The 144179-nt window shown below is 42.6% G+C and overlaps 3 long non-coding RNA genes across 3 annotated transcripts; all 3 read right to left on the bottom strand.

The window, feature by feature from the left end:
- Window positions 1–37415: 37415 nt before the first annotated feature.
- On the bottom strand, window positions 37416–40385 carry LOC138513109 (uncharacterized). The gene is made up of 3 exons (XR_011281709.1): window positions 40059–40385; window positions 39866–39958; window positions 37416–37961 (listed from the first exon to the last, which is right to left on the bottom strand). It is a non-coding gene; the product is annotated as an uncharacterized lncRNA (long non-coding RNA).
- Window positions 40386–54549: 14164 nt separating this feature from the next.
- LOC138513108 (uncharacterized) lies at window positions 54550–63558 on the bottom strand. The gene is made up of 3 exons (XR_011281708.1): window positions 63482–63558; window positions 62492–62575; window positions 54550–54618 (listed from the first exon to the last, which is right to left on the bottom strand). It is a non-coding gene; the product is annotated as an uncharacterized lncRNA (long non-coding RNA).
- Window positions 63559–85448: 21890 nt separating this feature from the next.
- Window positions 85449–89397, bottom strand: LOC138513107 (uncharacterized). The gene is made up of 3 exons (XR_011281707.1): window positions 89347–89397; window positions 88800–88916; window positions 85449–85614 (listed from the first exon to the last, which is right to left on the bottom strand). It is a non-coding gene; the product is annotated as an uncharacterized lncRNA (long non-coding RNA).
- Between the last annotated feature and the right edge of the window lie 54782 nt (window positions 89398–144179).

Genomic DNA, 144179 nt, shown 5'->3' with positions numbered 1-144179 from the left:
TCCCTCGACCAGGTGATCGTGCAACAGCAGCAACTGGCCACGCTCCTCAAGGACCATGCTGATGAATGTGGGGGTACCAAGGCAGCCATAGAAACATGTACAGAGGCACTAAGGGCAGAAATGGAGAGAAGCACCGAGAGCCTGAGAGAACAAATGGAGAGAAGCACCGAGAGCCTGAGAGTACAAATGGAGAGAAGCACCGAGAGCCTGAGGGGGGAACTGCATGCGACGTCCAAAGACGTATGTGCTGAACTTGCCGCTGTGCGCCGTGTGCTCACTGAGCTCTCACAAACCCTTAGGGACATGCAGGGACGTGAGCAGGCAGAGACATCATCCGTTGCAAGTTCCGTCCAGGGCAGCCCCCAACGTAGATCTGGGAGGAACCTGCGCTCCACAGGCAGGGGTGCCCCTGATACCCGGAGAGGGGGCTTGCAATAGCGTCTGCCCACTGACTATGAGCATCTTTGGACACTGGTGTTCGGGGGGGAGGTAGGAGGGTGGAGGGGGTGTGTTGGGCTTACTTGGGTGGCGGGTCGATGGGGTGTGTAACACAATTTCACATTTGCTATAAACATTTCACAATCATCCAATGAGATGTGTGGACATTGATCTTTGTGTACGAGGCCATCATAGGCGTACAGTTCATATTGTGCATGTTCCAGACACACACAGTGCCACAACTCCCGTGTCCATGTATCAACCACCAGGCGTGAGTGCTAGAAGCATGAATCTATGATAATCTGACGAATTTCACGGCCCTCCTGTGCCTCGCGGACTCCTTGAGGTTCTGCCACATCCCCACCCACATCATGACCATATTCTGGTGCTTGCAGTTCTGCGTCAGGGGGCATGGGCACATTTCTACGTATGCACATGTTGTGTAGCATGACACATGCCATGACCATCTTAGCAACCTTCTCATGGCGGTACAGGAGTGCCCCGCCAGACCTGCTGAGGCAGCGGAAACGACCCTTCAGTAGGCCGAATGCCTGTTCTATGACTACACGGGTACGTGAGTGGGCATGGTTGTAGTCCTCCTCATGCTGGTCCTGTGGGTTCCGGAGTGGTGTAAGGAGCCATCTCTTCAGTGGATACCCGGCATCACCTGTATGTGGACAATAAAGGATGTTTGAGGAATGACATAGCTACGTAAGCAGCCCCCCCCCCCCCTTCCTGGCAGGTCATTCCCGATCACATACCCCACATTATCATGCATGAAATGAGACTCACCGAGTAGCCAGGATCTGTTCCCTGCATGTCGCTCCATGTAGCGTGGTATTGTAGAGTTCCGTAAGACCATGGAATCATGGGTTGATCCAGGAAATCGGGCACAACAATGTGTAATGTTCCTGTTTGAGTCACACACCATTTGTACATTAAGAGAATGATATTGTTTTCGGTTGCGGTACTGGGCCTCCATGGCATGTGGGACAACCAATTCCACATGGGTGCAGTCGATGGCACCAATGCAACCCGGTATGCCGGCAAGTGCATGGAATCCCACTTTTGTGTTCGTAATTTCCCGCTCCGAGCGTGGTAGAGAGATGTAGTCGTCTGCGTGCTTCAGGAGGGCATCGAGCACTTGCAATAGTGTCCGTGACAACAGTGGCTGTGAAATGCCATGCAACTGAAATGCCATGCCGAGAATGCAATGATTGATATGAATAGTATGGGATGCGCAATAGCGTAGTGGAGGATAAGGCAGGACGTTCCCAAATACATGTTACTTCACAACACTAGAATTACGGCCTGGAGCAAAGTGGATTTTGCAGACTGCATTTAGCACAGAATCAATGGAAATTTCTAATGTTATGTGAGTAAATAATCAGGCGTTTTTATACCGGGATGAGGGAATGATGTATGGATGCATGGACAGATGATTTTATAGAGAGTCTGCCATGTACATGGCTTTTTGGAATCTATCAACTTCCTCTGCGCTATGTGATGCAAGGCTGCCATAGTGGGACCATCGTCTATCTGTCCTTGTTGAACCCTCCCTGTCTCGATGCGCCTTCAAACACTTGTGTCTATGCACGTTACTAATCCCATCTAATGGATTCTGTTTTAACAGACGCATGCACACAAACACTCGTTTGTAATAGTGTTTTCACCTCGATTTATATGGTTATGATTCGCAAGTGATTATTGGGTGCGAATAATCCTTTTGAGTGGGCTAGCATGCATATGGCTGTGGATTTAGTGTGATCTTTGAAGTGAGTAATTCAAATGGAGTTCAGATGCCCATACTATTCTTTTTCGTTTCATTTGGGTGACAGGTATCTCCTCCCCTTTTCCCGCTGCCATCTGTATGCCACTCCTGCAGATGGCTTTTACTCCCGACACCTGCTGCTTCGTGTTAATCAGTGGAGCACCATTACGATCTTATGGGACGATCGCCAATGGCCCACATGCCCTTACGCAGTACTAGTGGCTAGGAGCAACATTTCGAGCTTTCAGCTGGACTAGTGGCTACCTAATGGGATGGCCCTGCGGTTCTAGGCGCTTCCATGTTGCCTTTTTGAACGTGGATGTAGCCCCTGTGTACCATGGAGGAACAGGGCGTCACACAAGAAGAAGCTGGTCATTTATTGCGGATGCAGCCCACAATTATGAGATATGATTTGGAGTTCATGACCTAATGGCTGTATGGCCCGGGTGATTTTGTTGTGCATTACATTTTGATTATGATATTGACCTTGTAGCGTTATTCTTTGCAAGTTATGTAGCATATTCCTATTTGTGGAGCGATGTATTGTGAGGAAATCTGCTTTGGGTTCGGCCTTCTGAGCATAGTTGCGTGGTACTGTACTGGGCGCGTTTGCCTACGAAGGCCAGTAAGGTCAGGGATAGGGGCTGCCATTATGACTGTTTTAATGATGTCATGCTCATGGGAGGGGGATTGGCTTTTGTGTAACAGATGCCGGTCAGCCAAGTGGATTGGTGGAATGATGTGATTTTCTGAATATGGCTGGTCACAGGTGCCTGTGTTTGCGTGCGTTTCTTTGAGGGAGACTGAGGTCATGTCCATTGGAATGGCTTCTGTATTCGTGCCATCTGTGCCCTGCTGCTCCCATTGGCCCCTCTTGAGAGGTGCCTGGCTGCTCAGTCACTCTGCCAACTTGTGTGGTACATGCTTATGCTGCTGGTTGGTTTGTTTACTGGCAGGAGTACAGGGCTGGTGCAGTCTCACTCAGGATACTGCTTTGTATGTTGCCTTGCACTGGTGTCAAGCGATGGGGGGCCTGTTTTTGTTTGTCTCAGTTTTCAGTTCATGTTGCTGTACTTGGAGCTTCACATGCCTGTGCTGCATCAGTACGGCAATGGTGCCATGGCTAATATGGATGGCCACTCACAAGGCACTTGGAGCCCCTACATTCATTTGTTCGTTGGCATGCATTGGTGACTTGTACATTTCACTGGTTGCATTGTTTTACTTCATTGCACCTACGTGGAGTTGTGCAATGTGGCCAGGGAGTGGTGTACAGGCACTCAGTAAGGCCTTTTACGGTTGGTTTGCGATGCCGTACTTCTCACCATGGCGGAATGGTACTTTCCGCCATGCTTGATGGCGTTAGGTACATGTCCGCTAGGGTCAGAATTCCCGTACCGTTGCGCCATGGTGGTAATTACGGTTTCGCAGTGCGCGAGTGCGCGTACTTGGTGCAGTTAGCGTTGGCGTTCACTACGGTGTCGCTAATGGCATCGTACTTTACGGTGACGGGTCATAATCGCAACGGGCGGTATTCGATGGCGTTATTGCATTTCCGCCATCGTTTTTCCATTTCCGCCAGGGTCGTAATGAGGGCCCATGTGTCAGTATGGAGATAAACAAGACTTAACTATACTACAATCAAAGCTAAATAATGAGCAATGTAGCATTTTTCAAGAAGTAACAAAAGAAATTGCACATGGTGTACAACATGAAAACAAAGAATGCACCTGCCAAAATTACAAACCTATACTATTGTATGTCAGTGGTGAAGCTGGTTCTGGCAAAACATTCCATCAGTAAGTTCCTTCAACAATTGACAAACAACAAACTGTCAGCTGTTGTCACTGCCCCCACAGGTTTAGCTGCCTACAACATAGGTGGTGTCACTTTACACTGATTACTACTCCTGCCAGTAGAACACCAAAACAAATTAGATTACAAACTTTCTGCAGAAGCTGCAATGGGACTACGAAGAGTATTGAAACAAATGAAAATGCTACTAATAGATGAAGTGAGCATGGTGTCCAACCTAATGTTGGCTTTGATTCACCTCAGATTACAAGAAGTACTCAAAACAAACTATGAAGAGCTCTTTGCAGGAAAACACATTATTGTTTTCGGAGATCTTCTTCAATTGACACCAGTAAAAGGTGAGCCTATTTTTAAAACATTAGGACACAAACTCTGCCGTAAAACTGTTGGCAGCATAGGAAATGTCAACCTTTGGCAACATTTCCAATACAGAGAATTAACAGAAAACATGCGCCAATCTGCAGATCTCACTTATGCCAACATCTTAAAAAGTATCAGAGTTGGTATACTTTCTAAAGAAGCAGAAGCAATATTGAAAACCCGGCACATTCATGCACTTTATGGTGATAATGCATGTGCTACGGATGTTATGGACAATTAGCCCACAAAAATGTCAATTGAATGGCCTTAATGCCAACTCTTGCAAGCTGTTTCAAATTCAATGAAATAATGTTAAGTAAAGAAATGCAACCAATAATGGAAATTAGCGCCAGAGACAAACTAGATGTACATGGAATGACACTACCTATGTGTGACCAAGCCACAACAAGACTAAATAGTTTAGAAAAATCAATCTCAAACACAGCAGGCTTGGAAAAGATATTAAAATTATCCTTAAATTGCAGAGTAATGCTGAAACGTAACCTTGACGTGGACCAAGGACTAGTTAATGGAGTACTGGGTACCGTTGTTGGCTTTCAAACATACCCACATGACAACAAAATTCAGTTTGTCAATATTCTCTATGACAAACTTTCAGAAGTAAAAAGAATAGGACGCTCAACAGCTCGATTCCTTCTCTTCAAAGACATGTATGTACGCAGAGAACAATTTTCTCTAACTCTTGCATACGCAGTCACCATTCATAAATCACAAGGTCTTACCCTAGACAAAGCAATGATAGACATTGGTAGCACAGTCGTTAAAGAAGGCATGAGCTACGTAGCATTATCACGCTTACGTACACTTGACGGTCTATTTCTAATCAACTTTGATGCAAGTAAAATAAACGCTGATATTCCTTGCATTTTAGATTACAATAGACTTTGTTCACTATACACTCCGCATCTAAACACATATTCTGTTCCACAAAAAGTAAAACATTATAAAAGAAAAATAAATCAAACAGAAAAGCAACAGGATGTCACTGCAAATCCTCCAAAGAGAGTAAAAGAAAGTAATACTTCATCAAGTGCCACAAGCAAAAAAGAATCAATTAGGGAAAGTAAACCAGGTACTTCTTCAAAGAAGGAAGACAAACTCCAAAAAAGCAGTCAGATACAGAACTACCTGGTCCATTTAAACTCTCAAATATAGTTGGTGTAAGTTGCCATGCAAATGTAGCAATGGATATTCTATTTCAATTACCACCAATTGTTGAGAACATTTACTTACACAGTACAGATCCATTGTGTTTGCAAATGTTAGTACTTCACAGAAACGCAGCAAACAATCCTGACAACACGTATTTATGTTTATGGAATAAGACAACAATTGGACTACTGTGCTGGAATGGTGAAATTCACTATAAACTCACAGAAAGATCCACAAGAATTTCTAATGTACTTACTATTAGTACTGGAAAACAAAAACATACCGATAAATGAAATCTTCCGGATTTCATACATGTGGAAACATACATGCACTCTCTGCAACAATGTGACACAAGAACAAATCCCCAATGAACGCTTTGTGTATATATCAACACCTAATTGTGAATCTGTTCCATTTCAGCAACTTGTACAAAATGCAAACCATGGTAGATTATGTTTGACCTGCAATTCAGACAATCACTCCACGTTAGTAATGCAAGAACATAGTAAATGCATAATACTAATGCTTCTACGTTACAATGCAGATGATACCAAAAACAACTGCAAGCTGACTGGATTCACACATGGTCAAATATCACTTGGTAGGAAAACCTTCACAACAATAGGTATAACCTACCACGCAGGAGCCACAACTAATACACTGCATATATAAAAAAGAAATGTGGATGGTTTGAATGTAATGATAGAACCATTACTCTAAAGCAGAGATTACCAGCAAATCTTACAAACGCTTATTTAAAACCAAAGTACACTTGTAGTAAAAAAATATAAACTGTCACAATATTCCAAAAGCTATCTAACTGCCCAAAGATGCTACAACAACTAATCAGATAAATTAATACCACTCAAATAGAGAAAAAAAGACAGTTAGAATACGCCAATTGGTATCTAACTGTCCCAAAATTTAGAAATATCCAAACAGATAAATCAATACCACGAAGTTATATAAAAAAATAAACAGTTAGAATATGCCTACTGGTATCTAACTGCTCCAAAATTTTACAATATCCAAACAAATACCTAATATCTTACTGCTCCCAAAAACTGGAAGAATCCAATGTATAAAGCATTAGCCAAATGGCCATGTACCCAACATTCTATACCCTGGCCACAACCACCGCAGCATATCACACACATAGATGCAAGCATTGCAACCATTTTAATGTCCGCGGACAGAAACAAGTTCCTAGAACACATTCAACTTGCCAGCGAACAATACGGACAACGTCCTCAGAACACCCCCATTTTCTTTATGTAGAACATTTCAGGACACCGCAAGTGTTCTTAGAACACTTTCGGCTTGACAACGAACAATACAGACAATGTCTTCAGGACACCCCCTGCGAACTTTCCAGGACCCCACGAGTCTTCTTAGAACACTTTCAACTTGACACCAAATCCATTCTGCTTATTTACGAACATTTCAGAACAGCTGTGTTGTCCGCAGACAAATCGAACACAACAAAAGCGTCTAGCACATAAAAAAAATACAACATTGCACCTATCTCATACTCCCCAACCCTCCCCAAACACTCTTACACACTAACACACTCCACTAAATACAATTTTTAAACCAAGTTTCACCTTGGCTGTCTGCGGTAGTCCGCCATTGCAAGATGTTGGGCGCCACCAAAAATCTGACGCGCTTCATGCCCCACGCCGTCCAATCAGGGCACTGTCCATGGAGCGAACCGGAAGTCCGTCCGCGAAGCGAACGGAGATATCACTAATTTTTTTGCCTTACATTTTGGTTATTTTAAAAAAAAACTATGGGACGGATTTACACCAAATTTGCAAAAGCACGCTTTCGGGACCAAGCCCCTGCTCCTGCCGCAAATCTGGTGTAAATCCGTCCAGCGGTTTGGGCTGTAGGCGTGCGCAAAGTTTTTTCCCATTATGTCTATGGGAAAAAACAAACGTTTTGGGACCCCCCCTATAACTTTGCCCCTCCAGCCCAAACCTCTCCAAACTGTGAAGAAAACTTCAGAGTGGGCCATATACTTTTTTTGCAAAGTTTGGTGAAGATTCGTCCAGAGGGAGCGAAGTTATAAGCCACCCAAAAAATGCTCTTCCTATGGAAACACCAACTTAACCATAACTACATGGACGCTACCGCGTCCATGTAATGTATATATATATATATACATATATATATATACATATATATGTTATACAATGTCCACAGAGATTGCTATGCATGCGTCTCAGCACACAGAGCATTCTGTACCATCCTGCACACTCAGATCTCACAACATAAAATCTGTGGACAAATGGACTCTCCTTTGAGAACCGCCTAAAACACATTTCCTAAACATTACTTCATTGGACCCTCAAACGTTAATCCAAGATTCATGGAAGCTTGAGGGGGGATTGAGGACCAATGTAACTGCCCTCACCTCAACACTCACCTCCACGTAAGCCTTCATTCGTCTTCAATTGGTGTATGAGGCAGAGGCAGATGGAGAGATTTAAAGTGATTCAAATTCCAAACCGAGAAGTACAGGGCACTCTGCAGGTCCCAGTACACAGAATGATAGCACAGTGTTAACAGCCCTGTCTACTTCCTTTTTCCCCGTCTAATAGCTCACACTAGCACCAGGGCATAGTTCCTGGTCAACAAGGTGTCAGGGAATATGGGCAGAATCTGCCACTAACAACCAGTGTTCTTTCACCTGCCTGTGCTTCTCCCCATCACTTATTTCGAAAGATCCACTCCCCTTTTCAGCCTCTCCCCACCAGGCTATCACACAGCCATTCCTCCCCTGCCTCTTCCTCAGTCCTGCACCCCATAAATGCCTAGTCCACAGCCGAGTCCTTCACTTTCCTGCTCTCTTCCATCTCTGCCCCACATTCCTTCCTCTTGTCTGCCACAGAAATAGTGCAGGGAATTACATCCGCTATTGTTTTCACTGGTGGCCATCTTTGTTTGTAACTTGTTTTAAATGAAATTGAGCATGGAAATTCATTTTGGCTGCAATATTCCTAAAGACAGTTTGATCACCTTGAGTGAAAGCTCTGGGTTGCTTAAAGCTATAGCCTCTGAGTTTTAGGATGTACATGGCCAGTAATTGCCCACCAGACCTTGCAGAGGCCTTCACTTCATGTGGGCCTATTTATGCTCCCCCATGCTGGTGAGCCATTACTAGCCTTGTCCACTTCCAAATGTGGGGTTATACCTATTTGATTGTATTTTTCCAGTGCTTATAACATAATAAAGAATTAATCTGGTTTGCTACAAATATATGTATGTGACCCATGGCGTTGCGTTTTATCCTCCTGAAGTTGCTAATATTAGTATCACGTTTATATGTAATGCTTCATGTTGGATTCCTCCCACATCTAAGGACTGCCTTATAAGGTGGTAAGATTGCCCAATTGAATTTTACTCAGATTATCGACTTCAGGAGGATGAAAGGCTGAGTTGGCCTGATCATTTTTCTAACCTGTGACATACTCCTTGTTTAGTGTAACTTTCATGCCCCACTGACGGGGCGGCCATGGTGTATAACCACCCACCAGCCCGAGGTTTGATGGGCCTGAGCAAAGCAAGTGATCATTTTCTTTTTTAATGTGATTCCGACGGAAGATGTTCTCAGCGCGAACACATCTCCCGTCGTGGTTGTGGCCATCTCCCTGGCCACAACCACCGCAGCATATCACACACATAGATGCAAGCATTGCAACCATTTTAATGTCCGCGGACAGAAACAAGTTCCTAGAACACATTCAACTTGCCAGCGAACAATATGGACAACGTCCTCAGAACACCCCCATTTTCTTTATGTAGAACATTTCAAGACACCGCAAGTGTTCTTAGAACACTTTCAGCTTGACAACGAACAATACAGACAATGTCTTCAGGACACCCCCTGCGAACTTTCCAGGACCCCACGAGTCTTCTTAGAACACTTTCAACTTGACACCAAATCCATTCTGCTTATTTACGAACATTTCAGAACAGCTGTGTTGTCCGCAGACAAATCGAACACAACAAAAGCGTCTAGCACATAAAAAAAATACAACATTGCACCTATCTCATACTCCCCAACCCTCCCCAAACACTCTTACACACTAACACACTCCACTAAATACAATTTTTAAACCAAGTTTCACCTTGGCTGTCTGCGGTAGTCCGCCATTGCAAGATGTTGGGCGCCACCAAAAATCTGACGCGCTTCATGCCCCACCCCGTCCAATCAGGGCACTGTCCACGGAGCGAACCGGAAGTCCGTCCGCGAAGCGAACGGAGATATCACAAATTTTTTTGCCTTACATTTTGGTCATTTTAAAAAAAACTACGGGACGGATTTACACCAAATTTGCAAAAGCACGCTTTCGGGACCAAGCCCCTGCTCCTGCCGCAAATCTGGTGTAAATCCGTCCAGCGGTTTGGGCTGTAGGAGTGCGCAAAGTTTTTTCCCATTATGTCTATGGGAAAAAACAAAAGTTTTGGGACCCCCCCTATAACTTTGCCCCTCCAGCCCAAACCTCTCCAAACTGTGAAGAAAACTTCAGAGTGGGCCATATACTTTTTTTGCAAAGTTTGGTGAAGATTCGTCCAGAGGGAGCGAAGTTATAAGCCACCCAAAAAATGCTCTTCCTATGGAAACACCAACTTAACCATAACTACATGGACGCTACCGCGTCCATGTAATGTATATATATATATATATACATATATATATATACATATATATGTTATACAATGTCCACAGAGATTGCTATGCATGCGTCTCAGCACACAGAGCATTCTGTACCATCCTGCACACTCAGATCTCACAACATAAAATCTGTGGACAAATGGACTCTCCTTTGAGAACCGCCTAAAACACATTTCCTAAACATTACTTCATTGGACCCTCAAACGTTAATCCAAGATTCATGGAAGCTTGAGGGGGGATTGAGGACCAATGTAACTGCCCTCACCTCAACACTCACCTCCACGTAAGCCTTCATTCGTCTTCAATTGGTGTATGAGGCAGAGGCAGATGGAGAGATTTAAAGTGATTCAAATTCCAAACCGAGAAGTACAGGGCACTCTGCAGGTCCCAGTACACAGAATGATAGCACAGTGTTAACAGCCCTGTCTACTTCCTTTTTCCCCGTCTAATAGCTCACACTAGCACCAGGGCATAGTTCCTGGTCAACAAGGTGTCAGGGAATATGGGCAGAATCTGCCACTAACAACCAGTGTTCTTTCACCTGCCTGTGCTTCTCCCCATCACTTATTTCGAAAGATCCACTCCCCTTTTCAGCCTCTCCCCACCAGGCTATCACACAGCCATTCCTCCCCTGCCTCTTCCTCAGTCCTGCACCCCATAAATGCCTAGTCCACAGCCGAGTCCTTCACTTACCTGCTCTCTTCCATCTCTGCCCCACATTCCTTCCTCTTGTCTGCCACAGAAATAGTGCAGGGAATTACATCCGCTATTGTTTTCACTGGTGGCCATCTTTGTTTGTAACTTGTTTTAAATGAAATTGAGCATGCAAATTCATTTTGGCTGCAATATTCCTAAAGACAGTTTGATCACCTTGAGTGAAAGCTCTGGGTTGCTTAAAGCTATAGCCTCTGAGTTTTAGGATGTACATGGCCAGTAATTGCCCACCAGACCTTGCAGAGGCCTTCACTTCATGTGGGCCTATTTATGCTCCCCCATGCTGGTGAGCCATTACTAGCCTTGTCCACTTCCAAATGTGGGGTTATACCTATTTGATTGTATTTTTCCAGTGCTTATAACATAATAAAGAATTAATCTGGTTTGCTACAAATATATGTATGTGACCCATGGCGTTGCGTTTTATCCTCCTGAAGTTGCTAATATTAGTATCACGTTTATATGTAATGCTTCATGTTGGATTCTTCCCACATCTAAGGACTGCCTTATAAGGTGGTAAGATTGCCCAATTGAATTTTACTCAGATTATCGACTTCAGGAGGATGAAAGGCTGAGTTGGCCTGATCATTTTTTTAACCTGTGACATACTCCTTGTTTAGTGTAACTTTCATGCCCCACTGACGGGGCGGCCATGGTGTATAACCACCCACCAGCCCGAGGTTTGATGGGCCTGAGCAAAGCAAGTGATAATTTTCTTTTTTAATGTGATTCCGACGGAAGATGTTCTCAGCGCGAACACATCTCCCGTCGTGGTTGTGGCCATCTCCCTGGCCACAACCACCGCAGCATATCACACACATAGATGCAAGCATTGCAACCATTTTAATGTCCGCGGACAGAAACAAGTTCCTAGAACACATTCAACTTGCCAGAGAACAATATGGACAACGTCCTCAGAACACCCCCATTTTCTTTATGTAGAACATTTCAGGACACCGCAAGTGTTCTTAGAACACTTTCAGCTTGACAACGAACAATACAGACAATGTCTTCAGGACACCCCCTGCGAACTTTCCAGGACCCCACGAGTCTTCTTAGAACACTTTCAACTTGACACCAAATCCATTCTGCTTATTTACGAACATTTCAGAACAGCTGTGTTGTCCGCAGACAAATCGAACACAACAAAAGCGTCTAGCACATAAAAAAAATACAACATTGCACCTATCTCATACTCCCCAACCCTCCCCAAACACTCTTACACACTAACACACTCCACTAAATACAATTTTTAAACCAAGTTTCACCTTGGCTGTCTGCGGTAGTCCGCCATTGCAAGATGTTGGGCGCCACCAAAAATCTGACGCGCTTCATGCCCCACCCCGTCCAATCAGGGCACTGTCCACGGAGCGAACCGGAAGTCCGTCCGCGAAGCGAACGGAGATATCACAAATTTTTTTGCCTTACATTTTGGTCATTTTAAAAAAAACTACGGGACGGATTTACACCAAATTTGCAAAAGCACGCTTTCGGGACCAAGCCCCTGCTCCTGCCGCAAATCTGGTGTAAATCCGTCCAGCGGTTTGGGCTGTAGGCGTGCGCAAAGTTTTTTCCCATTATGTCTATGGGAAAAAACAAAAGTTTTGGGACCCCCCCTATAACTTTGCCCCTCCAGCCCAAACCTCTCCAAACTGTGAAGAAAACTTCAGAGTGGGCCATATACTTTTTTTGCAAAGTTTGGTGAAGATTCGTCCAGAGGGAGCGAAGTTATAAGCCACCCAAAAAATGCTCTTCCTATGGAAACACCAACTTAACCATAACTACATGGACGCTACCGCGTCCATGTAATATATATATATATATATATATTTATATATATATATATATATATATATATATATATATATACATACATACATACATATATATGTTATACAATGTCCACAGAGATTGCTATGCATGCGTCTCAGCACACAGAGCATTCTGTACCATCCTGCACACTCAGATCTCACAACATAAAATCTGTGGACAAATGGACTCTCCTTTGAGAACCGCCTAAAACACATTTCCTAAACATTACTTCATTGGACCCGCAAACGTTAATCCAAGATTCATGGAAGCTTGAGGGGGGATTGAGGACCAATGTAACTGCCCTCACCTCAACACTCACCTCCACGTAAGCCTTCATTCGTCTTCAATTGGTGTATGAGGCAGAGGCAGATGGAGAGATTTAAAGTGATTCAAATTCCAAACCGAGAAGTACAGGGCACTCTGCAGGTCCCAGTACACAGAATGATAGCACAGTGTTAACAGCCCTGTCTACTTCCTTTTTCCCCGTCTAATAGCTCACACTAGCACCAGGGCATAGTTCCTGGTCAACAAGGTGTCAGGGAATATGGGCAGAATCTGCCACTAACAACCAGTGTTCTTTCACCTGCCTGTGCTTCTCCCCATCACTTATTTCGAAAGATCCACTCCCCTTTTCAGCCTCTCCCCACCAGGCTATCACACAGCCATTCCTCCCCTGCCTCTTCCTCAGTCCTGCACCCCATAAATGCCTAGTCCACAGCCGAGTCCTTCACTTTCCTGCTCTCTTCCATCTCTGCCCCACATTCCTTCCTCTTGTCTGCCACAGAAATAGTGCAGGGAATTACATCCGCTATTGTTTTCACTGGTGGCCATCTTTGTTTGTAACTTGTTTTAAATGAAATTGAGCATGGAAATTCATTTTGGCTGCAATATTCCTAAAGACAGTTTGATCACCTTGAGTGAAAGCTCTGGGTTGCTTAAAGCTATAGCCTCTGAGTTTTAGGATGTACATGGCCAGTAATTGCCCACCAGACCTTGCAGAGGCCTTCACTTCATGTGGGCCTATTTATGCTCCCCCATGCTGGTGAGCCATTACTAGCCTTGTCCACTTCCAAATGTGGGGTTATACCTATTTGATTGTATTTTTCCAGTGCTTATAACATAATAAAGAATTAATCTGGTTTGCTACAAATATATGTATGTGACCCATGGCGTTGCGTTTTATCCTCCTGAAGTTGCTAATATTAGTATCACGTTTATATGTAATGCTTCATGTTGGATTCCTCCCACATCTAAGGACTGCCTTATAAGGTGGTAAGATTGCCCAATTGAATTTTACTCAGATTATCGACTTCAGGAGGATGAAAGGCTGAGTTGGCCTGATCATTTTTCTAACCTGTGACATACTCCTTGTTTAGTGTAACTTTCATGCCCCACTGACGGGGCGGCCATGGTGTATAACCACCCACCAGCCCGAGGTTTGATGGGCCTGAGCAAAGCAAGTGATCATTTTCTTTTTTAATGTGATTCCGACGGAAGATGTTCTCAGCGCGAACACATCTCCCGTCGTGGTTGTGGCCATCTCCCTGGCCACAACCACCGCAGCATATCACACACATAGATGCAAGCATTGCAACCATTTTAATGTCCGCGGACAGAAACAAGTTCCTAGAACACATTCAACTTGCCAGCGAACAATATGGACAACGTCCTCAGAACACCCCCATTTTCTTTATGTAGAACATTTCAAGACACCGCAAGTGTTCTTAGAACACTTTCAGCTTGACAACGAACAATACAGACAATGTCTTCAGGACACCCCCTGCGAACTTTCCAGGACCCCACGAGTCTTCTTAGAACACTTTCAACTTGACACCAAATCCATTCTGCTTATTTACGAACATTTCAGAACAGCTGTGTTGTCCGCAGACAAATCGAACACAACAAAAGCGTCTAGCACATAAAAAAAATACAACATTGCACCTATCTCATACTCCCCAACCCTCCCCAAACACTCTTACACACTAACACACTCCACTAAATACAATTTTTAAACCAAGTTTCACCTTGGCTGTCTGCGGTAGTCCGCCATTGCAAGATGTTGGGCGCCACCAAAAATCTGACGCGCTTCATGCCCCACCCCGTCCAATCAGGGCACTGTCCACGGAGCGAACCGGAAGTCCGTCCGCGAAGCGAACGGAGATATCACAAATTTTTTTGCCTTACATTTTGGTCATTTTAAAAAAAACTACGGGACGGATTTACACCAAATTTGCAAAAGCACGCTTTCGGGACCAAGCCCCTGCTCCTGCCGCAAATCTGGTGTAAATCCGTCCAGCGGTTTGGGCTGTAGGCGTGCGCAAAGTTTTTTCCCATTATGTCTATGGGAAAAAACAAAAGTTTTGGGACCCCCCCTATAACTTTGCCCCTCCAGCCCAAACCTCTCCAAACTGTGAAGAAAACTTCAGAGTGGGCCATATACTTTTTTTGCAAAGTTTGGTGAAGATTCGTCCAGAGGGAGCGAAGTTATAAGCCACCCAAAAAATGCTCTTCCTATGGAAACACCAACTTAACCATAACTACATGGACGCTACCGCGTCCATGTAATATATATATATATATATATATATATATATATATATATATATATATATATATATATATATATATATATACATACATATATGTTATACAATGTCCACAGAGATTGCTATGCATGCGTCTCAGCACACAGAGCATTCTGTACCATCCTGCACACTCAGATCTCACAACATAAAATCTGTGGACAAATGGACTCTCCTTTGAGAACCGCCTAAAACACATTTCCTAAACATTACTTCATTGGACCCTCAAACGTTAATCCAAGATTCATGGAAGCTTGAGGGGGGATTGAGGACCAATGTAACTGCCCTCACCTCAACACTCACCTCCACGTAAGCCTTCATTCGTCTTCAATTGGTGTATGAGGCAGAGGCAGATGGAGAGATTTAAAGTGATTCAAATTCCAAACCGAGAAGTACAGGGCACTCTGCAGGTCCCAGTACACAGAATGATAGCACAGTATTAACAGCCCTGTCTACTTCCTTTTTCCCCGTCTAATAGCTCACACTAGCACCAGGGCATAGTTCCTGGTCAACAAGGTGTCAGGGAATATGGGCAGAATCTGCCACTAACAACCAGTGTTCTTTCACCTGCCTGTGCTTCTCCCCATCACTTATTTCGAAAGATCCACTCCCCTTTTCAGCCTCTCCCCACCAGGCTATCACACAGCCATTCCTCCCCTGCCTCTTTCTCAGTCCTGCACCCCATAAATGCCTAGTCCACAGCCGAGTCCTTCACTTTCCTGCTCTCTTCCATCTCTGCCCCACATTCCTTCCTCTTGTCTGCCACAGAAATAGTGCAGGGAATTACATCCGCTATTGTTTTCACTGGTGGCCATCTTTGTTTGTAACTTGTTTTAAATGAAATTGAGCATGGAAATTCATTTTGGCTGCAATATTCCTAAAGACAGTTTGATCACCTTGAGTGAAAGCTCTGGGTTGCTTAAAGCTATAGCCTCTGAGTTTTAGGATGTACATGGCCAGTAATTGCCCACCAGACCTTGCAGAGGCCTTCACTTCATGTGGGCCTATTTATGCTCCCCCATGCTGGTGAGCCATTACTTGCCTTGTCCACTTCCAAATGTGGGGTTATACCTATTTGATTGTATTTTTCCAGTGCTTATAACATAATAAAGAATTAATCTGGTTTGCTACAAATATATGTATGTGACCCATGGCGTTGCGTTTTATCCTCCTGAAGTTGCTAATATTAGTATCACGTTTATATGTAATGCTTCATGTTGGATTCCTCCCACATCTAAGGACTGCCTTATAAGGTGGTAAGATTGCCCAATTGAATTTTACTCAGATTATCGACTTCAGGAGGATGAAAGGCTGAGTTGGCCTGATCAGTTTTCTAACCTGTGACATACTCCTTGTTTAGTGTAATTTTCTTGCCCCACTGACGGGGCGGCCATGGTGTATAACCACCCACCAGCCCGAGGTTTGATGGGCCTGAGCAAAGCAAGTGATCATTTTCTTTTTTTAATGTGATTCCGACGGAAGATGTTCTCAGCGCGAACACATCTCCCGTCGGAATGTAAAAACAAGTTTTAAAAAATGGCTGCAATAAACATAGAAAATTAGAAAAGGGACTACATCCCTTTTCAGATGATGGAGGCCATTGAAACCGTTCAGAAATGGCCACTGTCATCCCTTTTCGATTTTTATGGCTGTGGCCATTTCTTTTTTTTTGCCACGGAATCGTGCCTGGAAAAGAAAGATTCTTATTGGCCAATCTGCCTTTACCGGGTGCGAATGAGCTATCTTACTGATTAAATATCTGCTCCTGACAGATGCTCCTGATGTTGGCTGCGGTTGTGTAGGAAACCTACGCAAAACACAGTTGTGCAGGTTTCCTCCACATCCACATATTTTTATCCCTCATGGAATTGGCAAAGCGTTGGTTGGTGGGTGGTTACAAAATCATTTGGGAAGCTTGTGCAGGCCTGGTCTTTGTTTCCAAGTAATATCCGGCCATTATAATGAACACGTTATATGGGATATAATTCATTTTATTGAGGCAATACATTATTCAATTTGTGGCTTGTGTGTTTTTCTACACTTTCATAAAGCAGCTCAGTGGATTAAGGGACTTGCTGCAACCCATAGGATACATATTTAATTCCAGCCTGGGAGGGCCCAACTTTTTACCCTTCGAAAGGAGATTAAATAGCCAACAGTGAGTTGTGAATTAACTCTGACTATTTTGCCAAGAAGCAATTTTTATTGTCGCATATCCTGCATCATTGTAGCCTAATTAATATTTGAACTTTAAAACACACATTCTGGTTAATCACAACTATTCCAAAAGCGCTTGCCTTGTAGCCAGGATGTCCTTTGCCTTGATGAAAAATACCATTCTGTATTATCTTCACAGCATACTCGTTACTAGCCCCTGGCTCATCCCTCCCTGACTGTGATCCTTCAGTTCCCATCGACCACAGAGTCAATACTAATTGATTTCAGAGTTCGATCATAAGCCCTTAATGTTTCTTGAACATTGTTTGCATTAAATAATACACACTACAGAAGACACTGTGTTGGAAAATGTCTAGTTCAAGTTAAGTTGTATTACATTGCAGAGTCAAAAGCTACTTTCCTGAAGTTTCTAATTTTATAATGTTACTTCTTCCTAAATATTTGATCTGCACAATACCTGATCTAAAGCAAACAATAAAGAATGGAGCCTTAAGGGGAATCATAACGTCGTATGTTATGTTCTCACCTATGTTTATTTTGCTGGAGTAACTTTCAAATTTATAAATGAATTTTGCTCACATACACCACCTGTTTAATCAACAATTTCATTGATCCAGGCAAAGTGGGAAAATGCAAGCAACACTCTGACATGTAGCACTCCCTGGGTTATGCTAAAGCATTTGGAGAATGCAAACAAAAGCAATGGTGGCTGTAAGGATCTGAATTAATCTAGTCTTCTGGCATTGCTCAGGGCAACCCTCCAGACCATCGTCCTGCCAAGACATGGCGCAAAGGGCAAAAGTAACTCAGGCTTAGTTCCATCCAAAAAGCAGCAATCCAGCCGAAACTGCTTGGCCACATCCCTTTGGCACGAGACCACAAGCAACACCAAACATGTTTCACCAGCCATGCCATTGAGTGGAAAGGGAATCGTACCAAAATGTCAGCCCGATTGTAGCGACATTACTAACTGTGCGCCTGAACGTGGTACTAATGTAACGACCCCTATTGCTGCGCCCAAGCAGAGCAGAGGTTGAAGGGGTGTCCACCGCTCTCCTTGGACACAGTAATGGGAGTGGGGTCTGATGGGGTGTCCCCCATTTACCATTACAGTAAGCGGCGAATAAGATAAAAAACAAAAACAAAAAAAGGACCCTGCTGCATCAGCACCGCCCCACCTAAGTTGGCAGAACTGACCCCACAGGGGCACAAGGCTGTTAGCGGCGCACACAGAAGTGCACTGCAGTAAAGCTAAGTGGGGGGGCGCAGGTTTGAGGATTGCAGGCCCGGCCAGGTGGGCAAAAGTGATCTATCTGATCACTGCGCTGTGCCATAATTTTAGTCGACATTTTCGTTGGGTGGCGCAGTGATCACATAGATTCAGTGGAAAGGGCACAGAGTATGGTGAAGGAGCCATCATGGGTAAATACAAATACTATTCAAAACCTTGTTAGGCAATTTTCAAAGGTAACACATTGTGATATGTTGCCTGTCCACACCACAACTAAGTTGATGACAAATGCAAAGTGTGCCAGAACAGACAAGGAGAATAAATGCAATGTACCCGGGCAGGAAGATATTTCTTTGGATTCTGGCAAAATAATGATGCAGCCTGGTTCGCACTGCGGTTACATATTCCAGGCATTCATCAAAACTTCATCATATTAAAGTGGCAGGATTATACCTGACCCAGAAGATCACCCACAAGAAGACCCATGCCGAGCAAACTATACATTTTGTGAGCATACAGAAAGAGTGTTTTGCAGCTCGTATCTAGGGGAGTTGTCATCATCCACCTACTTAAGGAGTTTCTGAACTATAGAATTAAAAGGACAAGTTGGGTATTAAATAGGGTGCTTCCTTTGTGAAGACATGTAGTTATTTTGTTGACAAAGTCTTCATCTCCATATGTTTAAGAAAAATGTATATTTTGTTAAAAAGTGATGTGGTATAATGGGTTGTGTAGGTCAGTATGGATGAATTGCAATGTCTGCCGTTTGCCCAGCCACTTGGTGATGACGGCTATCATGGGTTTGTAGCGTGGTGGCATCTGCTAGATGATGGTTCACATTAAAGACGAGCCCTGGATGTGGCTTGAGTTTTCTAACCTTCTTCACCATCTTTGTGAATGTTGACAGAGTCATTGTGTGTACATTGCTCTGTATATTTAAGCAGATTCCTTCCAGCTGGTACTCGTATTCCCACCACACGGATTGACTTGGTGATGCTCGTAACTTACAAGTTATGGGGTGATGCTCGTAACTTACAAGTTAGGAGGTGATGCTCACAACTTGTAAGTTATGAGGTGATGATGGTAATTTACAAGTTATGAGTTGATGCTCGTATTTTACAAGTTACAAGGTGATGCTCGTAATTTACAAGTTACGTGGTGATGCTCGTAACTTGGAAGTTACGAGTTGATGTTTGTAACTTGGAAGTTACAGGGTTATGCTCCCCATGATTATACATACCGTCACCCATAAGATCTGTGTTTTGCATGCTCATTGGTTCCTGTGGGCCTTTGGATTTTATGGCTGCTATCATGTGGCCTATGGTTCCTTGGAATTGCGTGTCCGTTTCTGCAGCCTGATGCTCCGAGTTCAAATCCAAAAATCTGGTTATATTTGCGCAGCTATGGGCATGCTATTGCTTGGCCGTGTAAAGTCCCTCAACATGCCCACATTTTCGCAGGTTCTTCCTGATTCTGCATGTACAGTCCCCTATTTTAGTCGATGCGTAGGCCCAGCCAACACTCTGCCTGGAGTCTCGCGCAACGCGCTCTTTGATTCGAAGAGATATGTGTGGCCTGCGTGAACTACACGCAAGTCCCAGGAAAGTACTGCACTGTGGTTCCATGAATCGACAAACAGGGATTTGCACGCACATTGGCACACAAATTCCTGATTTTCCAACCAAATATGAATTGGCCCTTGCATATCTTTAGGAACTTCACATGTAATTCAGATCCTTGCAAATTTCTTGGTTTGGCCTGGTGTAAAATAATTGACATTATTTCTCTGCAGGCTAATGCACCATGTTGTCATTTATCTTTGAGAGCAGAGAGGCAAGCTACACCTCCTGCCATCATACCGTGGTCTCTGTTCCAAGTCAGTTGTCACTAGCTCAGGGGCAGAGACCACAAATCAATTTCAACTATTTTCCAAAGTTCAATCCATTAAGGGCTGCCTCTCTGTTTACACAGTTGTTAGAACCTCACCCAGTGAATTCCTTCTCAGGCACTGCTGCAGTTTCAAAGAGATTTTTCAGATTAAGAGAATCAGCTTGGCCCTTGGATCTGATGGGGGAAGGTGAGCAGTTTTGAAGTTCATTACATGGGGCCTCATTACGACCCTGGCGGAAAGTTACCGCCAGGGCCGTGACTTTACCGCCATGGTGCTAACTACGTTAACACCATGGCGGTAAGGGGATTTACCGCCCCATTCCGACCTTGGCGGGGCGGTAAATCCCCAATCCCCATTTACCCTTCCCCATTCCCATTTTTGCCCCATAGGGCATAATGGGAGTGGGGAAGGCGTTAATTACGCCACCGTAAATTACGGTGGCGTAATTAACACCAAGTTCCCTTACCGCCATGGATTTTTACACCCGCTAGAAGCAGGTGTAAAATCCGCCATGGCGGAGAGGGAACTCGTGATTGGCGGTAAGGGGTCGGCGCAGCTAACGATGGCGCTAACCCCTTACCGCCAGGGTCGTAATGAGGCCTATGGTGCCTGCTTCCATGTATTGTATCCTATACATTTGTCTTTGATCTTCCTCCTTGGAGCTTATTTTAAATAGTGTGACTATATGCATCCATTTCCTTACTGTGTGCCTTTGAAGTCTCTTCTGCAGTGTAGTTTCATATTTGTAATGTTCCTTGTCCCAATCTGCAGAATGCAAACAGTCTCTCAATTTTAGTAAATGAACCACGTTTTCATGGTTTTGCAGTTGAATGAACTGATGGCCTTTTCTCTGCCAGTCCACAGTGTGCTTTCCAATTACCAGAAAGTATTTCTGCACTTTTAGGCCCGACGTGGCCAGGGGCAGTTCATTTGTGTCTTGGAACTGCCTTTAAACACCACATACCAGAGTTTGCTATGTGTGACCATAAATTAAGTCATGTCAGCTGAGTTTAGTGCATAATTGAAACTGTTGTTGACTTTTGCATCCTTAGAATCTTGAAAATGGTGTTAGTCACTCTAAGAGTTGTGATAGATTCCCATACTGGAGGCTTGTGGATGTGATTGGGATGACTCTAAGGCAGGGGTGCACAACTGATTTTGACAGAGGGCCGAAAGTACCTTACATGATGGCTATAGTGGGCCGAAAAGTAAATGTGGGCAGGCGGTAGCTGGGGCGTGGCAGGAGGCTTTTTCAACCCCCAATTTGTATTAAACACATGTAAAAAGAATATGTTTTTGAGGGGTAACGATTTTTATTTGTATTTCAAACTTACAATTTGTACTACACATTTTCCATTGTTATAATTTATTTCTATTTAGTTATTGTGCATCGTCTGTTTAATTAAATTATATATATTTTATTGACCCTTGATTCCGTTATTTTGGACTGCTATAGTTTGCTGTTTGGGTTGCCCAAGAGGAGTATGGCCTTCGTTGAGTCCGGTTTCCTCAAAAAGCAAAGGATGTACATCTCCTAACTGGGCCTGTTTTAACTTTATTATTGGGTTCACTCTTGGAGTGCAACACTATGCCACATATCCCTCACCCCCAACCAAACTCTATGCCCCAATGGCTCCCACCCCCAACCAAGCACTATGCCCCATGGCCCCCTCACCCTCAACCAAACACTATGCCCCATGGACCCCTAACCCCCAACCAAACACTATGCCCCATGGCCCCCACCCCCAACAAAACACTATGTCCCACGGCTCGCACCCACAACCAAACACTATGCCCCATGGCCCCCACCCCTCAAGCAAACACTATGCCCCATGTCCCTCACCCCAACCAAACAATATGCCCCATGCCCCTCTCACCCCCAACCAAACACTATGCCCCATGGCCCCCACCGACAACCACACACTATGTCCCATGGCTCCCACCCCAACCAAACACTATGCCCCATGGCCCCCACCCCCAACCAAAAACTATGCCCCATGGCCCCCTCACCCCCAACCAAACACTATGCCCCATGGCCCCCACCCCCAACCAAACACTATGCCCCATGTCCCTCACCCCCAACCAAACACTATGTCCCATGGCTCCCACCCCTCAAGCAAACACTATGCCCCATGTCCCTCACCCCCAACTAAACACTATGTCCCATGGCTCCCACCCCCACCCAAACACTATGCCCCATGGCCCATACCCCTCAAGCAAACACTATGCCCCATGTCCTTCACCCCAACTAAACACTATGTCCCATGGCTCCCACCCCCAACCAAACACTATTCCCCATGGCCCCCACCCCTCAAGCAAACACTATGCCCCATGTCCCTCACCCCCAACCAAACACTATGGCCCCATGGCTCCCACCCCCAACCAAACACTATGCCCCATGGCCCCCAACCAAACATGCACCCATACAGACCCAAACCCCCCACCTCAGCACACAAATACTCAAGCAACGCCCATACACACCTGAACCCCCCACCCCCAATTCAGCACACACATTCAAACATGCACCCATACAGACCCAAACTCCCCACCCCCACCTCAGCACACACACTCAAGCATGCACCCATGAAGACCCGAACCCCCCACGCCCCAACTCAGCACACAATCAAGCATGCACCCATAAAGACCCGAACCCCCCACCCCCCAACTCAGCACATAAACTCAAGCATGCACCCATAAAGACCCGAACCCCCCACCCCCCAACTCAGCACACAAACTCTCAAATATGCACCCATACAGACCCAAACCCCCCACCCCCCAACTCAGCACACAAACACTCAAGCATGCCCCCATACAGGCCTGAACCCCCACCCTGCAACTCAGCACACGCACTCTTAAACATGCACCCATACAGACCCAAACCCCCCACCCCCCAACACAGCATACAAACTCTCAAGCATGGATCCATACAGACCCTGCATCTCAATATACACCGCACTAACACTCCAAAACAAACATTCATGCACACCTGAACCTCCCCCCCACCCCCGCATCTCAACAAACACTGCACAGACATAAAAAAACAAAACATTCATGCACACCTGACACCCCCCATCTCGCATCTCAAACACTGCACAAACATACAAAAACAAACATTCATGCATACCCGACACCCCCCGACCCCCGCATCTCAACATACACAGCACAAACATACAAAAACAAACATTCATGCACACCCGACACCCCCCAACCCAGCATCTCAACAAACACTGCACAATTATACAAAAACAAACATTCATGCATACCCGACACCCCCCACCCCCGCATCTCAACATACATAACACAAACATACAAAAACAAACATTCATGCACACCCAAAACCCCCCCACCCCCACATCTCAACAAACACAGCACAAACATACAAAAAAAAACATTCATGCACACCCGACACCCCCCATCCCCGCATCTCAACATACACAACACAAACATACAAAAACAAACATTCATTCACACCTCGACACCCCCCCACCCCCACATCTCAACAAACACAGCACAAACATACAAAAACAAACATTCATGCACACCCGACACCCCCCACCCCCGCATATCAACATACACAACACAAACATACAAAATCAAACATTCATGCCCACCCGACACCCCTCCACCCCCGCATCTCAACATACACAACACAAACATACAAAAACAAACATTCATGCACACCCAAAACCCCCCCACTCCCACATCTCAACAAACACAGCACAAACATACAAAAACAAACATTCATGCACACCCGACACCCCCCATCCCTGCATCTCAACATACACAACACAAACATACAAAATCAAACATTCATGCCCACCTGCACCCCCCACCCCGCATCTCAACATACACAACACAAACATACAAAAACAAACATTCATGCATATCCGACAACCCCCACCCCCGCATCTCAACATACACAACATAAACATACAAAAACAAACATTCGTGCACACCCGACACCCACCCCTGCATCTCAACACAACACAAAGATACACCAGAACATACCCGGACACACAAACACAAACAGACCACTTACTGGACGTGCTGGAAGGCAGGCTAGCTGGAACACTGGCGAGGTCTCTGGCACTACGGCTGGCGTGGGCGTGGCAAGGCTGAAATGCCTTCCGGCATCAAGCCTTACTGGTCACGCCAGCCGTAGTGCTGGCCCTCCATTGGTGCAGCACACACGCACCACGTGGCTGGTAGGAGCCACGTAGTTCGTGTGCCCTGAGCCAATGAGGGCCAGTGTTTTGTTCGGCCCGGAAGAGAAGTGTTATAAAGACTTTCCTAATGGAGGGCGGCCGATGCTGCTTGCGGGCGGCATTCCATTAGGAAAGTCTTTGTGCCTCGCGGGCTGGACAAAATGCCATGGCGGGCCGCAACTGGCCCGCGGGCCGTATGTTGTGCACCCATGCTCTAAGGGCCGGGGCCCACTTTCAGCTTTGCTATTGAAACCCCCAAAGTCAGTATGCGGCGTACCACCCAACCCCTCCCCAGTCTATTCCTGACCTTGTGTGTATTTCCCACCCTCCAGTAATCAGCCATACCTGGCAGTGTCAATTTGAGCAATATGGTAAAAAGGCAGGCAAAGAGACTGTAACTGGGTCTGGATGTTCAACGATGGTGTCTGCCTCAGGAAAAGTCATCAGCTTGTGTGCATGGCTTCCCCAGCAGTCCAGGAACTCTGTGGGTACTTGTTAGCATTTTGATTTAGTTATCAGAATCTTGAAACATTATCTCATGATAGAACACAGGAGGACCCACTCCTTTTTTTACAACGTTGACGCGCCCCTCATAGATAGAGAAACAAACATTGTGTCCAGATGTTTTATTACCTCAGGTAGTGAAGCCATGCTGTGATTGCTATCTGAATATTTGCACCTGCCATTTCGTCAATTTCAGTAAGTATTTTGTACTTGAAGCATAATTTGAAGCAAAGTGGTTACAAAGGTTACACAATAACTTTCCACAGGAAAGGGTACATCTTAGAGAAAATAAATTGTATGAATACATTTACAGACAGGTATAGATATAACATGCTAGAGGAGAACGCAAGAAAAGGCAGGCATGTGGCAGGGTTACCAGATAAAGTCCCTAAACAGTGTTAACATACAACATGTGCCCATAGACAGTGAGTCAAGCATGTGCCAGCTTCTCATAGGAGTCCCACTAAGTTTAGGCAGGTAATAACGCAGCATCGAGATTGTGGAGCCAGAGATTGATTTTATGTTTGAAGGAGTGGAAGGACGGTTCTGTTCTGATGGTGTTAGGGAGCATATTCCACAGTTTAGCCGCTAGGACTGGGAAACCTGAGCCACTGGCTGTCTGTAGCTTGAAGCTAGGTATAGTCAGTGTGTGTACTTGGGCAGACCTTAGGGGTCTTGATGCGCTATGGCGCATGAATCGATTGGACAGGCAAGCAGGAGCATGGTTATTCTGGGCCTTGTGTGTTAGGGCAAGGGCATTAAGGGATATGCGACGTGACACAGGGAGCCAGTGTAGGTTGCGTCTTGTGTCGGATATGTGTGCTCTCCTCTGGACATTGAGGGCAGCCCTAATGGCGTTGTTCTGAGTTACCTGTAACTTATCCAGATTTCTTTGGCTTGTCTCTAGATACATGGCATTACAATAGTCGATTTTGGACATGATGAGATTTCTAGCGAAGATGATACAATTGTCAGTTGTCAGCAAGGGTCTGCAGGCTGTAATGAGTTTGCAGGTGTAGGCCGATGTCAACACAACTGCATTAGTTTGTCTATTAAGGGACAGAGTTGAGTCTAAATAGATGCCAAGTGTTTTTGAGACGTTAGACACATTGATAATGTTCCGATCAATAGTGAAGGTTTTGCATTCCAGGTCAAGTTTGGTGAGTTTTAAAGGGGAGCCTAAAATGAGAAGCTCTCTTTTTTCATCATTGAGGCAGAGCCCATGATGTGCCATCCAGGCTTGATGACTGAGTAGACTGCATTGAGTGCTTTGGCATTGGTGATATAGTGACCTGTGATAGGGATGAGTATCTGGATGTCTTCAGCGTAGTTGGTGTAGGATACACCCAGATAGTCAAGTATATTGAATAGAGGTTTAGTAAACACATTGTAGAGAGTGGGAGAGACACAGGTGCCTTGTGGGATGTGAGCTGGTTCGGCTGAGGCGAAGGGAGAGAAAACCCTCATGGTTCTATTAGATAGAAAGGATCCAATCCAGGATGTGGTATGTATCCACATACACACTGGTGCCTCAAACATACCTTCACACACCAATCCCTTTGAGGGGCACAGGTCAAACCCTTTTTAGGAACACAATTAGACTGAGCTGGTTAGTAGTGTGGGAATCAATAGTATAGATGATGAGACACGACGTGAATCTGTAGGAGGCATAATTAAGAGAGGAGGTGTGGAGGAGTGGAAGAGGAGAGTGGAGGAGAGAGAGAGAAGAGGAACCTTGGAAGAGGGGAGAAGGTGTGGTCTGAAAAAAGGAAAGTTGAGGAGAAGAGAATAGCAGAGGTGAAAGATAAATGCATAGAGAAGCAGAAGGGAGATAAGAGAGTGATGGGTGAAGGTGAAGGGAGGGAAGTAGAGCAGTGGTGGAAGAAAATAGAGTGAACATGGAAAGAAGAACAGAAAGGGAGACAAATAATTCAAAGTGAAAGCAAAGACAAGAGTGGGTTGTCCAACGGTGAGGTCTGGTTCAGGGAAATAACCCATAGTTTACAGGCTCACAGTGAAACAGGGAGCATTCAGCCATTTCATTTTATGAAGTTGATGAAACGAGTATCACTGTGTTGTAAATAATTACTGTTGTTAAATAACCAAGAAGCAAATTCACTTGTGGCTTGTGATGCATATAGATCCCTTTTATTTGAATGTGGCTGAAGGTACAGTGGGACAACAAAAGAGTGGGAATGCACTGGGCACGGATCACATTCCAAGTGAATGAGGGAAAGTGTAGTTTATCATTTGGATTCCCTTTAGGACTAAGAATCAAAATATGGATTAGTGCTAACATATCCTTCAGGGCTTTATTGTGTTGTCCAGCTGTTATGGGAGATGAAGGTTTGCACTCATCACTTTAGTTGGGGAACCCTGCAAGATGAGGCAATGCAAACAGCATGGATGATTTCATGGTCCTTAGTGTCAGGCCAGTAGAAGCTGTTCATATATTCTTTTAGTGGCTACTTCTATAACTGTGTCCATGTTTTGGGAGGATAGTTCAGGGGCAACATGCTCGCCTTGGAAGCAAGACGACATGGAACAACACAGGTTCGATCCCCGGGTCCGCGCTTAGAAACCTCTGAGTATTAAGCTTGTCATTAACCTATCATATCATATGGTGTGGGTACAGTAGGGCCCTTTCTTTTAGTTTTAGTCCTTATTTAGTTTTATATCACATTTTATATGGGACAATATATAGTACAGTCAATGTAATGAATTGCATTTCACAAAATGTCTTGTACATGTGAATGGTTATATTCGGTGTTGTGTATGTTTATCATTTCATATATAAATGCTTACTGTATTAAATTAAGTGTATTTTCAAATACAATATCAAAAGTGAAGATAGAGCAATATAACGTGTAGAAGAACCCCAAATAATGAAACAAATAAATTAATCAGTGTAGCACATAAATAAATACAGAGACAAAGATAATGTTAAGTATATTACATTAGCCAAACATGTTATCTCCACTGTAACGACACACAGCAGTTATTGGTCCCCAGGCTGTTACTTTCATTAATATGAACTGTTAGTATGTTAGGGCGGTTTTAACCCGTGGCCTTTGTCACGGTTTTATTATACCGGCCTTGCACCCAACCTCCACCTGCACCCCATGTCACAATGGACTAGGAACCAGGCCGGTGTGAATCCATGAGATATGTATTAATTTATTATTTAAAGAAAAAGGAAAATCAAACAATTTCACAGCCACCAATGTTGTGGCAACACAAAATGCAATGATCTCTACAGAACAACTAGGTTAAGATATCCTCTTAAAGTTCACTCAGGTCTTTAATGGCAAAACAGAAAAAGAACAATTTTTACAAAGTAATAGCACCAACGGTTTAGTACTCCCCCCTGCAACACTCACCCTCAAACATCAATTAAACTTGATTCCTTTGAATGGAAGGCAGTGCCAAGAAGTAGGAATATGCAGGAAAACCGGTTTTGGGTTAAAGTCGACCACCCCAAGATGGGAAGTCAGCAAAGAAAGGGAAAACACGTTTTTGGAACAAAATGGCAGAATTGTATTTTGATGATTATTCACAACTACTAGGGGACAGAATAGAAGGAAATGTGTGTTGCTTGCACTTAGGAGATAGGACAAGTTTAGAGAATACTAATCAGCACACCAGGGCAAAAATAGAAATTAAGTGGAAAATCGGTTTTGAGAAAAAGCAAATGCAAAGGGAAAATACGGTGGCAAATGGAAATTTTTTTATACTGGGGTTTACAAGGTTAAAATGACAGGCAGCTCAGAGAAGGGGTTTAGCTTAAAATAGGAAAATTGGCTTTCAGTGACAAGGACAGAGGGACATAACAGGTAGACTGCTAGGCAAAATGGATTGCTCACCCTAATGAAACCAGTTGGGGTTTAAACTGACAGATGCAAATAGGAATTTGTTTGGTAATGCACACAATACACTTTTGAGGCAATACTTTAATGACTATAACAATTAAATACAAACACCAGGAACAGGATGGTTGATTTCAATTGCAACAATCTTGTACCGTGAATTTACTTAAAACTATACTAAGGGTTTGCACAGACACTGAGAGGTTTTTCAAAGGAGTTATGCTACCATACACAAGCAAATAAGAGATTCTTCTAGGGGGAGATGACTGGATTACACTGGCAATTTGGGGTTTTCAATGGGGTATTGTATTAAATGTACTACTACAAAAAAGAAAGGTTTATGCAATTTAGGGCTGTGGTTATATGCTACTTACAAAGCAAGCCTTGGTTTAGGATACAGGAAAACCAGCTGGATCTCAGGACACCCTGGACAGCTAGGGCAAGGGGTCTGGTCACTGCACTCTCAAAGATGGTAAGGTTCAGCAGCCTTCTCTCTGTCCTCCTTCTCCTGTCTCCTGCTTTTCTGGGTGTCTCCCCCTGACCTAGTACAGTCCCCCTTATATAGCAAAAATGACATCACTAACTTTAAAATCTAGGAGCATCACTCGTTATTGACTTTGATGGGTAGGGCCAATGGGAGTTGTAGTGCAAAACATCTAGAGAAATGAGGTTTGCAAACCCCAGTTTTATGTGGTTTCAAGCAGATGATGGCACATGCTGTCATTCACTTGCCAGGTGATTGAAACACACTCAAAGATAGCTGCAGTAGGTTCATTGACCCATTGCCCCACCTTCCACTGAGACTTGAAGGTTTCATATAATGCCTTCCTTTGGCCCACTATCTTTCACCCAAGAGAACACTGAAAGCAAAGTGGGGAGAAAGTAGAGTGGGTTGTTCAATGGAGGATTCAGAGAACACTTCGTTTCACAAAGAGATGCTAATCATTGGGAGGTGCGAGCCATTTAAAAGCTGTGATAGAGCAATTAAGTCATTGGCGTCATTATGGAGGGTATACTGATGTGGGCTGAGGTTACATTATAGAGTAAAGACAGTTTTCTTATCAGTGGTCCAATTAGAATTAATGAAAGAACACCCGTACTTGGGTTTGAAAGTTTCCGATACTGTCACCTAAAAACACCACATAGTAGGTGTCCTAATAAACCTGTACCCATTGGGCACTTAGAAAAATGGTGAGGAGGTGGGGGGCAATATCATCTCATAAAATGGCTAGGAGGGAGGGCAATATTATCTCACCCCATGTGGATAGGATCGCCCATGTACAAATAGGAAGTATTTTGAATTATGGGGCTAGTTTAGGATGGTCATTTCCTAGGTGCAAACGGAAGATCTGTCTGAAAGTGGCTTCAACAATTTATGTAATCATTTCCAAATATAGACCTACAAGAGGACTTGTCTTTCAATTCAATTTTAGTGTAAGCCCAAAATTCTGTGCTGAATAAGTCAATTTGGTGGATAGAGCATGAAACGAGCACTTGTCATGTTCCATCCCTTCCCCTTTTACCATGAGAAATTACACTCCTTAGACTTGTCATATCTGCTTAGATTATACACTATTTGCAACCGCTCCAGGCCATGATTGTGTGGCCTCATTATGAGTTTGGTTGTAACCTGCCAGTAAATCTGGCCTGATGTCACCAAACGGAATTACTGTTACTGGCACTCGGTCTGCGAGAATTAGCGGCAGATTGACTGTATTACCGGCACCGGTAATACCATTGCTGGTAATACAGGCATTTCTTGCTCGTGGGGTGGCGGAATTCCCCACAGCTCTTGGTTGGAGGAAATTTCAGCCACCCACTGGCAAACTTAGAGTTTGATGGTCCCGAAATGTGCCAGTAAATATAATTACCAGCACATTCATTCTGGAGCGGCAAACTCCTAATGAGGCCAAACTCCTAATGAGCCCCATTTGTGCTAGAATGGAATGCACATACATGGATGCTTTGGGCAAATTGGCCACTCTTCCCTTGGTAGATGCTTACCAAAGCTCATTTGGTATGCAACCCTTCCTTCAGGTGTTAGGCTGACCGCAGGAGAGACAATGGTTTGTTTGCCTTGGCTCACGTTGACAAGTTGCCTCTTAATCCTATCAGAAAAGCTTGGAAGATGAGCAACAGTAGCCATGGTTGGTAGCTGTCAACGGGATGATTGGGAATACTCTCTACTTCTTACTAATTTTCCTCCTGTATAAAAAGTTGAGGATCAAAAGTTGCTTTCGATACTTGGAACTGAACGCATATGGTCCACTAATGAGGCTATGGCCTTTCTCCTGGGGGACTTTGACAATTCATTTAGAAGGTATCTGGGCTCCTTTGTAGTGGCAGCCTGAAAACTAAGGGAGAACGTGGGTTCTGCCGCCCCGCGGTTGCACTTGGTACTTTATTTCCCTTCTCTGAGATGATTATGAGTACACAGGTTGGTAGTAGAGTCTTATTATCTGATTTTTTGTAATGTATAGATTGTTGTATTTTAAATGAATTATATTTGATACTTGATTTTATTTTAACGGCTGTCTTCTTCTTTTGTGACTTCCATGTTTTCATTTTTCTCTTTACTTGTTAGGGTAGGCCCTAGGAGCCAAAAGAAATAATACAATATAACCGGTTCTATGTTCATTCATTGACAGTACAGTAACAACGGTAAACTTGCCGGTACCATTGTTACCATACGGGCAAACTACGTGTTCTGCTCGTGGGTGCCTTTTCGCCCGCCAGATCTGACCAGGTGGGCGGACTGGCACCCGCAAGCAGACCATATGCCTGATGTACCGGCACCATTGTGAATGGTGCCGGTGCATCCGGCCTCCCCATTCCCATTGAGCCCTATGGTGCTCAATGGGAACGGGGAGCATTTTTTACCGGCACCCGGTAATGGGAAATTACCGGGTCCGGCGGGGCAGTAATGACGCGGTAATTGGCGATTCCTTGGTACCGGTAAAAAAAAACAACTATGGCGACAGCCGTGCTGGTAAAGCTACCGCCAAAGTGGAAATGAAGCCCAGTGTTTTTTTTTTTTTTTTTTTTATGTGTTTTTGCAGAACATGTTTAGTTGAATAAATTCATTGAAAATGTGTATTTTTATTCATGGGGTTCCCCTCCCAACCGTCCCCACCCTATTAATGGTGTACTATTCCCTACCCCCTCAACCCTTATATACACTTACCAACAATCCCCTATATTTTTTGACGAGTTTCAGCAAGAAATACATGTTGGCAAAAACCCATCGGGGAGGGGGGGGGGGAACACTGTCGATGAACGATCGTCATACTATATAATCACGTCCTTTTTGTATGGGCATGGCAGGCCTATGCCCTCTGACACTGTACATATGTTGCTGCTGACTCTTAATGATTGTTTAAATGTAAGCACTAAGCTCTCACAAGTAACAGATTTGACAGTTCTTGCTGTAGCACCCTTTTCTTATTGGTGCCTCAAAGTAGGCATGCTGGAAAATGGCTGCCTTATACCTTCAGCTTCCTCGATGTGGGATGGCTTCGACCCTCCCAAGCCAGTGTCTGACTCTGTATGATGGGATTTAATCTCTAATAGTGTTGCTGACTTAAATGTGCCAATTGCAAACGGCTTTGCATTGACTAATTCTCCCCACCCAGGTACTCTGCAAGCGTGGGGCGGGGCGGGAGATCAGACACCGCATTTCTTGCACATTCCAAAATCACAAAGGGGTGCAGGCATAGATGCCACGGCCCCTGCATTCATTCCCCCTGCACCTGACTTCTTCCGTTGCAGGCCAGGCACATGGAAAAACACAGGGAGGACCGTGCATGCAAGCCATGAGCGTATCCATATTTTCTTGTACAGTTCACCCCAATGAAAGGGGAAATGTACAGCAATATACATATTGCTTTGACTCACCCATTAAGGCCGGTCACTGGAAAGGGCTACTCTGCTTTTAGCGAATGAGAGGATGGCACTAGCCAGTGCTCCACATTGCAGGAACACGCTCTAGACTCACACATACATGGGACTGACTCTTGGTCCCTCATGCTTACAGCCTGTCTCTCCTGCTGCACACACGTCTCTGCTGAGAATCGGGACTGGCGTGCAGAGGGATGCATTCGCACAAAGCATGGGACAGTTTCCTCCTGACATGTTGCCACTTAACTACTCGAAGTCCACCGTTTTAGGGGTCATTAAGTGTTACGTTTAAAGCCGAGTCGTGTGTATTCTAAGTGAATTCGCCCACTTTACGTCCTGTCAATTGTCAGAGCTTGGAAACGCACCCACGGGCGGAAGTCGCTATAGAAAAACAGGCATTTATTCAATGTCACCGAGACATCTGATAAGTGCACCCTTGAAAGCTCTCCCCTCTCATCGCCGGATAAAGCGATCCCTGGGTGCACTGCAACACTGTGCTGTACACGACTTCCATTTATATGACCACAATGCCAACACAGCCCAGAACAACAATTGATCCTGTTTTACAACGTCTAATAAACCCAAAGTACTACAAGCTGCCATTTAATGGGGCCGAGAGATGCCGAAACACATCATGCTACAGTAATTTAGCAGGAGCACTGCTGAGGGTACACAATTACGGGCTTTGTATACCATGAGCCGACTGCCACTTGATGTGCGAGTCTGTGAAATACCTAGGGCCATGTCATTGATAAGGACAAGCCTGACAGCGCCTGTGACAAGGTGAAGACGGCTGTTGATGTGGCTGCGTCGCTGACTGGGAGCCAGTTGCAAACTCAAAATGGCACTTGTGGGTTGTCAGGCAGGGCCGTTGCTCGGTGCAGGAGATGGCGTGCATTGGGTTAATGAATGCAGGCTACCAGCATGGAGTCGTAGTTAGGCGTCTGCTTGTGTTTGACTTTAAATAAGCTCCGATGCTTCGCGACTTTTTATGAAAACACTTTCTCGCTCTGGTCCATCCGTCAATGTTTGCAGCTGATAGACGGGAGGCTGAGTTGACACACATATCCTATGTTAGGTTAAGTTCCATTTATACTGAGCCCTTTACCATCGTGGTCTTCAACGCCTAGGCTTGTCTTGGCAGCTGCAGATTCCGACTCCACCGGAGTGTATCCAACCCTTGCTCAGAAGAAATACATGAGAAAGAATAAAAGGGACAGACATAGAAAAAAAGATAGAAAAGAATTAGACATAGAAAAGGGTTATTTAAATGACGCACAACTAGTTCACTGGGACTGATGAAAAGAGATGGAAAAGAATTAGACATAGAAATGGGTTACGGTGCAGGCACGATACACAAGGAACGTTATCGGCCAAAATAAGAGAAGGGGTAGGAGCCGAATGTGACATGTGGCACATGCCACAGCGTGCCACAGCATGCCACCAATCTCTGGACTGGCTGATGGAAAATGTGCAGTTTTAAGGAGTTCAAACATATTGTACAAGTGGAAAATACCCTCTCAATCATTGTGGGATTGTTTTATATTGAAACACTTTCAGCAAATGCATAGTTTAAGTACTTATCATGCCACAGCATGTCACCAATCTCGGTACTAGCTGATGTCAAATTTGCTGTTTAAATGACTTTTAAGACATTAAACAGTGAGTAAAAAGCCTCACAATCCTTTTGCGATGTTAATAAATCAAATAATTAAAAAAAAATGTGGATTCTGACAGCTGCCTAGAACTTTCAACCTCATGCACTGTAGTCTGCAGTTCTACAGTTGCACCAAATCTTCATATAGGAAATGTCTATATGCTGGTGCTAGTTCTTATGACCTATTCAAACAGCAGGGCCCAACAGTCCCTTTTCAGTGTCAATTCTAACGTGGCATGCCACCTAGATATGTCTTATATCTCCTTCAAATCAGTGTTTTCATTGCTTCAAAATTACTTCAGGCATCTCACCTCTTAGTCTCTTGTCTTATGTTTCATACCTTTCAGCAATTGAATGTTTGGAAGCACTTGGAACTCCAGCATGCCACAGCAAGTCACCAATCTCTGGACTAGCTCATGTCAAATTTACTCTTTAAATGACTTTTAAGACATTAAACAAGTGAGTTAAAAGCCTCACAATGCTTTTGTGATGTTAATAAATCAAATAATAAAAAAAAAATTTGATTGCTGACAGCTGCCTAGAACTTTCAACCTCAAGCACTGTAGTCTGCAGTTCTACAGTTACACCAATACTTTATGTTGAAACTGGCTGGTGCTAGTTTTTATGACCTATGCAAACAGCAGGGCCCAACAGTCCCTTTTCAGCGTCAATTCTAACGTGGCATGCCACCTAGATATGTCTTATATCTCCTTCAAATCAGTGTTTTCATTGCTTCAAAATTACTTCAGGCATCTCACCTCTTAGTCTCTTGTCTTATGTTTCATACCTTTCAGCAATTGAATGTTTGGAAGCACTTGGAACTCCAGCATGCCACAGCATGTCACCCCTCTCGGGACTAGCTGATGTCAAATGTACTGTTTAAATGACTTCAAATGATATGATATGATATGATAGTTTATTTATATAGCGCCTATACACAATGTGTTTCAAAGCGCTTCAAGGCAAGGAAGGGACCAAGGTAAAATACAACGACATTCTTACAGGCCATGAACATTAATGATGTGAAATTAACTATCGTACTTGGCCTGACGACATTTCAGATAGTGCAAATGCTAAGACATAGATAAGAAAGGGAGGGGGAGAGTGGGAAGGAAATGGAAACAAACAGGCGACTACCGTACTAGGCCTGACGCCATTTCTGGTAGAGCCGGAGGAAAACAAAAGGTGAGGGAGAGGGGTGCAGAAAGGGAGGGGAGGAACAAAACAAGTGACTATCGTACTAGGCCTGACAATGTTTCAGATAGTGCTTCAACAGTAAGGGGATAGGGGAGCGACAGACGAGGTTGCTATCATAGTAGGTCCAGGGACAATTCTGATAGAGTAAGTGCATAGAAAAAAGTAAGGGGAGGAGGGGAGGAGATAGGAAAAGGGAGGGGGAGGGGAGGAGAGAACAGAGAGTAAGCAGTCAAAAAGAGTGGAGAAGTAAGAGAGGAGAGCGAATACAATTGCAGAAGTCAGTAGTAACACATAATGTTGCAAGCCAGGATACAAGATGAAGATGGAAACAGCATGATTCAGGGCCACCACGAGTACAAGATGCAAAGGAAGTCCAGCATGAGAGTTGAGAACGGGTGACGCACCGTGAATCAATCAAAGACATTAAACAAGTGAAGAAATAGCCTCACGACCATTGAGAGACGTTATACATTTAATTTAATAATAAAAAGCCTGTACGTCACCTTGCGGCTGCTAGCTGTCTATCTCCTGTGCATGACACAATATGGCCTGGGTATAAGTAGAATCCTCTGACAGCGAGTAAAGCAGAGAAAGGAGGCCTTCAAACATTCTGCAGTTGTCTTCAACTACATAGTTCATTCTTTTTCAATATTTAAAAATGTTTATTTTAATTAAGCATCATCCAAATTGTATTAAATGAAATCTGTTATGTATTGTACACAGGATGAAAGGCGTACATTTCTTATTAAAATGTCCATCTCATAATAACAATGGTCACTTTACCATAGTCTCAGTTGTATTATTAATTTGAAAGCATGTTTCCTTGTTATAACCTTCTGTTTAATTTCTAATTACTTTTTTTTTAAACTGGTCGTCTCTAATTTAAACCTTTCCTTGTTCCTACTAAATTATCTTTTCTTGCATACAATAATCATATATTAAGATTAATGTGGCCCTTGTAATTGTTATTAATTTATGGCATATTAGCTGATCTAGATGCTAATCGTGTGCTTATTTTTCTAATTCATTGTCTTAATTTCTATTCACTTTATCATAAGCCTGCCTCTGCTTTCAAACTTACAATAATGATGTGTTATAACCGCTTCACATATAACATATTTGCATACAAAATCACCCAACCAAAGTTGTTACTCATTTGTCTGTCTCAGAAGGTTGAAACTTTAAATTGGCCTTTCTGGGATTCGAACCGGCAACCTGTAGATCCCAGCAGCGAGTGTTGCTACCCCACCTCATTAATCACTTATCTAAAATGAGAATCTCAACTGAAAATGCAGAACATTTTTATTTTTAATCTTTTACTGAAATGCTCGCAATAAACGCTTGTTACAGTGGATTAGTTTACTGTTTTCTTGGCCGTTTCAACAATCAATTTTCTGTATACTTCTAGTAAACATGAATGAATATCAAACTGCACCAACTCAATTAAAGTAAAATTATTTATTATTTAAATACATAAATAGATAATAAAACAAATATAATAGTGCAAACAAACCATAACAGCATTGTATTTAACAATTATATATGTATATATATATATATGTATATATATACATTATATACATGACACCCCAATTTTAAATATTTATTTTCACGAGAGCATGACTCTCACATCTTATGACAACTCAATGTAATGTACAATAATTATTATTTAAATAAATATAACAAATATAATAGTGCAATGATAGTGCAAATGAACCGTAAAAACATTACGTAGAATGTATATATATCACGTTTATTAATGTCATCTCAGCAGAGCATGACCATCACAGCTTAGTCAATGGTTTACATACCACCACTTGACCTGCAAAGGTCTAATTAAACTGTGCTACCAATAATAAATAGTAACTTCTTTTACTACTTTTCTTTTTATTCGTCTTCTCCACAAATTAAAGTGCATCCACAGATCAGCATACGTTCAGCTTCATAGCGGTTCAGTCCTTCACATTTTTGGAGAATTTTGATTGTCATCTGCAAAAAAGTAAACAAAATGCCACATTTCGGTCACTATCACTTTAACTGATCATCAATTGTGTAACATGATAGCACAGAACAATGCTCTCCGGGCCGCTCTTAGTATCCCAAGAAGAGAGCATATCACCCATGCCAGGCACTCAGCCCAATGGCTCCCGGTCAAAGAGCGGATCACTCTCAAAATCCTCACACTCACTCACAAATGCCTCTCCCTCTCCGCCCCGTCCTATCTATCAGAAACCATCTTCAAACCATCCTCCTCCTGTCCCACCACAACGAAATACTCCAACCTGCTCTGCATCCCAAGCATCAAAAAAGCCAAAGCCGGAGGTCTAGGTTTCCCCTACATTGTAGCCAAGACCTGGAACGCTCTTCCTGCAAACATCAGAGCCGAAAACTCACTCCCTATTTTTCGCAGGAAACTGAAAACCGCATTCCTTGCAAAATAACATGAAACCCTCAGGATTCCATGTAAATATACTGCATAGCTAATGTGTACATGTCTACTTTAAATATTGTATTTGTATGCAAATATTGTATCCTATGTAACTAAGACATTGTCTGTAACAAGCGCCACGATGCCCCCGGGCTGACGTGCGCTCTACAAATTTGAATAAATAAATAAATAAATAAATAAATAAACATTGTAAACATACAAATAACCTGAATATGGCCTGCAGACTGCTAGGGGAAGTGCAACACTTACAACAATGCCATGAAAAGACTCACAGACGACAAGAGTGTGACATGCGTCCACAACGGAGTGCTGGCTTAAAACAGGTAATTGTCTTTGGAGGTTGGCGGCATGGCATGGGTGTGGATGGGAGTGTGTCGTCGGTGTCAGCACAGTGGGGTGGTTGGTGGACATGTCCCTCAAAAGTGCAAAGGGGCGGCTTGAGATCAACAAAGCGGCCTAGAACATAGCAGCGTTATGCAGCCAGTCTTTCAACCCTACCTCTCTGATATTTGTGCATTGAGGATATGCATCTGTCATTTTCAATCCCCAGCAGTGAGTACTCAAAGCTAGTGGTACATTTTCACATGTAAATCTAACCAAGAGCGCCCTTGCTAACTCAGGACCATGTCAGTCCAGATACTGTTCATAACCATTGGACAATTTGAGTCCCAGTACAAACCTATTGAGCGGAATCCCTCTCCCATGGCAATAACATCCTCCTGTGTCTTCTGGTGGATTTCATGTGTCATTGTTAGTCTATCCCTGCCGAATGATGTTATGTGAGTTTGTCCAAAGCTGCTGGCAGCCTAGTTCAATTAAGCAGTTTTTCACATGCTTGCACCAAGGGAGCTTATAGATATCAATTACAGGCCTAAGGGCTGCCACCCATAACCCTTTTTATGGTTTAGCTGTATCTGCCTAAAAATAGCTTTCTCAGTCTGGCTGAACTACTTTCCAGTGTGTGAGCCTCAGGCAGAAACAGTCAAAGGATTTGACCTGTTTGATTGTATTTCCCTCGATCTGAATGGTTTGCTTCACGTACTTGCTTCTTGGTGGCCTAAACACCATGCACTTTGTTTTTGAACAATTCAGCATCAGTCCATGGCCATCAAATGTAAATGGAATTGTTTTCGTAGTACTGATGGAGTCAAGGAGATGAGCATTACATTTCTGGCATACATCAATACAGGGAACTTATCTATGCCAAATGATTGTTTATCAGTCTTGGCAGGTACCAGTAACTCAATAGCTGAAATAGGCTCTCCTAGGCACCTGAATGGAATTGGGGGAGGCAACTCCTCTCTCGGTTGGGATAAAACAATACAGCAGGTAACTGCCCACACACGGCACCACCCCAATCATCCTAGGCATTTTTTAAGAAAGCTTTGACAGTTTTTTAATAAAAAGCTGTGGTTAATTATTTTACATTCATGTATCACCTTACCTCTGGTATTAACACATCGACCATGAGTGATGTATTTCTACAGGACAATGAAAATGTCAGAGCTTTTTTAATTGCTTCCATCAAACTTCTTGTCTACAATAAAATATAGTACATTTAACTAATTCTCAGTTAGGGGTTATTTTAACAATTACAAGACAAAGGGTTTTTCAAAACAATAACGTTTTTTACTCACATCACTTTCGCTGAATATAGTCATCCTCATTTTCAGTTCCTGTTTTAATTTTGGCATATATGTTGGATTTGAGAAGAGAAACATTCGGTTTGATTTCTTTCTACCTTTGATAATATTAGATGCATGTTCCTGTTTAAGATAAAAGAACATAGAATTTTGGTTAGGTTTCACATTTGTTAACAGTTATCATTCACAGTCTACACCCCCATCATTTGTCATCACATTAAGAGGTGGTCTACCTCAGTTTGCAATTTAAATATACCTGTATTCTTCATAAACATTCATTAACAAAACAGACTGTGGTTTTCACAACCAGCAATTTCATTATTTCACAGCCTCCGATACAAATTGTACTGCAATGTATTAGAAAATCATATTTTGTTCATGTGTAATATTATGTGGCGCTTGATTGGCATGGTCATCTTTATTAAGTTTAGTTATCAATCTTGCAGCTCTGTTTTGCACTCTCTGAAGTAGAGTGATAGCGTATTTTGGGAACCCCAAGGTAGCAGGAGTTTCCATATTCCACATGAGAGCAGATGGAGTTTATAACCATTAACTGGAGAGAGAGAAAAAAGAGATAGAAACTGAAGGATATATCAGATGTTTCCTATTAACGTGAAGCATAATTTAGTTATTGATGAGGTTTGACTCTTTAAAGTAGCTTAAAATCAATATAAATGCCTAGGTTCTTAACAACACATTTCTGTTTTCGCAAGTTACCCAAGGAGGTTGTCCAGCAGAGGGTTCTTCAACTTTTAGGCTTTTCATTTTCCGCAAACATTTTGGATTTGCTTTTATTGATCTTTAATGAGTTAGAGTGCTTCACTCTATAACAGAGACTAGTCAGTATTTTGACAGGTGGTTTCATCACCCCCTTTTAAGTCAACCATAATAAGGTTATTGCATTATTAAATAAGGATACCTCAGTTTCATGTAAAAGATCAATTTGTGGATGGTAGAAAGGGTTTAACCCTGTTAAACATCACATCTCATGGCATGCGCTTGAGATAAGTAGGGACCGACACTGATTTGTTTAGAACAATTAGTAAGAAAAGACTGGATCCAAGTAATTGCTGTGAAAACATTGAGGACTGACTGTTTTGCTTGTCCTCCCAAAATATTAATGTTCAAGGAAGTGTGAAATACAGCTATCATATTGAGATTAATTCTTTTTTAAAATAATTAAAATCTACTATAACAGTAAAGTACATTTCTTTGCATGTAGAAAATAACTATCTTATTTTTACTTTTAATCAACATTTACAGTACACTTTTCAAACAATTCCAATACTTAAGCAATGAATATGACAATTCTTTTATACATGCCTTTATTTCATCTTTGTTCAGTAAATTCTTTATGCCTTCATTTTCAAGTTTTTCTTTTAGCCTTGTAAACTTGAATTTGCAAATCAATATATTTCTGAGACATTTCTTATTTCATAGTGATAGATAAATGCATTTCAATAATCAGATTCCAGCTACAAGCTTTAAAGCAAGTACATATTCCATATATGTTTAGATTAGTTTGTCCAGGGTTCGAAAGACATTTCACTATGAACTTTATTCTTAATAATTCTCTTCTCTCTTTGTAATCCATACAAACGGTGATCTAATACCATGAATTATCATCCACATTTAATGGTTAAATAAAATATTTACATACTATTTGTTACATCGCACTAGAATCAGTTTGTACCACCAATGCCATGTCAATGCTAAACAATTTAACTGCGCTGGGACAATAGCACATGGCCAACAAGCTTGTTGTTATGATACGGGGAGCTCCGGCCCCTCCTGGATCACCTCCTGGGACATCAACACTTACCCGTTATCATGTCCGGAGCCGTTCAGCCAGACATGGCACATTTCTATCTCACAGAATACAGCGCTTTGCGGCCCCATTTCATAGAAGCTGGAGGTTACAGCAATATGCGTTGTAATGTGGAAGAACTAAGTTTCCCATCATTCTTGCGCTTCCGGGTTGTTTCATCCAATGGCAAACGTGGAGCCTCGCATTGACTCGTATTTTACGTTCTACGTAATGCAGAAGTTTGCTTCCTATCAAAGTTATTACAGTGGTTTTGTTCAGAACCTTGTTTCCTTGTAGTAAACTTTGCCTGCTATTGAGGATTCCGTAACTGGTTCCTCCTTCTTTACAAGTTCCCGGTTGTTCCATAACCGCGGTAGTCCTTTTCTCACCTTTTGTACTTCCTTGTTATAATCAGTCTTCCTGTGTACCGAACCTTCAGCCTGCCTACGGACTACTCTCCTCGAATCTGCATTTGTCACCGGTCTCTCCTTCCTGTGTACCGGACCTTCAGCCTGCCCATGGACTACTCTCCTTGAATCTGTATTTGTCACTGGTCTCTCCTTCCTGTGTACCGGACCTGAGTTGTTAAACGGATTGGCTTTGGACATTCCTTCTCTGCTGCGGTTTCTGCCACATCGCAAGTATTTCTTTACCTGGGTAACCTCATACTTTCTTTCCGTGTTTACACTTTACTTTACTGTTATCCTTGTCACCTACAAGTCTGGTTGTGTTCTCTTACCCGCCTGATACTTACCTTTTCCTCGTGCACGAGAACGCTCTGCAGGGACGTGCACCACCCCGACTCTAGTGTGATCCGCGTGCCGTCAGGGTTAGTCCCCTTACTAACCTTACCTATTTGTTGTTTTGCACCAGTCGTTGTGGACTTTCTCATATCCTTCTTAAATTCTTCATACGCCTTTCACACGGTAAGACTATAGGCTCATTCCTAGTTACCAGACATTCATTGACCCTGTTCTGTTTACTTGAGCTTACCACTTTCTCATTGTTATCTCTGTCCCCAGGGTCAGGTTACATAGAAGATTTAGCTGCTATTTAGTGCAGGTATTATTTGTGATATATCTCTGTTTTACCCATTATCATTACCTGATAGCAAAACCTTGTTGTTTCCTTTACAGCCGGTGTCTATAGCGGTGTGTGTTCCCGCTCTTTTGAGCGATCGGTCTCCTTCACTGTCTGTTCTGAACAGTCTTGGGACATATTGCTAAAAAGAGTTATTTTCCCTCAACAGAGAGGAGGCCCTTGTTTTAGGTCTAACTAAGGGCTCTACTATCAAGTCACGGGCCAGGTTCTGCAGTATCACCAGGATTACCACCCGGTGAGTGACACTTGTCTTCGCAGCACTGCAAAGCATAAAGTGCCAAATAAGAACTGAATTCAACTTATGGTGTAACTACTTTATAAAAAATAACTTAGTAGCTCTTCTGTTCAAATGTCTTCATCTTTTGTAATTCCATTTCTGACAAAGCACAGGATAGAAAACGTGTCATTATTAATGCATGACATGGCACTGTTAACCGTGCCATACTTTAAAAGTATTCCATTATCCGCAATTGCAGTTTTGTTTGTAATTGCTTACTGTTTGGTTTACCAAGACTAAACAGGTCAATTACCTGTACTTCAGTTTTAATTAAGGTTTGTGATCAATTTGTGTCCTGCCTGCATCTTCTCTCTTTACTAAACTATTCAAGCTGTAGCACCCACATTATTTTCAGCTCATTATTTTAGACATTCTTGTACAATATATACATATGTATACACCACAAAGATTATGTTGTGATCGAACGGATAATGAAAAAATGGGTCTTCTTTCCTTTATCCATATCTGTTTGCAACACCTCAGAAATGGGCCATATAAATATCAACAAACATCACCATTTTGATACATCAATATATATATATATATATATGTTTACACAATATAATATTATACCGCAATATTAACCTCTCCAATGGTAATGGAAATTTTTTGTGACAACCACAGTGAAATTTCATGTCCAAAATATTCGCAGTTACTGCTAAATCTGTACAGTCCAAATGCAACCACTTTTTGCACTTCTCGCATTCAATCCACTGAAGTGTTTGTTCTTTGGGGTACAATGACCTACACATGGAAATACATAGAAAAATATAAGTTAACCATCAACCATTACTGGTATAATGTGCAACATTTGAAGTCAATTCCAAATGTATTTTACATGGTATTTAGCAATGGTATTACAAAGGATAACATTTGTACATCAAGCACCTGTGAAAATGCACCATAGTAGTATAAACCTTGAACAACAGCATGTTGGATAACATTACATGCAATGCAACCTCTCTACCAAGGTTACCTTCGGTAGCTAACAATGTATTTCACATCAGGATTTGACCATTATGGATAGTTCCTTACTTTTTTTCATCTCCATATCGATCTAAACCCATCCTATGGTACATGCATCCCAGCTAGTGCTTCCAGCCATTGCCCATGTTATCCTCCCTTCCCTTTGTCACCTTTGTCTTATGGTTTATCATCGACTTTACCCCACTGTTTCCAATTCCTTCTTGCCTGTATCCTCATTTCCTTCTCACTCCACAGACCACGGTCTGCTTTGCGCCCTGGGCGGTGACATAGTTCATTCACACTGACAAGGTTGCAATACTTTAAGACCCTAAGGTGGTGAGGTGCACAGTATGAAAGCTAATTAACATAACATCACTTGATGCACATTACATTTTCGAAAACCTTTTGTGATTCTAAAATATATCATATAGTACACTTTAATTTGCTCTCAAAAGTCACCTAATGAAAATATTTACACTACTTACATTAATAGGAATTCTGATTTATTAAATGTCTTACTTATTTTTTGAAGTTTGAGCAATTAAAGTTGGTCTATTTCCTACTGCATCCTCAGTTGACTTTAACACCACATTGCTCAGTTTACTCTCTTCGTGAACAGAAGTTACATTTCTGTTTTGTATTTCCTACAATATATATTTAGTTAATATAAAAAATGTAAAAGCCACTTGACAACAAACTGTACTTCCCGACATCATATTGAATTAAAAGCAACACTCCCCACAAAATATAATGTAGTTACATATATAGTATACAGTATATAGATTATAATGTAACAAACTGTAAACAAGTTTCAGAAAGACTGCAACCGCTTAATTTGGCTATAATTATATTTTTGAATCTTTCATGGCAACAGATAAGTACTTTATGGTGCTAATATATGAACATTACGCTCAGGAGCTTGGCCTAAATCATCAAGCTCATTACCAATTCTCATGCTTAAGGGTTACAAATGGGACAAGGACGACCCTGGGAGCTGGGGGGCTGCCGCTGCCACCCACACTGGTATGCCGGCCTTGGCAGTTCGAATGTTTTGCGAGGAATGTTGATAAGGCTCCCGCAGCCAGTGTTCAGTGAGTGAAATGAACTTAGCTGTAATTTTCCTGAAACATAGCTTTACACTGTGCATTTAGACCATGTTAATTCATATAGGCATTTGCAAGCCTTTAAACCGGGATTTTTGTGTTTGTAGATTCTGATATTGCAGCATTGATTCTAATGTAGCATAGAAGTTGCACTGTTGGTGAAGTGGGTGTGTTTCAGCATATTTGTCACCCATGGGTGCGCTGGGGCCTGGTTCAAATGATAAGTGCGCTCCTTGTTCTTCCTGCTGTTCTTTTATGTATGCGCTTGGGGTGAGGGGCCATGGATTTGGTCTCGATTTTCCCTCTTCAGTCCCCCCTCTGGTCGACTTTGTCGACCACACCACCAAGCAACATTCACCTCCTTCCGGTCTGCATATCTTTGTCAATTCCTTGAAGTGTCCATAATTTTCTGCATTGTTGTTGATGAACAGTACATATAGGAGTGTTCTCCTTTTGTGTTCCACCACACTCACTTCCCTTCGTACTTCCTCTGATCACAGGGAGTGGCAACCTTTATTACTGCTGGAACCATGTTGCGCACCACTATCTTAGTCCGGCTCTTCCTTTCACCATCTCTCTTATTTGAATTCCGATGTCTTCTTCTGTTGTTCTCTTGCAATGTATCTCTATCTTGCACAATGGTGCTGTGCTCGGTACTCGTCCTTCCGTTATCACCTTCAAGCAACCAGGCAGTCATGATGTCATCCATTACCATGCAAGCACTAGCTAGTTCTTTGCTTTCTTTTTTCAGATGCATTTTTTGCTGATCATTCTTTGGTATGCTGGTACTGCACCCACTCATTCTTCTTTCTTGCTCGAGAAGTAATTCCCCCCTCTTTTTACTTCTCTGTCTGTTTCTCTTCTTCTGTTGTTTTCCATCTTTGTTAATGTGTCACTCTTCACATCTTCCTTGGTCATCACCAACAAGGGCATGCTGATGCGCACCAATGAACACTCTCCTCCCCAGTTCAGTGGTAGTTTCTCTTGATCTTTGGATGCATGTGCTCAATAGTAGTCCATAAGCAGTGATGTTCCTGCTCTCATCTCGCAACTTCTCTCAACCTTCTCTCATCCAGCATGATTGTCCACTTCTTGTCATTGTTGTGCTGGTAACATAACGTTGGTACCTTAACAGTATACGTCCTTCTTCAGTGACCATCTTTGCTCTTTTCTCCCACTCTGTTAGGCACTTATCATATTTTTGTCTTTTTCATTTTATTTTTTTCTTCTCTCTTTTTGTTTTTCTTTCTTCTTTTATTATTTATTTATTTATTTATTTATTTATTTTCAATGTTGCTGTCTTCCCTTGCAATCTTCTTCGCACCTTGTCATACATGGGCGTCGTGCTCTGCTGTAGTAATTTCTGTTGTAATCAATTCTCTTCCGGCATATGTTAAAGAACAGTCAGGACAGCTCTCTCCAGTGGTGTCCCTACCAATTTTGTACATGTGTGCATGTTGTTGGTCACTTCTGATATGTGTGTTATGTGTGTGTTTTACTCCCCTTGTGTCTGCCTTTAACTCTCCTTACTTTAGCAGCAGCTTTTCCTTACCCACTGATGCCGTAACTCTTCCTGCTTAGGTTAGGGAATGTTAGCAGGGGATACAGCGGTAATGCTCACTATTACAACTAATTTTCAAAGTACCACCCCCATAGTTTCGTTCATCATTAATAGTCCCATCGTGAAGGTAAAAAGTCCTTATTTGCGTGCCCATAACCTCTTACGCTGCTGGGTCCTTGCAGCTGATGAGATGATAAAGTTGCCCGCCTGAAAATCGCAAGAAAAGCGTTAATACGTTAGTACTTGTTAGTAACCTCAAGCTCCGCGAACTAAACAATCACTAAGGGCAAAAATCAAACCTCCCCCTGGACATTTCGTGTTTTCAAAATTTCTCAATATGGGTAGGGAAAATCTTGGGCTGTTTATTCAATGGAAGCAAGGAAATATACTTCAGGGAAACATGCTCTAAGGGGTCTGAGGTTCTTGATAGGGTGGGCAATTGAGTGGGGAATGCTTCACGATGTTTTAATCAGTAGGCCTCACAGTTTCTAATGGAAGATAACATTAAGGAAATTTCCTACATATTTCTAACAGCATACATACGCAACAACCTGCATGTGCGGGAAAAAGAGAAGAAACAAAACAGTGTTACAGCTGTAGGTGCACAAAATGTAATATGAAACTCAATTAAACTTTGCAAATGCGTGTGTCAGTCCCTATTCTAGTTGCTAGTGTGCGTTGGACCATGGGATGGCCATGTTTCCCTAACTCGGGAGTGTTCGTGCTATTTTGCAGTTCATGAAAATCTCTTGCGTTGGCCCTGTTGATCGTTGCTCCCTCGTTGCCAGGGTGGCCACCGCTTTGTAGGGCTTGACGCCTTACACTTCTAACAAAGTCTGTCAGGAGGGGAAAATGTCCCACTGTAGTCCATAGCCATTGGGTGTTGGTTGTTCGTTGTCTTCAGGCCTGCCCTGGGTCCTTTGTATCTGGCGAGAAATGAAATGGAAGCGCTTGAGACCTGAGAATTTACATATTCTTCAATTTCTTGACCTAATCTCTCTGCACTACTCTCACACTATTCAGTGTCCTAGTGGGAGGAGCCAATGGTACACCTATGCACCATCCTGTCACCACCTGGTGGCGTTCAATGGCGGTCTGACTGTAAATTGTTACACAATTCGAAATGTACCCAGAAAATGGGTAGGCACTTAATTTATGTGAAGATACTCATTACACACTTGGATCATATATATGCAATTTGGGTGCTAGTGTACAAATGGGCCTTTGGATCTTTGTATTTACTGTGCTTTTGTTGTAAGCTATTTATAGTGCGTGCCTTTGTCCCGTGGGGCATCAGGCACTGACAGGCTAAATAGGGAAACATCAGGGTGGTAAATTTTTCATATAGGGTGGCTGTGTTTCTAAATTAAGTGCACCATGTTACTTAGTTAAGATAATCGCAGAGTTTTTAAATCTTTTTTTTTTCTATGGCTCCTCTCTCACTTCTCAGGCCGTGCCTCGCAGTGAACTGCAGGCACTTTAAGCTGGTACTAATGAAATCCGCTACCACTTTACTCCCATTCTCTCTATCCCACCCCATGTCCACTTTTTAAAGCTTACCTACTCTGTTAATTACTCATTTAGTCTAGTATTTTATTACTCCACTACTGTAATTACTGTTACATTTAAACAATATATATTTCTAATTACTGTTACATTTAAACAATATATATTTCTCCCCCCAATATCTGCTCTCAAATTTTAAATCAACCATTATGCTCCAGTTCGTGCAGCAATGACCTCTTTCCCTATGTGTGTTGGCTAATGCATTTGTGCCAGTGTTATTTTCAAAAGCGCTAGTGGCAGTACCACTTGCACTGTTATTTTGTCGCCAAATTAATTCTGTTGGGAACATGGATCATCCACCCTTTACCCCTATTTCTCTCCTCCTGTGGTGAACTGTCAATGAAATGTAGGCCTCCCCCCTCAAGTGCACCTTCTTCCACCTTGTGTGTCTCATTTAATTGTTCTGTGTTAATCGTGTATTCATGAGCCCAGTCTCCTCACTGAAAGATGTGTGCTCAAAATGTAGCTAAATGTACTCTCTTGTGATGCGCTATCATTATGCACCCCCCTCTGTACCGTGCACCCCCATTATTCTTAAACAATCTTCCTTACTTTCAACATGTGTATGCCTGGTGTTTAACAAGTTATGCATTTCTCTGTTAATAAGGTGGTCATATCCACATCGCTCATGATGTCACAAATCTCTTTTCCCTATTGCATGGCCTAGTCGCCCCACTGTCACCCAGAAAAGAAAATGTTTTGATACCTATCACCACCCCTATGCAATTGTCCTCTGCATTATTGAGTGTGCGTGAGTGTGTGTGTCGGCGCGCGCCTCGCCCGCTCTGTTGGGGAGGTGGAGCATGAGTGTGTGTGGCACAGTGAGTCAAATCAAGTTTGTCTTGGGCTGTCCTATTAGCGGTAAAATGTCAATCTATGTCCTTTGAAAGATTTGTTCCCCATCAGGAAGACCCCACCCAGTCATGTAACCGGTACCATTGCTATTGTGTCAGTGTTCTGTATGGGTGCTGGCTGCTGTGCAGTGCCCCTGTGTTGTTATTCTAGTCAGTCCTGGGGTAGTGGTGCTGTGTTGTTATTCTAGTCAGTCCTGGGGTAGTGGTGCTGTCATTTGTTGTGTCTGTACATGTAGTGGTAACAGTACCTGCGTTGGTGCTTGTGGTGTCTGCTGAAATGATCCCATCCTACCCCATGTATCCTCCCCACATGGGCGGTGCATATTGTGGTGATTGTTGACACTGCTATTGTCATTCTTGTGCGTGTGTGTTGAAGCTGTTTTTAACTGCCCCTCCCATTGCATACTTTAATGATATATTTTGTGCCTACTTGCCCTAATCTGCCTTTCTCTGCCCCTGTGTCATCAAATATTACACTCCCGGAGGTTCAGAAGGGTGAGTCCCCTCTTCCCTCTGCTCGTGCTGGTTCAGCATCAGCTGACCCCTCGCATTTTCCCTTTCCTTCGTGCACACAGTTCAACTGTAGCCATGTGCTTTTAAAGCTATTCCCGTGTAAGTGCTGTGTATGTGTGTCCTTAGCGATTGCTGCACGCTTCTGGAGAAGCCGCCTATGAGCAGCCATGGTCTTTTTAATTTACCTTCAGTACTTTTGAATCTTTGCACACTATGTTTTACTGACTTATTTCAGCATGGAAGCTGTGTGCTACACAACAAGTGAAGGGGAGTCCTTTCTGTATTGTGTGATACATTTTACCTCTATTCAATTCGAAAATTTCGATAGTCCGCTGTTCAGGGAGCAAAAGTTAGAAGATAATTGAAAAATTTTTCAACTTCTGTGAGCCTTCTTGGCTCCGCACCTTAGCCAGTGCACTCCACGTGCAACCCATCTTCACCAAACCATTGCCTTCTCCGGCACACCCCCACAATCTTGCGCATGTGTCTTTCACACACCGCCTCTTGGTCACCTATTCTCCAAATCCAAAACCACACCCTTATCTCCTCACCATCAAAACTTTGTGTCCTTATGCATCAATCTGAAGGTGACGTCACCAAACTAAAAACACAATGCAAATGAAAAGACAAATGTGCATACACAGAACAATAACCCATTTCTCCCAACCCCACAAAAAATCCCAAAATAAAACCCCACAATCCCCACAGCTGTCTTCCTGTCTCAACTGGAACAAGGTAAACCACAATAAAACTCTTATAATTGGACTGCACCCACTGCGTCGCCTAGTGTGTGATACGCTCCTCACCAGGGGACCTTAACCAGCCAACTATCTTCCACTCACTGAACTAAACGCTCAATTAGCAGGGAACCTCATCTACTCATTGATCTATAACGTCAATTCATAGGAAATCCAGACCCCCGTACATGAAATCACCATCCAGACCAATCAGCGCGGCTCTCCTGTTCTAGACCAATCAGCGCGGCACTCCTGTTCTATGTGTAGGGAGTCACTACCCCAACCAATATGCTCAAAAACACAAGAAGGGACCCCTGCCACCACCCCAGTCCCAACTACAATTCACGTGCCGATCACTACCAATGCGCTGAATTTTGTGACAATGTACAATCACCCACCACCCAATTTACAATCCCTCCCTCAGTTTCTACCCAAAAAACAAAAACAAAAAAAAACTTAACATTTCTGCAACATACTGATCAACAATGCATCATAATACTTTAAACATTTCCCCCCTCAAAGCCCATGTTGCTGGTTGACTTACATTTTCCTATGCTGCACTGGCAGTTGCACCGCTGCTGGACACCCCCTCAATGCGCTTCACCGGACCCCTTCTCCTGCAGGGCTCTCACCCGCCCTCAAGCGGGGTATTTCCAAGTGGCCCCCGAAGCCTTTAGCCGGTTACGCGTTTTCCGGTGGTCTTCAGGTGCAGGCGAGGGTCCCACAGCTTCCTTGAGTCGGCGGCAGGGAGCTCAGTCCACAGCAGAGCTCATTTACCCATGTTACAATGAGCAATGAGCCTCACAGAGGGCACCAACTTGTCGGGGAGAAGCTGGATCCCCCCCCCAGGGCAGTGGGGGGCCAGCAGCCATACCCTCACCAGCTATGGGAGGCCCCAACACCTCCCATATGGCCCCCAGAAATGCAACAGAGTCCCAAGCAGGCAGCAGCATGTTTCAAACTGCATTTATTTCTGGGCAGCAAAAAAGAAAAAAACACAGAGCATCGTGCACATCGCAAGTTCAGGCGCCGTCTCCCCCGGAGCTGTCTTGCAAGTAAGTTTTATAATCACACTGCAGGCTGACCTCACAGAATTGGATCAGCTCCCAGAAACCTATCTCCTCCTGTTATTGGCTGCAAAGTGGTGGGTTACATATGTAGCCCTTATAGAGAGCCTGATAATTGGATATTAACCTCCTGCGTCAGTGGGTTGATTTAGCTGTGCCAGCCCCCATTACCTAATTCTAATCTTGTTGCAATGTGACTTTGTTCCCATAACTTTTAGCTGAACAAGCAGTTCGCACCTGGGCTCTGGCTTGTTACAAGTTATGTTTCAATGTTGTGCGTGTCCTTGAGAAAATGTCTTTCTTTCCCAGAAAGAAAAAAAAGCACACTGGGTTGCCGTGATTTATTCGCATTTGTGGATAATTAAAAAATGTCTGTCTGCAGAAAGCAATTTTATCTTGAACTTGCGGCCTTGGCAGTTCGAATGTTTTGCGAGGAATGTTGATAAGGCTCCCGCAGCCAGTGTTCAGTGAGTGAAATGAACTTAGCTGTAATTTTCCTGAAACATAGCTTTACACTGTGCATTTAGACCATGTTAATTCATATAGGCATTTGCAAGCCTTTAAACAGGGATTTTTGTGTTTGTAGATTCTGATATTGCAGCATTGATTCTAATGTAGCATAGAAGTTGCACTGTTGGTGAAGTGGGTGTGTTTCAGCATATTTGTCGCCCATGTGTGCGCTGGGGCCTGGTTCAAATGATAAGTGTGCTCCTTGTTCTTCCTGCTGTTCTTTTATGTATGCGCTTGAGGTGAGGGGCCATGGATTTGGTCTCGATTTTCCCTCTTCACTGGCATTGGAGAAGGTAGACTGTGGATTCCCTAAGTTACCCAGCCAGGACACCTACTCTAGGAAAAAGGTTGGACAATTTGTCTCCCATAATCACTCATTCCCAACAGATGATAAACCAGAATGGACGAGAAAATATGCTTACAGATTTGGAATCAGGAAGCTAATTGGGAAGGCCAAGATCACCCACTGAATTTATTTCCACTCCTCCACCCCGGTGAATCTGCAACACACACCACTCCCCCATTCAATATCCAGAGTGGCAGAAGGAAGCCTAGTCCTCAACCATAGATATAATGGACACACATACAAGCACACTTCATTCTTACATTCCTAATAAGGTTAATATCTCATACTTGCTGTTGCAGAATAGTCATAAGACATGAAGCATGATATCGTCTTAAGTGGCATAGGTTATCCTGCGATAGTTCTAACGCCATTTCTATTCCTCGAATTGTAGTATCAGTTGTCTATTAATGAAAATACTAATTAATGGTTATTGGTTAAGCCCATGTAACATGTTTATTATCACCCCACCCTCCAAGGCCTTCCCTCCACCCCCAGGGGAGTGTCCAAGACCGCCCCAGCAGAGGATGTGGTAGCAGTAGGGGTATGGAAAAACATACACACGTCACTGTGCATCAGTAATGGGAGTAGGAAACAACCCCTGCAGTAGGCGGCTAATCTCTTTCACCTGACCAGGATGGGTTTACCAAAGTCACATATATTATATCGATAGTCCACTGCTCTCACCTTCCAGTAACCCTTCATATGTGTCTAAAAAACATGTACTATATATAACACATCAATACACAATACATTTAAATAGATGCCCCACACGTTGTTCATGTTCAAATGCTTATCATAAAACAATGAGTAATGAACACTTAATGAATGCTTCATACACTCTCATGTATGAAATAAGTCTTTTAATTATGAGAAAAAAATAATAAAGAAACATTGTTACTATAATGGGCAAATGGTCTCTACGCACAACACCCTTAAAATGAAAATAGTCACTAAAGCATCAATCATTGTCATTGCCTCTCATTTCTGCTACATCTACTTAGGATTTAAGACTTGTCCACCATCTCCAAGATATCATAGTCCTCAAAAAACATCGACCTGCCTCATAAAGGTCTCATCTCACCATTAATGCTAGGTAATCTTCATAGAAGTACCTAAAAGCACTTCCCCTTTCAATACCTCAATACCTTTCTCAATGTGATATCAATAGGGGACAAAACTCCACATACTCACTATCTTAGCTCATCTCTAGCCGTCATCAGCTTAAAGCTGTTGAGGGAGGTATGTAGTCTTTCTGCGGTTTTGTAGTTCCTTCATATTGCTATCTCTTTTTTACTATTTATCAGAACACTTGGTGCTTGTCCCAGAAAAGCCTGGAGAGCAGGGAACTGCTTTATTATAATAGAAGACTGCAGCAATCTAACTTCAAGGTTACTGGCACTCATCACAGATTCTTGCAAAAGAAAACTGATGTAATTTAATGTAACTTTGTTAAGGGAAATCTGTCAGCTTTCTTTTTACTAAATATGAACACATTTGCATCGAGTCTGGGTCTATGACTCAAATATGCCGCTTAAAGCATGGCCTAGCCCTAGCTATAACTGAGGTTACACATCACATGAAGTTTTAAAAACATCTACAAATATAATATTAGACCTACGGTGCAGACAAAAACACCACAGCTCTCACTGTCCTTCTGTATCCATTGTGTTGGGATCTCAATTTTCCACTTCTTTAGATCCCATATGTGACTGAAAATATTGCTATATCAAAGTAAAAAGGAAAAATACAACAACCATGTATTAATAACTTAAATATTAGTACCGTGTTTATTTTACAATGTTTTCATCTGGCACAGTTAAATCATGCATTCATGAACATGAACACTACATATATAAAAAATGTCACAGTTGAAACTCATACCCCTCTAATAAAGACAAACTTTAATTGCAATACATAACATTTATACATCACTTATACATTTAACAACATTGAACCTAAATATCTCGATAGGATAGCTTAGAAACCTCTGGGTATTAAGTGCATTATAAATAACCCATTACAATAAAATATCACATTTTTAAAAATATTTTTCTTACCTAATGATTTCCATCTCCTCCTCATTAATATTTAGATATGTTCCCAAAGAATCAAATATTTGTATCATTTTCCTCTTACCATTGAAAATCTGAAAGTATCATGTGCAGGAAATTACATATACAATATTACTTGCTGTGAAAAAGCCACACAGTACATTATCTATGTTCCCTATTTTATAGCTTGTAAATAGATTTAAACACATGTAAATTAATTCTACACAATCCAAGAAATATATATGTTGTTAGCTCCTAATGACTTTAACAGCTTACAGAAAATGAAATACCTATTTTATTTCTTGTTTAAGTCCTGCCTTCTTGAATAAAATAAATAGTTCAGTCATGAATATTAGCCAGATGAATTAATTTAGCTGAAAACCACTATAAACATCTTAGAAATCAAACCAGTATAAGGTGTACATAAGGAAAAGATAATTGTCATGGGCTTGAAGGGGAACATGAAATTATCTGCTACACGGTAAGCAGATAAAGTCCTTTAATTAGGTAATCAAGTAAACCTCACCAAATACATCCGTACATACCTATTGCTACAGCCAACTGACAGCCATTGCTGCATCTTACTCCCAAGGATCTAAATTGTACATTCTGTTCTAGTACACAACATATTCCAGCTAGAACACTCTATAGGGAGTAGGATGCTATAGTACAGTACCCACAAAGCTGAAACTATAAGGGTATATTGGATACAGGAATGAGAAGAGTCTTGCAGATAGTAAATGATAGGCTTTAGGGATAGACCAGCACCGATGACAGTGATTACAAAAGGGCAGGTACTCCAATTAAGAAAAACATGTTTTGTTCATATTTCTTCTGTACACCGAATGGCTGTAGGGATTCCCACAATGTCACTGCAAGCTCTAGCCTACTGGGCAGGTTGCTATTACAGGGGTTCACACTCATTGTCCATGCAAAATGAACAACAGAAATGCATTAGTGTGACTGGACCCGAAGGCTAATTACAATACAAAATGTGGAACATTGATGGATGTGATTGTCGGACTTACGCTGTCGGAAGCGGCCAGATTACGGAAGCTCTCCTTGGCGAACGTGAGCTCCAGTCAGGTGCGGCTTGACGCGTAGGAGAGGTCCCGCCTAGGATCTAGGACCTTTCCTCTAATCGAGCAAATCGTGCGCCGGAGAAGGCTCGGCTGTGAATCCGCCCGACGAGCCTGACGAGCCGTGTGGAGACCGCTACCTCGCGGGTAAGAGGCGGGTAAGAGGCGAGTGCCGCGGCCTTTAGTAGAGGCCCCGTACTGATTGGCAAGCGTGGGAGACGCAACCTGGTACAGCCGCAGCCAGCCTTTTTCTGCCTTTCCCCGCCCGCCTGCCGGCGCCTCTACAAACAGGATCGAGTGCTGCCGTATCCTGAGACAGTCATTTACTGTAAATCAGGTAATGGGCATTTGACAATTGTCTGCGGGCAGAGCAAGGGTATAGCAGGTATGCTGGTCCAGGAAGAGGAGGTATAATAGAGGACAGCAGTCTGAAAAGGGGGAAGGAGGCTTCCTGCCCGCCTCTATATTGAAATTGCTGCATTACCTCCACTGCTCCCATTGGCAGAATTAGGTAGCAGAGTACAGACTAACCTTGCATGAGTACTCATCTTATGCTGGCATAGGAAGCGCCCCCTGCATAGTACGACAGCAGTTAGCCATACGGTAGCCACCTGAGCTGTGGCTTGAGGCTAGGACCTTTCTTTCGACCGGACCTGCATCCGTAATCTGTCTCAATTATATCTATTGACCCTACATAGTGTCTAAACCCTTGAACTGATGGCACCCTCTAAAAAACCTCCCACTTCCAAATACAATCTAAGGGAAAAGAAACAGGAGGCTGCCCTAGGGTCTATAGTGGAAGAAAATAAAAGCAAGAGAAATAAAGGCAAGAAGGGTATCCCTGCTGACCAGGGAAAGATCACAGGCTTTTTCCCGTTAAATGTGCCAGTGGACATTAACTCCACTACTCTGGAGACACCCATGGAACCAGTGGTCAACATCTCTAATCTGGGCAGTTCACTTAACTTTGAAGACATCGACAATAACTCTCTTCTAGACTTGTGTCTGAATATCCAGAGAGGTATGACTCCTCAGATAATAACCCCACCGGACAAAGGGAATCTCCCAAAGCCTGAGAGCCCAGACAAAGAAGATGGCAAACTGCCACCTCATGATGGATCACTGATGAGATTATCAGCCTCACCTAACCTAGTTATAGATACATCATTGGTATCTGGCACAGAGAAAACCAACAGTAATTCCCTATTAGTGCCAGAAATTGCTGAACTACAGGCATCAGTGGCATCTTTACAATTTGCATTAAAAATATTGCTACGGATGTCTGGGCGAATATTGGCAAATACCGATGTTCTGATCAGTGACCTAGAGCATAGACAGAATCTGGCCGAGGAGGCGGAAAACAATTTAACTGAAGCCATCTCAATGGCAAACGAATTGCATGAGCCACAAACCATAGCTCCAAGCATAGAAACAACTGAATATCCAGAGATACTGCCAGAGACACTGCCTCCTCGTAAGCAGCGTAAACAACGCAAGAGGGCTAAGGTAGCATCCTGCGGAGCTAGAACCAGCTGCCAGGGGGCGTCACCTCCTGAGACGGGGAAGCCCATCCATCGCTCAAGAAAAGCAAAAAAAAGAGCTGCTCGGGCAAAGAAACGGAAAGATCTAGGCAATGGACGCCTAACGAGCTGGTTGATCGCCGGGGATACTGAAGCCCTGGACAAGGTAGACGAACGTGAAAATACAATGAACGAGTCCTTATTTGAGGACGACATCGTCCCAATAAATACTCCAAAAACAGCTAGTAAACATGGAAGTCCAGATTGCTCTGTATTCTCAATATCGGATCCCATAAAAGAAAATGATACCGTCTGGGGCAACCGTACCTGTATTATAAAAAATCTGTATCAACCTGACAAATGTTCTTGGCTCTCACGCTCGGAATTTCTGAAGAGATTGTTTTCTGTTCCTCAATTGAGAGTCTTACAATCCGAGGACTTTCAATTTTTAGAACCATTGACGGGTACTTACCCCAAGGTATCTGCTCTACATTGTAAATTTTTATCCACTGCACAATTGTTAAGGACATTTAAAAAAGAATTGTCAATGGTGGATATCGAGATAGATGCTGAACCGTTATATAATGAGCCAGGTGGCTCCGAATTGGAAGCTGCGATCGATAGATCGACCGTTGCCTGTCTTAATATACCAATTGGAAAGAAGGTGGACATGACAGAAGTACAGTCTGTTTTGAGGTGGTTGACAGAGGCTCTTCCCAAGGTCACAGCCGGACATTGAAAATTACTGCTGGCTTCATGGAACTGCAGGGGCTTTGCCCATCTCCTAAATGAAGATGGACCGATTACACAACTATCTCATTACAATTGTATCTGTCTCCAAGAGACTTTGGCAATGAATCCTCTATACCTGGATGGTTACAATGGCCATCAGGTATCTGCCAAAAGAGGAGAAAGAGGACGCCCCTATGGAGGGTTATGGATTGGGGTAGCTAACTGGCTTGGTTCTAGAAAACTGAACGTGAACCAAGAAGATCAATTGCTTGCAGTTGAAATAGTAAAAAATAAGGAGAATTCTGGTAAACTGCTAGTTGTCTGTTTGTATAACCCTCCGGGGGCAGTGTATAGAGAGTCCTTACAGGAAGCATTGCATGAGCTATTAGCCAGCTGGCTCACTATTGAAGGAAATGTGGATGTTTGTGTGGTAGGAGATTTTAATACCCATATGTTAGGAGGTGAACAGAGAACGGCTAATCCAAAGATATATCCTAAATGTGCCATGGAACATCAGAAAGTTGAGAGCGAAGGATTAGATTGGGTATATTTTTTCCGCAAATGGGAGCTGGAGATGATAAATGGTCGTACCAAAAGTGATCATCCGGGTAGACATACTTGGAGGAACGGAGCAATGGTTAGTACATTGGACTATGTTTTCGTCTCTCCAAGCATGCTTCTATCAGTCGAAGATATGATAGTAATCCCCAATAATTGGAGTGACCATGCAGTTTTAGCATGCTCTTTTGACAATATAAAAGTTCGTACTCAATCTTGTATGGTAGGGGATTTAAAAATTAATCATGCTGGGACCTGCATTCGCTGGTCGGACAGGAATGTATCACTGGCTACAGATTCTCTAAATAAAAACTGCTACCCCAACATAGAAGAATTTACAAAAATGTCTATTGATGATGTAGAGAACTGGATATACCAGTTTTCGGATAAACATGCTGCAACGCCTACCGGAAGCATGATCAGTGATCAAACGAAATATCCCATTTACGACAGATACATTCGAGATACCAAAAGAACATTAAGAGCTAATTTAAGACGAGCCAAGAAAACTAGTTTAACTTGGGAGATATATACTCTAACATCTAAGAAACTGAGGAACAAATACAGGGCCGACATCAAGGCAAAGAGAAGCCTTGATAGAAATAGATCTTGGCAAAGGCTGGTGCAGACTATTTGCTCTCGGAAATCCAGTAGCATATGGTCTCTCCTTAATGAAGCCAGGGGAAACAAGGCTCGACAGTTAGCAAACACAATATCTAGTGCTGAGTGGATCAGGTTCCTGGAAAAGCGTAATATAGATTCTAAATATGACGAGATGACTGAGATTGGTAATACTCCAACTGACCCTTCCATAGACATCTCCTATGAATCCATCTTCTTTACGATTAAAGCACTGAAATCTTCCAGAGCACCTGGACCTAATGGTCTGGCCAATATTGTAATAAAAAGCAACCCGGAGTTTTGGTCTGTAGTAATGAATATCTTGTTCACAAAAATTTTGAGCACAGGAAAAATCCCAAGCTCTTGGCAATCGGCCATTCTAATTCCTATATTCAAAAAAGGAAATAGACTCGATCCCAACAACTACAGATTACTTTCCATGTTAGATAGTACAAGCAAAATTTTCGCCTCACTCCTATTGGGAAAACTCCAGAAATGGGTTGACCAGGCCAATATATTGTGTAAATTCCAATGCGGCTTTAGAATGGGGTACTCCACTACCCATAACCTATTGTCTGTGGACTATATGCGTAGTAGGGCCCTACAAGGTGGGCAACCCCCCCTCTACGCTCTCTTTGTAGATTTCAAAGCCGCATTTGATTCCATCCCACGAGAAAAACTCTGGACGAAGCTTCGAAAATTAGGCTGTCCAGCTGATCTGCTGTATTACCTTAGGCTGCTACATCAGAACACTAAGGTGAAACTAAAATTAGACCAGGACGGTCATATGTCGGAGGAAGTACTACAGAATAGAGGGGTGAAGCAGGGATGCGTGACTGCTCCACTTGTATACAATCTATATGTCCACGACATCCCTTTGAAAATAGCTACTGCAAAAAATTGCCCTCCTAGCATAGGTAAAACCCCTTGTCTGGTGCTTGCATATGCAGATGATATAGTTATATTTGATCATACTTTCAGTGGATTACGACGTTCGGCAATTGCCCTTTGGGAATATTCAGCTCATAACGGGCTCACTATTAATGCGGAGAAGACACAAGTGATGAGATACACAAGTAAAAGATCTGCACGTGTACTGCTTCGCATGGATAGTGTTGTAATCACATATGCCCCGGTATATAAATATCTTGGGATAGAGCTAGAACCCAAAGGTGACTATAACACATGTAAACATCACCGGAAAACAAGAGCAGCACAAATTACTGCCCTCTTCAAAAGCTTCACAACTAAACAGGGAGGTTTTACTCTATGGGGAACCCGCCATCTTTATATCCAGGTTTTTTCCCCTATGATAATCTATGGCCTTGAATCCCTGATTAAAATGGATCTAGACTGGCTACAAATTGTGGAGGGAAAATTCTGGCGAAGGATCCTGGGACTCCCGGCTTGTATACCCATGTCGCTATTGAGACTGGAGCTGGGGCTTATATCGTTAAAAGCGCAGGTACTAAAAAAAAGGATGGGATTCTATTTAAAAATGGTGTACGGCAAGGGTAATGCCTTACTAATGTCATTCCCTTTGAAAAGTAACACTGAGGGTCCCATTAGAGAATTTAAAGACCAAATGGAACATTTACTCAATGACATCTGTTGGAGACATCGTGAAGGATCATATACTGAAGCGATGCAATCTCTTATGGGGAGAAGGCTAGAGCTGTGGGACTGGCTTGAAAATTTTGACCATTTAAGCAAGCTAAAAAGATATAGCTTTGTGCAAAATAGACTATACACTTATAAGAAACCGCAGACATATCTGTTGCTATGCCCATCCCTTAGGCTCAGGAGATTTATATTGCTATTAAGAATTGAATATCTTCCCATAAGGATGAACACAGGGGTAATAGATAAGCTACCCAAAGATCAACGCTACTGCCGTCTCTGCAGGAATTTGGAACATCTTGAGACAGCTAAGCATGTACTCACAGAATGTTTGGCAATGACAGATGATATAATTAGGCATCTGGGAAAGCATGTACATAACATGGAAACCATAGGTGACATGCTTTTCTGGAATCATTGTATCAACACCAACAGCATAAGATTGTTAAAAACACTCTACTCTATCTGGCTACGGGTAGAAGCTAAGTTGGGCATATCTATATAATGCTTGTTGGGAATTGGTCAGGTTGCGCTCCTATATGGAAACTGAGATATTGTTAAGGGTAGCATAACATAGTTGATCATATACATGACTAGGAGGCAAAAGATTAGTACCTATGGTTTATTTGGCAGACGATGAATTACAGAGACAGTGAACAAATCATTATAACTTTGCATTATTTGAAGTTGAATTTTTTAATGTATATATATTGTATTGTATTGGAATTTTACTCAATGTATGGTTTTGGTATATTGATGAATATGTGTAAAGTTTATTATTTAAACTATGTCACATTAAAATTATTATTATTATTAAAATGTGTTACAGGACTGAAACATGTATGTCTCTATCAGGAACATAAGAGTGACAGACAGTCTCCTAAAACAGGAACCAGCACACTGTTAATGAATATGGTATACGCGACACTACTGCCATGCACCTATTGCCAGAGACAGATTGCCTGCTGTAAATCACAGCAGCCAAATTCTGGAATAATGAATTACATAAGCACAAGTGAGCACAGGACCTGTAACACAAAACTTCAATGAAATATCCAGGGAAAGAACAGGAATTCTAAGTAAGCAAGGATCAAGAGGACAGGAGCCCAGTTAGAGTGCACCTGAAATACATAGTGGAAACTATGCACTATCATAAAAGAATGCCGTAGTTAATAATAGACAAGTAAACAAGACTTGACAAAACTGTCACTCTAGAATAAAAGGGACTGAACTGCAGACTGTCAACAAGGAAACTAGAACCAGAAATTCTAGACAGGACCAACCATACTGTTAACAAGCAAGCTCTTGACTATAATGAATCAAACTACAGGTGATAATAAGAACTACAAGCCACAATGAACAAGAGAACTGGAAACATAAAGTAAGTGGTGCAGACAGAACACTGACAACTGCAGTTAAAGAAGCAGAAGAACTGTAGTCAGATAACATAGGATTGCAGTCAGGGTACTAGGCAGAGAATTCATGGTTTAAGGGTAGAAAGCACAGTACTTCAGTCTGATATCACATGGCTACAGGGCAGAGGAGCAGGTGAACTGTAGCCAAACACCACAAGCAGAGAAAGCACAGTTTTGCAAGTTATTCATGAATTTTGGTGAAGTGCGAGACTCCTCTGATCCACGATAGGGTTCTGCTGCTGTTTGACTCGTGTATTCATGACAAGGATACACAATACTGTCAAGATGTCTCTTACCTATTTGAAAAGTCTAAAATACATTTTATAAATACAAATTGCAAGTATTAAAGCAAAAATCTAATGTATTGTCTTATGAAATATTCTTTAATTTTAAATGTTTCTTTTTAAAGATAAATTAACTTACCCACAAAATAAAATGATTTCCAATTTCTGGAGAATTCCCACCAACAACTCGAGGAAAATAGACAATACTCTCTTCATGAATGCCCTACAAAAATAGCAATGTATGTTACTTTTAATCTCCCTTATTCTGTTTAAACAAGTTCAGAATATTTCTTGGTGCTTCACTCTTATGAAAGCACATCCATTGAGAATTTAAATACTTGAATTTAACATTGATAACATGTCAGCATGGGTCACTTGTTTGTGCCGAAATCTCAGTCTGTTAATAACAAGTCTGCTAACTGCAACCTGCTAATTTTATAGCATAATTATCTTGTCATGTGTACTTAGCTCTGTGTCTTTCCTTAAGGGTCAAAGGTGCATGGTAGTACAAGCTGTGCAACAATCCCAAGGCTCACCAGTATGGTATATTAGACAGGGGGCCTCATTAGGAGTTTAGAGGTAACCATGGCGCTATTAGTGCCATGGCTGCCTCCAAACCCTTACCGACTCCGCCCATGTGAATGGAGCTATTACCGCCCCATTCCAAGGTTGGCGGGGGCGGTAATTCCCCATTTACCAGGGCCCTTCCCCATTCTCATTGAGCCCCCAGAGGGCTCAATGGGAATGGGGAAGGCGCTAATAAGGCGCAAATTGTGGTACCGTTATTAGCTCTAAAGTCCCTGTACGGGTCCCGTCCTTAACGCCTGGAAAAACCAGGCGTTAAGGGAGGACCCCCAAAGGGAACTCGTAGTAGGGCGGTAAGGGATTACCGGTGCCGGTAATCCCTTACCGCCCACCTCCTAATGAGGCCCAGGGTCTTAAATGACACCTCCCGGGTGGTGGTGGTGTCAAGAACAGGAACCCATGGCAACAGTAATTTACTTAACTAATCAAGGAATATGATATATGCAGTTTAATTAGTACTATCAAAATTGCAATCTTTTTTATTAACGGGTTACCTTCATGCTTTCGCATTCATTACACGTTGTATATTTTGTCTTTCACCCACCGTTAGACATGGTATGTTTTGTTGTAGTGGTCTTCCAGCACGTACTTCTCTCCAACACCAAACATAATGAAATGTTTTTATCATGTGGTGCTGAAAACAGAAAAAAATATTAACAATGTAGATAACAATTGTTTGCATACTAAGAAATAAATATAGTTTGCTAGCTATCTTTATACATTGGTGCTTATATAAAACCAGATTTAGAAATTAGTTCTTAGTGGCATTTTACCACTGAAGAACACTTTTCTAAATAAATCCCAATAAATCTGATTTCGACAATCAACTATAGTTATGACGTTATGGCTGTGAAAGTAATATTAGCAGTACATTCATCTTTATTTTTTTACACACGTTTTTAAAAATAATTCCTTCAAAAACTCAAGTAAGTGGAAAAATACTCCTAAGTATGTAAAAGAAATTATGGTAATTTCACAGATTTGTGCATTATGTTTAAATTGATAATGTGGAATGTTAATAAGATTATAATGACTTCTATTTCCCTACTGCATACATTGTTTGCATTATAAAAGTATCAAAATGTTTAATACAAAACAATTAGAATGAATTCAACTTACATCCTTTTTGTCCGAAACTATCTGATAAATTCGTGCATTGAGAACCTTAAATAAAAATATTGTACAGGTGAATAATTAAAAATGTCAATATTGTCAAATAATCTACATTATGAAATACGATTGGTATGGCATGTCACATCTTTGCTTTCTTACATCATCTGTTAGCCAGTTTCCTAATGCAGGTTGTGTCTTAGATTTGTCTTCCAAAAGCATGCTAACGGTGCAAAGTCTCTTCAAACCCTTTCGGTTCAGTGGACTGTTACCCACTAATGCTAATCTTTCCTCTTCATCACCACCGTCATTCAGAATTTTCTTCAGATGCTCCTTTTATGAAAGAAGCAATGTTTAGGTTAAATATACTTACATGTGAAATGTTTAGGTAGTCTATCGCTCAAAAAGTCATACAATCACATATTGAAAGATATTGATTTGGATCTTTTTTTATTATTCGCCCACATTCTATATAGTCAATAGCACATAGCAAGTATCAAGCACATTTTAACATATCGCAAAAATAATTTTTTTTTAGTATAATGACATCTTGATTAATACTTTTTTTTTCCTATGAATTATATTGCAAATTCACACATGCATGTTACTATCTTCTTTATGAAAATCAAAATTGAAGAATGTAGCTAATAGTCTACAGTACACCTTTTGATCATAACCTCAGGTACACCAGGAAGCTAACAACACCAAAAAGAACTGTGCAAGATTGTGAAGACATTCTGCCCACTTGCATGTTACTTGTGCAGCGGAAAATTGTCAAAACATCAGCATTTTTTAGGCACGGGGTGATAATGACCAATGAATCCTAATGTAAAAAATTCATTTGCATGGGTATATGAATTGTGTGAATAATCTTAAATGAAAAGTGTGGGCTGATGATGGCCTGTCATAGACAAAAAGGCCTCACAATTCACAACAAGATGCACTTTAGGCATAATATTTGCACAGTTTCCAACTTTGTCTGGTCTCCTCTATCACAGACCAGACCCAGGGAACAAGTATATTGATATGTGGACACTTATTATTATAAATGACATATCATAAGTGCCCAGCTAACAATATTCTGAAAAGACCCCTGACAGCAATGATCTGTTGAAAATACAAGTGCTCATGTGCTTTTTTGTGCGCATTCCCTAACTTTTCAGCTCCTTGATGCCGGTGGAAACGTAAAAAATGCATTTTTATTGATAGGCTCTTCACAGCTAACCCTATGATACCACCCACATCTAACCAGTGAACCATAAATAAACAGGAAACTTCATAGCGAACATTTGGATTTGCCTAGTTGATCTAGCTGAAGGTGCCTTGTACCAACTGTCAGATCCTTTTTTGCTTCATAAGTTCTCTACTTGGACTGAGGTCCTCAGAGAAGACATCTGTATCACAGAATGATGCAACTTGTAATAACATCTCTGTCCCCACTGATCTGTATGAATTGGCCTATCGTTTATTAGATTTATCGTCTATCACTCAAACAGTGTTACTATTCTGTAATAATAGATGTTTCATTTGTTCATAATAAGAGGACATTTATATTTCTGCTCACCTCATTTTTTTAATTTATTGGAAATGTATCAGCCAAAAAAGCTTCAAATGTTTTCACTTTGGTGATTTTTTGATTTTGTATTTGTAATTCCATTTCAGTTTCAGCGTGATCTTTTTCAAACGAATTTTGAAGCATTTTTTCATCTAACAAGAAAGATTTCATTTTTATTCATTGAATAACTAACCATAGCTCTATATAAATCATATCAAGTTACATATAGGACTGAACAATAACTTACACATACACATGGGTGCTCTACATATGCTATAGCATAAAAAAGTTATAATACTTTGTGAATGGCTAAGAACAAAACATGAAGACAGGAAAGGCAATCAGGATTTAAAACTGGATAATAATGTGTTATATATTTCCATTTACCTGTTTTCTGAAGTGCAATCCTTCCAACGAGAAGCAAAGTAAAATTAGCTGATGTAATTTTTTTCATTCGGTTTTCAAATGTGCGATTTATTTTTTCATTGTGTAAATGAAATAAAAGGCCGATTGAAAACACAAAATGTAAGTCTTTCATGTCACAGACAAAGTATCGGTTGGATGCAAGCGCTCTATTCATTTATTCAGCTTCAGCAGTATTCACAAATCCCAACAAGTCAGAAATTAACATGATGCTCCGTAACTTTTCCTCTGGTCTTGTCTGGTTTTTTTCATGAAAACGATCATATAAAGATAATCTTTCACTTGTGCCCGATATGGGATGCTGTTTCTGGCACCATTTCCCTTTAGAACTCTGCCTGCATTGCATGGGATTGTTAGATTTTAGATTTGTCAGCCATGGGATTTTAATATTGAGAGTCTTATCTGCAGCTTTCTTAATATTTGCCTCAGTTGGTTCACAAAGTCTTCCATCATTAGGCTGGAAGAATTCTTGCTGTGTTCTGTTGTTTGTATGTCTAGCAACCTGACCAGCAATGTCAGAAATGTAAATACTAGGCGGGTATAAAAAACTCAATAGCCCATCAGAATGATCTCTTGCTGATTCTTGCCACCATAACGGGGACTATAATATATTACTGAATGAATGCAAACCGTGTGAAGAACGCCTCCTGCAACAACATAAAATCCACACATGATTGTAGTACATGATCTCATAATTTTATTCAGCGGACTATATATGGCCCTTTTTTGTAAAGTATCCTGTCCAAACCTCAAATAGAATATAACATTAAACATTGTAAACTAAAAGTTAAACATTAAAGACATGGCAAAAATATCATCATGTACAATTATATCTCATTTGAACATGCCATAACAAGTGCCATACGCAATACTAAAGATTTGTTTGGAGACATCATTCGTGAGACTAAAATAGATTTCTTATTTAATGTTAACTTACAAGAACAACACAAATTTGACATACTTTTTTGCATTTCGATATGTCTAAAATGTTTCTAAAATCTAATTAGTAAAGCATTTTATTTCTTTTTAAGACATACCTCCGGTTTTCTGAAGTTTAGAAAACATTTTTGGGTAAATTTCTTTGTAGAGAACAAGCTCTTGAAGTCGGTTTATAAGGTCTGTTCTGGATCCTATCCCAGATACACCCAAGGTTTGGCAAGCATTAACCAATTCCTCTTTAGATGCCTGAGAAAAATGTTTATTGAAGCATATTATGCCATCTCTAGTGTAACGAGAGCTTGCATTTAATATAAAAACAATTTCAAAACAATGATATTAATAAAAAAAACAGATGAATGATGTGAGAGTTTAAATAACTGGATTTAAATATACATGTGCTATTTAAAAAATCGGAAGAGATTATTGTGAAAAAACAAAAAACCTAGTCCCCGGGATCCCGTACTCAGGTGGCAAGGAAAAGGCAATAGCTTTTGGATCCTGACGCTGGGGGTGGACAAGCGAGGGAGGATCACCTGCAGAGGGGGTCCTCGGGGAGTGGGGGAGAAGCACCCAATGGTGAGACATGGTATGCCCCTTTATCCACACCCCATCTAACCCCTACCCCTGCTTATTGTATGTGAAACTACAGCTCCCATAATTCCACCACACTTTACATTGACAACAGTACTTAGCCAAGGAAGATGAGTAATGAGGTCAGAAAGATTACCTCCACTGACTTTCATTGGCTCTGTCCCTGCAATGAGGCCAAGCAGAGTCAGGCACGTAGTCCTAACAATACACACCTGCCACTTGTTAACACTCCGTGTGAGAATAAAAGGTGGCACGCACAGGGACACTTTGAGCGAGGCTGGTTACGAGAAAGAACAGCTATTTTGGGGCAGACCAGGCTGTGAACATTCTTTAACAAAACTGATGAATGGTTCTTAGACTAACCTTAAAAAGGCAATTGAAATAATTATAAACAATTATTCAATATCATGTTTACTGTATTGTAAAATGATCCTTTTGAATCTTTAACAAACAATTTAAGTGGCACTGTAACAGGTATATTCTCCAGCGGAAATACATTTGAGAAAATTGTAAGTAATTTGAATTGATACCTCTGACGATTCCAAAAGAAATAAAACCTTATCTTCATCAATTGTTTTTTCTTCTTTATGAACAATTTCTTCTCTATGCTTTAATGGCAGTCCTTTCTTCACTTCAGTTTTTGGCACTAGGTCTCCCAATCTGCTTGAACTCCCAATCCAAGGCACAAAATTAGAATAGTTTAATTCAGTGTGGTATGGGTTTTCTTTTTCATTCCCTTGAATAATACAAAGGGGAAAACAAAAACAATTTTATTTAATTAAAATCATAATCATTTCTTTGGGTGGTAATTCAAAATGCTCACATTACACAGTATTAATAAATTTAATTAAATATCTAATTAGCAGTTTTGTTTTTAAAATTCAAAGCATAAACATCATAAACCAAAGCATTCAACAGAAATCACTCTTAAAATTAACAATTGCATGGAACAAATTAAAAGTATAATATTGATGTTGTAAAGCACAAGTAATTGGATATTTCTCATTGATAGTTACTGTGATATAAAAAGGTAAGTGTCATATCCCCATAGAAATGGTGTGATAGTCCAAAAGAAGAGATAATAGCATCAAAGAGTAAGTGTAGACCGGGACAAGGAGGGGAACCAGGACAAAACCTTGAGGATCACTGTGACAAACAGGAAAAGATGGAGAGACATTGTATGACCTAGAGACAGAGTAGGTGAAATTAGAAACTTAGGAATTCAACTATTTAAGTAGAAAACCAGAAAAACCCACAGATGAAATACAATAAAATAGGAGAGAGTGACAAATAGTATAAAAGGCTGCTGATTTAATAAAGCTAATTAAGAGTGAAGAAAGAAGAGAGTTACAGACTGAAAGAAAAACATTCTCAGAGTAATGATCAGGGCGAAAGGCAGATTGGAAATGAGGAAGCAGTGTGATGAAGGTAATAAAGGATAGCATTTGAAAGTAGGAGAAACGCTCCAAGACCTCAGAAAGGAAAGGAAGAAGGTAACAATTGTACTGACTTTTTCAAAATCTGTAAGGAGCTGGCCAATGCTGCTGCAGTCTCTACCTCTCCGGTCCCCTCCCAGAGCCTCTGCATGGCCTTGTCCTCTCATTTGACTAATAAAATTCAGGACATCTTGTCCACCCTCTCTTCCTCTACCTCTTCTTCCTCCTCCTCTGACACTCCTGGCCCGTATGAGGGCAGCTCTCCTCCTCCTTTCTCCTCCTTTCCCCTGTTCATCCTTGACAATGTTTCTAGACAAGTCTGATCTATGAAAGTCTCATCAAAGCAGGTTGTAGGAGGACTTTGGATATTGGACATAGATAGAATCAGCTGGTGCATTAGCAAATGATAAGGGTCAAGTCCACTCCATGATGTGTGAGCATGGATCTTATTAGGATTGTATGAACTATTCAACACCCAATGAGGTATTCAATGAGAGTCATATCTTCAGCACCATTGAATGTTTAATAGACACTCATTAAAAAACAGCCGAGCAATTTGTTTTAGAATGGGCTACTAGCTGAATTTATGTTGTATTGCAATGTAATAAAATGACTCTGCCTCTGGCTGTACATCCAAATTACACACCTGAGTTTGTCGGAATTCAGAACCTAATGCACACCACTGTATACTGCATTACAAAACACTAACTTTGATTTCAGTTAGAAATTAACTAAATATTTTAAATATGAAATATTTTAGCAGTCAACTGAATAAAATCATACCTTCGAAAAGACCACATGCAATTATTTTGTACTCCACATTTTCCCAAGCATTTTTAATGTTGACTTTTAAGTCCTCTTCTTTATCACGACACAGTGTCGGCCTTTTAAATAAATGCACTATTAAAAATGTAGAGAAAAGTAAATATTGTTTGCTTGCTAGAAATAAATTTGTTTTTATACACATTATTTTTCAATTGTGTGCAGTGAGAAAATATAACAAGGCATGTGATATATTTAGCAAGTTATAGGCAGAAAGAACTGTATCCAATTGCTTCCTTGAGGTCATCATATAATTACAAGGAGGAAGGAAAGGCAACGCGAAAAATTAAATATGGATATTTCTTCACATAATTTAGCCAGATTAAATTAACAGTTTTGGAAGTAATGATGTTACCCTTTCTGAAGTCGAAGCAGAATAAGTATGTATGGCCAAGAAAGTTCATAGAGCAAAACAAATAGTAATTAATGTACATAGAATAATTAAGAATATACCTTGAAGCATAAATGAGTTCAGTAAACAATTGTTTATTGTAACAATTAAACATCAACCTTTGTGCCGATAAGACCGATATTTAAATTCCGTAACAGTTACACTATGTCTATGTTTGCTATTTTCATAAAAAAGAGTACATTGAAAAACATCGAGATTGTGTCAGGAAAGCTCCCGCTTGGCAACTCGCTGTGTCTGCATACGTATGGTGGCGATGGAAGGGCCTACAGCCATTTCCAAGATGGCGCAGTCATGGCATCAAAATGGCGTCTGCTGTCATGAATACGTGTATACCGGGACTACAAAGGATGACCGGATTAAGTAAGTGGTGCATCGCAATATACTTGCCATGATTGTACCAATGCTTCTCTATCTCTTGCTCTCTCTCTCTCTCTGCCTTTCTCTCTCCTTGTCTTCCCTGGTCGCACCTGCCGTTGTACCCGTTGTACATCTTTTCTCCTCCTTGGCTCCTTCAGGGCGTTGTTTTGCCTTGGACTGTTCCCTTAGAGCCCTGACCTTGTCCCGCTTTTGCTCTTGCACATTGTTTCAGTCTCCTTACCACTACTACTTCTTCGCCATTCGCTCCTGCGGGGACTGCTGTTCTTCTGTTCCAGCGATAGTCATTTCCTTCGCCTACTATTTTCAATGATCTGCACATTGTTTTGTGGATCCTGCATCATACAGGCTTCTGCATGATTTGGAAGGTTGTTCTCCCAGATTTTGGGTTTGCTCATGCTTTGGAAATGGACTCTGAAGGTAGCTTTCAAGCCCATGTTTACAATCTGAGGTGGTGAGGTGGATTCTTGGGGATACAGGCCTTACCTCTTCACCACAAAGCACCGTGAGATTCCCTGGGCAAAGGCTGTCATGGATAGATTGATTAAGACAAAAAATGGGCCAAATGTTCAAAGAAATTGAAGAAAACATAATATATTGTAATTAAATTGTACAAAAGCTGATGGCATTAAATTTTGTTATAAAAAAAAGTTAAAAATAGGCTGCTGCAAATGGAATTAAATTCAAATGAATTATGAGAAATACTGTCACGGAGAAATAAAACTATTATATAGTAAACATGTACTCACTGGGAATATCAAATGAAAGTTTCCAGTTTGCATCTGCTATTAAAATAGCAGGATGGTGACCACATCGGATGCAGAAGAAGTTGTAGGAATAGTCTCTCATTGCAGAAAAATGAAAGAAAGCCTTCCTAAGTGTATCATGATGGCATCTTATCCCCATAAAATCGTCCATTGTTGTTAGGAATCGTCCAATAGCAGTGTGGTTCTAGTGAAGATAGAGTATTAATTAAATAACTGACATTATAATATTACCAAAAAAGCATACGTTACACTATTCAATAAACATACTGCACATCTTTTTAATAATAATGTAGTAATCTTTATGAAAGTGAAATAAAAACACAACTCCATTGCCAATGAATCCATGCCCTACTGTGATGTTGATGCTCAGTGTACCAATGTGATGCATGTCTCGCTGTGATTTTGCACCAGAGTAGTACAGTATGGGTCATACCAAACTGTAAATTTGCTCACAAAAGCCGGATTATCTAACATGTGCACCTATGCAATAAACAGATGAAAAAATGTGAATCAGTTATGCTAACTAGTTAAAGAAGAACCTGGTTTTGTTACAAATACTTTTGCCTAAAACACATTTGCAGTATGGCATACATGACTCTAGTTGTTTGTACTGTAATGCAAACAGAATGAATACATATGTGAACTTATTGTTATTCTTGTGCAATAAACAATTAATATATGGCCTGAAATAATGCTGCATACACATACACCCAAGGGAATCAATATGCTGTTTGTAATCTCTATGCATGCAGAGGTTTTGTGTATTTTCATGATGGAAAGTGGAGAAATTATTATGACAAGATAGGAAAATAAATGGGGTGCATGCAAAACAAAAATGTGTCCGTTAGGGTGAAAAGGGCATTAGGATGACTACAGAAAAGGTTATGAGAAGAAATAAAGTGCTTAAAAGCTACTACCAGGTTGCTTACTTTTAAGTGTTTTAAGTTAGTATGACTAGCAAGTTGTGGTTTAAAAAAAAGATTTTACAATTGTTCTTTTAGTCTTTGAGTGTGAGCTCCTGGCATTAAATCGTTGTTGACAGACAATGTACCATCATTGTCACCCAATTGACAAGGATGACACAAATAAACTACTAGCTTGTAATTCAGGACACAATATGCAGCAAACACTAGGTATCCATTACACTTGCTAACTTAAAGAAATGCACCTGAATATGTGTTGAAAATACACAATTACTCAAACAGACATACGGTGCATGCGAGAGTCTGAACTACATTTTCCGACTTAAAAAATATAAAACAATTAATAAATTAATAAAAATCAATTTAGAAGCGTCCAAAAAAATATACTAAACTACTGAAAAGTACATTCAGTTGGTGCATATATGAATACAGGACATGTCGCTAGATGGCTAATTTCATACAATATGAAAGCTAGATTTTGCTCCTCTTGCTCAATGTCCTGATAAATAACTTAAACTGGTTTCTACAAATAATTCTTTGTGATACATATATCTTTTGAAAACGTTATGAGAATTAAAATAACAAACCTGAAATGAAGTGGTTAAAAGAATGCACAGAGGAATTGTCAAAAATACCCTGTCATTAAAATTGTGGAAGCCTGTAGTATATTCCTGGAATCGTACTGGAGTACAGCAAATTGGGCAAATCTTCACATAAACATGAATACCTAGTTAAATGACAGAAATCTTAATGAAATTCTTGGTATACAGATTAACACAAATATTACAAGTACACTGTGGGGTGCTAAAAGTTGGAGAATACAAATTAATTCGTATTTCACAGATCATAGTTAGACTTTTGTCTTGATGTTTATAATCAATCTAAAATTATTTTTATCCTGTATTGTACGGAGAATAGACTGATGAAGCAGAGTAAGGATTTAACCATCTTTCCCATGTCATTTCCATTATGTCAAAGACAGCAAGCACTCCATCTGCCAGGGAGAGGTCTGTTGAAGAAACAAGTCGCACTCCAATGAGCTCAAAATATAGCACCTAATCAGTCACCTCAATAAAAGTCAGCTACCTCCTTACATTACACTTAAAAATGAAAGAGGCAGCCTGAAAAATCAGAGCTGCATTTAAAGCAATGCAATGGAGCAACAATCCTCTACCTGAACAACAAATGACACAATGAGTGAAGAAAGGCAACGCCATGAAAGTTTTTGTTATTGCCAAAATCCCCAAAATCAGGGAACTGATTGAAGAGACTGCACTTTCTAAAGAAGCATCAAAACCAAATACAAAATGTAATGTAAAGCATTGCTCAAAATTAAAACCCATCTCATCCAAGAACCTTTGCGCCATCTGTAAATCCTTTGTGCCCACCACATGTGTGCATGATGTTCTCCAATCCACAGTCAGCAAACCAATCAAGGTGAACTGCTGATGGCCTCCGCTACATCATCAATGCACCACTATCATAAAGGACCTTCTCCACATTCATAAAAACATGCTTAATAGCTTTCTTCTCAAAAATCTGAATGTAGAACCAAAATGTACAACAAAAAAATCAAACAATGCTCACCTTTGCCTTACTGTTAAAGGTTATTAAAATAACCATATGATATGCAACCGCATGATATCATATGATATAAGTCATTTATAATGCGCCTGTACACAAGTGTTTCTATGCGCAACAAGACAAGGGAGGGAACACAGAGGGAGGACAAGACAACTATCATACTAGGCATTGTGTCATTCAGATTGTGCAAGTGCGAGAATTAGAAGTTTAAGGGTAAAGGGAGGGGGGAGTGCAAGGGAGAGGGGAGGGGAAAACAGGGCAGCAATGCTCTGTGTCAGTGCAGCCAGGGCAGCACGGCTCTGGGTAGTGAAGGGAGAACAAGGGACTGTAGGGTTACAGTTACAGCCCCTAAGAGCATGGAAGGCCCGGTGGCAGCGCAAGGGTGACATATCAAGAGAGAGCCTGGTACCTAGTGAGACACTGATGGTGGCCAAGCAACCAGTCAATACAGCAGACAGGTATGTCAGCAGGGGAGAGAGGGAGAGAAAGCAGAGAAGAGGAAGGTTTTAAGCTGCTTCTGGAACTTTAGGGGTCCAGCACAAGTTTGAGATGGGCACGGAGGCCATTGCAGAGGGAGGCAACGGCAGAAGAGAGAGATCTACCCCCCACTCTCTGCCTGGAGTAGTGTCTAACCCTTAGAGAGTTGGAGGTAGCTGAGGAAGGTATTTTGGAAGAGAGCGTTGGATGTAGTGCGGGCCCCGGCCCCAGAAAGCTTTGTAGACAATGCAAAGGGTCTTGAACTTGATCCGTGCAGTCACTGGGAGCCAGTGGAGATATTTCATGGCTTGAGAGATATGGTGCCAGGACTTGAGGCAAAGGATAAGTCTCGCAGTCCTGTTCTGGAAAAGTTGAAGAGGGCGGAGAGTAGAGGAATGCAGATTGAGACAGAGGCTGTTGCAGTAGTCCAGCCTAGAGAGAACTAGGGCTCTGAAGACAGTGATCCTCTGAGGCAAAGTGAGAAAGGGAAGAGTCCCTTTGAGGAGGATTTGCTGATAATGGGACTTCTTGGCGACGTCCGAGATGTGAGCAGAGAAAGAGAGAGTGGAGTCGAAGAAGACACCAAGGTTTTTAGACTCACAGGAAAGCGAAGGAAGAGGGCCCAAGGAGGGCAGCCAGAGTGAGAGAGGGAAAGCGGGAGCAGGGGTCCCAATGAGAAGGATGTCCGGCTTACTGGTATTAAGGCACAGATCATTGGAGGCGCACCAAACCTGAATCGCGGATAGACAATCAGGAATGAGCGATAGATGAGAGGAGGCTGAGGGGAGCCTGAAGGAAAGCTGAGTGTCATCCACATAACACTGAAAGTTAGAGGAAAAGGTAGAGATGAGGTGGGCCAAAGGGGCCAAGTAGAGGTTAAAAAACGAGGGTGAGAGGATAGAGTCCCGGGGAACGCCGCAGGTAAAGAGAGAGGTGGCGGAGAGAAGGGGACCAAGTTGGCAACACATGAGCAACGTGACCTCATAAAAGACGAGTAATATCAGTTCAGTACTAATGTTACCATGCAAAATAAATCCATTGCAACAACCCCTGAAGATAATGACAGGTGTACAATGATTGTCAATATCACATTTGAATGTGGATAAGCACACACCGTGGGCATTCACAGTACAACCCTTGTACCACTCAAACAGATACATAGAATTGCACCTAGACTAATCAATGGCGCCAAAACATGTGAATAAAATGGCCCTACATTTAGAAACTTACACTGGTTACCAATAAAAACTTGTAACATAATCAAGAAAGCTTAGATGGGATAAAAACCTGTTGGAACTTATGTGCTGCCTTGACTAGCAGAAGAAATTGTGAAATTGGAGGTATTTCACAATTACCAAAGACACATAATGGAGAGATCAACAAATTAAATGGGAGAAGAAAGAATACTTTATTGGCTATTATTAGCTCAGTGTTTGGGACAGCCGCCCATCTATTATCGGGAAGGCATCATCGGTTTTGCAGTTTAGGAAACATGATAAGTGGCTGGTCAAATCATTTCTGAAATAAGTTTCTGAAGCTAGACATGGAGCAGGTAATTACAACCATGTACCCATACTATGCCAATGTGTCACATACATACATACATAGATATACATTCATACAGAGAGGAGATAATATTTTAAATATGATTATTTTGAAATTAACTTTATGGATCTTAAACATTGCATACACAGTTGCATTTTTTGTAATGAGTTTTGGCTGAAGAAGTAAAGGCGCTGTCGGTCCTGGACAGTATGGACAATGTGTTTCCAGTGGAACAAACTTTAATGGTGGTTTTTTGTCTTCCAAAGTCAAATTCTGAGGGAGTTCTTCTGGAATTCTTTTTTTTATATGTAAATATTCAACCATTTTCTTTACGTGCATACTGTTTGGTGGGTATTCACTGCCTTCCAACAATGAATCGACAGTATTTAGATCATCTTTATCATCTGAGGGATCATCATCTCTGTCAATACCAGGAATATTGTTGTTGATATTTTCATGGTCTTTACCTTCCAGTAACTTTGGATGTTCCTGGAAAAGCCACCACATTGAAAGGTATCTGTGAACGCAGGTAGGAACCTTACGGCTGCCTTTACACTGACAGTGCCAATTTCCGGTTTTCGTATCAAATGTGACACGGGTTCTTTTGAAAATGCACCAGTAGTCTTGCTTGCCAGTGTACACAGAGAAATATACAAATCGAGCTGAAAACCCTTGATCTTTATAAAAAACTGGGTACACAACACAAACCCCTGCATCACTCGCAGCTGAAACTATTTCCTGGCATTCTTTTTCTCTTGTTGAGGAAATAAGGTTTTTGTTCTTCATTTCTTTTAATGAGTTTACCTGCAGTTCATTAGGGAACTGAAATGGGTCTGCTTTTTTTGCCATTTCCAAATGTTTGCACTCTAATGCTGGATGTCCACTGCGGCAAGCCATTGCCATAAATTCCCTACATTCAGAAATTTCACAAGCCAGAAGTTGTTTGCCAGATGTTTTTTGTATGTGTATTGGTGCTCTTTGTCCACTTTTAGCACGCGGCAAAAAATATATTCCATTTTTGTAATCCACACAGTGAACAGGATCATAGGTAATACCATGGGTTTGCTGCTGGTGTCGTCTCAGTGAAGACTGCATGGAAAATTGAGTATCACAATGCTCACACTGTATTGTTTTCGAAGATTGTTCCCGCCGATTTGTTTCAATAGGGGTATCTTCCTGTTTCCCTGATTCATGTGACGAGTGTATGTGATCCACTGGAATTAAAATAGGAATAATGGTTATTGGAAGCCTGTTATTGCTGATGAATTAGGCTAAGTTAATTCCACAAGATACTAAGGCATATTTATAAATGATGAAAAAACATAAACTTAAACATAACAGCATAATGGGTAAATGTACATATGGTAGCCGATTTAAGTACAAGGTTTGACATTCTTATATTGTAGAAATGTTCATTAGGTCAAAAGTAACCATTTTTAGACAGTTTTAAGCATTACAGTAAAACAATGAAATGTAAGATGCTAATTTAAATTAAACCTTGCCTTGTTTGGAATGATTTTCTCTCAATGTGTAACCTGTAAAACAAAGTGTTACATATTTTTACATTCAGATAATATTAAGAAAACGTTTTGAAATCATTATTTCCTACAATTTTGTGACACTGAATGATATCTACACCTGGCATCCAAAAGCTACAGACTGAACATGTGTATTTTTAATATACCTTGGATAGGCACTTTTTGATGTTATGGGATTGATGTGTAGTAGATGGGATGCGGATTGCCTGACAAGCTCTGTCTATGGGAATGTCTTACAGCCCTGGTGGAAGACTTGGGATTGCCTTGTGTGGAGCTGCTTGTGCATAAAATACTGTAACACTGCCTTCCCTTCTCTCTGTTTGTTAAGAGAAGCAATGTGTGCTGGTTTGATATAGGGAACTTGGGAGACATAGTTTCCTGATTTTGGGTGGGTATGTAATGTCAGCTGTACTGCAGCTTCAGGAAACACACCTGACGTGTTGGCGCTCATAATTTGCTCTTTTTTCATGTTGCTGGTGTTGAGACAGCTTTTTAGGCAACCACACAGGGGCACCTGAGCGTACTGGAACTGCCGGCTCTGCAGTAACACCCCTCCTGCTTTGTCTTAAACGGATGAGTGGCAAAGGCCTGGCTGCTCAGGGGGTCGGGGGAGCAGGTCAAAAATGTTTGAAGACCACTGGCTTAGTGGATTTACAATGTGAGGCAACATCTTTGATTGGCATGCTCGTCAGAGTCTCATATACAAAACAATCCAGTGTGCTCGTGTATTGGCATCACACATTTCGCAGCTATCTCTATAAAAAAATTAACACCAACACAGATGGGCGGGGCAGGGGGGTCTCGAACAATTTATTGTTTGCTTGGGGGGGCCTTGGCACAAAGAGTTTGAAGACCACTGGTCTAGAGTGACTTAAAGGAATGGGGTTTCTGGGTTCTACAATAAGGAGGATTTGTGGAGTGGCAACAAACCATCACAAACTTGGGTATTAGAAGATCTTCTTCAGTGGGAAGTGGAGAATACGGTCTCTCATCCGATGGAGTCACCACCTTCACAGTTCTTAAAGCCATCTGTGACAGGCTTCAAACTTAAATGTGATGGGTTTACATCTAGTTCATGCAAAGGTGGTTGCTAAACTTTGCAGAAGCAATATGATTTGAATAGCCAAATAAATAATGAAAAGCAATGACAAGAAAAAGGGTTGGGCAAGTGGATGATGAAATGTAATAGTCACATTTTAAGCAATATTTAATTGAGTCAATTGTAAAGTTTCTGATTGCTGGGGAGAAACAAAACCACTGACATACGATTTGCAATCCTTAATTATGATATGAATTTGTGTTACATTTAAATATGTGGCATGAACAAACAATGTATAGCATGTATCCGAAAACTACCATTCGGTCACACTTCGTCTGCTGCAAAGAACAATTTGAAGGTGCATTGCTATTCACCAGGAGTCATATAGGCAAACAAAAAATGTGGGTGTGTCACAAGTTATATCCACAAACCTCTGATTAAATAAAAATTAAGTCAATTCACAGGCACATTTCTGAGTAATGAAAACACAGTGGTGGTGATTTTAAATTAAATGGTAATTGTACTGGATGGGATGGCAAGATTAGCACTTAAATAGTGTTGGGTACCCTGCATGCAAACTTTTACTTTTTCAAGACACAGTCCAAAGGTAATAATTAAAGCATGTGACCATGTAATGTGCTCAGTTTTGAAGGACATGTAAATGCTGCCTGCAATTACACTTTGCAGGCACCATTTACAATGTATTCTTATGGAATCTACCTGCTATGAGCAGGTGCTAAATGGAAAAGGATGCCGTAGAAATCCATTGGTTAAGCACATGCATGAAATTGTGTTATGCAGGAAAACAAAGTGTACTTTCGCGAGATGAGAGAAAGCACAGAGGTGATATTAATTGTGTTCAATGCTTTTTGTCCATACTGGGGCCAGGCCAGTAAATTAAAGCATAAAAACATTAAGAATTGCTTTGATGCCCTGCTTTCATGCCCTGATTTAAAAAACGCTTATATAAAAATGGAAACCAGTATGTAATAAAATAATTCAAGAATTCTAATAGCCAATTAGTCCCTGAAAGTGGTGTAAAACATAACCCATTTAAGGAAAAAAGATTTTAAACAAAGAAATATTGATGAAGCACGATTGCATCTGTTAAAAGTTTGACTTGTATTAGCTAAGTGAACAGGTTTGGCATTGTTTGGGTGAATATGTTTTCACCTTTGCCAAACACAAACGGATGCTCACATTTTACACATGCAAAGTGGGGAATGCTAATTTTTTCTGCATTCTTTTAGCCTCTATTTTGGAATTATAAAACATGATGGATTGCATTGCAGGAGCATGGAAATTTGACCGAATTACCCCCATCCTATGCGAACTACATTGGCTTACACTACAAGCCAGCATACTTTTGAAGACTACATATATCATGTACAAAGCAGTCATGAGTAGCACACCAGCATAACTCGAGGCTAAGCACCACATATATGGTTGCACATCCTTCTCATGCAGAAAATCAACCAACCAGGTTGAATCACAACTTGTGCACAGATGACCAGCAAACAATCCTTCCCTTGTCATGCACCCACACTCTGTAACTTGATCGAGGTGTCAGCTCTGAATGACTACATAATTCTACAATTTCGCAAATCTATCAAAAAATGGCTCTTTCAACGACACCTGAACAAGGACTAATCCCAATGGATGCATATACCGACGCACAGACCTCAGACTTAAGAGCTACTATTACAAAGTGGCAGCCCAAATGCCGGCTACCCACACTCTGTACAGCTCTGCCCTGCACTCAGGGTAGGTCAGCGCTTTAAAACAATAAAATAAAATAAAATAAATAGAACCTTTCGGTGAATCAGTAGCAAATTGAGCGAGGTGCATTTTGCTCCTTTCAAGAAAGGGACATATATTTGCGGATGCAAAAACTGCTTTCTCACTTGTCATCAATGACTTTGCCAAATGCAGATGCAGTATAATATGGAACTTATTGCAATTTGAGATAACATATTGATATTGTTAGCAGAAAACAACATGTAATGAAGTGAGTTTTACACTTGAACAATAACAGCTGATTACATTTGTTGAATCTATTTGATAGAATGTAATGTAATAAATGAAGCAGTATTTTTTATTTAATCAATTCTGCTTAGTATATATTAAAAAAAACTTACCATGATTTGTTCGCAAGTGGTTTCTAAAGTTGAATGAGCGGGTTATTAGGATAAAGCAAATAGGACAGTGCCAATGGTTTCGATTTTTTGTCTGTAGTTGTAATTGTGGACAATTGCAAGGAATTATGTATCCATCTGTAGAATTTAAAATAATACATGTGCATTACGAAAACAACATAAACACAGCGAGACATAGTTGATTAAAATGAAAAATTGCTTTTCAATGATGTGATTTGGAAAAAAAAGAGGAATAGGTATAATGGTTTCAGTACTTGTTGATACTCATTGGTGCCACAGTCCTTCTGTAACTCTCGAAAAAATGGAAGGGGGATTTAGTCTTTTAATACACAATACTGGATGTGGTTGTGTATGATCAATATAGCGCAGCTGTTAAAGCGGTAGCACCATGACACGAGACAGGATACACCTACACAAGCAGTGGACAAATATGAAGTGTAAAAGGGGCTAGCAGATTTAAAAGGACCAAGAGGCACTGAACTCTGACAAATGGGAAACAGCCACCAACTGGACAGCAGAGGAGGAAAAGGTGCAGCCAATTATTGAAATGGAGTGGTTGACTGGCTTACAGAGGGGTTGTCATACTTGTGCGACAAATGCATTTGACAAGCCCATGACAAAAAGAAAGCATGTATGGCATGCAGCCAAAAGTGTCTACTCAATGCAGGCACAACATGTGAGTACATACAGAAAGGAGTCATTCATCAATGACTATGGAAACAGGATCACTCAGGTAGGCATACAACAGATGTGTACCATTGTAACTGTACACAGCATGTACAACATGTAAATACACACACACACACGACAAAAGCAAAGAGAGCACCTGCTTTGATGAATTTGGACTATTCGTCCATTTTCTGCAGAGGGGAGCCACCACCTTTAAAGCTAGTGATGTAAGCAGACTAAGCAAGACCCACTTTAGGAGGCAGGGAAATTGCGACCACACTGAGAGTGACTCCTCTTTTGGGGACAAGCACACACATTCATGTAAGCAATTCCCTGCACAGAGTACAATGTGTGCCTACATGTGAATCGGGAAGACTGTTGTTACTTCTGTTTTGGACTCTACAAATAGTTACCTTTCTTCAATCGCTTTGGCTTCAGGTAATGCTGCACTAAACAGTTAAAGATCAGCAACAATCCCCTTTTGATTGTCATGACATACTGTGAGAAACCCTGGGTATTCTCCCAGTTAGACCCCGGGAATCCCTTATTCAGGTGGCCAGGACACGGCCATCGCTGCTGGATAAGTTCCTGGGGGTCGACCAGTGGGGGAGGGTCATCTGGGTAGGGGATCCCAGGGTTATACTCTGGGAAATGCCCCAGGTGAGATGCGGTATTATACCGGAAAAAGGGACGAGGACCACAAGGTCCCCGAGGCTTTTATGGGCTGTAGTAAATTGACCTACCTTCCACCCGATAAAATTCCCTTTCGAGAATCCATCATCCCCTCCACCTCTGTTGAATATATTACAAACCCTGTTGTATTCAGAAACAATATTTCTAGGAATCCTTGCTTTCCTGTTCCCTATTCAAATGCTCCCCATCATTTTCCTTCACATTCCTCTAATTATTATTTCCCGAAACCCCAGTATACTGCATTGACAAAACAATACGATTCCCACAATCCCCTTTGTTCATTTCCCCAGCCCAGCCAATCCCGTCCTTCTGATTATTGTTTCCGGAAAATCCCAATCTCCTGGAACAGAGTACTATCATTCCCACAATTTACTATGTGCTGTTCTATATCCGGGTCATTTTTGTCCAATTTGCAAACCTTCCCTATCATACCCCGTAGGACACGCAGGTACTATACCACCCTCCTTTTCCACTCTGAACCTTTCATCCCAGTGTGACATACAACAGACTTGTAATGTTAAACCTGTGTACCTGGCAGGTCCCAACCAGAGGGTCAGGCAAAGTCAGGAGATTAACTTGAACCACACACACCTGATGGCCCTTCCTTTTACTAACAGGGATGAAAGGTGGAGCAGAAGAGTGCAGTACAAGCAAGGCGAGAAAGACAAGCCTAGCAGACATCACGACGAGACGGCTAACACGCGGATGTTCAAACCAAGGAGAAAGGTGGCAGAAAGCGAGAGGGTGGCGAGGCAGAAGGTAAACTTGCACTTTTCGTTCCAGACCCACAGAACCTTCACTGACTTGTCCTGAAAAAAATGTGAACGGTACACAGGGCAAACTTATGGCGATAACCAGGATCAAGGGAAGCTCCCGTGCCTGTGGTACCGTCCTTGACTCAATGAAAGCCGAAACCAAGCGGTGCAACACAGCTGGTGAGTCGAGGGGAGAATCGATAAGCACCTGGCTGTGTTGAGTGAAAAGCGACAAGTGGCAAGTTTAAGCATATTAAATTGAATTGTGATTGAACTGTAAAAGGTGGTTAAGGGGAGACCAGCTGAAGAGGGAAACCAGCACCATGTGGGTGCTAACTCGAGAAGTGCTGTTTACACCCCGCTAGAATAGAGCTACAGAAACCAGAAGGCCATAGGAAGGCCACAAAAAGAAAGTGGTCATACGTGAGGGTTGAGCAAAAGCCCCGTATAATCGAAAGACTTTGATTCGTAAGTTGGCTAAAAGTAAGGGAAGTGAGTCCCGAATTGTGAATGAAGGAAAGGAACGTGAATCCTGCAAACATTTCAAACCAGTAGAAAGTTTTGAAAAGGCAATAATGAACACGGAGGGGGGATGCCGGAGGAGGGGGACAAAGTCTAAAAGTCCCGAGAAACAGAGTGTTAAAGTGAACCCAAAAAAAAGGAGGTCCACTGAACTGTTTGACAAAGATTAAGAAACTAAGAAGAGTCCGAGCCTGGACGAGAGAGATCCGGGGTGAAGCTAAAGTCAGCAATGGAAGTTGAGAGATGCTCGAGCCCGAACGAGGGAGATCCAAGGAGTGAAGCTATCATCCAAAGTTTAATGAGAAAAGAATAAGAGATACAAAGAAATACAATTGTGAATGGGTCAGCCCAGAAGAGGCAGACAAAGGGGTGAAATTGCCACCCTATCTGAATCTCGGATTACAATTGAGAAGGGCCAGCCCACAAGAGGGGGACCCAGGGGTGAGCCCATCACCCAGTGTATATTGAGAACACACTTTTATTTGTTAAACAAACGTTTATTTGTTAAAGGAAGTTTTGTTTTTGTTGTTTGAATACATCAAACCCTGAAGGCATTAGACTTTCAGAGGAAACGATACTTGGAAATTGACAGTCCTGAGAACAGCCATTGGAACTTTCATCTCATGACAGAGAATCCTGAGAATGTACTGTACTGCAAGCTGCCATCTTATTCCCTGTCTAAAACATGGGAAAGGGAGACCCAAGCCACCGCATACTGATGTATCATTTTGAGAACACTTGTTTCTTTTGATGAGAACTATTTCACACACCCTTTTGGTATTAGTTGTGAGGTTTGGCAATAGGTTTCTTAGTATAGGCCACTTTGATTTGACACAACACCACTAGGACTGCCTTATTTGTCATTTGATGGTCGACACTTGTCCCCATCTTAGATTTATGTTTAGATTAGGTGTTTTTCCAACCATCACACCACTTTCATTGTTCAATAAACACCCTTGAACTGTGATCACTTGTGTTCTGTCTTAATTGTTGTCACCATGAGTTCTTCACAGTACATAACTCAAAAGAGAGAGAGAGAGAGAGAATCCTATGCAGAGGTAATCCTACGATGAGAGGATGTCAAGGAGGGGCAGAGCCAAACTAGACGCGGACCCGGCGTTAGCGCGGGACGTGAGATGATCACTAGCAAGATACTAGAAGACTGGCGTCCTGAATGGAAATTAGGCCAAAGTAGAGAGAGTGAGACGGAGATGCTAAAGCAAAGGCCCGCTCGGTGCAGCATCCACACAGAAGTCGTGGTGGCCCTGGGGCCCGTTACAAAAACGGAGTCCAGACCGCAGCAGTGATTGGTTCCCCTATCGGCGCATGAAAGACGCATCAGCTGACGAGCAGGGTTGAAAAAGTAGAGAAGATTCTCCCGAAGAGGTAATGCCGCTGAGAGGGCCAAACAGATGTATGCACATCTGTGAGAGCCTAAAAGGTTATGGAAGACATGAACAAATTGAACAGACAGACATCCACCAGAGACAATGATAAAGCAGGTGTTTTGGAGAAAAAAAAGGGCTTTGGGGAAAACCCGGAAAGCGAGACATTGTTTAGTACTATCAGGCATAGAGATATGATTGTCCTAAAACACTCTCTTTGGGAGATGGGTGGCCCATTATGCATGTATGGTATGACTATTTTGGACAGTTGTATGACAAAGGTGCTGAGAAAGTTGCTGTCATACCAATATTGGGAGAATCTATTAAGGGTGCAGGATAGTGGTGGGATAGGGCATTAGATACACTACACACCTCTTACATACTAAGCATCCATAGCAGGAGTGGTCACTTGACACCTGTGGCTACCTCACAATACCCTCCTAGACTTACCATTGGACTTCATGACATAGAGAAGAGCATATTGTGATATAAAAATACACAAACAGCAATAATGAAGAAAACACCTTCATGTGTTATGCTATTTATAGAGTTTTGTTACTAATGGGATAACAATGGTAAGGGTTGCCTCAGGAATGGCGTGATGCGACTAAGTGTGGAATCTACAGACCTTAGTCTCCAGGGGGGTGGAAAATGAGACAGATCAGAGGAGGGATAAAGATGGATCTGTTTTATTTTAAAAAATATTACAGAGAGTGAATAATGTGTGATGTCAAAACAGACCCACAATAAATGTTATGAAAATGTTATCTGTTGCAATACTATACCTTATGAACCATTGGTAAAGAGCACTGCTAATTTCCAATGTTGAGTAATTAGATGTTGCTCAGTACATTGTACTTTCTTCTTGCAAAATGTGCAGATGTCGCTTTTGCTGCAGATGAAGATGAAATCATGTTGGTCTGAAAATCCAAACTTCATGTTTCTTTTTTTATCTGTTGATCTGTGAATGACATGCAATATTTAAAATATAATTAAATAACAAAAAGAAAACACCATGAATACAAATCTAAATAAAATTAAACCTATAATTCATGTGCATTGCCAATGCAGCATTTCCTTTCAACTTTGCAAAAGCACCTCTATAAGGCCTAAAAGGAACACACTAGAACCCTTGCCTTATTAACTACAATCCGCCTTCTGAAGACTGATGGAGGCATTGATGATGTTTTAGGCCTTTGGCATGCAAAGAAAGACAAAAGTAGTAAAAATAGCATGAGATATTTAGTGGCATCTATCCTTCTATGAGAGCCGTTCTTTAATAATTTGTTTTGGACAAATAATTAAGCGTGGTGTCAAATTCAAAGCTTAGCCTTGAAAAACGATGTGACTCTTCCTCTATAATCTTAACAACACATTTGGAATGAGTTATTTAAAGCTATCCATTCTTTCAGATGCACTACAGAAATAATCTAGTCACATATGTTCTGTATAACAAATAGATGATTTAGAAAAAACTGAGCAAGGCATGTGTAACATCCACAACACCTGCTTGGAGGGGATTAGCATTTTCTAAGAAAGAGGGAGAGTACCTTTTTCCTTTTGGTGGTGTTCCTTTGTCACGTGCAAGCAACACTACTTTGTATCTGCACAGATCCCGGAAAAAGGTTTGAATCTTAAATGCCAAATGGATTGTGCCATAAAACCTGTTTTTGTAATTAAAGAATTGTAGTACTATGTGCCCAAAAAAAGGGTACCGTATTGGTACTTGCCTACGTTCCTAGCCATTTAGCATTGTGGACAAATGCTAGTTAAAATTATGAGTAAATATTACTAAGAATACTTCAGCCAGTGCACAATATATGTGTAGCCCTAGAAAACACTTTGTTAAAATGTGATCATGTTTCAAATCATACAGAATGCAACTTGGGACATCTAATACAGCGGTGTATTATATTTACGAACTAAAAGACTGTTTTCTTTTCATTGCTTTTCAAGCACATTATGGGATTTAATGTATAAATAGAGCAAATGAGTGATTGCTAAAAGCTTTTGAATTAATCGTAACCTCTGGCATTGCTCGAGGAAACACTCTAGGCAATCATTCTTCGGTTTGCCAAGCCTTTACAGAAGGGGAGAAAAACATGTACAAATAAAATATTTTTCCACAAAAAAGGGGAAGTCTATCCAGGACACATTTTTAAAATCCATTGACAACAAGCAACCACAGACATATTTCAGACTCATTCTGCGTCATCAGCAAGGTATTACATGGGTCTCTAGGCACAGCATGTTCTGGACCCACATCTGGGCTGAAACATGTGTGGGATTGATTACATTTCTGTGGAGAGGGGTGGTCTGCAATTCAGGCTGCACCGCTTACATTAATGGTAGGACCAAAGCAAATGTAAATATAGCTGGTTCCTTTTTGCAACAGTGAACACATGCTTAATATATGGTGTGGAAAGTTGCACAGAGCAATGTCAGTGGTTAACATCATTTCATAATGCCCCACCCCTTACATGTTTTGGTTAAAGTATGTATGAATATATCAACATTTGGGGAAACAATTGCAATCAATCATTGCTTCACTGCACACTTAATTTTAGGGAACACGTATAAAGAAATATTCATTAAATAATAACATAAAGGTAACAGAGTAATTAGACACTGGGTGGGAATTAGTATATTTAGGAAGACTTCAAAAAACACTCACTCAATGGATTACAGTAGGTATTGGAAATAATTACTTGGTGTAGTCACCTGAAAAGTGCTAATAAGATCATTATACTGATTGATGATGTCTGTTCCTCTGTGCGATAGAAATCCTAACTGACCAAAAGTGCAAAAATATTTAAGAACTGTTAGGTAGTAGAAGTAGAAGCGGGACAAAAAGGTGGCATGTTTGTTGGCCTAAACTCATATTTACCAAAAGAATTACAAAAAACCCTATCTGTCCCTAAAACTAAGAGGGGTTTGTTTCCCTTTATCAAATAACAATAAGGATGATGTTAGAATGTCAATCAAAAGCAAATAGTTAAATGTCCTGTGCCCAAAACCTATTTCCGACCTTTACACTCCAAAGAAAACTGTAACATAAGTGATACACTGTTTTCAGAAGGATGGATCCACCCTCCACAAATTTCATACCCTGCTCCTTTATTTGCTCTGCACCCACCCACCCCTACTGGGGCACAACCAGGGTATTCCCTTCCCTGCCCTCCACACCCACCCCCACAAGCCCTATTTGGACCACATCTCCGGGGCAAACACCACTTGTCCCCTGCTTACTTTCATGCATACTCATTAACACAAAATCTGCTGTCAAAAAGAAACACATCATATACAACTTAATTCCCTCGGAAAGTCCAGACTTCACTTTCATCACAGAAACCTGGTTCTCTGATGTCTTCTCATCCATCGCACACGAGGCATTCCCCCAGGCTACACACAGCAGCCATAACAGAACTAGCAGAGCAGGCTGGATTGCATCCTCCACAAACCAAACCTCTTCATTTCACACTCCACAAAACAAGCCTGGAACACAGACTACAAATCCTTCCTTGTGACATTTCCCATCAACCCATATCTTACACACAGTTTTTACTCATCTACAGACATCCAGCAAACACCTCCTACTCAAGGCAGGAAAAACAGATATCATAATTTGCGGGAAGATAGCTCTCTTCCCCCAAACCACCCCTTGGTCATCCCCCAAAACACTGCAGCTACGCTCCTACTGGACCTTGGCCAAAGAGAGCACATGACGCCCACCGACCGTGCCCTCCCTGGCTTTCTATAGGGTGACAAGCCACTTTAAAACAATGAGCATCACCCACCATGCCCTCCACAAGACAGGCCCAGAATACCTCCAAAAGAACCTCATCAATTACCAACCCAATACAAACTTGCAATCAGGCAACAAGTCCATGATTCACATTGGGTTAGTGTTAGGAGAGGATCCAACCTATGTGGATCTCTCCATGTAAACATGCCGTATATAGTTCTTTTACATTGATTTCTATTGTAAGCCTCATCTTAGGGGCCTGTTTGTTCTTAGAATACTTGGTGCCTAACTACGGTCTCCATGTATACTTGTTGTGATTCGGAATGTGGAATGGTGGGGGGTTGGAGGTTGAAGCTCTGCAGGGAGTTTGTGTCTGGCTTCCAGGCTGGGGTTTGTCTTACCCTGTCTCTTGAACTAAACCTCCTCGAAGTTTCTTCTTGGTGTGGCGTACTTTATTGGTGGGGCCCTCCACAACAGTTATTCAACCACCTCTGAGGTAAGCCAGGGCAGCAATGAACCTGCAAATAAATTGTAACAGGCGACAGAGAAAATAAAGTCCAGCAGAAAACAGGACAGAATGCACGCAACATTTGCGAAACCAGGAAAACAGCCGAAACACAAGGGTAGGTATCACATTCCATGCTCATGGAAAATAACCGATGGTAACGCCACCAACTCACACACATCTGCCAACACACAACACTCTTAAGATACAACACACAGCATATCTGCCATAAAAATACAGCTTTCACTTACGACAAAAATTCAGTCTAGATGGACACATAATGAATCTGCCGCGCCTGCATACTATACCGATGATCGTACTGCACCCATCCACATGCCACCTTGATATTGGTAGGTAGTAGGGACTTGACTACCCCTATCCTACTTTGTATTGACCATAATACACAAAACCATTCTAAAATCATCAGAACAAATGTCTCATACCTTGGACTCTGCTCCATCAGGGGTGTTCACCATTTGCGAAAAGGCAGGGCTATACAAATGACAAATTACATCACATTATATGACCTTTTGAGAGGCTCTGAAAACTTTCATGGGGCAAGCTTGAATGTGTTATATCTAAGGGCTGTTTAAACTAAATCTGAATATTTAGCAACATTTGTAAATGATGTTTTCATGATCATGCATATACTCAGAAATAAAAGTTATAAATATTATCAGTAGGATATGGTTGTTTTGTATTTATCATAGTTCGTACAGTCAAGTGTGAAATGCATGAATTAATGTACAACAACACACACTTTAATATTGCTACCATACTGTTTTTGAAAAAATGTACACAATACAATTGACATTTAAAGCATTAAACAATAACAGATTTAGGATTGAACTGTTTTTTAAGTTTAGTACTATTCAAGAAAAGCACAAGATGCAAATACTTACATTAAATTGTTTCGATCCTGCAAACTTTCAGAATAGCACGTGCAGTTTGTTTAAAGATGTAACTCAAAATAGAAAAGGGACCATCACTGAACCATGTGACCGTTCATGTTAGAGGAAGAATTTGAAGGACTCATAATTGCATGTGCAGTTTACGAATTCAACTCAAACTAGAAAAGGGACCATCACTAAAACACATGAAAGTTCACACTAGCGTCTGAACAACTGATTTCCATGGGATGTGTTGGTCTGGTGGTTAAGGAGCTAGGAAGGCTTGTTATCGAATCCCCTTAAGAGCTTTCCATTTTTATTTTTAAAATAGGATTATAATTAATTGGAGCTTCCCATTTTTATTTTGAAAACAGAGGATTACATTTTAAAAACGAAGCGACATCGGGACATCTATTTGTTTTGCTGTGGAAGTGACACGCGGGACATATATTTGTTTTGCCCGGCATGTGACACCTTTTACTTACTTTAAGTTAGAGGAAATAAACTCCTGCCACGAGCGTGATAGTCTAGTGGAGAAAGAGCTAGTTTCAACACCACGAGGTCTTCTGATCGAATTCAACAAGGAGCTTCTCATTTTTTTTTTAAATTGGAGGTTCACGTTTTTATTTTTAAAAAAGAGGATTATAATTTGAAAAACAAACAAATATGAGGTACATCTGATATTTGTGGGGCCTGGCATGTGGCACCTGCCAGTGGCACGTGTCACTTGTAGTAGTGACATGCAGTGGCACGTGTCACTGGCACATGACACATGCCATATTCGGCTCCAACCCCTACTGCAAAATAAAGACAGGAAGGGGAGTTAAACAGGGCTGAGCGTTGGTAGCCACACTGTTTAATTTATATTTGGCCGCTCTCCCATATTTTTTGAATGAGGTACAGGATTTTCCCCTGAAAATAAATAAACAACAAGTTGCATGCATGGTTTATTCAGATGAACTTGTGTTGATAGATCAGACACAAATTGGTCTATAAGGTAAACTGCATGAATTACAACGTTATACGCAATCCAATACCTCTACATAAACAAATTAAAAATCCTAAATCTATCAGAGAGATCTGGACGAAGTAGAAAAGGAGCCGTATTCGAGTGGTCTATTGGACTTGAAAGAATGGAACATGTAGAGACGATAAGATACTTGGGTATTCTCTTCTCTAAATCCCTGGGGGAAGTGGCCTGGCTAAACACCTTGAGAGCAAAAATGAAAGTGTTAGCAACTCAAGGCTCGATAATCCAGGTTAGATGTGGGAAATGTACGTTTATAGCAATATTAACATTCTATAAACAGAAGATCATACCAGCAGTAACATATGGAAGCGAAGCAGGCTAAAGTATTAACAGTGAAGTCTGGAGCATCCTGGAAGACTGCTTCTAGAAAAACGTGCTCTGCCTACCCAAAAGTGTACCAATAGTGGCAGTAAGATGTGAACTTGGCCTGCAATCACTGGAATCAGTCTTACTGTGAAAAAGTCTTGCTTTATTCAGGGAAACTCTAATGCAAGATGCCGCAGTAGCATATAAAATCTTATGTCAAAAAGTGACAGGGGGGTCAATCATGGCCACTTGGGGGGCGGCAGACACTATGCATGGATGATCTCAGCAGCTGGATGCGACAACAGACTTACTAACAAGAAATCGTTTGAGTGTGTGGAGAGTGCTGTTCGGCTGGAGGACTCAGACGGTATCCGCTCTTGAGAAGAATTGCTTTCCCTATTATGCTTTCATCACTTCAATACTGCTGAGGGCGTGTAAGCTGTGCCCAAACTCCCACCTTGCAGTTAAAAACATGTGCCCACCCGCAATCGCGCGCGCACATCTTGTGAGTGCTTGGAGAGTGCTGTTCGGCTGGAGGACTCTGACGGTATCCACTCTTGAGAAGAATTGCTTTCCCTATTATGCTTTCATCACTTCAATACTGCTGGTAACTAACTTTCATACTCATCTCTATATACAAAAGACTGTCACAACAGTGATTTGAACATTATTCTCCTCTTTAAAGGAACATTATGGTTACAAGTAAAACCAAAAAAGCCTTACAATTCGCCAGTTATGGTAAGCTTAGCAACCATAACTCGCCCCACCTCCAGGCACTGATAAGACTGACACCCAGGACATCAAAGATGACATCACAAATTTAATTGATGAGATCACTGGTGAATTGCAAGGGTTTTTTGGTTTTACTTGTGTTAGGAAAGATTCTCTTTACTGCACCTTTCCTTCCATCTGTATGAACCCCCAAACTTTTTGCTTTTATTTTCAAATCTGACCTATACATTTTGCAGTGCAGTGAAGCCTTAAGCTTCACTGTACTGGCCTTTGCTCACATGTTATGGGGAAACTGATATGTCCTTAAGGCTATCAGTACTGGGAAACAGTGTTTCCCTTAGTCTTGTGACTATGTTGCTACTTGTGGTTACTTTTGTATCACATGTGGTAACTTTTTCTCATTGCACACAGCAGTTTACACTGCAGTGCAATGGGGTTAATTTTTGTTTTGCCCTAGACTAACACTGAAAGGATGTTTTGGCTACTCTAGAGGTGCTTTAAAGATGGGTTCGTGGCAGCAGTGACTTTTCCTCACTTTTTTGGGAATTTCATTTTAGCTTACCCGCGTTTACCACGTTTCGCTACTTACTGTGGCTACTGGTCAAACATGGCTGTGCCACAAGTTTTTTCGGCCATTCTTTTTGCATCTTGTTGTGTTGCCTTCGTCCTGGCCTCAGAGGCCCGAAAGATCCTTATAAGGACTTCCAGTGCCTGGGAAAGCAGGAGCTTTTGGCGGGCTACTGGAGGGCTTTGTGTGTTTGCAGGCAGGATGTGGGCTGGGTCAGTCTGACCCCAATACACATCCTGGTTTCTGTGTGTCTGAGTGGTATGCATGAGTGTTCCAGCCAGTGGTCCTGATTGGACCACTGTGAGGTGTGTGTGTGGGCTAGACCTGCCGTTGGCTAGTGGGAGTTTCGACTCCTACCTGACTTTTAGGATAAGAAGAGGGCCCCTGCATGCACTTCTCAGAGATCCTGGAAGAACCTGAAGGAGCCAAGAATCCGTCCAGCTGAGAAGACCCGGAAAGAAACCTGTAACCTGTCTGAAGGAGGCCTGGCAACCAACTTCTGCTGCAGTCCTGGTGGAGCCCTGTCTGTTTCGTGATCTCCAGAAGGCCTGCAAAGGTGCTAAAACCCCAGGAGTGGAGGGACCATCGATTCCCGAAGCCTACTCAGTGCCCAGCACAAAAACCGCCTTCTGAAGTGTCCGGGAATCTTTCTGTGGCTGACCAGCTTTGTTTTTGGACTGTCGGGTTATCTTCTTTACTTTTCTGAGTTTCTGCCTGAAACGTGGTCTGCCCTCATCTGCCACTGCAACAACACCCTCTATGGAATTTCGATGTCCTAGCACCAAGGGGACCCGAGAAAGATTGGAAAGTCCGATCGCGGCTACTGAGTCCTGCTGCATCGCTGTGCATGGTGTGCACAGTCCGAAACCTGCTTTTCTGACCCGCCTCCAGTCCCAAGAAGGGGGCTGCATTGTTTGTTCCTGCATTTCTTCATCAAGAGTCCTTGAACCAGCAAAATATTCTAACTCAACCCTGCAACCCGTGAAAATTGAGGACCACATAATTCAGCGGTTAAAGCAAGCCAGGGCACCATTCCTTTGTTCTGGAAAGTCTTGGGAAGATTCGGAGTGAGTGGGATAAGTTACTGAGCTTTAAACATACCCTTACACACCCATTATAAGTCAATGGATTTATAATATCCTTTATCCTAAACCTATTGGCTTTGCCACTACTTGCTTTGACAAGACTTCTGACTGTTGGGGGTAAGTTTGGACACTTGTCTTTATTGAACCCTGGCTCTAAGAATCCATCACTGGACCCCATAGACCCTACCTAAATTTTCCCCTGCCTCTCCAGTTCAGCGTCGTTGTATTCTGAACAATAGGGCACAAGGCCCCAGGCAACTTAGGGATGGACACTATTAGTTAGGGATCATCTCTGTGAACCTTTTTGTTTGTGATACTCACCTATTCATTCCCTTTCAGGAGTATTTTGATTTGTATTATGCACTTGAACTTGTGAATGTATATATGTATTTTCGTTTGAGGGTATTGGTTGATAAGTCTACCTGCTTGTAGTCATCGTTCTTATAATGTGATTGGCCATAATTAAATAACTGTATTTTTATACATCCTATCTAAGTGTAATTTGTGACTCCCATGTTGTGACCTCATTGTGGACCCTTTACACTCTCACCCCTCTGAAGAACTTAGCCTAGACCGCCTGTCACTGCTACCTTAAACTGGTTTGGTTACAGCTTCCCAGAGTTGTCCCTGTCACAATACAGGTTTGCCTTCTATACATCTGTCCACCAGGCCAGAGTATAGGAAATCAGTCTTAACAAATTGTAACCATAATGTCCCTTTAACAACAATGTTTCATTGAATTTCATAGATTTTTATTAGTGCAACTGAACCATAACTTCCCTTTAACAAAGTTGTTTCAGTGAATTTCATAGGTTTTTATTAGTGCAACTTAACCATAATGTCCCTTTAACAAAAAATGTTCAGTGAATTTCATGGGTTTTTACCAGTGTAGTCTTAATTTCCTACAACGTAATAATATCATACTTACCCCGATAAAGCAACATTGGTGTCCAATTTATAACGTTTCACCTTGAAACGCTGCCATTCCCCACCTTTTAACATCCTTTTTAACACGTCTACACTCTTTTTGCAACTTTTCCACTGTTTTTGTGTTGGTCGACGACCGTAAACATCTGACGTCATCCCAAACTTTCCGGACAGTGTCACGTGACCACGCACTCATGTGTGGCGTGATGACATGTTTGCGAACGCATCCGCACTTCGCAAATGGGACCATGTTTTGTGAACAGTTCGGAGCTGCATTTTCTGCTGATCTAGGAACTTTCAAGCTCAGAAACGGTAGGTACCCTTGCACAGCTCCTACACCTATTCTTACTCATTATCCATTAAAGAATCTAGCACAGAGCACATACTTGAAGAATATTAGCAAAACTGCTATTCATCTTAATAACGGCAACAGCTATTGCCATCCCTCCTCCCCAAGAACCAACACCACCACTACAACCAAGAAAAAAAGCACAGTGCTTCAAAAGACAGTGAAGAGGAACAAGAAGATGAGGTAGAGGAATTGCCTACCTCTAGCACCCAGAAAGAATAATGAGGGTGGCAGTTATTTACCACTGTTCGGTATGTACCAAAGGCTAAAACTACCTAAGTGAAATGCACTGAAGGCAACGTTGTACTCAGTCATGGACTACCTGGATAGTACTTCTACGGGACCACCTCCATGTGCCGCTACACCAAATCCAACCACTGCAATGCTCTCAGAAAGGTTGTTCCTTTCTTATGAAGTAGTAAGCTGTCTTCCTCCACCTCATCTTCCTCAACCAATGCTGTAACCACACACCCTACTTCTGTGGGACACAAAATCCCACCAGATACCTTACAAGCAATAAAAGAGGCTGTTGATCCATATCATTCGAGAAAAAAAACAGTACTCTGTAAATACTGCAACACACCAGGGGAGAGCAATTTGGAAGTGCTTTTGAAGTTGTAATCAAGGAGCATAAGAAACAATGCCCCCACCTTAAATGTAACACGGTCAATATCCACCCCTGTCCAGCTTCCCCTCCATATTTGTGGTTTGTGCCTCTTCCCTCATTTCCATCCCCACCTTGCATTTTGTGTTATGCTAATGGGAATATGGACAATTGTATACTAGAGAAAAAGATAGAATGACAGAAACATTTTTCTGTCCAAATACTTTTCTCTAGCATACAATAAAGACCATAATCGATGGACCTTTATAACTATCCGCGATCTCCAGAGTCCCCTTTCCAAGCCATGGATCATTAAAAGACCCGGATGGCATCTGCACACCATCACACAGGGCAGTCCTTCTACCCTTTTTAATTTTATATTTGTAACACTCCCTAAATGCCTGCGTTCATAAAGTCCCACATTCATCCAGCAATTACTTCCAACACCTGTACATATAACCCTATGACCATATTAAGCTTCCACACACCAACTGCCAGTTAACAATCTTCTACAAATCTTTTGCTTCTGCATTTCCCTTACTTATACAAAATAATTGTACAGAGTGCACATATAAATGCGCAAGTTCATTGTAATCTAGTCCACCACTTCAGGCTGTAATGGATACATTGGTTGGAGGTGCATACAGATCACTGTGGAGTGGCTGCACATCTTGGATTCTCTCATGTGGAGGTGCACTGGCATGGAGTGCGTGGAATGAAGTGGGTGGATTGGGTACCTCTCTGTGCTTCTTTAGTGACACAGCATCATCCAGACATTATTATTATTCATTGTGGAGCGAACAGCTTAGGACATGTCTCTGGAATCTCTTTGCAATTTGCAATGAAAGAAGGACTTGGGAAAGTCATGGACATGTACCCAAACTCCAAAGTAGTATTTCCTGTATTGCGTAGAGACAAATGTGGCTGCGCTCTTTTTCATTTGGTCCACAAATGGAGAAAGCAAGGTGCAATGTAACAAGGCTGTTTGTGCCTTTTTGAGAGATGTTGGTATGTCCTCTTTTCAGAATGAAAACATTATGTTTTGTAGCACACCACATTTTTCGCAGAGCTGGAGTACATGTTACTTATGCCGGCAATCAGATTTTTCTGCGAAATATACAAAATGCATTGTGACCTTTTTTGGAATTAGAGCAATCCATTTTTCAGTAGGTGTTGACCATTTGAAGTTTTCGAAACACAATAAAAGTACAGACATTTCTGATACAGAAGCATTCACCATTTTATTATATAACTTTGGAAAGTTACGAATATAGCACCTCCGTGGTGTATGCTGCAGCCAATACCTACATTTCTGTATGAGTAGGTTCCTGTACTAGAAAGAACACTGCAATGGAATGTTCTTTAGAATGCCTAATGAAGTATGTAGTTTATTACACATTTCCCAATAATCCCTGATACTTTTTTGCCAACATTCCATTCACAACCCCTTGCATGAAAAGTAAATGCATGTGATGTCACAGTGATGTCATCAATGATATTTGTGATGTCATCTTTGATGTCCTGGGTGTTAGTCTTAGCAGTGCACAGTGGTGGTGCAAGTTATGGTTGCTTAGCTTACCATAACTTGTGAATTTCTGGGGGTTTTCGGTTTTACTTCGAACCATAACGTCCCATTAATGTTTTTTTCACTGAATTCCATAGGTTTTTAGTAGTGCAACTTAACCATAACTTCCCTTTAACAACGTTTTTTTCACTATATATATATACTGTTGCCCACTATGTCAGTGGTAAATCATAGTCCTTTATTCAGCACCCTTAGTTCAATGGGATCCAAGATCCAGTTTGATATTCACAATGCCAGGTTAGTGTTTACCTTATTTATCAGTCTAACCTGAATCTCCTTTTCAACCTCTTTGCAATGCAATATTCCTTTTCTCCTGTCGTGTCTGTATCTGTTTTCTTTTCTCTTTATTACCTCCTGGTCTAGTACTGTTTTATCTAGTTCTGCAGGGCATCAATCCTGGAAAGGGGCTTTCTATTTCATGGCACCCATTTTGCCCTGCTTGCTTGCTTGTCTGTCTCTGCACATCTCTACTAAAAAGTTGGGATGGCGCTCTTTATCTTAATTGAGTTATCTATTAAGCATCCTCAGTACTATCAATGTCTGAGGTGGATGGCATGGTGACTTGAGTGGAATTTCATGTTTAATTGTGTTGTTAGGCATGTCATATTTAGTTTGAAAGGTGTAAGTATGGATTGTCTGTGATCAATATCATACAAACATTATTTTACTTTCGGTAATTTGATCTCGTCCCAGGGTTGTCCTAATAGTTGATGATGGATAGATAAGTTATTTTTCTTAGATTCTGGTCTATCAATTGAGCATGTTCCTCTGATGAATTAGTCAATATTCTGTTCCACTCTTGTATGAACCCTAGTAGCATTTTCTATTAATAATTTGATCACAAAGATGGATACATTGTTTAGACCATCTTCTAATCCTAGAATCATCTCATTATAATCTTGATAAAAGTTTTGATAGAAGGATCATTTTAAACCACAGTTCATTCTGTAACATTTATGAATTTCTCAAAAGATGTTATTTTACCTAAACTGTCAACCTATTTTTAATTTAGATTCTTTCAAATCTGTAAAATGTGTCTGTAAGTCTGATTGAAATATCAGTTGCCCTGTACTCTCTTTGGCAGTAACAAGGCACGACAACACAAAATAAAGGATGATAGCTGCACTATTTACATGCAGGGGAAGTACTGGAAATGCCTTCAAAACAAGACACAGTTATTGGCATTGTCATTTGAAGGCAGAAGTAAAATAGAGAATTCTACTTTATCAATCCATTTAGGGGTAGAGTATGACTTCCCATTACCTATTAACTTAGAAAATAAATCAAAATAACCTCTGCAATTAGCAGAAGGAACTCCATTGAAATATTTTTTTTAAACTGGTGATGAGGGACTTTGAATCTTTAAAGGAAAAAAAAGAATATAACAGTCAGACAAAATATGACACATGTAGAAAACAAAGCCACGACAATCAATATTTGATAATTGTCTTCAAACATGCAAAGGCAGCAGCATTATAATTATGGATAGACATAATTACATTATAATGAATACACAAAATTGTTCAATGCCAAAATAAAGAAGAGGTAAAAAGGTATTCCACATCAGTTGTGATCAGGAAAGCAGAATCAGTAAATGGCATGTCTATTGGTTATTTAAACAATATGACAGATATTATTATAACATCGTCAATCATATGTTTTCTCCCAAGAGCCACACTAATTACAGAACCACTAACAGTCAGGACTATCATGATCAGTACAGGCTCAATACCAGAACCAATGTCCAAGTGCATTGATACTCATTTGAGTCCATTTATTTGCAAACATCAATCATACATTAATATTTTATGGACATCATTATTCCATCTCAATTGTATAATTTGCCAGAGAGAGTACACACTAGTCATACATAATGCAACACTCTACATATCTCAATCAAGCTAAACGTATCAATAGAGACAGTCCAATACTGGTTCAGGAATGAGTCAGTGGCTTTCTACTCACATTGTAAAATAACAGAATTTTATTTTTGAATTGACACTTAAAAATAAGATATTTATTTTCAATGACAAATGCTACCATCAAACCGAAAGTGTTACCATGGGTGCTTGTAACCACTTTGCAAACTAACATTCTGTTATGGAAGAGCTGAACAAATTATGTCATCGGGAAGGGAAGTGATTGAGCATGTATACAGATAGGATGAACCGTAACAATTCAGATATTGACCTAACATGCACGTTCATTCATGAATCAATTACGTTTTTGCCTTTGCACATCTATATGTATATCAAGGACAACATGTTACAAACAGAGGTAAACGCTAAATTCCAAGCCTCCAGTTGAAACACAATAAGTGATATTCATAGTATACTGATGGGAGAAATGATGAGAGCATTACGTTTCTGTAGAGATCTTTAAAAAGGAAACGCATATTTTATTGTAGAGATTAGCAAAAAATATGTGTACCTACTATGTATACATTTGAATGAAGACGGATATTTCTATTAAGCCACTACTAACAAATAATGAAACCATTATTAATAAATGATTCATTTTTAAAAATGTTTTCTCATTTTCATTATGGATTAACATTCATGTTTTGTTTTGTTTTGTATTAACACTGTTTTATATAAACACTGGTTGTTTATATAAAACAACCAGTTTCCCAAAGTCAGTTATGTTAAATCTTTGATTCATGTATGTACATATTACCTTTAAATCACTGTAATTTAGCATTATTATTTATATTAGTTTGAATCTGCAGTTTAAATAATTAAAACACCCTGAAGAAGCGCTAATCTCATAGCACCTATACATGCAGATGCATAAACAAAGCACCGCTGTTTAATTATTTTAAGAAAATAAATCATTTGAATATACCAAATGAAAATTCAATTTTAGCATGTGAATGTTGAATTGTGAATCATTTATCTTGAAGACTATTATAGTCAATATATAAGTGCAGAAATATTATTTCTATGAAACTTAAAAGTGTTTCTCTTTTGAAGAATGCATCATCAGGTGAGGGGAAGGTCATCAGGAGGAGGAGGAACATGAAGAGCAAAGATGAAGCATCATCATGAGAGGGAATACACAGAGTAGGAGTCTGCGATATAGAGGCAGGATGAGTTAGAACATGAGGAAGCAGAAAGTGAAAAGCAGCAGGAGATGAAGCATGAGGTTGCAAATATTGAGGGGGTGGCCAGAGGACTAGCATTAACAGTGTAGATAGTGGGACTGAGACGGGCAGTCGTTAATTGGTGGAAGAGGAGAAGGTGCAACATTAGGTGAATATAGGGCCTGAGGAAGATACCGAAATGGGGCTGAATCAGAAGGCCAGGCGAGGGGGCAGAGGAGTGAAAGCCTGACTAGGGGTGTAAGGAACTCGTTTTGGCAACAGTAAAGACAGGCACAAGTGATCACAGTTCAAGTTCACAGTTGTAAGTGCAGGGTGGAAAAAAGCCTAACCTAAACCTAAATCTAAGATGGGAGCAAGCTTCAACCATCAAATGAAAAATAAGGCAGTCCTTTTAGTGTCTGTTCAAAGTAAAAAAGGGCTATACTGAAAAAAACAATTGCCAAATCCTTACAACTAATTATAGAAAGAGTGTGGGATAGGGGTTTCAATAAAGAAAGAAGTGATTGCCAGGGGTCTTTAATGGATAGAAAGGTGGCCTCTTGAGCCATATTCAGTAGTTGATATGAGGTTTGTAGCTCACCTTTAAACAGAGGACCCAGATAACATATTTTACGGTTCTCTCCCCATCCCAGTTGCACTGCTAGACGTTCGAAGTTTAGAAACAAAGTTCCTAAGTCTACGCCATCCAGATCTGGGTGATGCACCCCATGAGGCAGTGGGGGTCTTGCTTGTAGTTTAGCCAAATTTCCTTGGAGCCTAACCTCTGCTTGCATCTGATGGGCCGCTAACTGGGCAATGATGTTTGGTAGATCTGCCATTTCTTCAAGGGTTGCAAGGGTCCCTTCTGTGGATGGCTCGGTATCCGAAAGAAAACTAGTCTCAATCCTGTCGGATAGAGTTTCAAAATCTTCAGACTCTTCTGAGTCTGAATCTGCCAAAGGAACATACTTCGATAAGTTAATATCCAGCCCTGATAGCCCTGGTACGGATGGTGATGAGGTACCAAAAAAGAACGGTTCACAGGGAGAAGGGCTTAGGGCGCTAGGTCTGACAAAACAAAAAATGGGTCAAACCTTCAATACTATATACTGCTGTATGATGTAGTCTGAGAGAGGAAGGGTGTTGAGTAATACTTGCGTCTTAAAAAATTGATCTTGTTGACCACTCGGGATATGCAATTGTGAGAACAACATTCTTTCAGTGTGGATACATGGCCAGAGTCGAGAAGTTCAACAATCCAGTTTTTCTATATGGGTGTTACTACAATTATCAGCAGGGGTTCAACTTTATAAGTTGAATCATATCCCATTCTGACACCATATCTAAGGAACTCATGGTGGCAACAGTAAATACAGACACAACTGATCACAGTTCAAAGGTGTTTATTAAACTGTAAGTGCAGGGTGAAAAAATGCCTAACATAAACCTAAATATAAGATGGGAGCAATAAGGCAGTGCTTGTGGTGTCTGGACAAAGTAAAAAGGCCTATACTAAAAATAAAATATTGCCAAATCTGTATAACTAATTATAAAAAGAGTGTTAGGGGTTCAATAAAGAAATAAGTGTTCACAAATGATAAGTCAGGATGTGATTGCCAGGGGTCTCTTCCCCAAGTTTTAAGCCTGGGACAAAATGGATCTCCTGAGCAGAGCACTCACTCGAGCTTTCCGAGCACGAGGTAACAGTTCTGTATCAGCTATAAGGTTCTTCGATGGTTAAGTCTCTTTTCGTTAAAAAGTCTCTTGCCTTCGAGGGCCTGATATTTTCAACAAACAAACACACAGTTCTGTTTCACGTATGGTTTTGGGTGAAGGCTTCACCCCTGGGTTCCTCTCTTACGTACACAGACTCTTACAAGTCGTATTCGACAAAATCAATTCGACAGTTCCTTTCTCAATGAACTTTGGGTGGTGGCTTTCCACCCCCGGATCTCCCTCCTTTGAGCTTGGACCCCTTTTCAATCTTCAGCCTCCCTCCTTCAAGTTCACAATGGCTTTTTTTCAACAAACTTTGGGTGTTGTCTTTCCACCCCGGATCTCCCTCTTTCGGGCTCAGACCCCTTTACAATCATCAGCCTCCCTCCTTCGGGTTCACAATGGCTTTTCTTGCATTCACGAATCACAATGGGCCTCATTACGAAGTTGGAGGTAAGGGGTTACCGGCACTGGTAAGGATGCTGGTCCTGGTAACCCCTTACCTCCGTATTCCGAGGTCCCTTAGTGGGAGCCACTAAGGGACCATAGAGCTAATAACAGGCCCACTATTTGCGTGCCCGTTATCAGTTCCTTCCCCATTCCCATTGAGCCCTATGGGGGCTCGAATGGGAATGGGGAATGGTTTTCAGAATGCGGATTTACCGGGTCCTCCAAGGTTGGAATGACCCGGTAAGTCCCTATTCTGACAACCCGGACCCAGAATGCGGTAAGGGGGTAGCCATGGTGCTATTGGTGCTACCTCCAACTTCGTAATGAGGTCCAATATCTTTTCATAGATTTCACTGTGGCCATCCCGCTGCCGGGTCCACTCCTGTCAACACACTATTCATGGAACTTTAGATTCTTGCATTTACAAGTCTTTTCAAAACATGCAAGATTCGTTCCCTTTGCTTCAAAATGATCTGATGGTCAAAGACTTTCGACTGTACAGAGGATTTTACAAGACCCCTGTATGGCCGCTTTGACCCCTCTTCTCGTCTTTCTTCCAAGGCCTTCTGGTAACCGCAGTTAAACAGCAGGTTAATTGCCTAGAGTTTCTCAAGTAAACACCCATGTGCTGTTTGATTCTGCTATGCTGGCTTTCCCCATTTCTTATATCAATAGTCCTTTGTTTATTCAAAGGTCAATTTGCCAATTGCTATTTTCGTTCAATGCTGTTAGGTTTCTTTATCGGCTCTCTCCTCAATCCATCTGCTGTGATGAACTGTTTTGCTTTCTTGTCTGTAGAGTCAAGGCTGGTACCATTGGGCCATGTGTCTCTCCCCGGCTTGGCTCTCAGCAGATGAGGTGCCTTGGTACCATTGACAACTTCTGTAACACATGCTGGCTATTGTTCGCGGGATTACGATTCCTTCTCTTGAAGCTTCACAAGTGTTTGTCGATAAGGGCAAGGTCGCTTCTCCCCTTAGTATCCTCTCGACTTGCGATGTCCTTTGCCTCCTTTTGAACTGCTAGGCTGAGTAAGCTCTCTCATTGTGCATTCTACCTTGTTTGCCCTGTGCTCTCGTGCTCCATCTTTTATCCATGTGGGGAAGGCAAAGGGCCAACAGGTGTGTGCGCTTCTGGTCAACTGCCTGGATTTGCCTGACCCTTATATCGGGACAGGTCAGGTAAACTGCTTTGATGTTAGTCTGTCGTCTTTCGTGTTGTGCAAAAGTATTCATGTCGGAAAGGGGGGGCAGTGTTTTGGAATATCCTATGTGGTAGGATGGGGAAAAGGTGTTCAAAGAAGGGGGGTACCATGTCACACCTGCCGGTGTCCCACTCCCACTCCCCAAGGACACCCCATCCAGGTTATCTTCCCACATTGATCCACCCCCAGGAACTGGATGCAAAAGCAATGACTGTGTCCTGGCCACCTGGGTGATATATCCCCAGGGACTAGATAGGGAGACAACTTCAGGTTTCTCACTGGGGTATGAGGACAAGGAGGCTGCCCACATGGATCATGGTGGCCCCCTTTCATTTGAGTTGACAATGCTAAAGAGAGGATTGGACAAAACAGGATACTGCCCAAACATGTCTACTAAAGTCTCCTTCCGTTGTCAAAGTACTTCCTCCTCTTCTTGAGGGAAAGGTATGGACACAGGTGTGTTCATTGATTACGCGCTGTGCAGGGAAATCCAGAAGGCCAATATGACTGAGAATGATGCATTATGCACAACTGCAATGTATAAAAAGCATTTCATATTCATGTGCAGTTAGCCACCACACCACTCTGGTAACCTCCACCACTTTTGTGGCGCATACCTCGGCCAACATTTCTGGAAAATAAGTCAAGTTCCAATCAGGAATATCACTCTGATGGTGGCTGAAATAGTTAATTACATTCAGATTATTCACAGCACTTGAAAATGAGTTCAGAGTAACCCGAAACATGTGGTGCACGTTTTGTGCTCAGAAGGTAACATAATTAGAGAATACATCCAAAACGAACAGTATGTACAAATGTGAAACGTCTTTATTGTCATGCATTTACCTTATAGATAAAAAAACATGGATACAAGTTACAAGAGTGTTTGAGGTGTTTACGAACATATTTTAACATTCACATCCTGTAATGCTGTGTCAGTCAAACATCACCTACCAGTAGTCGGTCACCAGAACTGTGGATTTCACAGCCTTGGGATCCACTAAACAACCACACTGCGATGATTTGAAACCCTCAACAATCCATCAAAAAGTACACTGGTGTGCTGGCTTGATAATATATGTTGGGATGTGTATAATCACTGCACATTTTGTACCACATTTTGCCGCATATATATGTGGGGAAAGACCCCCCAGAGTGCCTCATAACCCCCATTTGTATTACTAACTTTGCCCCCCACAAATATATGGCGCCAAATGGGGCTGTCGAAATTCAACATTTTGGTATGCGTAGTAATGGGATGCACAGTGATGGCATGGTACCTATGTGTTGCCATAGCCTTCCTCAATCTAGTGCTAGAGCATTGCAATTAATGTTTGTTGTTTAACAAAGGGGGCTTCAACGCTTCTCCTCAGGTCAAGTACTGTATCCCCAACAGCCTTAAACACTTGCTTAAACTGCACACTGGCACGGGCCACTTTACAGATTCTATAGCTACTTTCCCAAGTGCAGCTGGCAGGACAGACCACACACTGAACGAGTCCTGGCGCATCATCACAGCTCATGTGAGATGCACAAAGTGACTATCCATGATGAGAGTTGCTGAAAGTCTGTTGTGCATTCTTGTAGAGCCATCTGCATCAAAGAGCGCGGAATTGAGTGAGGAGTATATCCCATTATTCACAGGATGTGTTGAGCACAGAGGCTGTTGGATTTCCTTTCAGCCTCTGTTCTTTACACACTTACATTTTCACCTGTGCCATAAGTGGACCTTTACACATTTGAACTCTATCTCAATGTTGCTGTGTTTTGACCTTTTGACCTTGAAACATGGATTAAGAAATGAAGACACAGAGCATTACATTTAATTGTGACTATGTGTGGATCACAAAACCAGGTTGAAACCACACATCTCTACATCTGCACTGTATCCAGCAGTTCAGTCAAATAATGTTCTCCTATGATATTGCACACGTTAATCTCTAGCGGATGAACCAGGTGTATATCTCACTTAGTGGTGCACTGTGCCAGCTATCATGCTTGGTGGGCTCCACAAAATATTGTTGCACATAACGAACTTGAAAGAGAGCTGCAACTATCATGGACTATCTAACACTTATCTGTGATTGGTTAATTGGATTTGTCACCTTAGCATGTCCAACAGTGCAGTCATCCAGTTGTTCATTGGCAATTAGTGACACACCTGTATTTGGATGTGCACATCTCTGCCACTGTAGGTCCAGATAAAAAGTGTACTGCGTGGGCTTGCATCAAGTCAAGCTTCCTCCCAAAACCTTTTAAGTAAATGTATTATGTTATTTGCAATACTTCCATCAGTAGGAGAGTGCTATTATGTATTAAAGCAAATGGCCTAAGCCCAATGCCCTACAACAAGATACAAATACTAAGCTGTGCTCCAAGAATATTGTACAGTAACCTTGTCTCAAACTGTTAGTTACTCATTTAAACCACTGACACTCCAAATCTCGACCATTAGATATGTATACACACACAGCACAATTAATATCAACTATTCAGAGGTTCATTAGAAAAACAAATCCAACACGTGTTTCAACCTCCACAAGGTCTGCATCAGGTCTTAAATCCTTGGTTTAACATAGTTGAATTGCCATGCCCAATTGTTGATTCTACTAAATGTGCATTCACCACATCAAAAAGAATGTGCAAATAAATTACAATGTTTGTCGTTTATTTGGAAATGGAACAAAACGATACCATCATATGCATAGTCATCATTGGGATGTGCAAAATGAAACAGGGAGGGGACAAGAAAACAGGGGATGGGGAATAACGGGATGGGAGAGAAGAAGAAAAAAGGGAGACCTAGTTAGTCTACTCTCAGATAATTACCTGATGTTCCACTGGTTTGATCAATGTCTTGGTTATTGTTTGGTCAGAAGTCCCAACTGTGCTCAACACCTTCCAAATCTTTTTTGCAATTCGTAAAATCGTGAAGAAGAAAATGGTTCCACAACCTGATAACCCCTTATGTAATTGTGTGTTAACGTAGTGAAGTTAGCCATGACTTTAAGAAGTTAGGTATCCCTTATAAAGACACGCTCATGCTTGGTCCATATTGTTGGTAAATGGCCAAATAGGAAACAGCAATAGAAACATTGAAAAACAAAATGTTGTTCATGCCTGACAATGGTACATCAAGCAGTCGCGGTCTCATATACATTTTGTGAATAATTCCCTCATGAAATGCTTTCAAATTCACCCAAGGATGTCAGTCCATTGATAGACTTATCAGTCGAGCTTGTAGGTATTGAACAATTGTCTTCATAAGCTCTATGAAAGTTTAAAATACTGAATAGTACTGCTCATTAAAAACACCTTAACAAAGTGTTCACCCTGTTTTCTAAATTGTTTATAGTGGTAGTGGCCTACCTGCTGGTGTCTGGGCTTGTCCCAAACAAATAGAACATATGCTTCATCAGTTTCTACTTGTGCTTTCCATGGCTATCCTCCCTCGAACACTGCATCTATTGTATGCATTGGTTACCTCACGATTCATGAAAAAGCTCAAATAATGAAGTGGTCAATATCTGCCCATGAATATTATATCAAAATGACCCAATAAAACTGCCATTGCCTGTTGCTCTATATGGCATGTCTTGAATCAAGTCTGTTTATCCAATTCAAAGTGGAGCTAAAATCCACCAAGGAACACTGTTTGTGGCTTAAAAACACCTAAAAAGTGATGACAAACATCAACATCTAAAACGTTACAAAAACCGTCCCAAATCATTATGCTGGACTACCAATCTCCTTAGCCTGTTAAAAGACAAAAATGTTTCTGTGTGATATTTTTCATGCTCAAAGTAAAACATCACTTACTATATACTAAGCTCCTATTCTCATCAACGTTTAAAATGATGAACAAATGGTCCAATTCTATATGTTGGACTATCATTATTCTTTAGCATATTACATAACTAGACTGAATAAGTCTGGCATTCCCTACACACATGTTCATGTTTGGTTGTGGCCCACACTGTTACTGTAATTGGGTAAGGCCGTAGGTTGCCGTGATAGGTCTCCATTCTGCCTCCATTTTGTGTGCGGTCAATTTATAACAACGTGATGTTGAACGTACTATGTGTGACATTCATTGTTCTTTATCATAAAATGACAAGCATGCCTATTGTTATACTCCTGTATCTGGCACTCAAATGTCCAAAGTTTATAACAGAAATTGAATTGAAATGTACTTGTGCGACTCCCTCAGCAAAGAGTAGACCGATCTGTATATATCTGCATGAATCACATTCCTACATATTAACGTGGATATTCTTCTGATTATTTGCATGAAATTGTTGCTCTTTAAACGACAAATGACAGATGATCCTCATAATGTAAACAGGTTTAGTTTTGCTATTCCTTGCGGTATAGTACATATATTACACTAAATGAGGCTAAGTAACTCATTCTGCCTATTACTCATCGTTGAGTACTAATGAATGATCTTTAATAAGTGACTCTATTTAAATTATTATGCCTATTACACAAGGCACATGTTGCTGCCTTCTTCTCATTCCCAAAATCATCAAGATAAGTCAATTTTCGAGGGAGGATAGCCATGGAAAGCACAAGTAGACTGATGAACCTGTCCATGGACCGACATCATTGTGAGAATATGAAAGGATTTCATAAGGGAGTGATTCACAAAATGTATATGAGGGCACGATTTCTTGATTTACCATTGCCAGGAATAAACACATTTTTGTTGGACCAAGCATGAAGGTGTTTATTTAAGGGACGCCTAACTTCTTAAAGTCATGGCTACCGTAACCACGTTTACACATAGTTACATTATGGGTTATAAGGTTGTGGAACCATTTCCTTCTTCACAAATTTACGAATTGCAAAACAGATTTGGAAAGTGTTGGGCACAGTTGGCACTACTGACTAAACAATAACCAAGACATTGATCAAACCAGTGGAACTTCAGATGATTATCGGAGAGTAGACTAAGGGTCCCTTTTTTCTTCTTCCATCCCGTTTTTTCCCTTCCCCTGTTTTCTTCTCCTTCTCCCCTTTCATTCTGTATTTCACAATGATGACTATACATATACTAGCATTGTGTTGTTCCATTTCCAATTGAACTACAAAAATGGTTATTTATTTGAAAAAAAATGTTTGATGTGGTGAATGCAGATTTTGTTGAAACAACAATTGGGCATTGCAATTTAAACATGTTAGATGAATTATTAAGCCCTGATGAGGACCTTGTGCAGGTCGAAACACGTGTCAGCTTTGTTTTTCTAATGAAGATTTAACCTTTGGAATAGCTGATATTAATTGTGCTTTGTGTGTACATAGTTGAGATTTGGGGTGCTAGTGGCCGAAATGAGTAACTAACAGTTTGAGACAAGGTTAGGAGCACATGGAGCATAACTCAATTTTTGTGTCCCGCTAAAAACTGACCTGATCTTCTGGGCCATGGCAAATATTTCCTTCAAAGGCTAGCAGTTGCTTATCAAACATGTTTGTACAAGGTGAGGTATATGCACAAAGAAAATGAATGATATTGCAATATGTTTTGTGACAAATATGTTAGACCCATTGTCATCAGCAACAAAGCCTATCACTAAGCTTCATGGTGTTATCCGCTACCCTACCACAAATCTTCTCCCAGATGTTGCATGCTCAATGGCCTTTGCCTACAATCGTGGACGTGCATGCATTTCAGCACAAAGAAAGATGCCTGTGCTGAAATGCATGCACGTCCTGTCCCCCAGGAGTAATTAGGGATCAAGGTCCAGGTAGGATGTCAGATGAATGGAAGGCACTCTCAAATGCCTTTTCAACCTTGTCTTCCCTTTAATGGTGCACCAGTGTCACCTCCAATGCCAACCATCCAGCGTGCATTCTGTCAGTGTTCACTGTGCACCTAGCAAATCACTTTCCACTGTTTGTGTTTAGGATGGTGGGTGTGAGCTCCCAACATGTATACTCTGAAGTACTGTCATTAGTGACTACCAAACAGTAATCATTTGTGGTAATGACGTATGTGGTAATGCTAAAGTCCTGCAACATAACTATGACATATGAGTTCCCCCTGTCTGGAAAAAAAAATGGCGGAAAGAATTGCAGTTTTTCTGGCACCAGCATTCCTTAATACAACACTCGTAACAAGATGCCTTATTGTTTGTACGAAAACAATGTTTGTATATAAATTCATAGTTTTACTAATTCGTTGGTAGATTAATGATGAAAAAAAGAAACGTTAGCATGTATTTGCTGTTAAGTCCCCTGCAAGGAATGTTTTACTTTTACAAAACGGTGGGCAAAAGTCAAGAGTGAAAGCAGGCAACATCGTTATCCTATTGAACCCACATGATTTTAGCATGTGCTGAATTCAGGCAAAATCCATGGGGATACATTCATTGTACACATACATGTTCCCTTTGAAGTTGGAGAAGGAATGTACAATGGACATCTCATTTCCGTTTCATTCTCTCTCCCTGCCTCCAAATGACGGCACGTTGCCATGGGTTCTAAAGTAAGGCGTTAAAGGCAAATGCCTTCTTTTATGCCTTACTTTCGAACTCTGGGATATAGAAATGAGTGCCAGAATGCGATAGTAGAGATGTGCTACCTCTTCAACGCCAGCTGGCCTAACTTGGGCCAGCATCTCCATATTTCTTTTATTGTCTCTGGCCTTTCCATAGCGAAAGAACCATATACAAAACAGTACAACCCTTCCCGGTATAAGTCCCATTCTCTGTTGGCAAGATCACAGTCAACCCCGGGCGCTTCTTTGCTTCATTGGACTTCAAATACTCAAAGTGACACTTGTCAACCAATGACAATAGCTCAGAGCCTGGTATCCACAATTGTTTTTCTCACCTGTGCCAAGCTCTGTGTTGGGAGGATAGCTCAGCGGCAACGTGCTCGCCTTGGAAGCTAGATGACATGGAGCAACACAGGTTCGATCCCAGGGTCCGTACTTAGAAACCACTGGGTATTAAGCGTGTTGTAAATAACCTATCATATCATGTCAAACAGCTGTGGCCAGATTGAACCTTGTTAGCTGTGATTGGACTGTCATATTAAATGTTTGCTTAATAGTACTGCCTTGTGGTATTCTCAATGTGCAAGCAGAGGATTGACAGTCTGACTTCCGTTTCATGGATTATTTACTGACCGGAAATAAAAGTATCATGGAGATAATGGGCCTCATTCCGAGAGTGGAGGCAGTCATGGCGCTATTTGCGCCATGACTGCCTCCAATAACAGTACCAGCACCGGTCTCGTTCAATGGGGACTTACCGGTGTAGTCCGACTTTTGCGGGACCGGTAAGTCCCCATTGAAAAAACCATTACCCATTCCCATTTGAGCCCCCATAGGGCTCAATGGGAATGGGGAAGTAGCTAATAATGGTACCGCAATTTGCGGTACCGCTATTGGCTCTGATTTCCATTAACGGGTCCCGTCCATAACGCCTGGTCAGACCAGGCGTTAAAGGAGGGACCCGGTAAGGGAACTCATAGTAGGGCGGTAAGGGATTACCGGCACCGGTCTCCTTACCGGTGCCCGGTATCCCTTACTGCCCTACTCGTAATGAGGCCCAATGTTTTTTGAGAACGTATGTGTCAACAAGGAGGGATTTTGCCTTTTTTGCCTTCAACTTCTATTGTGCCTTGAAGCACAACTTGGTTGTGATAGTACACTTGATTTTGCGTTTTATGACACTCATTTCACATGAAATTTTGTGTAGTACAATATCTTCTTAATGAAGGAACGCATTGCTGCGATGCTTCTATCAATGCCAGTATGAACACTAGAAAGGTGGCATACCACTGCTTCCTCCCCACGCCGCCACAACATTTGAATGCCTGTGGCATGGGCAAGCATGCATCAAGCGAGTGCCAACCACGCGCCTCTCTTCTCCTTAGAGTACTCTTTCAAACAGTTGTAGAAGAAAGGTGTTTTCTGATGGCTGGCCCCCAGTAGGTATGGCGTTGAGCCGCTCGCTTTTCTAAAATATGTCTTCTGTTCGATTTAATAATGCACAATGTGTTTAGCATACCGCGGGACACCGCGCGACAGCATCTGCGGCTCAGGTGCCTAAGAGGACAGGGTTGCATAAAACAAAACGGAGCAGAACCACCGAGTTGATTCTTCTGTGGAGCCAATTTGCCATGTGCACTGTTAGCCCCTGGAGCTAGAGGGATGTGTGTGGGAGCCAAGCTTGACATGCCTCCTCCGGCTATTTTTCTGCAGCCAGGCATACTCCACAGTAAGGACCCCATCGTGACAGAGTCACAATATGTTTGCCTGAAATGTCCTTAGCTATCTTTCTGCTGCCAGAAATGCTGTGGATCCTTCTTATAAAGACACCGCGGGGAGCAATGGCAGTATATCTACCGAGCAGTGGTACTTCATCATTCCCATGTGATAGGATGCAATATATGTGGATTTAATATTAATGCAACCACAGTTTACGTGCAATGGAACCGAACTGTGATATTTATCTCGAAAAAAATATTCTTTTTATTGCAAAGCATTGCACAACCTGTGATTTAATTCCTGGGGCAGTGGTGGCTTGAAAGCACCACCTGACTTGCTAGACGCCGCCGCCCCTCTCCTCCTCACCTCCCAGTACAGCTGTACCCCTCCTTTGTGCCCCTCTGAATCCTACCCCCCCTGAATATCTGTTCTGTTGTTACCTCTGTAAAGTGCTCCATTATGTATCTATATTGAATACCTCTGCGCTCATTAAATCCAATAATAATAATAATAATAATAATAATAATAATAATAATAATAATAATAATAATAATAATAATAATAATAACAACTAGGTATTATATTACATTGTTTAGACTAGGGTTAAGACCACAGTCCAGTAGAAAAGTGTGAACAGAAGATGTTAAAGGCGTATGTCATCTTCATACATATTTACCCCCGCCCCCTCCATGGCATGGGAAAACACTGTTTAAGGGAGGATTCGGAGATATGATGGAAAATAAGTTTCCTCCCCCTCATTACTGTTCTGCCTGCAAAAGCATCTAATTTTACACCTGGATGAGAATTTCATACAGGCATAAAACAAACACATTCCTATGTAATCCCTTATGTTTTTAGAACCAGCTAAAAGTAGGCACTAGACTTCATAGGAACCCATTGCAAAACTCATCTACAAAGATGTATTTACTGGGTGGCATTTACATCTTTTTACAAAACAGACAGTGACCGCAAAGGTGATGTTTCCTGTATTGACTCCTTACATTTGCACTGTATTTTACCAAGGTAGAAAATTGCATGTAAGGGACCCAACAGCACCTAAGTGCTATCTTTGAGAAGTTCCTGCATGCAATGAGCACAATTTTATAAATTAGCTCCAGTTAGTTTTATATCGGTATTAAAATCCATTATATAATTGTGTACATTCATGTGGAGCCCTTCAGGGTTCCCATTGCCCCCAAATGAAAGAAAAACAAAGAGCATGGCTGTGGCTAACCCACCATCACTTTAAATAAAGAAAATCCCCGGAAATGCAAATTGCTTCAAGTTCCAGCATCTGCAGGCAACTGACTCTCTGCGCCCTTCCCCCTCACATCCTACCATTGACCTTTGGCCCAGACTAGCATTGCTCATATCCCTGCCTCCTCTGTTGTGCTGTGTGTGTAATACATTGATCACCCACAATCAAATCAAATGTTGCAAAGACAAGATGATATTAAACCAATTTCTTTGTGGCACCGGCCACATTTACCCCTCCATCCATCTATTCAAAAAGAGATACAAATAAAAAGTGTACCCAAAATGAGTTCTAATAAATGGATTTAGTGTTTATATTAGTGAAAAAGACTGCACACAGCAGACTAAAGCATTCATCCAGAGTCTTGCAGTCATGAAGATGCAGTGAAACATATCCCTCCCAGGGCAGTCAGAAGAGAACAACATGAACTGAAAATGGTGAACTGTCTATTCTGCTTGCTACCTCCTGTGCATGGCATGCTTGGCTCTTTATATTTGTATTCGTTTGATTTGAATTTGTATTTATTGAGTGCTTTTGCCAAAGCGCTTTACAATATAATTAAAAACCTGTTAAAAAAGAAATGTTCTCATATTCAGGGAACGTTTAGTCAGAAACAAGTGACAGTAAGAGATGGGCCTGGAGATGGGCGTGGAAGATATGAAGTGCGGGAGAGGCAAGGATGTCAGGAGGAACATTGTTCCATAATTCAGGAGCCAGAAGTGAGAATGATTGAAACCACAAAAGAGCACAGTGAGGCTTGATGGAAGTGAGCAAGTGAAGATGCTGAGAACGGAGTGAGCGAGAAGGAGTATAATGCAAAATAAGGGAGGAAATATAAGTAGGTGCAAATCCACAGTAGCATTTAAACACTATGCAAATACAATTAAAAAGAAGTCAGGAGTTAAAGGGAAGAGGAGAAATTGAAAGAAAAGAATGCTTAAGAATGGAGAGACGAGGCAGTTCAAAGAGAAGACGAAATGCAGAATTGAAGATAGAACGAAGAGGAGTGAGATAAGCAGAAGGATGGCCCACATGTCGGGCTGAGTAATAGTCAAGTCAAGAAAATATAAAGGAGACAATGATGGGCTGAGTGGCATGGAAGGAAAGAAAATAGTGTTTTTTGCATAGGTTAAAGAGAGGTAAATTACAAATGTGACCAGTAGAAGACATGTGTTGAGAAAAGCATGAAAGATAAGACCTAAGTTGATGGCAGTGGGAGATGGTGAAGTAAAGGTTGGGGGAAATATAGAGGGATATTGGAGGAGAAGGGGATAGTGGGGAAAATTTAGGAATTTCAGTTTTTGGATTGAGAGAAAGGTAATGGGAGACATCCAAGATTGACAGGAAGAGACACAGGAGTGTAGAGAGAGGAAACATCGTGATAATGGACAGAATTGATTATCTGAAAATGGCCGACAACCACCTTACAACATCAGGATGCTATGAACAACTAATGAGCAACCCACGACAAGATGTTATCATGTGGGCATGTTATATAGATGATGTTTTCCTAATCTGGAACGGGATATGCAAACAATTGGAACAATTCATGACAAGAGAGAACATGAATGGTTTGGGGATACTGTTCAGGATGTTTCGTTTCACTTGGCCAGTTTGACAGCTGGTTGCAAAAAGGGTCGAGTTAACTTCAATTTCTTTATGAAATGTTCTTGTCACTAACTTTTTGTCTGGAAGACAACAAGTTAGTTACAAGAACATTTCGTAAAGAAACTGAAGTTAACTCAACCCTTTTTGCAACCAGCTGATATTCTGGCCCAGTGAAACGAAATATTCCGAAAGGGGAGTACATTAGAGCCCGCAGAAACTGTGGAAATCAGGACATTTTTAAACAGGAATGTAAGTTACTATACAAGAGATTCAGAGAGAGAGGTTATAATGCAAAATGCATACAAACCACATGTGAACAGGCAACAGAACGACCAGAGAAGAAACCTCGATCCCGAAAACATGGCCAGTGAGGAGAGAACAAGACAAATTCAAATTTATTATCACGTATTGTAGTAATAATGGAACACTACGACAGAATTACGTATGAACTGGTATCTGTTAAAATTGAATGAACACATTAGCAAGCACATAGATGACCATCCAAGAATCATCTTCCAGAGAGCTTGTACTTTAAAAATGATCATAAGCCCATCCATGTTGAAAGAAGAAGAAAAACCTACTCCAATCACATGGTTACAAGCAACAGTACCTGTAATTTAGGAAGTTTGGCATGCGTACGATGTGCAAGTACGCACATGCACCCACAACCAAATTTAAGGACACATATGGAACAACAACAACTATTAAAGACAACATAAATAGCAAGTCCAAACATGTGGTTTACACTGTCATTTGTATCTGTCGCAAAATCTACATTGGAAGTACAATCTGAGGATTGAGGATCAGAATACGTGAACACATGTCCCTGACTGGCAGCCAAGACGGAACACTGCCATTAGCGGTACATTGGCAAACCTGTCATCAAATGGATGATAAACGTGACATTAAATTCATTGGGCTGAGAAAAGTCAATCTTGGCTGATGTGGAGGATATAGAGAACAATGTCTGAGACAGGAAGAAGCGCAAACAATCTATAGATTTAGATCTACAGCTGTTGGACCCAACACTGATAATTAGATAGGGGTCTTTCTATAAGGTGACCCCCAAAAAAGGAATTTGTATAAACTGGACAGGACCAATTGGACATTTTCAGTCAGGAATGTATTTAAAAATATGTGCTATTTTGTAATTCAACCACCTTTACACATTTTTTCTTTGTGGCATCCTAGAATGACCAATTTGGGCTTTTTATTTCTTATAGTTCCCCTTAAACAAAGAGAAATGTGAATCAAAAACTATTCATGGCAGCCTATTGAGATAGGGCATCCAGTCCCACCCCTATCGAAATAGAGAACAGACTGTTGGTATACAAGCAGACAGTTCAGCAGGACATGATTTTATAGAATCTTAAATTTAGGTTTGATAATATCATTAGATTAAATACTACCAGTTCGTAAATACCCATACTTTACGAGCAGGACACAATCAGAGACAAGACTCTCCCATGGGGATGCCTATATATTTTTTCTTGGACGAGAACCAAGTTCATTAACATAATTAGTCGTGAGTATCTACCAGCCTCCCAGCTGTGAAGATTGCATTTGTTATTATTATAACCATTATACCTTGTTAATATTCACATTGCTATCTTTCTAGTCAGTACATGCACTGATAACTGAATTTAGGGCATCTGGGTCCCAAAATATGTCGCCCGGGAATGCCACAGTAACCAAAAGTAACGAAGCACAAAGGTTGCCATAACAACACCTTCACAACACAAGAAGCTGAATAAAACTGAATAAAACTGAAGTGTGCCCACAACCGCACGTTGCCGATGCTCGAAGATCCTACAAGAACTTTTGAGTTAAGCCCTTAACAGGTGGCGGGCGGGTAATATTATCGAAGCCGCAGTAATGGTAATGGTCCTGCGTTGAGTAGAGAGCACGCAAGACCATTTAAACAGAACGCTGTATTATACAGCATCGGGGATCCTCGTGAATCACGCTTTGTGACAGCATGACTTAGAGAATGGAATGAGATAGTCACATGTGCGATTCTCAGGCACAGACTAAAGCGCACATACCAAGGCACAGTCATAACAAATATTAATGTACATTAACACACAATTATTGCTTTCTAGCCGCAATGGCACAGTCATCAGAACGTGGGATTGTAAAACGATGCCCTCTAATTAGGCCTTCTCTTGAACAAGCCTCAGACAAGGTTATAATAAGACAGATAACTTAGAGAATAAGGTGTAGTGGTCATTTAGGACCGTATATTACAAATATTGAGAATTTAACCAAACTAACATTGCAAAGACCACTTATTTTTTGCTTAAATGACAGCATATACAACAACATCTTTTTAGGAGGGATTAACCCGTTATTATTTGTGCAACCATCAGAGACAACAATTGTCAGATATCGAAACAGCTATTCGGTAAGACACTTTCTTTACTCATCCCTCAACGTAGTAGAACAAGATAAAATGGAATTCTTCTTGTACATGACTAATATTGAATATCTGTGTTTTATTCCCCTTCCATGTGTTTTTCTTTTATTCCTTAACATCCACCCCGTTCCCCCACTCTGCTTTCTCTGTGATTAACATACATTATATGACAAATTGTTCACTTTGTGTTCTTACCATTGGATGTGGAACTCAAACATGTTTTACTTTTCTCTTTCATGCATTTTGTTCTCAAAGTTTTTTAATTTGTGATGTAACAAATAACAATAGCCCTGATTGAAAAAGGCATAGAAGTTGCCGAAACACGTGTCTCATAAAGAGCATTAAAGTAAATTTCAACACAAACCTACATCTTGTTGAGTATTCACTGTGGTGCTTCCCAATATGTGATGAAGGCTTTGCCTTTTGCTTCTTAACTATTAACACGGAGCAAGGGGTAGTCTCCGTACCTTCACATGCAGACGGCACCATCATAGGCGCAGGGCAACATATGTTGATATCTCAAGACCCCAATGGTTTAAAGAAGAGAGAAGAGTAGGGTGATGAACAGTATCAAAAGCAGCAGAAACATCCAGAAGAATTAGAATAGACGAAAGCTTATGAGGTTGAGCAGAGAGAAAAGTCTTAGACACATGAGGGGGAGCAGTTTCAGTGGAGTGTGAAGAAGGAAAGCCAGATTGAGTGGAGTTTAGCGAGAAAAAGGAGAAGAAAGATGGGAGAAATAAATGAGTCCCCAGAGTCCTTGGTGTCTGGTGTTTGGGAAGCGAGTTCCCCTGCAAGAGTCCCTGCAAGGGGTTAACTATTCAGTTTGGCGAGGAGGAGGCGGGCTCACTACCTTTAAAAACTCCCGGAAGCGCGGAGCGCACGGAGTCCGCAGAGTCCTTGGTGTCTGGTGTTTGGGAAGCGAGTTCCCCTGCAAGAGTCCCTGCAAGGGGTTAACTATTCAGTTTGGCGAGGAGGAGGCGGGCTCACTACCTTTAAAAACTCCCGAAGCGCGGAGCGCGCGGAGTCCGCAGAGTCCTTGGTGTCTGGTGTTTGGGAAGCGAGTTCCCCTGCAAGAGTCCCTGCAAGGGGTTAACTATTGAGTTTGGCGAGGAGGAGGCGGGCTCACTACCTTTAAAAACTCCCGGAAGCGCGGAGTCCGCAGAGTCCTTGGTGTCTGGTGTTTGGGAAGCGAGTTCCCCTGCAAGAGTCCCTGCAAGGGGTTAACTATTCAGTTTGGCGAGGAGGAGGCGGGCTCACTACCTTTAAAAACTCCCGGAAGCGCGGAGCGCGCGGAGTCCGCAGAGTCCTTGGTGTCTGGTGTTTGGGAAGCGAGTTCCCCTGCAAGAGTCCCTGCAAGGGGTTAACTATTCAGTTTGGCGAGGAGGAGGCGGGCTCACTACCTTTAAAAACTCCCGGAAGCGCGGAGCGCGCGGAGTCTGCAGAGTCCTTGGTGTCTGGTGTTTGGGAAGCGAGTTCCCCTGCAAGAGTCCCTGCAAGGGGTTAACTATTCAGTTTGGCGAGGAGGAGGCGGGCTCACTACCTTTAAAAACTCCGGGAAGCGCGGAGCGCGCGGAGTACGCAGAGTCCTTGGTGTCTGGTGTTTGGGAAGCGAGTTCCCCTGCAAGAGTCCCTGCAAGGGGTTAACTATTCAGTTTGGCGAGGAGGTGGCGGGCTCACTACCTTTAAAAACTCCCGGAAGCGCGGAGCGCGCGGAGTCCGCAGAGTCCTTGGTGTCTGGTGTTTGGGAAGCGAGTTCCCCTGCAAGAGTCCCTGCAAGGGGTTAACTATTCAGTTTGGCGAGGAGGGGGCGGGCTCACTACCTTTAAAAACTCCCGGAAGCGCGGAGCGCGCGGAGTCCGCAGAGTCCTTGGTGTCTCGTGTTTGGGAAGCGAGTTCCCCTGCAAGAGTCCCTGCAAGGGGTTAACTAATCAGTTTGGCGAGGAGGAGGCGGGCTCACTACCTTTAAAAACTCCCGGAAGCGCGGAGCGCGCGGAGTCCGCAGAGTCCTTGGTGTCTGGTGTTTGGGAAGCGAGTTCCCCTGCAAGAGTCCCTGCAAGGGGTTAACTATTCAGTTTGGCGAGGAGGAGGCGGGCTCACTACCTTTAAAAACTCCCGGAAGCGCGGAGCGCGCGGAGTCTGCAGAGTCCTTGGTGTCTGGTGTTTGGGAAGCGAGTTCCCCTGCAAGAGTCCCTGCAAGGAGTTAACTATTCAGTTTGGCGAGGAGGAGGCGGGCTCACTACCTTTAAAAACTCCGGGAAGCGCGGAGCGCGCGGAGTCCGCAGAGTCCTTGGTGTCTGGTGTTTGGGAAGCGAGTTCCCCTGCAAGAGTCCCTGCAAGGGGTTAACTATTCAGTTTGGCGAGGAGGTGGCGGGCTCACTACCTTTAAAAACTCCCGGAAGCGCGGAGCGCGCGGAGTCCGCAGAGTCCTTGGTGTCTGGTGTTTGGGAAGCGAGTTCCCCTGCAAGAGTCCCTGCAAGGGGTTAACTATTCAGTTTGGCGAGGAGGAGGCGGGCTCACTACCTTTAAAAACTCCCGGAAGCGCGGAGCGCGCGGAGTCCGCAGAGTCCTTGGTGTCTGGTGTTTGGGAAGCAAGTTCCCCTGCAAGAGTCCCTGCAAGGGGTTAACTATTCAGTTTGGCGAGGAGGAGGCGGGCTCACTACCTTTAAAAACTCCCGGAAGCGCGGAGCGCGCGGAGTCCGCAGAGTCCTTGGTGTCTCGTGTTTGGGAAGCGAGTTCCCCTGCAAGAGTCCCTGCAAGGGGTTAACTATTCAGTTTGGCGAGGAGGAGGCGGGCTCACTACCTTTAAAAACTCCCGGAAGCGCGGAGCGCGCGGAGTCCGCAGAGTCCTTGGTGTCTGGTGTTTGGGAAGCGAGTTCCCCTGCAAGAGTCCCTGCAAGGGGTTAACTATTCAGTTTGGCGAGGAGGAGGCGGGCTCACTACCTTTAAAAACTCCCGGAAGCGCGGAGCGCGCGGAGTCCGCAGAGTCCTTGGTGTCTCGTGTTTGGGAAGCGAGTTCCCCTGCAAGAGTCCCTGCAAGGGGTTAACTATTCAGTTTGGCGAGGAGGAGGCGGGCTCACTACCTTTAAAAACTCCCGGAAGCGCGGAGCGCGCGGAGTCCGCAGAGTCCTTGGTGTCTGGTGTTCGGGAAGCGAGTTCCCCTGCAAGAGTCCCTGCAAGGGGTTAACTATTCAGTTTGGCGAGGAGGAGGCGGGCTCACTACCTTTAAAAACTCCCGGAAGCGCGGAGCGCGCGGAGTCCGCAGAGTCCTTGGTGTCTGGTGTTTGGGAAGCAAGTTCCCCTGCAAGAGTCCCTGCAAGGGGTTAACTATTCAGTTTGGCGAGGAGGAGGCGGGCTCACTACCTTTAAAAACTCCCGGAAGCGCGGAGCGCGCGGAGTCCGCAGAGTCCTTGGTGTCTCGTGTTTGGGAAGCGAGTTCCCCTGCAAGAGTCCCTGCAAGGGGTTAACTATTCAGTTTGGCGAGGAGGAGGCGGGCTCACTACCTTTAAAAACTCCCGGAAGCGCGGAGCGCGCGGAGTCCGCAGAGTCCTTGGTGTCTGGTGTTTGGGAAGCGAGTTCCCCTGCAAGAGTCCCTGCAAGGGGTTAACTATTCAGTTTGGCGAGGAGGAGGCGGGCTCACTACCTTTAAAAACTCCCGGAAGCGCGGAGCGCGCGGAGTCCGCAGAGTCCTTGGTGTCTGGTGTTTGGGAAGCGAGTTCCCCTGCAAGAGTCCCTGCAAGGGGTTAACTATTCAGTTTGGCGAGGAGGAGGCGGGCTCACTACCTTTAAAAACTCCCGGAAGCGCGGAGCGCGCGGAGTCCGCAGAGTCCTTGGTGTCTGGTGTTTGGGAAGCGAGTTCCCCTGCAAGAGTCCCTGCAAGGGGTTAACTATTCAGTTTGGCGAGGAGGAGGCGGGCTCACTACCTTTAAAAACTCCCGGAAGCGCGGAGTGCGCGGAGTCCGCAGAGTCCTTGGTGTCTGGTGTTTGGGAAGCGAGTTCCCCTGCAAGAGTCCCTGCAAGGGGTTAACTATTCAGTTTGGCGAGGAGGAGGCGGGCTCACTACCTTTAAAAACTCCCGGAAGCGCGGAGCGCGCGGAGTCCGCAGAGTCCTTGGTGTCTGGTGTTTGGGAAGCGAGTTCCCCTGCAAGAGTCCCTGCAAGGGGTTAACTATTCAGTTTGGCAAGGAGGAGGCGGGCTCACTACCTTTAAAAACTCCCAGAAGCGCGGAGCGCGCGGAGTCCGCAGAGTCCTTGGTGTCTGGTGTTTGGGAAGCGAGTTCCCCTGCAAGAGTCCCTGCAAGGGGTTAACTTTTCAGTTTGGCGAGGAGGAGGCGGGCTCACTACCTTTAAAAACTCCCGGAAGTGCGGAGCGCGCGGAGTCCGCAGAGTCCTTGGTGTTTGGTGTTTGGGAAGCGAGTTCCCCTGCAAGAGTCCCTGCAAGGGGTTAACTATTCAGTTTGGCGAGGAGGAGGCGGGCTCACTACCTTTAAAAACTCCCGGAAGCGCGGAGCGCGCGGAGTCCGCAGAGTCCTTGGTGTCTGGTGTTTGGGAAGCGAGTTCCCCTGCAAGAGTCCCTGCAAGGGGTTAACTATTCAGTTTGGCGAGGAGGAGGCGGGCTCACTACCTTTAAAAACTCCGGGAAGCGCGGAGCGCTCGGAGTCCGCAGAGTCCTTGGTGTCTGGTGTTTGGGAAGCGAGTTCCCCTGATAGAGTCCCTGCAAGGGGTTAACTATTCAGTTTGGCAAGGAGGTGGCGGGCTCACTACCTTTAAAAACTCCCGGAAGCGCGGAGCGCGCGGAGTCCGCAGAGTCCTTGGTGTCTGGTGTTTGGGAAGCGAGTTCCCCTGCAAGAGTCCCTGCAAGGGGTTAACTATTCAGTTTGGCGAGGAGGAGGCGGGCTCACTACCTTTAAAAACTCCCGGAAGCGCGGAGCGCGCGGAGTCCGCAGAGTCCTTGGTGTCTGGTGTTTGGGAAGCGAGTTCCCCTGCAAGAGTCCCTGCAAGGGGTTAACTATTCAGTTTGGCGAGGAGGAGGCGGGCTCACTACCTTTAAAAACTCCCGGAAGCGCGGAGCGCGCGGAGTCCGCAGAGTCCTTGGTGTCTGGTGTTTGGGAAGCGAGTTCCCCTGCAAGAGTCCCTGCAAGGGGTTAACTATTCAGTTTGGCGAGGAGGAGGCGGGCTCACTACCTTTAAAAACTCCTGGAAGCGCGGAGCGCGCGGAGTCCGCAGAGTCCTTGGTGTCTGGTGTTTGGGAAGCGAGTTCCCCTGCAAGAGTCCCTGCAAGGGGTTAACTATTCAGTTTGGCGAGGAGGAGGCGGGCTCACTACCTTTAAAAACTCCCGGAAGCGCGGAGCGCGCGGAGTCCGCAGAGTCCTTGGTGTCTGGTGTTTGGGAAGCGAGTTCCCCTGCAAGAGTCCCTGCAAGGGGTTAACTATTCAGTTTGGCGAGGAGGAGGCGGGCTCACTACCTTTAAAAACTCCCGGAAGCGCGGAGCGCGCGGAGTCCGCAGAGTCCTTGGTGTCTGGTGTTTGGGAAGCGAGTTCCCCTGCAAGAGTCCCTGCAAGGGGTTAACTATTCAGTTTGGCGAGGAGGAGGCGGGCTCACTACCTTTAAAAACTCCCGGAAGCGCGGAGTGCGCGGAGTCCGCAGAGTCCTTGGTGTCTGGTGTTTGGGAAGCGAGTTCCCCTGCAAGAGTCCCTGCAAGGGGTTAACTATTCAGTTTGGCGAGGAGGAGGCGGGCTCACTACCTTTAAAAACTCCCGGAAGCGCGGAGCGCGCGGAGTCCGCAGAGTCCTTGGTGTCTGGTGTTTGGGAAGCGAGTTCCCCTGCAAGAGTCCCTGCAAGGGGTTAACTATTGAGTTTGGCAAGGAGGAGGCGGGCTCACTACCTTTAAAAACTCCCAGAAGCGCGGAGCGCGCGGAGTCCGCAGAGTCCTTGGTGTCTGGTGTTTGGGAAGCGAGTTCCCCTGCAAGAGTCCCTGCAAGGGGTTAACTATTCAGTTTGGCGAGGAGGAGGCGGGCTCACTACCTTTAACAACTCCCGGAAGCGCGGAGCGCGCGGAGTCCGCAGAGTCCTTGGTGTCTGGTGTTTGGGAAGCGAGTTCCCCTGCAAGAGTCCCTGCAAGGGGTTAACTATTCAGTTTGGCGAGGAGGGGGCGGGCTCACTACCTTTAAAAACTCCCGGAAGCGCGGAGCGCGCGGAGTCCGCAGAGTCCTTGGTGTCTGGTGTTTGGGAAGCGAGTTCCCCTGCAAGAGTCCCTGCAAGGGGTTAACTATTCAGTTTGGCGAGGAGGAGTCGGGCTCACTACCTTTAAAAACTCCCGGAAGCGCGGAGCGCGCGGAGTCCGCAGAGTCCTTGGTGTCCTTTGTGGCGCTTTGTGGGGAACAGTTCACTACTGCCGCTTTTCCTGCCTGCCCTGCGCGGACCAGGTCCAGCCTGCTGACCCCAGCCCTCTGCCTTCGGATTTACCACATCTAACTACATCTTGCCTGCCTGCACGTAAGGTATGGTGTTTGCTGTCGGTGTGTGCTGCCAACCTCTTGACCCTGCTCGTCCTTAATTTAATCCTAATCTAATCCAAGGCTTGCTGGAGGGGCGGGGGAGGAGAGACGGACTACGGCAGCTCCTCAAGCTGTAGGGCGTTCCCCGCCCCCCAGCCCTTGTGTCTTCTGCCTTCTGCCCGGTGCACCTGGGGACCTTTGGCCCTTGGATTTGTTTACCCATTGTTCAGGAAACATTGTTTACCGTTGTCTGAGACTTGGAAAGGCAGTAACAGTTGGGTTTTAACCGCCTGCCATTGACTTTTGTTAGAGTGGTCCTTACCTGTCCCCACCCGTTTATGGTTTTTTATTATCACCTCCCTTATAGTTACTAATCATATATTTCGGTTTGGGGATTGTGCAGCCTCATGCTCTAGCCAGAATTGTTATAACGATCCCTATCCTTATTTTATGGTTTTATTATTGTATTTGCTGCTTTTAATCTATCATCATACCCACTTTATTTTTATTTTTTGGGGTTGTGTTTTAGAGTGCAATACTGCATAGTACTGCACTGTTTTATACTGTATAGTATTTAGTGCCTAATTTTTGAAGAGAGCGTGAGGGGGCTGCGAGTTTTCTTTTTTTCTCTCCCCCTCATCTCCAACCGTAGCCTTATTTTTTTGCCTATACTGGCTTGTCCGGTTTTTTGTCTCCCACTTAATACTAATTTTACCTATTTAAGTATTTATTTAACCTTATGGGGAAGAGAAAAGCCGGAGAGGGTGGGGCTGGGGTCGGGGTTGGAGCTGTTAGTAAAAAGGCGAAAAAACCTAAAAATGTCACTTCTTCCCGAATTACTAAACCCCCCAATACAGCATACAAAGCTAAAACCCTACCGAAAATTGGTGTAACCCCTTCCCAGAGATCGTTGGACTTCTATCTGGATGCCATGGCAAATAAAATAGTTAATTGTATGAATGCGGCTGATCCTGCCCCCAGAGAGGTTGTCCCCCGGGGCGAGGGTTCGGGCTTGGCGGATATGCAGGGACAGGGGGTTGCTGATAGGGGTGATTTGTCGAGGGGAGATATAACTGTCTTTGGTACGGTGACGCCGCCTCAGCTATTGCCACAACCTACGTACCCCGTGGAGGGGGCACCCAGTACCAATGGCAGGATTTTGGCAGAAAGGGAACCGGGGTTGCTTGATTGTTCCACCTCCAGTGAGAGTGATAAAGTATGGTTGGAGGCCTTATTGGATGAGAAGCTTAAGCCACTACAGTTGATGCTAAATTCTATAAAGGGGCTTAAAGCTGGGGTTCTAACCACCTTGGCTATTATGGATGATTCTATCAGGGCCATTTCTCTCAAACTGTCTGATTTGGCCGCTACTGTTGCGGAAAGGGGCACAGAGGACTGACGGTGTAAGTGTCTTCCAACCACCCCTATATCAAGGGAACCCACTTCCAAGGGTAAGAAGGACATTCCTCCTCAAGGGAGCCTTCAAGAGGTGGTGATTATCGAAGATCAGCACCATTTATCTGGGGTTAAAAAGAGGCCAACTTGGCCTGTGAGGGATAGGGAGAGTGATGAACGCGACAAATTATCAAGTGAAAAGGGGCTGGGGAGTGGGTTAGGGTCTAATATTACCCTGAACCTACCCCCGGCCGCGGTCCCTTTTGTGGGGATCATCACGGGCCTGCCAGGGTTGACCACGGGTAGTTTTGAATCCACTGTATCCCTGATCAACAAGGCCTCGCACTGGGTAAACTCGAATCTAATCGGACCCAAGATCGATCCCAACATGATTCGTATGGCCAGGCGTGTGGGATGGGTGGGAAACAGACCTAAAAATCTGAGGGGAGATTGTGTGGTAATCACCTTTTCTGATGCTCAGATCACGGATTATCTCCTGAATTCTAATCTAGCCAGGGGCCTTAAGCCCAACGGTACCAAACTGCCCAGTCAATTACTCCCTCTGGATTATTTCTATATCACTGGTGGGGGTAGGAAGTTACCGACCCTAATGTCTGGAAATAGGCAAGTTGGAGGCTCCGGAAATCCTATTATTAATCAGGTCAGAATGTCATCAATCAATAGTCCCCTGGCCGGGTGGAATACGATCGTCTCCAACAAGGGTCAGCGTAATGTCCCGGTAAACAACGTTCCAGCTCCTTTGCCTCTGGAAAACCATTTTGAGATTCTGACGTCCTGTGAGGATGTGGACTGCCAAAAGGCAGTAACCGAGGCCGGGGCAATGGTGCCGATCCCTCTAGTATCCCACGGGAACCTAGCCATAGACAACCTGCAATTACGCTTGCTTTCCTGGAATATTGCAGGCGCATCAAGGAAATTAAAGCTGGGTCCTGTGAGGGAACGTCTTCAAGACAATTCTATAATCCTACTCCAAGAAACTTGGGCTCTAGAACCCCCTCACTTAGATGGTTTTATTACTTTTGACATTCCTGCCAACAAAAAACCGAGAGGAAGACTCTTTGGTGGCCTGTGTATTATGATTAAAGGCGCTCTGGATTGTGGGATTGAGCTGATTCCAACAGGGCTGGATTTTTTGCAGGTTGCGTCTCTTTCAACTAGGCGGGGGAAGGTAATCTGCATTATCAACTTTTATAATAGCCCTCACCTCTCTGATTTGGAGCGACTGTCCAAGGGCAAAAGGTTCATTGAGAACCTATTGTCCAAGGAAGGTAGGAAGTTCTCCTCCTGTATTTGGGGCGGGGATTTCAATTTAAAAATGGGGGGGGGGGTGGACCTGGGCGCTCTTGAGCCCCTTGAGGATCAGGTAGAGAATATCCCGCCTAGATGTATGAGAGATGAGAGAGTTTGCCCAAAGGGTCTTCAGTTTGACTCCTGGTTGCTGGAATGGGGGTTCCGTATCGTTAACGGCCGAAAGGCCCCAGATATCCCAGGGGAGGGAACGTTTAAGAATCACTTGGGCTGTTCAACAATTGATTACTTTTGCATTTCAGTAGACCTTTGGGAACGTGTTGCGAGCTTTGAGGTGCAGGCGGATACCCATAGCGACTATTTGCCCATCTGTCTTACTCTCAATGGTTTGTTGGGGGAACGGGAGTCTCCGGCCATAGCCCCTAGCCCTCGGCAGGGAGTACCCTCGGGCTCCAGAAGAATTAAATGGGGTACCATTTTAGAGGAGGGGCTACACTATTCTTCCTTAAAGGAGAATAATTCGCTTGTGCTGGACATTTTGGGCAATCATCATCAATCCGCACATGTTATTGTAGAGAAATTTGTAGATTTATTGACTGCACTAACTTCAAAATTCTCTAAAACCACTAAGTCCAATGGTAATGCATCCAAGAAAGGTTGGTTTGATGAGGCCTGCAAAACCGCCAAGAAATCGCTGCTGAGAACCCTTAAGGATCCAACTAGTTGTAGACTGAAGATTGCACATGATAGGAAAATCTACCAACGGGAGTTAAAGAGAAGGAAACTGGAGTTAGAACTGGCAGCCTGGGAAGGTTTTATGAATGCCGGCATGAAGAGGGACCAGAAGGCCTTTTGGGCATTTGTAAAAAGTGGTCCGGAGGGCTGTTGGTCCAACGTGGGGAGTGGCACTCATGTGGAAGAAGAGGCTTGGCTGGTGCATTTTGGCAGCCTATTTGGCTCTGCACATTCAGAGATAGAGTTAGACTTTAGTGGTCCCTGCCTGAAGTTTGAGGTGGAGGAGATTACTAAGGCAATCAGGCTTCAAGCACATAACCGCGCCCCCGGCCCGGATATGATACCCTCAGATTTGTTTCAGGACCCAGTTGATTTGTGGGCCCCACTTCTGACGGTGGCGTTTAATGCTTGTCTTAAATCGAGGAAATACCCTTCCTCGTGGAAGAGGGCAATAATATACCCTATTTTTAAAAAGGGAGATTTGTCTAGTCCCGGTGCATACAGGCCAATATCCCTTCTAGACTCTTCGTTTAAAATTTTTGGGAGAATTCTGCTGGCCCGAATAGAAACTTGGCTTGGGGAACAGTCAGTTCTGTCTGATATCCAATTTGGGTTTCGCCCTGGAGTGGGCACCATAGAACAGAGTCTCAATTTGTATTTGCTGGTGGCTAACTCTGTGTTTTGCCGTGGCGAGGCTGTCTATCTAGCCTTTATGGACCTAAGCACTGCCTTTGATAAAGTGGATAGAGCTAAGCTCTGGGAAGTGCTTGGGTCCATGGGGTGCCCAGGGGAAATTTTGCGGGCCTTGGTTGACATCCATTCGAATAATGAGGCCTGTGTTCGCAGTGGCCCTGGTGGGCACTGCACGGCTTGTTTTCAGGTGGGGTGTGGTGTGAGGCAGGGCTGTGTACTGGCCCCCATTTGCTTCTGCCTCTACATTAATGGCCTTTCACAGGACTTGTCTGGAGTACTGGCGGATTTCTTAGTTTTGGGAGGAAGGGGGTTCCCAGTATTGGCCTATGCTGATGACACAGTCCTTCTTGCAAGAACACCCAGGGCCCTACAGACATTGATTAACGCTTACTCAAGGTTCATGGTCAATTTGGGGTTAAAAATTAATTCCAAGAAATCTGCAGTAATGGCGTGCGTTGGTACAAAACGTTCTGTGCCCATGAAACCGATGCTATGTGCAGATGAAATCATTCCCAGAGTTAAGTCGTTTGATTACCTTGGAATATGTTTTTCAGAGGCCCTAAATGGTAAAGCTCACGTGGCCAAACAATCCGTTAAGTTGAGTCAACAGATTGGTGGAATCTTCCGATTTATGTCAAAGTGCAGGGACCGGCCTTTGGATGTGATCCTTAAGATTTATGGCACCCAAACTGCGGCTTCGACATTGTACGGCGCAGCTATCTGGGGTTTCCAGAATGTAGTGGAAATCCAGCGTAAGGAGAGCAATTTTTTTAAAAATCTGCTTGGGCTCCCGTCCAGTGCATCCGGAATAGCTGTCCATAGGGAGTTGGGTGTGGAGCATTAGGAAGACCTGTGGGCATTGGCCCCTCTTCTTTTTTGGGTCAGGCTGTGGGCTAATGAGCATGCTTCCTTGTGCCATACTATTATACGTACTGTACTAGGTAAATGTGGCTGGAAAAAATTCCTTGGGTAGCATATGTCGATTCAACCCTGGGTGAAATAAATTTAGGCACCCTTTTTCCGCCTGTTTCTATTTTGTCCAAAAACGAGGGGTCCGCTTATAAATCTATACTGGGCGAATTTATAGCAAGGAAAAGAATATTGCTAGAACGTGGCCATAGTAATGGTGAATTTCACTCAAACATTAGCTGTTTAACTGGAATCCAACCTTACTTACTTTATAGTTCGCTAAAAAAGGAAAGATGGCTGATTACGAGGGCACGGTTTGATTGTCTTCGGCTGCAAGGCAACACCTATAAATGGAAGGGTTTTCCCGGCTCAGCGGGTTGCCCGATCTGTGGACACGGCAGAGAGGATCTCGCTCATTTGTTATTCTTTTGTATAGGGTATGCAGGGATACGTAAAGTGTCCCTTATCCCTGTTCTCAAGAAATCGATGATCCGCACACACAGGGCTGCCCTTGTGTTTCTTCTGAGCGCCAAAACAGTTCACACCGCATGGGCTCTTTTGACGTTCCTGAAAAGAGCGATGTATTTTAGAAACCGTATTCTGAAACTGCAAGGTGATGAGGGTTTGTAAGGATAAATTTCATAGTACTCGCAATGGGTTAAAGTTCTTTGTACTGTTTATGTATGAATTATTACTAAAATATTTTTAACGTAGTTTATAACGAGGCTAATCGTCCAGGTGCTAATTGTTCATTGCTGTTGGCAATGCTTTACGACTCTATTTTTATGGTACTTTAATTTTAAGATCTTGTAATATGAATCTGTGTAACAATTGTGTTTATCTGTCGTTTAATGGTTGCTTTATACAACCGAATAAACTTGTTTGACTTGACTTGAATAATGACAAGGGCTAGAAGAATTCAGAGAGGGATTAACAGTAATGTGTTGAAAGGAAGAGGGGAAATTAGAGGCACGGAAAGAAGCATCGATGATGGCAGTACGATAAGGTAATAACAATGAATAGATTTCAGAGAAAGAGAGTCAGGGATGTGATCAAGAGAGGATGTGGTACAATGAGCGCGAGATACAGTCAGTCAACAGAGAGAAGGAAGAAACAGGAATCTGTTATGGAGTGTTGGGCAAGAGAAGGGGAGGAAGATAGAGGGGGATGATCCAAATAAAAAGAAGAATAAAGAGTGGACATTTTATTTGTGACGTGTCATTTAGTCCTGACAGGAATTACATTGCGAGGGAGGATTTTAGCAAATAGTGGGTTGAGGTAATATTAATCTGCATGCAATTCCTTTGTTACGTAGGTGTAGCCCGCCAGTGGTGTAATGCCATCTCTCTATGGAAGACATTTATTTTTCTAAGAATTCGTTTTTCAGAAGAATGGCACAAATGTAATACTCCACCCAATGCGACTAAACCACCCCCATGATCTGTGACAAAAGTGAAACCCTAACTTGCACAGCTGGGAAAAATGACCCCAATCTTTAAACTCTGCAAAAAACCTTGGGGTCATCTTCGACTCCACACTCTCCTTCTCTCCTCATATTTCTGACGTCGCTAAGAAGTCACACTACCAGCTGCACCTCCTCAGAGGTATTCTTCCCTTCCTCTCCTTCCCCCAGAAGCTCACTGTCTCCCGAGCCCTGGTTCTCTCGAAGCTGGATTACTGTAACAGCCTCTATCTTAATCTGCCTGCCTCCACTCTCCGCCCTCTGCAACTCATCCAGAACAGAACTGCGAGACTTGTCCTTGGCCTCAAGCCCAGGGACCGTATCTCTCCAGGACTGAAATCTCTACACTGGCTCCCAGTGGCTGCGAGGATAAAGTTCAAAACCCTCTGCATTGTCCACAAGGCCTTCTGGGGCCTTGGTCCTAAATACCTTCAACTCTCTCTTCCCAAATATCTTCCTTCCCGAGCCCTTCGCTCATCCGCCTTAAACTCCCTCAGGGTCAGCCGCTTCTCGAAGCAACGAGCTGGGGGTAGATCTCTCTCCGCGGCAGGGGCCTCCCTCTGGAACAGCCTTCCTGCCTCCCTGAAACTTGAGGAGAACCATCTCCGGTTCCGGAAGCACCTCAAAACCTTCCTCTTTGCTTCTGCTTTCTCTCTCCCTCTCCCCTGCTGAACAGCTAATATTCTTCACTGAAACTGCACTTATTCTGCAACTGGACCACTCTTAACGGCCTCGGTCCTGGGCCCAGCCACTCTCCACTTGGACTGATGCCCTGGAACCCCTCTGCACTGCGGGACTGTCTCTGTATCCCTACAGCCCCCCCCTTTTCCAGCACTTGTTCTGCACTTACCTTGCACTTGCCACCAGCTGGCCCTATTTATTTATTACTTTACGCCACTTACCTTGTACTGCACTTCCCCCCTCCCCTTCCCCTTGCACTTTTCCCCCTCCCCCACCCCTGCACTTGCGCGATCTGAATGACACCTGGCCTAGTAGGATCGTTGTCTGTCTCCCCTTGTTCCTCCCCTCCCTGCCTCGTCGCGCCTTGAAACACCTGTGTATAGGCGCGTTACAAATGCCATATCATATCATATCATATCATATCATACAGGTAGCCTGTCTACTGATAGTGGAACGCAGCATGCCTGTGATTGTCTCTCTAATGTTGTCATTCACATGAGCACCAACACCATACATAGAAAAACAAATATGCATTTTAATCAACCACACATTCTAGAGCTCACTACAGCACTACATTAAAAAAAAAAAACATGCAAGCATTTGTATGCAGGAAGAGCGTGGATACACTGGAATCGTGAAAGCCACCCTGCACTATGATATTTACTGAGAGCACAATCAACATTAGTCGGCTGGGCTTTATTGTCATATCTCAGACAGGGCTTTAAAGGATAGTTCCGGGACTTTTTTTTTATTGTCCCTACAGTTTGGCCATGTGTTTTTAAGCATAAATCGGTAGATCGTAGAAAACTTTCCTATGGACCTTACCCGACTTTTCGTCCATTATCGCACTCGAAATCAGCCGCCATTTTCTGATAATCCTATCATTTCCCCCCATCGCCCTGGCTCACCTGCTTTTGTGGCACTAAATCAAATCCCCCGCCCCTGAAACAGACTTTATCAAAACATTCATATTCCCCGCCTCTATCCGTGACGTGACTGTGCTGCGTAGGCAAACGCGCCCAGGCGTCTTCTACGCGACTCCACACAGAACCCGGAAATCAACACAGATTAGCTCACAACACAGCGCGCCACAATTCGGAATATGAAACTGTACTTTTAAATCAAACCGCAAGATTGTAAATTTGGTAAAGTACATTTATTTGACATCAAATGTTTTGAGAATATTCAGCGATTTTCATTTTTATTTGCTCACGTTCCAAAAAGTTCGTTTTGAGGCACGCGATGTTCCTTTGCTGTACACAGGGTCTTAGATCATCTCACAATACAGCGCCACAATTCGGAATATGAAACTGTGGTTTAAAAGCAAACGGCAAGATTGTACATTTGGCAAAGTACATTTATTGGACATCAAATGTTTAGAGAATATTCAGCGATTTGCATTTTTCGTTGCTCTCGATCCAAAATAGTTCGTCTTGAGGCAAGCAATGTTCGTGTGCAGTACACAGGGTGTTGGTTTACGATAAAATAAGCTCTTCGGTCGCACTGATAATCGCATGGCTGTTCCAACAACGAGGCACTAGGCCACCACAACGGTCTGTATGTTGCATCTAGCCGTTAGTACCGCGTAAGGGCATACTTGTACTTGGCGATCGTCCCATAAAATGGTCAGGGTGGTAACGTTGTTCACGCGGAGAAGCAACTGGCGGTTAAAAAAGCCATCCGCCGGTGTCTGGTACTCGTGACACATACAATAATGAATGATGTACCTTTTTGAAAAACATAAAAAATGAAATTAGTCTCACCATCAGATCTTTATTAAAATTATTCATTTTATATATTAGGTCGGGAAATTATTTCATAGCTAGGACAGTGCAATTTATACGTCAAGGGGGGGCTGTAGGATACTGAGACAGTCCCCCAGTGCAGGGGTTGACAGGGAGGCAGTGCAGGTGGAGAGTGGAAGGGCCCAGGACCGAGGTCGCAGACAGTGGACCAGTTGTAGCAGGGGAGAGGGAGAGAGAAAGCAGAAGCAAAGAGGAAGGTTTTGAGGTGCTTCCGTAAAAGGAGATGGTTCTCCTCAAGATAGTGCGCGGTACAAAACAATATGCCACATAGAACGAACAAGTACAACTTAACCCGTCTTTAAAGCTACTCTATAGTAATTAAATTGAGGTATAAACTCATCTAAAGAGTTACTTACATTATATTTGCATTTTCCATTGTGTCTGTGCGTAGGGCAGCCCCGAAATACCACTCCTTCTATGCCGACGTTATTTCTTCTAATGAACGAACATTAAATGGCTTTCGTTTCTGAAATTTTATTCATTATCGTTTCTTACGTTATTGCACCACACCCCCAAAAAGAAGTCTTTCGGGATGGTCCCGGCCTGTCAAGGTCAAATAACAATAGAACCTTATACTGAGTCGTGGGCCATTCCGGCACCCGAGCAAAAAATCAAAGCAGCTGACCTTCACTTTGAACGAGCACACATTCCTAGTTAGCTACATTCAGTGTAAGGCCATCTCACAGGACTTGAAATTTACACTCCATCTTTGCATTTTGTCTGCGTGCTTTGCAGCCCCATAGAACCATAAATACGGATACATTCTATATTTTTTGAAAAATGATTTATATTACTGTTTGGTTTAATTTAATGCGCAAATGAACAAGGTTGGATAGACACATTGCATGTACACTGAGCAATCACTTTTATTTACACAATACATAGCTACACATATTCAATGGGCCTGCGACATGAGGAGACTCGAGAGCAAAGTCACAGGTGACACCCGGGTGGTTCGCACTACTGCACGGTGAAGGGAGGGGCAAGGGTGGAGAGACACATTGCATGTACACTGAGCAATCACTTTTATTTACACATTACATAGATACACATATTCAATGGGCCTGCGACATGAGGAGACTCGAGAGAACAGACAATCAAATGACAATCATTTAAACCGTGATGTGTATTTCTCAATGAGCTCTGCTTTAGGTGGAAATGGAACAGAGGCAATGTTGGGTGGCAATGCAGTTGTCCCCTGCACAGGTTCGTTCACAACTCCATGTATGTGCCTATCTAGGACATCAACAATAAGTCTCTCAATAAACTCATATTCCATATCCTCAAACACTGGTTTGATCACCCATTGTTTACTTCTTTTAGTGAAGGCCTTATTGTAGCGAAGCGTCCCTAAAGTTCCGGTCGTCCTACTTTGTTGACGGCCAACATTATGGTTATGTGCCAAGACCGCTAGAAGAGTCCGATTTATCATGCCCTCCATGCCAAAATGTAATCGTTTTGGCCTGTACTTTAGGCACACATTGTGGAACACCTCCAAATCTCCTGTGTGGCAGAATTCCGTGAGTCCCCTCAAATCTCTTGTTATAGTTTTATCAAATACAATCTTTTCAATGGCTTTGTGAGTGGGTGATGAAGGAATCAACCACTTCTTCTTCCGTGCCTCCTCTGTGGACAAATGGCCATGTTCACAATTGTGGAAATGTTGGTTTGTGGTCCAGTGGTGAACGTTAATACAGTGTAGCATTACTGACCGCCATTTTTCCAGTAGAATTTCCAACGACCCTCCACATGTTTTTGAGCTCCACCAAAGATGGTTGCTGATTGACTTGGACCACTGTGAAATACCTTGCATATCTTTTTTTTTACCTGCAGCCGACATTTTTTTATTGATTGTTTTTGCAAGATGCCAAACGTCAAATTGGTGATTTATATTTTTGTACTCTTCTCTCATTGTCTTGGCAATTGAAACGTGTCTGTCCGTGGCTATCAGGTCGATCACCATTCCCCGCGATTGTAGTTCTTGCAATGATGCTACAAAGCCAACTTTCTCCATGGCCACTGAGGATGTGCTTTGTGACACCTGCACGACCACCGAACTCACAATTTTCTTACTTTCCATGTCCTGAAAGTGGTAGGTGCAGTACTTGGCTGAAAATCCTGGGCTGTCGCACTGTCCATCACCAGCTAGCCTGAACCGTTTGCCTGCGAATGTACTATCAATAGACATTTTTTCCATTCTCCAAGCTTCGCTAATGGCTGGAAATAGATAATCGGTTTGGTATTTGTAGAACTGAGTTTTCGCAATGAAATGGATTCCCACAAACTGAAAGAAAGACTCTAACTTTTTAAAACTTGAACCACTAAAAAGTGCAGCCGCTGCACAAAGTAGATTGCCTGCTGGCAGTAGCCCCAGCATGGGTTGTGCAGACCATGAGAAAGGATGATATTTTGTACAGGTGGCATGTATTTTAAGGTTAGTGCCTCGAATTGCACGAGTCACATTAATCAATGGCTCCCCACATACTTCCCCACCAACCGAATGCCCACATTTCATCCGAATAATAATATCAATCAAACAACTATCGAATACAATGAATTTGGCCTCTTTCCTTATACTGTCACTCTGCATCCCAGCTGGTTCGGCCTGTAACGTTGAGGACATGTCACTCACATGAAAGGTAGAATCTCTGATATCGTCTTCCGCTATGTTCAGTGATATTGATGGTGTTACATTGTCGTCCACTTCATTCTCTTCCATTGCAACATCTGTTCCTTCTCCGGCGATGGGTGAATAAAACAATTTCTTCAACTTTCTCGCGGTCTTAGTTTTTGCGGGTGTGGATTCTGTGAATTGATCTCCGACTGCATCCGAACTACCAGGAGGACATTCACTATCAATGGCTGGATGTGGTATAGCTCCGTTGTCAATTACTTCATATTCTTCCCATTGGCACGATGCATCTCCAGTCTCAAGTCCCTGCCAAAAGGTTTGACAAGCAACATCTCTCGTTCGCTTCACTGTCTGTGTAGATCTAGTTCGTACACCCACTCGCAACTAGAGGACAGATTGGAAAAGGGATGTTCAGTTTAAACACAACTTACAGTATTGAACTATTAACAGTGAAAAACAACATAATATAGTGACCAGGACACTAACCTTCTTTTGCTTTCTTTTCTTTGAAACGTTCTTGCCTCGAACTTCAACATCAGGACGCTGTTGCTCCGACTCGTGTGTGCATGTCTCCACTTCCTCTTGCGCTGCAACGACTATATTTTCATGATAAGCACATCCATCACGCACTGACGCTCCATCGACTCCCTGAAACATAGAACTTTCATTAGTATGTATAATAATATCGAAAACACAAAATGTACTTGGGGACCAATACCCACGTACATCTCAATAGCAAAACATGAATGAACGCTTTGTGTAGAACATTCAAACAACAATTATTCACGCATTGTTGATCTAGTTAGATGGAACTGTCAAGATCCATACCTCGGGCTCCTCATAGACTTCCATTGATGATATTATTGAAGATGATGCTTCAGTAACTCCCTGAAACACAGTAATTGCATTAGTATGGTTTTCTATTTTGTTAAAAAGAACATAAACTTTGTGCAGGCGTCAACGGCTCATCTAAATAGACCTGCACAAATGATCAGTTGTCTAAAATAAATAATGGATATGTAAATATGATTCGATTTGCTCGATCGTTGGAAGTGTCACCACCCAGAGATCTGCATCAACTACTAGGGGTGATGTTCTTGTAGAAGAAGCTCCGTCATCTCCCTGAAACATAGTACTTGCGTTAATAAAGAAGGAAGTATAGCGGATGTAATCACGTCATATGATTTCGCTTGATCGAACTGTCAGTATCCATACCTCGAAATGCATAAGAACATCAAGGGACGATGTAACTGCGGTGCACACTTCTGCTAGCTGTTGCGCCGACCCGTAACTGCATGCTCCCCCTTCTTCTTGGACTAATGCTCCATCGACTCCCTGAAACATAGGACTTTCATTAGTAATGAACACAATATTGAAAAAAGAAGACACATAGGAGGGCGACGACAGAAGGACATATCAATGGCTAAAAACGAAAGAAACATTGTGTGTAACATTCACGCTACAAGAATGCAAGATCTGATGATCTCCATCGATGGAACTGTCCGGAAACGTACCTCGAGCATCTGAGTGACATCAACGGTTGTCGTCAATACGTTGGACTCCTCAGCATCTCCCTGAAAGACAGTACTTGCATTATTTTGGATAACAATAATTATAACTGAAAACAAAGACTAGAGGACGAGTACAAGGGTGTACCATTAGGTAAAATAATTACACGATCAATTAAAACTATTGATTTACATGCCTAAAAGAAGTCAGTGGCAGAATAGCCAAGTAAGATTACCCGATAGGCGCTTGAAGTGGCTGATGACTGCAATAACGACACGGATGGAGAATCTTCCGCCTTCATATTGAGTGGATACATAAATGGGGAAATTATTGTTAGCTAATGCTACACACTACCGCAAGGCCGAGAGATAAATACGTAAACTTGACTCACCAGTGGAGGGATGTGGACGAATAGAGTGGGAATAGCGGTTGAGAGCAATTTTCGCCTCGCTCGCGGTGTGTTCTTCTTTATTAGCATTGATGTGGAGTACATGTCTGAGCTAAAGTGCCTGCTGCAGATGCGGTATCGATCACCCCTCTTGTCCGCAAAGACTTCTAGGACTCTACTTTCAAGCTCAGACGGTGGATATCCGCAATATCGGACCCATTCTCTTATCTGATCTATTGTCTTAGGGAAAACATGCATTATAGTACCTTCAGATTTATTATGGGTCTTCGAAGGGCAACCGCCAATGGAACAGGCAGGCATTGTGGAAAGTTCTGAAAAGTAAAGATCAACAATTCTCTATGAATACCAATGTGTTAAAAAATTAAATGACACATAAAAGGTTCAATGCAAGGTTCGTTTTGGTTCTTGGAACTATACACGTTATTCACATGCGGATAAGTATTTGAATAACTTTAAAAAAATAGAAAAATAATTTGACTAAACTCAGAACATGTGACTAGTTCCTTGCATGTACTGTCTTGAACGAAAAGAAATTGGACGCAAAATGATTATGGTACATGGCCTTACCTTGACAAACAAACAGTTAGATTCCGGGATCAGAGTAGTTTCTTGTCGTAGAACAGGGAGCAGTTCACAGGTTGCAAACTGACGAGTTTCCTCGAAGTGGTCACGGAAGTTCACAGAGACGAAGAGCAGATAACCAGCACCTTCCCGGGTTGACTAGCAAAGTGCAAAGAAGTTCTCATTAGAAATATGAAGTGGGTTATAAAAAATTCGAAACAGGGGTGTGTTTGTGAATGAATGACGTGTATATGTCGTGGCATTATGCGGTTTGCAGGGGGCCGTCCAGCGTGAGGGGGGATGCTTGGCAGGAGACACGGGGTCTGGAGGTAGACATGGGAACAACAACCCATGCTCTATAGACCACTTTGAAGTGTACATGGTCTTTGGCACCTCTTGGCCTTTATCGCTCCCTGACAGCTCCACTTGCCAGCACAAGTACCCCGGTGCGAACTGCCTTTGATAGGGCGGGGGTGGATTGGGGCGGTGGTCGTGCAGACAAGACACAGGAAGACTCGTGAATGGAGACACACTTATGTGGATTGCAGGGGGCCGTCCAGCGTGAGGGGGGATGCTTGGCAGGAGACACGGGGTCTGGAGGTAGACATGGGAACAACAACCCATGCTCTATAGACCACTTTGAAGTGTACATGGTCTTTGGCACCTCTTGGCCTTTATCGCTCCCTGACAGCTCCACTTGCCAGCACAAGTACCCCGGTGCGAACTGCCTTTGATAGGGCGGGGGGTGGATTGGGGCGGTGGTCGTGCAGACAAGACACAGGAAGACTCGTGAATGGAGACACACTTATGTGGATTGCAGGGGGCCGTCCAGCGTGAGGGGGGATGCTTGGCAGGAGACACGGGGTCTGGAGGTAGACATGGGAACAACAACCCATGCTCTATAGACCACTTTGAAGTGTACATGGTCTTTGGCACCTCTTGGCCTTTATCGCTCCCTGACAGCTCCACTTGCCAGCGGAAGACTATTCAATGGAGACACACTAGATTCATTTAAAAAATCAAAACAACCATTGTTAAAATATATGTTGGGTTTTATTTTAGATCTTAATTTCAATTGAACATAAATAATAAACATTACACATTGTAAAGTTCCGGTTGCAGCACATCCAGGGAAAATCCGCGATATTGTCCACTGTCGCTGGGGAAATGTTGTCTAATGGCAAGTACCGCACAGGCAGGTATTACTCTCCGAACGCGGTGTCCGAGCCTCCCGTGAAGCCACCAAGTGAAGCAACGATAGGCCACCAGCCTGTACCACCTGTGAAAAAGAAAGATGCAAACTGTATTAAAATGACAAAACTTTCTTATCACTGTCGATTCAGGTAAAAAATGTCATTCTGCTTTGAAAAAAATTCTATCTAGAAAATGCACAATATGTAACCAATTTACATGCATTCGAATGATATGTAGATGTAATTTTATATGTGGGAGACGACCATGAAATAGTAGTGGCATCACTGACATCACAACCAGAGTATACTTACTCGTTACTCGGATTACGCGGACGAACAGTGCCGCGAAGTTCGTGCATAAGCACCATCATCATCCTCAACACGGTCCGTGAGAGGCAGGCTTCCCTGAACTCTGGCAGCTCGGTGATGCATTGCGGACTTGGCTCGCCTTCCGAAATGTAGGCCAAGCACCCGGAATTTTCACGGCAGCAGCAGTTCTCCTCCTCAGTTGGCATTAGCTCGCACCGATTGCACGTGCACCAGGTGGAGACGCCGTCCATGCGACATGGTCCAGGCTCTTCATCCGTTGACTGGTCCTCCCAACTGCCGTCCGAATCCCCATCGTTTTCGCGTGCTTGCCTTTCCAGTAGTTCTTCCTCGGTGTACTCGGGCTCGTACATATACGGCATTATTGTAGCCATTGTGTGGTAAAGAAAGTAAAATAATTTACAGAGATGGTACAGGTGTTCACAAGGCCTAGAAGCAGCGAAGGTAGCTGACCAGAGCACAGAAACGAGTCACAGAATACTCAAAGTAAAACAGAGAGAGTAATGAAATCGAAAATCTGCTGCTGTGTGTTGTGAAACGGTGTGTTTATACTTATTGAGGAAAGAGGCGTCCTGCCATTTCCATGGCGACACTTCATTAGCTGAGGCGCAGCGATTGTTGACACGAAACGTGCTTTGGCGTTGGGAAATGGGCGGTACGCGTCTGCTGATGTCAGGCTCAGGGGCGGGGGATTTGATTTAGTGCCGTAAAAGCAGGTGAGCCAGGGCGATGGGGGGAAATGATAGGATTATCAGAAAATGGCGGCTGATTTCGAGTGCGTTAATGGACGAAAAGTCGGGTAAGGTCCATAGGAAAGTTTTCTATGATCTACCGAGTTATGCTTAAAAACACATGGCCGAACCGTAACATTAGAAAATTGCTTCTAGCTATGAACAATTGACCATCTCTTTTTGTATGCATCGAATTTTAACCTTGCACTGTGCCAATATGTTTGTTGTTCTATTTCTTTTTTTTATTATATACTTTTACTATAATGGTTGTTCACCTTTTTAACTAATGTGTTTATTATGTTGTTTTTATGGAACTGCATATTCTGAAATAAACTCAATTTGACTTTGAAATATGAATGACTAGCCTAGACAGTTAGTGAATACGTAATTGATTAATCTTTTATTTCGCACTTAACACCAGAGACTAGTGTCTAAACGCGGGAATCGAATATGTGTTACTCTGCATTGTCTTGCTTCCAAGGCAAATGCGTGGCCCCTGAGCTATCCTCCAGGCCCTACTATGCTTTGTAGATACAGATATACATTCATTGGTTGATTCAAAAAGGTATTTATTTTCATTTTATTTGGAGGTTCTTTCAGCGCTGGTCCTACCCAGAGGGTCTCTAAGTGCCTTACATGGTTCAAAAGTGCAAACAAGTGTTAAGGAGAATTCTCCAGAAAGGCTAATTTCCCTTACCTGTCTGAGTGTGAGCCTTTTTTGCCACTCTTACATGTGTTTAGCTGTGTGTTGTACATTTTTATGCTCATGGGCTATGGAGTCTCACCCACTCCATAGGCATCATCTTTTTACTGTGTGTCACACTGCACCTTCAGTGCAGTGACACAGGGTTGTCTTTTCAACACTATCCACTCTAAACTCAATTTTCTGGGACTGACTACCATCTCCCAGAACATGTAAAGTTGCCATTGACTTTCCTAGCCTTTTTAAATTTACAGACTCTGTACAACCTATCTTCCAATGGAGTACTGGAGGGGTTAATAGTTATCCCCTTTTGTCTTATTCTCATGGAACATAAGCATGTTCCCCTTTCTCTAAGATTTGGCTGGTGGCAGTGGTATCTACCATTTTTATTCTACCGCGAGCTATGAAAATAGCCTCTGTGAAGTTAGAGGCTATGGTGGTAGCCTCAAACTCTAACCCACTGGACCCCTTTTATTTTTATGTGGTTCTGGATGGGTTTATTCGCTATTTCTTTTTGTAAAGGTCTATCTCGTGTTTTACTCTGCGCGCCAAACCAGGTTTGGTTCCTTTGTTCGCCGTCCTTTGGCGGGCTCCTGTATAGAAGCCCTCCTTAGGCGCCTGAGTGTCTGGGTGGACAGGATGTGAGGGAGGGGTTTGAGGCCTCCTGCACAGGGTCTCCTTGGAGACCCAAGTTGCACTCTCGTTTTATTGGCTAGGTGACTGTCCTGCCAGGACAGCCACCATGCTGTATGATTGACAGCCAGGCCGTGTGAATGGGGGATTTGGTGCATAAAAAGCCAGTCTCTGGGACTGGAAGGCAGAGTCGCCACTGGATCGAGAGAACCGAAGAGAAACTGAAGTAAGACAACTGTTGCGACTACTGGACATCACGGTGAAGCCCTGCTGCAGGTCCGAATCACCTGAAACTTCGAGGACAGAGAAGATCTGCAAGGAATCTTCTTCCCTTGAGCTTGGTGGGACCATCCAGCTCGCCAAACACCAAACGCTGGCCTCCCTCTCCTGGTCGAATTTGCTGTGCATTGCTGCAGTGAACCAGATAGCCAGGAGGAACGGAATCTATTTGGGTTTAGAGGAACACACTTTTATTCGACTTTTTGCTCCACTGCTGGCTTCTTCCCTGGGCAGTGCAGGACCTTCCAGACGTCCTCCTTCTTGTCAGGAACCGTGAGCCTGCAGGAACTGCCTGGAACAACCTCCTCAACTACAGCATTCTTCTCCATTTAAGGTACTGTGCAAATCCGTTCGTTTGTTCCGTCCGACCGCGGTGAAAGTGCTTGAAATGTTTCGCCTCTCTGAAGGCGTGACCTTCTCTTCTCCTTTGAATAACTTTTCCTCTGCTCAACTTCGTTTTGAACTCTTGGCATAGATTTAACCGCAAACTATTCTGAACTGTGTGATCTTCTGCAAAGACTCTGAACCATTAACATTGGCCCAGGCCTATTGATTTCAATCCTAGTTGTAGTAGCCTCGTCTAGATCGCCCTGCCTATAACTCGTTGGTGTTGTTGATTTTGAATAACCTGGTATTTTCCTCCCTTATAAATTGCTGGAGTGCCATTTTGCTCACACTTCCTTTTGAGCTTAAATTGTCCAGAATGGATTGGGTGTTGTGTAGTATATTAAGACTGTGATTTTCTGCTGCTTTATAATAGTGAACTGTTTTAAAACTGATGGTGTAAATAAATGTATATTCTTTTACTCAGAAACCTTGAATCAGTGTTTGTTTGAACCATAGTAATTGTTGTGCTTCCTGTAACTTCTTGTACTGCTCCCTTTACTCTTGAGATAAATCTGGCTGCTCAGCCATCGCTACCACTTTACTGTGTAGTACATGCTTGTACCAAAGGTGAAATTGTACTTACACTTGTAGTCTTAATTGTGTGTGGTGTTCTCAAACAGGTGTGTTTTGAGGCTTTGCAGGAGATGGTAATGGAGGGTGCAGTACAGATGTGAAGGGGCAGAGGGGCCGATGGGCGGGCTGCTCCACTATTGACTTGACCGCTGTTTGAGAGCGGGAATGTGAAACTTTACCTTGGCACCTGGTATCTGCCAAAGCATAGCAGAGCACGGCAGAGTATCTGGTGGGCGGGCTGCTGCCCTATTGACCTGAACATTGTTGGAGAGTGGGAACGAGAAGTGTACCTTGCTGTGTACTGCACAGAAAGCCCACGGCTGCCATAGCATAGCGGAGCATGGCAGAGCAGATGGTGGGCTGGCTGTTGCCTTGCGGGCGACTGCTGAAAGATCCTCAACCAATATAAATAATGCTGTTGTGCTGCTTTCTTTGCTTTATCTTTAAATTATATTTATATCAATGGTGTTGTAGCAGTAGGACTCTTTGCATAAACCTGTATGATCCCCCAGGAAGATGAGCAACAAAGGGTTACAGAGAGTTACTGAGTCCATACTTATGAGCTGGTACAAACAATCTCCTGCTAGTACGGTAACTATTGCAGGAGATTTTAATGCACTTGCCTTACTCGTCGCTACACTCATGGATCAGGAGAGGAAATGTATGGGTCCAATTGATTGTCATGTGCAGAACAACATACACAGTGATGTTGGATGGAGAACATTTTTCAACATGCACGATCTAAGCTCTTTAAATAGCAGACTTACTGATAGCATGGCACCTAATTACACATGGACTAATGGACACGCGAAGACCTATTTAGACTATGTCTACACAGATCACAGAATGGGGAGCCTATGATCCCATTTGGTTGTTGAGCATACTACTTTGAGTGATCATGTTATCCTTCATTGGCATCAGTCACTACCTCAACCACGTTTAGTAACCACCTATATACGTGGATGTTGGGGATAACCAACAAGGTAACCACGTTGTGTAGTCAGATGACATGGTTAGGAAAACTAGTCTTTTGATTCATAATGAGCAGACCCAATTGGAGATCTGGGGCACTAAGGCAATGATGGTTAATCTGACTAAATGACTAACATCTTTCAAGCCAAAAATCATAACCGGCCCATTAAAAAACAAATGGCTCTTTTTGGTGCTCCATCAGAAAAAGCAGTCATACAGCTGCACAAGAGCGGCAGTAACAGGGGGTCTCTTTTGTAACTCAAGTGTCTATATTGGGCCAACTCGCTATTCTTGCCACTCAATTCAAGAACTGGCTAATTCAACATAAGCACTCCACAAATAATTCTAATTGGACATTTTTATTTAGTCTCCTGAAGGGAAATTACAACAGGAAAGGTTGGTCCAAATATCGATCATTCTTAACAGAAGGTGTGCCTCGACATCTCAATGCTGTATCTGAACATCAATTGGCTGAATATATTACATGTTTATATTTTGATAGTGATTCAGTGGTGGAACCCTTTTGAATGATAAAAAATGCCCCCTTGGGTTTCGATCGGGACGACATCTTAGCTCTCGGGCATCTGGTCCAGACGTAATAGCTAATGTTGTCTTTAAAGCTAACCCCAGTTTTTAGGCGAGTGTCTTGCAATCATTATGTCAGCATATTGAGAGCAGTGCCAAGGTGTCTGATAGTTGGAGGAAATCCACACTGATTCCCATAATAAAAAGGGGACGGGGAATCCCTCTAACTATAGATTGCTGGCCATGCTTGACTCTAGTTCTAAGATGTATGTCTCTATAATCCTGGCTAGACTCAGTAAATAGGCCGAGGATAGGGGTCTATTGCATTGCTATCAGACAGGTTTTAGTTAAGCCCAAAACACCTTGAATAAG

This window comes from Ambystoma mexicanum, chromosome 12 (assembly GCF_040938575.1).
Source record: "Ambystoma mexicanum isolate Mex_15411 chromosome 12, UKY_AmexF1_1, whole genome shotgun sequence".
Classification (NCBI taxonomy): domain Eukaryota; kingdom Metazoa; phylum Chordata; class Amphibia; order Caudata; family Ambystomatidae; genus Ambystoma; species Ambystoma mexicanum.
Note: the sequence above shows the minus strand (reverse complement) of the source record. Positions and strands in the feature narration are given on the sequence as shown.